The sequence below is a fragment of the Sphaerodactylus townsendi genome, linkage group LG17, assembly GCF_021028975.2.
Source record: "Sphaerodactylus townsendi isolate TG3544 linkage group LG17, MPM_Stown_v2.3, whole genome shotgun sequence".
NCBI classification, from domain to species: Eukaryota; Metazoa; Chordata; class Lepidosauria; order Squamata; family Sphaerodactylidae; genus Sphaerodactylus; species Sphaerodactylus townsendi.
This window is the reverse complement of record NC_059441.1, coordinates 27824981-27967762: the sequence shown is the minus strand read 5'-3', so window position 1 is coordinate 27967762 and position 142782 is coordinate 27824981. Positions and strand designations below refer to the sequence as shown.

Below are 142782 nucleotides of genomic sequence, written 5' to 3'. Positions count from 1 at the left end.
CCCCACCCCCCCCCCCCCCCACCCCCCCCCCCCCCCACCCCCCCCCCCCCCCACCCCCCCCCCCCCCCACCCCCCCCCCCCCCCACCCCCCCCCCCCCCCACCCCCCCCCCCCCCCACCCCCCCCCCCCCCCACCCCCCCCCCCCCCCACCCCCCCCCCCCCCCACCCCCCCCCCCCCCCACCCCCCCCCCCCCCCACCCCCCCCCCCCCCCACCCCCCCCCCCCCCCACCCCCCCCCCCCCCCACCCCCCCCCCCCCCCACCCCCCCCCCCCCCCACCCCCCCCCCCCCCCACCCCCCCCCCCCCCCACCCCCCCCCCCCCCCACCCCCCCCCCCCCCCACCCCCCCCCCCCCCCACCCCCCCCCCCCCCCACCCCCCCCCCCCCCCACCCCCCCCCCCCCCCACCCCCCCCCCCCCCCACCCCCCCCCCCCCCCACCCCCCCCCCCCCCCACCCCCCCCCCCCCCCACCCCCCCCCCCCCCCACCCCCCCCCCCCCCCACCCCCCCCCCCCCCCACCCCCCCCCCCCCCCACCCCCCCCCCCCCCCACCCCCCCCCCCCCCCACCCCCCCCCCCCCCCACCCCCCCCCCCCCCCACCCCCCCCCCCCCCCACCCCCCCCCCCCCCCACCCCCCCCCCCCCCCACCCCCCCCCCCCCCCACCCCCCCCCCCCCCCACCCCCCCCCCCCCCCACCCCCCCCCCCCCCCACCCCCCCCCCCCCCCACCCCCCCCCCCCCCCACCCCCCCCCCCCCCCACCCCCCCCCCCCCCCACCCCCCCCCCCCCCCACCCCCCCCCCCCCCCACCCCCCCCCCCCCCCACCCCCCCCCCCCCCCACCCCCCCCCCCCCCCACCCCCCCCCCCCCCCACCCCCCCCCCCCCCCACCCCCCCCCCCCCCCACCCCCCCCCCCCCCCACCCCCCCCCCCCCCCACCCCCCCCCCCCCCCACCCCCCCCCCCCCCCACCCCCCCCCCCCCCCACCCCCCCCCCCCCCCACCCCCCCCCCCCCCCACCCCCCCCCCCCCCCACCCCCCCCCCCCCCCACCCCCCCCCCCCCCCACCCCCCCCCCCCCCCACCCCCCCCCCCCCCCACCCCCCCCCCCCCCCACCCCCCCCCCCCCCCACCCCCCCCCCCCCCCACCCCCCCCCCCCCCCACCCCCCCCCCCCCCCACCCCCCCCCCCCCCCACCCCCCCCCCCCCCCACCCCCCCCCCCCCCCACCCCCCCCCCCCCCCACCCCCCCCCCCCCCCACCCCCCCCCCCCCCCACCCCCCCCCCCCCCCACCCCCCCCCCCCCCCACCCCCCCCCCCCCCCACCCCCCCCCCCCCCCACCCCCCCCCCCCCCCACCCCCCCCCCCCCCCACCCCCCCCCCCCCCCACCCCCCCCCCCCCCCACCCCCCCCCCCCCCCACCCCCCCCCCCCCCCACCCCCCCCCCCCCCCACCCCCCCCCCCCCCCACCCCCCCCCCCCCCCACCCCCCCCCCCCCCCACCCCCCCCCCCCCCCACCCCCCCCCCCCCCCACCCCCCCCCCCCCCCACCCCCCCCCCCCCCCACCCCCCCCCCCCCCCACCCCCCCCCCCCCCCACCCCCCCCCCCCCCCACCCCCCCCCCCCCCCACCCCCCCCCCCCCCCACCCCCCCCCCCCCCCACCCCCCCCCCCCCCCACCCCCCCCCCCCCCCACCCCCCCCCCCCCCCACCCCCCCCCCCCCCCACCCCCCCCCCCCCCCACCCCCCCCCCCCCCCACCCCCCCCCCCCCCCACCCCCCCCCCCCCCCACCCCCCCCCCCCCCCACCCCCCCCCCCCCCCACCCCCCCCCCCCCCCACCCCCCCCCCCCCCCACCCCCCCCCCCCCCCACCCCCCCCCCCCCCCACCCCCCCCCCCCCCCACCCCCCCCCCCCCCCACCCCCCCCCCCCCCCACCCCCCCCCCCCCCCACCCCCCCCCCCCCCCACCCCCCCCCCCCCCCACCCCCCCCCCCCCCCACCCCCCCCCCCCCCCACCCCCCCCCCCCCCCACCCCCCCCCCCCCCCACCCCCCCCCCCCCCCACCCCCCCCCCCCCCCACCCCCCCCCCCCCCCACCCCCCCCCCCCCCCACCCCCCCCCCCCCCCACCCCCCCCCCCCCCCACCCCCCCCCCCCCCCACCCCCCCCCCCCCCCACCCCCCCCCCCCCCCACCCCCCCCCCCCCCCACCCCCCCCCCCCCCCACCCCCCCCCCCCCCCACCCCCCCCCCCCCCCACCCCCCCCCCCCCCCACCCCCCCCCCCCCCCACCCCCCCCCCCCCCCACCCCCCCCCCCCCCCACCCCCCCCCCCCCCCACCCCCCCCCCCCCCCACCCCCCCCCCCCCCCACCCCCCCCCCCCCCCACCCCCCCCCCCCCCCACCCCCCCCCCCCCCCACCCCCCCCCCCCCCCACCCCCCCCCCCCCCCACCCCCCCCCCCCCCCACCCCCCCCCCCCCCCACCCCCCCCCCCCCCCACCCCCCCCCCCCCCCACCCCCCCCCCCCCCCACCCCCCCCCCCCCCCACCCCCCCCCCCCCCCACCCCCCCCCCCCCCCACCCCCCCCCCCCCCCACCCCCCCCCCCCCCCACCCCCCCCCCCCCCCACCCCCCCCCCCCCCCACCCCCCCCCCCCCCCACCCCCCCCCCCCCCCACCCCCCCCCCCCCCCACCCCCCCCCCCCCCCACCCCCCCCCCCCCCCACCCCCCCCCCCCCCCACCCCCCCCCCCCCCCACCCCCCCCCCCCCCCACCCCCCCCCCCCCCCACCCCCCCCCCCCCCCACCCCCCCCCCCCCCCACCCCCCCCCCCCCCCACCCCCCCCCCCCCCCACCCCCCCCCCCCCCCACCCCCCCCCCCCCCCACCCCCCCCCCCCCCCACCCCCCCCCCCCCCCACCCCCCCCCCCCCCCACCCCCCCCCCCCCCCACCCCCCCCCCCCCCCACCCCCCCCCCCCCCCACCCCCCCCCCCCCCCACCCCCCCCCCCCCCCACCCCCCCCCCCCCCCACCCCCCCCCCCCCCCACCCCCCCCCCCCCCCACCCCCCCCCCCCCCCACCCCCCCCCCCCCCCACCCCCCCCCCCCCCCACCCCCCCCCCCCCCCACCCCCCCCCCCCCCCACCCCCCCCCCCCCCCACCCCCCCCCCCCCCCACCCCCCCCCCCCCCCACCCCCCCCCCCCCCCACCCCCCCCCCCCCCCACCCCCCCCCCCCCCCACCCCCCCCCCCCCCCACCCCCCCCCCCCCCCACCCCCCCCCCCCCCCACCCCCCCCCCCCCCCACCCCCCCCCCCCCCCACCCCCCCCCCCCCCCACCCCCCCCCCCCCCCACCCCCCCCCCCCCCCACCCCCCCCCCCCCCCACCCCCCCCCCCCCCCACCCCCCCCCCCCCCCACCCCCCCCCCCCCCCACCCCCCCCCCCCCCCACCCCCCCCCCCCCCCACCCCCCCCCCCCCCCACCCCCCCCCCCCCCCACCCCCCCCCCCCCCCACCCCCCCCCCCCCCCACCCCCCCCCCCCCCCACCCCCCCCCCCCCCCACCCCCCCCCCCCCCCACCCCCCCCCCCCCCCACCCCCCCCCCCCCCCACCCCCCCCCCCCCCCACCCCCCCCCCCCCCCACCCCCCCCCCCCCCCACCCCCCCCCCCCCCCACCCCCCCCCCCCCCCACCCCCCCCCCCCCCCACCCCCCCCCCCCCCCACCCCCCCCCCCCCCCACCCCCCCCCCCCCCCACCCCCCCCCCCCCCCACCCCCCCCCCCCCCCACCCCCCCCCCCCCCCACCCCCCCCCCCCCCCACCCCCCCCCCCCCCCACCCCCCCCCCCCCCCACCCCCCCCCCCCCCCACCCCCCCCCCCCCCCACCCCCCCCCCCCCCCACCCCCCCCCCCCCCCACCCCCCCCCCCCCCCACCCCCCCCCCCCCCCACCCCCCCCCCCCCCCACCCCCCCCCCCCCCCACCCCCCCCCCCCCCCACCCCCCCCCCCCCCCACCCCCCCCCCCCCCCACCCCCCCCCCCCCCCACCCCCCCCCCCCCCCACCCCCCCCCCCCCCCACCCCCCCCCCCCCCCACCCCCCCCCCCCCCCACCCCCCCCCCCCCCCACCCCCCCCCCCCCCCACCCCCCCCCCCCCCCACCCCCCCCCCCCCCCACCCCCCCCCCCCCCCACCCCCCCCCCCCCCCACCCCCCCCCCCCCCCACCCCCCCCCCCCCCCACCCCCCCCCCCCCCCACCCCCCCCCCCCCCCACCCCCCCCCCCCCCCACCCCCCCCCCCCCCCACCCCCCCCCCCCCCCACCCCCCCCCCCCCCCACCCCCCCCCCCCCCCACCCCCCCCCCCCCCCACCCCCCCCCCCCCCCACCCCCCCCCCCCCCCACCCCCCCCCCCCCCCACCCCCCCCCCCCCCCACCCCCCCCCCCCCCCACCCCCCCCCCCCCCCACCCCCCCCCCCCCCCACCCCCCCCCCCCCCCACCCCCCCCCCCCCCCACCCCCCCCCCCCCCCACCCCCCCCCCCCCCCACCCCCCCCCCCCCCCACCCCCCCCCCCCCCCACCCCCCCCCCCCCCCACCCCCCCCCCCCCCCACCCCCCCCCCCCCCCACCCCCCCCCCCCCCCACCCCCCCCCCCCCCCACCCCCCCCCCCCCCCACCCCCCCCCCCCCCCACCCCCCCCCCCCCCCACCCCCCCCCCCCCCCACCCCCCCCCCCCCCCACCCCCCCCCCCCCCCACCCCCCCCCCCCCCCACCCCCCCCCCCCCCCACCCCCCCCCCCCCCCACCCCCCCCCCCCCCCACCCCCCCCCCCCCCCACCCCCCCCCCCCCCCACCCCCCCCCCCCCCCACCCCCCCCCCCCCCCACCCCCCCCCCCCCCCACCCCCCCCCCCCCCCACCCCCCCCCCCCCCCACCCCCCCCCCCCCCCACCCCCCCCCCCCCCCACCCCCCCCCCCCCCCACCCCCCCCCCCCCCCACCCCCCCCCCCCCCCACCCCCCCCCCCCCCCACCCCCCCCCCCCCCCACCCCCCCCCCCCCCCACCCCCCCCCCCCCCCACCCCCCCCCCCCCCCACCCCCCCCCCCCCCCACCCCCCCCCCCCCCCACCCCCCCCCCCCCCCACCCCCCCCCCCCCCCACCCCCCCCCCCCCCCACCCCCCCCCCCCCCCACCCCCCCCCCCCCCCACCCCCCCCCCCCCCCACCCCCCCCCCCCCCCACCCCCCCCCCCCCCCACCCCCCCCCCCCCCCACCCCCCCCCCCCCCCACCCCCCCCCCCCCCCACCCCCCCCCCCCCCCACCCCCCCCCCCCCCCACCCCCCCCCCCCCCCACCCCCCCCCCCCCCCACCCCCCCCCCCCCCCACCCCCCCCCCCCCCCACCCCCCCCCCCCCCCACCCCCCCCCCCCCCCACCCCCCCCCCCCCCCACCCCCCCCCCCCCCCACCCCCCCCCCCCCCCACCCCCCCCCCCCCCCACCCCCCCCCCCCCCCACCCCCCCCCCCCCCCACCCCCCCCCCCCCCCACCCCCCCCCCCCCCCACCCCCCCCCCCCCCCACCCCCCCCCCCCCCCACCCCCCCCCCCCCCCACCCCCCCCCCCCCCCACCCCCCCCCCCCCCCACCCCCCCCCCCCCCCACCCCCCCCCCCCCCCACCCCCCCCCCCCCCCACCCCCCCCCCCCCCCACCCCCCCCCCCCCCCACCCCCCCCCCCCCCCACCCCCCCCCCCCCCCACCCCCCCCCCCCCCCACCCCCCCCCCCCCCCACCCCCCCCCCCCCCCACCCCCCCCCCCCCCCACCCCCCCCCCCCCCCACCCCCCCCCCCCCCCACCCCCCCCCCCCCCCACCCCCCCCCCCCCCCACCCCCCCCCCCCCCCACCCCCCCCCCCCCCCACCCCCCCCCCCCCCCACCCCCCCCCCCCCCCACCCCCCCCCCCCCCCACCCCCCCCCCCCCCCACCCCCCCCCCCCCCCACCCCCCCCCCCCCCCACCCCCCCCCCCCCCCACCCCCCCCCCCCCCCACCCCCCCCCCCCCCCACCCCCCCCCCCCCCCACCCCCCCCCCCCCCCACCCCCCCCCCCCCCCACCCCCCCCCCCCCCCACCCCCCCCCCCCCCCACCCCCCCCCCCCCCCACCCCCCCCCCCCCCCACCCCCCCCCCCCCCCACCCCCCCCCCCCCCCACCCCCCCCCCCCCCCACCCCCCCCCCCCCCCACCCCCCCCCCCCCCCACCCCCCCCCCCCCCCACCCCCCCCCCCCCCCACCCCCCCCCCCCCCCACCCCCCCCCCCCCCCACCCCCCCCCCCCCCCACCCCCCCCCCCCCCCACCCCCCCCCCCCCCCACCCCCCCCCCCCCCCACCCCCCCCCCCCCCCACCCCCCCCCCCCCCCACCCCCCCCCCCCCCCACCCCCCCCCCCCCCCACCCCCCCCCCCCCCCACCCCCCCCCCCCCCCACCCCCCCCCCCCCCCACCCCCCCCCCCCCCCACCCCCCCCCCCCCCCACCCCCCCCCCCCCCCACCCCCCCCCCCCCCCACCCCCCCCCCCCCCCACCCCCCCCCCCCCCCACCCCCCCCCCCCCCCACCCCCCCCCCCCCCCACCCCCCCCCCCCCCCACCCCCCCCCCCCCCCACCCCCCCCCCCCCCCACCCCCCCCCCCCCCCACCCCCCCCCCCCCCCACCCCCCCCCCCCCCCACCCCCCCCCCCCCCCACCCCCCCCCCCCCCCACCCCCCCCCCCCCCCACCCCCCCCCCCCCCCACCCCCCCCCCCCCCCACCCCCCCCCCCCCCCACCCCCCCCCCCCCCCACCCCCCCCCCCCCCCACCCCCCCCCCCCCCCACCCCCCCCCCCCCCCACCCCCCCCCCCCCCCACCCCCCCCCCCCCCCACCCCCCCCCCCCCCCACCCCCCCCCCCCCCCACCCCCCCCCCCCCCCACCCCCCCCCCCCCCCACCCCCCCCCCCCCCCACCCCCCCCCCCCCCCACCCCCCCCCCCCCCCACCCCCCCCCCCCCCCACCCCCCCCCCCCCCCACCCCCCCCCCCCCCCACCCCCCCCCCCCCCCACCCCCCCCCCCCCCCACCCCCCCCCCCCCCCACCCCCCCCCCCCCCCACCCCCCCCCCCCCCCACCCCCCCCCCCCCCCACCCCCCCCCCCCCCCACCCCCCCCCCCCCCCACCCCCCCCCCCCCCCACCCCCCCCCCCCCCCACCCCCCCCCCCCCCCACCCCCCCCCCCCCCCACCCCCCCCCCCCCCCACCCCCCCCCCCCCCCACCCCCCCCCCCCCCCACCCCCCCCCCCCCCCACCCCCCCCCCCCCCCACCCCCCCCCCCCCCCACCCCCCCCCCCCCCCACCCCCCCCCCCCCCCACCCCCCCCCCCCCCCACCCCCCCCCCCCCCCACCCCCCCCCCCCCCCACCCCCCCCCCCCCCCACCCCCCCCCCCCCCCACCCCCCCCCCCCCCCACCCCCCCCCCCCCCCACCCCCCCCCCCCCCCACCCCCCCCCCCCCCCACCCCCCCCCCCCCCCACCCCCCCCCCCCCCCACCCCCCCCCCCCCCCACCCCCCCCCCCCCCCACCCCCCCCCCCCCCCACCCCCCCCCCCCCCCACCCCCCCCCCCCCCCACCCCCCCCCCCCCCCACCCCCCCCCCCCCCCACCCCCCCCCCCCCCCACCCCCCCCCCCCCCCACCCCCCCCCCCCCCCACCCCCCCCCCCCCCCACCCCCCCCCCCCCCCACCCCCCCCCCCCCCCACCCCCCCCCCCCCCCACCCCCCCCCCCCCCCACCCCCCCCCCCCCCCACCCCCCCCCCCCCCCACCCCCCCCCCCCCCCACCCCCCCCCCCCCCCACCCCCCCCCCCCCCCACCCCCCCCCCCCCCCACCCCCCCCCCCCCCCACCCCCCCCCCCCCCCACCCCCCCCCCCCCCCACCCCCCCCCCCCCCCACCCCCCCCCCCCCCCACCCCCCCCCCCCCCCACCCCCCCCCCCCCCCACCCCCCCCCCCCCCCACCCCCCCCCCCCCCCACCCCCCCCCCCCCCCACCCCCCCCCCCCCCCACCCCCCCCCCCCCCCACCCCCCCCCCCCCCCACCCCCCCCCCCCCCCACCCCCCCCCCCCCCCACCCCCCCCCCCCCCCACCCCCCCCCCCCCCCACCCCCCCCCCCCCCCACCCCCCCCCCCCCCCACCCCCCCCCCCCCCCACCCCCCCCCCCCCCCACCCCCCCCCCCCCCCACCCCCCCCCCCCCCCACCCCCCCCCCCCCCCACCCCCCCCCCCCCCCACCCCCCCCCCCCCCCACCCCCCCCCCCCCCCACCCCCCCCCCCCCCCACCCCCCCCCCCCCCCACCCCCCCCCCCCCCCACCCCCCCCCCCCCCCACCCCCCCCCCCCCCCACCCCCCCCCCCCCCCACCCCCCCCCCCCCCCACCCCCCCCCCCCCCCACCCCCCCCCCCCCCCACCCCCCCCCCCCCCCACCCCCCCCCCCCCCCACCCCCCCCCCCCCCCACCCCCCCCCCCCCCCACCCCCCCCCCCCCCCACCCCCCCCCCCCCCCACCCCCCCCCCCCCCCACCCCCCCCCCCCCCCACCCCCCCCCCCCCCCACCCCCCCCCCCCCCCACCCCCCCCCCCCCCCACCCCCCCCCCCCCCCACCCCCCCCCCCCCCCACCCCCCCCCCCCCCCACCCCCCCCCCCCCCCACCCCCCCCCCCCCCCACCCCCCCCCCCCCCCACCCCCCCCCCCCCCCACCCCCCCCCCCCCCCACCCCCCCCCCCCCCCACCCCCCCCCCCCCCCACCCCCCCCCCCCCCCACCCCCCCCCCCCCCCACCCCCCCCCCCCCCCACCCCCCCCCCCCCCCACCCCCCCCCCCCCCCACCCCCCCCCCCCCCCACCCCCCCCCCCCCCCACCCCCCCCCCCCCCCACCCCCCCCCCCCCCCACCCCCCCCCCCCCCCACCCCCCCCCCCCCCCACCCCCCCCCCCCCCCACCCCCCCCCCCCCCCACCCCCCCCCCCCCCCACCCCCCCCCCCCCCCACCCCCCCCCCCCCCCACCCCCCCCCCCCCCCACCCCCCCCCCCCCCCACCCCCCCCCCCCCCCACCCCCCCCCCCCCCCACCCCCCCCCCCCCCCACCCCCCCCCCCCCCCACCCCCCCCCCCCCCCACCCCCCCCCCCCCCCACCCCCCCCCCCCCCCACCCCCCCCCCCCCCCACCCCCCCCCCCCCCCACCCCCCCCCCCCCCCACCCCCCCCCCCCCCCACCCCCCCCCCCCCCCACCCCCCCCCCCCCCCACCCCCCCCCCCCCCCACCCCCCCCCCCCCCCACCCCCCCCCCCCCCCACCCCCCCCCCCCCCCACCCCCCCCCCCCCCCACCCCCCCCCCCCCCCACCCCCCCCCCCCCCCACCCCCCCCCCCCCCCACCCCCCCCCCCCCCCACCCCCCCCCCCCCCCACCCCCCCCCCCCCCCACCCCCCCCCCCCCCCACCCCCCCCCCCCCCCACCCCCCCCCCCCCCCACCCCCCCCCCCCCCCACCCCCCCCCCCCCCCACCCCCCCCCCCCCCCACCCCCCCCCCCCCCCACCCCCCCCCCCCCCCACCCCCCCCCCCCCCCACCCCCCCCCCCCCCCACCCCCCCCCCCCCCCACCCCCCCCCCCCCCCACCCCCCCCCCCCCCCACCCCCCCCCCCCCCCACCCCCCCCCCCCCCCACCCCCCCCCCCCCCCACCCCCCCCCCCCCCCACCCCCCCCCCCCCCCACCCCCCCCCCCCCCCACCCCCCCCCCCCCCCACCCCCCCCCCCCCCCACCCCCCCCCCCCCCCACCCCCCCCCCCCCCCACCCCCCCCCCCCCCCACCCCCCCCCCCCCCCACCCCCCCCCCCCCCCACCCCCCCCCCCCCCCACCCCCCCCCCCCCCCACCCCCCCCCCCCCCCACCCCCCCCCCCCCCCACCCCCCCCCCCCCCCACCCCCCCCCCCCCCCACCCCCCCCCCCCCCCACCCCCCCCCCCCCCCACCCCCCCCCCCCCCCACCCCCCCCCCCCCCCACCCCCCCCCCCCCCCACCCCCCCCCCCCCCCACCCCCCCCCCCCCCCACCCCCCCCCCCCCCCACCCCCCCCCCCCCCCACCCCCCCCCCCCCCCACCCCCCCCCCCCCCCACCCCCCCCCCCCCCCACCCCCCCCCCCCCCCACCCCCCCCCCCCCCCACCCCCCCCCCCCCCCACCCCCCCCCCCCCCCACCCCCCCCCCCCCCCACCCCCCCCCCCCCCCACCCCCCCCCCCCCCCACCCCCCCCCCCCCCCACCCCCCCCCCCCCCCACCCCCCCCCCCCCCCACCCCCCCCCCCCCCCACCCCCCCCCCCCCCCACCCCCCCCCCCCCCCACCCCCCCCCCCCCCCACCCCCCCCCCCCCCCACCCCCCCCCCCCCCCACCCCCCCCCCCCCCCACCCCCCCCCCCCCCCACCCCCCCCCCCCCCCACCCCCCCCCCCCCCCACCCCCCCCCCCCCCCACCCCCCCCCCCCCCCACCCCCCCCCCCCCCCACCCCCCCCCCCCCCCACCCCCCCCCCCCCCCACCCCCCCCCCCCCCCACCCCCCCCCCCCCCCACCCCCCCCCCCCCCCACCCCCCCCCCCCCCCACCCCCCCCCCCCCCCACCCCCCCCCCCCCCCACCCCCCCCCCCCCCCACCCCCCCCCCCCCCCACCCCCCCCCCCCCCCACCCCCCCCCCCCCCCACCCCCCCCCCCCCCCACCCCCCCCCCCCCCCACCCCCCCCCCCCCCCACCCCCCCCCCCCCCCACCCCCCCCCCCCCCCACCCCCCCCCCCCCCCACCCCCCCCCCCCCCCACCCCCCCCCCCCCCCACCCCCCCCCCCCCCCACCCCCCCCCCCCCCCACCCCCCCCCCCCCCCACCCCCCCCCCCCCCCACCCCCCCCCCCCCCCACCCCCCCCCCCCCCCACCCCCCCCCCCCCCCACCCCCCCCCCCCCCCACCCCCCCCCCCCCCCACCCCCCCCCCCCCCCACCCCCCCCCCCCCCCACCCCCCCCCCCCCCCACCCCCCCCCCCCCCCACCCCCCCCCCCCCCCACCCCCCCCCCCCCCCACCCCCCCCCCCCCCCACCCCCCCCCCCCCCCACCCCCCCCCCCCCCCACCCCCCCCCCCCCCCACCCCCCCCCCCCCCCACCCCCCCCCCCCCCCACCCCCCCCCCCCCCCACCCCCCCCCCCCCCCACCCCCCCCCCCCCCCACCCCCCCCCCCCCCCACCCCCCCCCCCCCCCACCCCCCCCCCCCCCCACCCCCCCCCCCCCCCACCCCCCCCCCCCCCCACCCCCCCCCCCCCCCACCCCCCCCCCCCCCCACCCCCCCCCCCCCCCACCCCCCCCCCCCCCCACCCCCCCCCCCCCCCACCCCCCCCCCCCCCCACCCCCCCCCCCCCCCACCCCCCCCCCCCCCCACCCCCCCCCCCCCCCACCCCCCCCCCCCCCCACCCCCCCCCCCCCCCACCCCCCCCCCCCCCCACCCCCCCCCCCCCCCACCCCCCCCCCCCCCCACCCCCCCCCCCCCCCACCCCCCCCCCCCCCCACCCCCCCCCCCCCCCACCCCCCCCCCCCCCCACCCCCCCCCCCCCCCACCCCCCCCCCCCCCCACCCCCCCCCCCCCCCACCCCCCCCCCCCCCCACCCCCCCCCCCCCCCACCCCCCCCCCCCCCCACCCCCCCCCCCCCCCACCCCCCCCCCCCCCCACCCCCCCCCCCCCCCACCCCCCCCCCCCCCCACCCCCCCCCCCCCCCACCCCCCCCCCCCCCCACCCCCCCCCCCCCCCACCCCCCCCCCCCCCCACCCCCCCCCCCCCCCACCCCCCCCCCCCCCCACCCCCCCCCCCCCCCACCCCCCCCCCCCCCCACCCCCCCCCCCCCCCACCCCCCCCCCCCCCCACCCCCCCCCCCCCCCACCCCCCCCCCCCCCCACCCCCCCCCCCCCCCACCCCCCCCCCCCCCCACCCCCCCCCCCCCCCACCCCCCCCCCCCCCCACCCCCCCCCCCCCCCACCCCCCCCCCCCCCCACCCCCCCCCCCCCCCACCCCCCCCCCCCCCCACCCCCCCCCCCCCCCACCCCCCCCCCCCCCCACCCCCCCCCCCCCCCACCCCCCCCCCCCCCCACCCCCCCCCCCCCCCACCCCCCCCCCCCCCCACCCCCCCCCCCCCCCACCCCCCCCCCCCCCCACCCCCCCCCCCCCCCACCCCCCCCCCCCCCCACCCCCCCCCCCCCCCACCCCCCCCCCCCCCCACCCCCCCCCCCCCCCACCCCCCCCCCCCCCCACCCCCCCCCCCCCCCACCCCCCCCCCCCCCCACCCCCCCCCCCCCCCACCCCCCCCCCCCCCCACCCCCCCCCCCCCCCACCCCCCCCCCCCCCCACCCCCCCCCCCCCCCACCCCCCCCCCCCCCCACCCCCCCCCCCCCCCACCCCCCCCCCCCCCCACCCCCCCCCCCCCCCACCCCCCCCCCCCCCCACCCCCCCCCCCCCCCACCCCCCCCCCCCCCCACCCCCCCCCCCCCCCACCCCCCCCCCCCCCCACCCCCCCCCCCCCCCACCCCCCCCCCCCCCCACCCCCCCCCCCCCCCACCCCCCCCCCCCCCCACCCCCCCCCCCCCCCACCCCCCCCCCCCCCCACCCCCCCCCCCCCCCACCCCCCCCCCCCCCCACCCCCCCCCCCCCCCACCCCCCCCCCCCCCCACCCCCCCCCCCCCCCACCCCCCCCCCCCCCCACCCCCCCCCCCCCCCACCCCCCCCCCCCCCCACCCCCCCCCCCCCCCACCCCCCCCCCCCCCCACCCCCCCCCCCCCCCACCCCCCCCCCCCCCCACCCCCCCCCCCCCCCACCCCCCCCCCCCCCCACCCCCCCCCCCCCCCACCCCCCCCCCCCCCCACCCCCCCCCCCCCCCACCCCCCCCCCCCCCCACCCCCCCCCCCCCCCACCCCCCCCCCCCCCCACCCCCCCCCCCCCCCACCCCCCCCCCCCCCCACCCCCCCCCCCCCCCACCCCCCCCCCCCCCCACCCCCCCCCCCCCCCACCCCCCCCCCCCCCCACCCCCCCCCCCCCCCACCCCCCCCCCCCCCCACCCCCCCCCCCCCCCACCCCCCCCCCCCCCCACCCCCCCCCCCCCCCACCCCCCCCCCCCCCCACCCCCCCCCCCCCCCACCCCCCCCCCCCCCCACCCCCCCCCCCCCCCACCCCCCCCCCCCCCCACCCCCCCCCCCCCCCACCCCCCCCCCCCCCCACCCCCCCCCCCCCCCACCCCCCCCCCCCCCCACCCCCCCCCCCCCCCACCCCCCCCCCCCCCCACCCCCCCCCCCCCCCACCCCCCCCCCCCCCCACCCCCCCCCCCCCCCACCCCCCCCCCCCCCCACCCCCCCCCCCCCCCACCCCCCCCCCCCCCCACCCCCCCCCCCCCCCACCCCCCCCCCCCCCCACCCCCCCCCCCCCCCACCCCCCCCCCCCCCCACCCCCCCCCCCCCCCACCCCCCCCCCCCCCCACCCCCCCCCCCCCCCACCCCCCCCCCCCCCCACCCCCCCCCCCCCCCACCCCCCCCCCCCCCCACCCCCCCCCCCCCCCACCCCCCCCCCCCCCCACCCCCCCCCCCCCCCACCCCCCCCCCCCCCCACCCCCCCCCCCCCCCACCCCCCCCCCCCCCCACCCCCCCCCCCCCCCACCCCCCCCCCCCCCCACCCCCCCCCCCCCCCACCCCCCCCCCCCCCCACCCCCCCCCCCCCCCACCCCCCCCCCCCCCCACCCCCCCCCCCCCCCACCCCCCCCCCCCCCCACCCCCCCCCCCCCCCACCCCCCCCCCCCCCCACCCCCCCCCCCCCCCACCCCCCCCCCCCCCCACCCCCCCCCCCCCCCACCCCCCCCCCCCCCCACCCCCCCCCCCCCCCACCCCCCCCCCCCCCCACCCCCCCCCCCCCCCACCCCCCCCCCCCCCCACCCCCCCCCCCCCCCACCCCCCCCCCCCCCCACCCCCCCCCCCCCCCACCCCCCCCCCCCCCCACCCCCCCCCCCCCCCACCCCCCCCCCCCCCCACCCCCCCCCCCCCCCACCCCCCCCCCCCCCCACCCCCCCCCCCCCCCACCCCCCCCCCCCCCCACCCCCCCCCCCCCCCACCCCCCCCCCCCCCCACCCCCCCCCCCCCCCACCCCCCCCCCCCCCCACCCCCCCCCCCCCCCACCCCCCCCCCCCCCCACCCCCCCCCCCCCCCACCCCCCCCCCCCCCCACCCCCCCCCCCCCCCACCCCCCCCCCCCCCCACCCCCCCCCCCCCCCACCCCCCCCCCCCCCCACCCCCCCCCCCCCCCACCCCCCCCCCCCCCCACCCCCCCCCCCCCCCACCCCCCCCCCCCCCCACCCCCCCCCCCCCCCACCCCCCCCCCCCCCCACCCCCCCCCCCCCCCACCCCCCCCCCCCCCCACCCCCCCCCCCCCCCACCCCCCCCCCCCCCCACCCCCCCCCCCCCCCACCCCCCCCCCCCCCCACCCCCCCCCCCCCCCACCCCCCCCCCCCCCCACCCCCCCCCCCCCCCACCCCCCCCCCCCCCCACCCCCCCCCCCCCCCACCCCCCCCCCCCCCCACCCCCCCCCCCCCCCACCCCCCCCCCCCCCCACCCCCCCCCCCCCCCACCCCCCCCCCCCCCCACCCCCCCCCCCCCCCACCCCCCCCCCCCCCCACCCCCCCCCCCCCCCACCCCCCCCCCCCCCCACCCCCCCCCCCCCCCACCCCCCCCCCCCCCCACCCCCCCCCCCCCCCACCCCCCCCCCCCCCCACCCCCCCCCCCCCCCACCCCCCCCCCCCCCCACCCCCCCCCCCCCCCACCCCCCCCCCCCCCCACCCCCCCCCCCCCCCACCCCCCCCCCCCCCCACCCCCCCCCCCCCCCACCCCCCCCCCCCCCCACCCCCCCCCCCCCCCACCCCCCCCCCCCCCCACCCCCCCCCCCCCCCACCCCCCCCCCCCCCCACCCCCCCCCCCCCCCACCCCCCCCCCCCCCCACCCCCCCCCCCCCCCACCCCCCCCCCCCCCCACCCCCCCCCCCCCCCACCCCCCCCCCCCCCCACCCCCCCCCCCCCCCACCCCCCCCCCCCCCCACCCCCCCCCCCCCCCACCCCCCCCCCCCCCCACCCCCCCCCCCCCCCACCCCCCCCCCCCCCCACCCCCCCCCCCCCCCACCCCCCCCCCCCCCCACCCCCCCCCCCCCCCACCCCCCCCCCCCCCCACCCCCCCCCCCCCCCACCCCCCCCCCCCCCCACCCCCCCCCCCCCCCACCCCCCCCCCCCCCCACCCCCCCCCCCCCCCACCCCCCCCCCCCCCCACCCCCCCCCCCCCCCACCCCCCCCCCCCCCCACCCCCCCCCCCCCCCACCCCCCCCCCCCCCCACCCCCCCCCCCCCCCACCCCCCCCCCCCCCCACCCCCCCCCCCCCCCACCCCCCCCCCCCCCCACCCCCCCCCCCCCCCACCCCCCCCCCCCCCCACCCCCCCCCCCCCCCACCCCCCCCCCCCCCCACCCCCCCCCCCCCCCACCCCCCCCCCCCCCCACCCCCCCCCCCCCCCACCCCCCCCCCCCCCCACCCCCCCCCCCCCCCACCCCCCCCCCCCCCCACCCCCCCCCCCCCCCACCCCCCCCCCCCCCCACCCCCCCCCCCCCCCACCCCCCCCCCCCCCCACCCCCCCCCCCCCCCACCCCCCCCCCCCCCCACCCCCCCCCCCCCCCACCCCCCCCCCCCCCCACCCCCCCCCCCCCCCACCCCCCCCCCCCCCCACCCCCCCCCCCCCCCACCCCCCCCCCCCCCCACCCCCCCCCCCCCCCACCCCCCCCCCCCCCCACCCCCCCCCCCCCCCACCCCCCCCCCCCCCCACCCCCCCCCCCCCCCACCCCCCCCCCCCCCCACCCCCCCCCCCCCCCACCCCCCCCCCCCCCCACCCCCCCCCCCCCCCACCCCCCCCCCCCCCCACCCCCCCCCCCCCCCACCCCCCCCCCCCCCCACCCCCCCCCCCCCCCACCCCCCCCCCCCCCCACCCCCCCCCCCCCCCACCCCCCCCCCCCCCCACCCCCCCCCCCCCCCACCCCCCCCCCCCCCCACCCCCCCCCCCCCCCACCCCCCCCCCCCCCCACCCCCCCCCCCCCCCACCCCCCCCCCCCCCCACCCCCCCCCCCCCCCACCCCCCCCCCCCCCCACCCCCCCCCCCCCCCACCCCCCCCCCCCCCCACCCCCCCCCCCCCCCACCCCCCCCCCCCCCCACCCCCCCCCCCCCCCACCCCCCCCCCCCCCCACCCCCCCCCCCCCCCACCCCCCCCCCCCCCCACCCCCCCCCCCCCCCACCCCCCCCCCCCCCCACCCCCCCCCCCCCCCACCCCCCCCCCCCCCCACCCCCCCCCCCCCCCACCCCCCCCCCCCCCCACCCCCCCCCCCCCCCACCCCCCCCCCCCCCCACCCCCCCCCCCCCCCACCCCCCCCCCCCCCCACCCCCCCCCCCCCCCACCCCCCCCCCCCCCCACCCCCCCCCCCCCCCACCCCCCCCCCCCCCCACCCCCCCCCCCCCCCACCCCCCCCCCCCCCCACCCCCCCCCCCCCCCACCCCCCCCCCCCCCCACCCCCCCCCCCCCCCACCCCCCCCCCCCCCCACCCCCCCCCCCCCCCACCCCCCCCCCCCCCCACCCCCCCCCCCCCCCACCCCCCCCCCCCCCCACCCCCCCCCCCCCCCACCCCCCCCCCCCCCCACCCCCCCCCCCCCCCACCCCCCCCCCCCCCCACCCCCCCCCCCCCCCACCCCCCCCCCCCCCCACCCCCCCCCCCCCCCACCCCCCCCCCCCCCCACCCCCCCCCCCCCCCACCCCCCCCCCCCCCCACCCCCCCCCCCCCCCACCCCCCCCCCCCCCCACCCCCCCCCCCCCCCACCCCCCCCCCCCCCCACCCCCCCCCCCCCCCACCCCCCCCCCCCCCCACCCCCCCCCCCCCCCACCCCCCCCCCCCCCCACCCCCCCCCCCCCCCACCCCCCCCCCCCCCCACCCCCCCCCCCCCCCACCCCCCCCCCCCCCCACCCCCCCCCCCCCCCACCCCCCCCCCCCCCCCCCCCCCCCCCCCCCCATAACCCCCCCCCCCCCCCACCCACCCCCCATCTCCCAACCCCCCCCCCTCGCCTCCCCCCCCCCCTCTCCCCCCCCCCCCCCCCCCCCCCCCCCCCCCCCCCACCCACCCCTTTGAGTCTCCTGCAGGAGAGAAAGGGGGGATATAAATCCAAAACTCTTCTTCTTCTCTAATATTGGGGAAGCAGTGTGGGTAATCCTGTTAAACGCTGTTAAACCTCACTGATTTTCATGCGAAGAACTAAAGCGCAATCCTTTACCTGGGAGTAAGCTCGGTTGCTGGCAATGGGGCTTGCTTCTGAGTAAACCCTCCTAGGGTCGTGATTCACCATTGGAAGAGTTGCATGTTTGCTTCAAAGCAAAGCCAACAACTACTACCAAGCTTACTCCCGAGTAACGCACACCTCGGTGCCAAGTGTTTTCTCTAAACTAAAACCTCAGTATTCAGGTTAAATTGCCGTGTTGGCACTTGGCGATGAATAAGTGGGTTTTGGGTTGCAATTTGGCCACTCGGTCTCGAAAAGGTTCGCCATCACTGGTCTAGGCAGGTTATGGGGCCGTGTTTATATGAGTCACATTTTTTTGTTTGTTTATTGCCTGTGACCAGAATGTCTTATTCTGAGCCTGCTGCGCTGTAATGGAATAGTCACAAACATCTGAGCTCCTCTGCAAGGGGAGTGGGGATCTGAACCCAGTTCTCGACTCGCTGACCTCGGCAATGAACAGGACCAGTCAGTACCTGCGCTGGAATCCGCCTGGGAATCCACGGCAGGCGAAATGCAAAACAGGGGCGTCCAAAATGAACGGAGCGGCATCTATCCAATGTGCGCTGGGTTTGCATTCAGAGGGTGCTGTGCCGGAGCCTGTCCCTAGCACATGCAAAGGGAATGCCCTAAGTTTTGACAGCTTGGGCAATTCTTCTTTCCCTTGCTCCTAGCAAGGCTGCACATGTATGGTGGGAGCAGCAGTGGCGTAGCGGTTAAGAGCAGGTGCACTCTAATGTGGAGAAACCGGGTTTGATTCCCTGCTCTGCCACTTGAGCTGTGGAGGCTTATCTGGGGAATTCAGATTAGCCTGTGCACCCCAGCACACGCCAGCTCGATGACTTTGGGCTAGTCACAGTTCTTCAGAGCTCTCTCAGTTCCACCTACCTCACAGTGTGTTTGTTGTGAGGGGGGGAAGGGAAAGGAGTTTGTAAGCCCCTTTGAATCTCCTTGCAGGAGAGAAAGTGGGGATATAAATCCATCTCTTCTTCTTCTTCTTCTTCTTCTTCTTCTTCTTCTTCTTCTTCTTCTTCTCCTTCTCCTCCTCCTCCTCCTCCTCCTCCTTCTCCTCCTTCTTCTTCTTCTCCTTCTTCTTCTTCTTCTTCTTCTTCTTCTTCTTCTTCTTCTTCTTCTTCTTCTTCTTCTTCTTCTTCTTCTTCTTCTTCTTCTTCTTCTTCTTCTTCTTCTTCTTCTTCTTCTTCTTCTTCTTCTTCTGTAGCTTTTGGAACACCACATCTCCCACATCACCTCCTGTCTGGTCCCTTTAGCTGTATATGATGGAGGCAAGGCCTTCTGCACACCAAGCACATGCTCTACCACTCAACCACAGCGCGCGCACACACGCCCCCGCCCCCTGTCCTTGTGGCTGCTCCTGGAGTCAATTTTATGCAGAGCTGAAAGGCTCTGTGTGCGTCTGTGTGCGCCCAGATTTTGCTTCCCCTTTTCCATTGCTTATGCAAATGGGTAAGCTACGCGCCATGCTCGGTTTCGCAGGCAGCTGCGTGTGCCCTGCTATTTTCATGATCTGTTTATGCGCCTGTTTGGCTCCCATCTAATTATCCCATAAGTGCTTTGAAAATAGAAATTAGCATCGCGTGGCGTGGCGTGACACCAGGGAATGTGCAGCTGAGGTTGCGTCCACGCAGTCGGCTTGGATCCAGGCCTCAATCCTTGAGTCCCTGTACTGTCCTTATTGTGGCAGAGGATATAAGAAATAGCTGTGTGTCTGGAGGGCTCCGTCAAGAAAGGGAGAACTTTTGGCAACGGGGCTGAGAAATCTGGCAAACGTCTCTTTGAAGGTTGCCCTGCAGTTGGTGGAGACAGGAGGGTAAGTCAACACTCAAAGACACGGGATCTGAGCCATGTAGATTTTGAAGGCTTTGCCGAAACCATATAGTGTTGGATTGCCAATCCATATGCAGGCAGTACATACATACATACTTACATACATACATATCTCTCACATAGAAGAAGAAGAAGAAGAAGAAGAAGAAGAAGAAGAAGAAGAAGAAGAAGAAGAAGAAGAAGAAGAAGAAGAAGAAGAAGAGATGGATTTATATCCCCCCTTTCTCTCCTGTAGGAGACTCAAAGGGGCTTACAATCTCCTTGCCCTTCCCCCCTCACAACAAACACCCTGTGAGGTCGGTGGGGCTGAGAGAGCTCCGAGAAGCTGTGACTAGCCCAAGGTTACCCAGCTGGCGTGTGTGGGAGTGTACAGGCTAATCTGAATTCCTCAGATAAGCCTCCACAACTCAAGCGGCAGAGCTGGGAATCAAACCCAGTTCCTCCAGATCAGAGTGCACCTGCTCTTAGCCACTGCTCTTAGCCACTGCTGCTCCATACATATATATATGTAATGTACACATACATATATATATGTAAGTCTATCAACTATTACATTCTGTCTGTCTGTTTGTCTGTCTGTCACCAACCAACTGCCCGCCCGCCTGCCTGCCTGCCTGCCTGCCTACCTACCTACACACATACACACATATACACACACACCTGTATACATATATATACACACAGAGATAGATATATACATGCACATATGTACACACACACACATATGCACGAATATATATACATATATGCATGTATGTGTGTCTGTCTATCTAATAATAAAATGCTAAGGCGATGGAATGTCCAACAACATTCCCCCATCGGTGGGGGACATTCCACCCCCGCCCTGAAGTGGCGCTGCTGCTGCGGGGCAACACAAGCCCACCCCTGCCTCCCCCCACCCCCAGCAGCCACCCCTGCCCATGGATCCAGAGCAGCTTGGCTTGAACATATATATATTGCTCTCGTATCCAGGCTTTTTCGCAAGCAAAAAGCCCGATTTAATTTTCTCTTCTCGGTCTTTAGCCACCGGGGGGGGGGGGGGGCACACTCCAGTTAATGCTGACCTAGTTGTGACGATCCAACATCTGCCAGAGTTGGGGGGGAGGGTCAGTTTGGATATAGGCCGTCTGTATACGGGGAGTTCCTCTCAGAAGACATCGATTTCTGATGTGTTTTGGGATGATGGAAGTGGTCTTTCTGACAAACTCTTTAGACGTGTCTCGACATTTGCCACCTGCGGCTTTGAATGAGCCGATTCATAGGAGGCAGGGGATGGAGGGGCAGGAAGAAATGAACTTAATTTGGAGATTGTGAGCCCCTTTGAGTCTCCTGCAGGAGAGAAAGGGGGGATATAAATCCAAACTCTTCTTCAAACTCTTCTAACTGGGCCAAGGTCTCCGTGGCAGAGTTGGGATTCAAGCCTGTGTCTCTCAGACCCTAGCCCACCACCCTAACCACTGCACCACACAGTCCCTCTTTTTCTCTACTTTTTCTCTAATTGGCAAAGATGTGCAAAGGCGTGGCAAATACATGTTGCCCGTGTCAAACAGAAGAGGAGGTCTTTCTTTCACGTATGGTGAACGTGGAAAGAGGCGAAGACTTTTGGGGATATAATATTTTAGGAAGTACAAAAGATTCTGAAGATAACAGTCTTGAAAAAAAATTGGAGCCTTTCTGTTGGGAATTATGGGAGAGGACTTCCTTAGGCAATATTGAACTCTATTTGCGTATATGATGACTACAGCAAGAAGAGAAGAATTTTGGATTTATATCCCCCCTTTCTCTCCTGTAGGAGACTCAAATGGGCTTACAATCTCCTTTCCCTTCCCCCTCCCCAACAACAAACACCCTGTAAGGTGGGGGGGGGGGGGCTGAGAGAGCTCCAAAGAGCTGTGACTAGCCCAAGGGCACCCAGCTGGCATGTGTTGGGGTTCACCAGATAAGCCTCCACAGCTCAAGCGGCAGAGCAGGGGATCAAACCCGGTTCTCCAGATTAAAGTGCACCTGCTTTTAACCACTACACCATGTTTGCAAAAATGGGACTCTACGTTTGCAAAAATAGGGAGATAATAAGCCAAAGACCCTGCAACAAATGGTCAAAGCTTGGAAATGTTTGGATTGCATTTTAAAATCTGGCAAACCTGGATCTGGTCACAGCATATCTTTCAAACCTTGCTCTGTGCCCTGCCTACAGAGGTGAGGCAGGGTGCAGCCGAAGACAGGGCCTTTTTTGGTGATGGCCCACGCCTTTCAAATGTTCTCTTCCTTGAGGCTGTAGCAAAATGTAAAGTGATGCACATAGGGGCAAAAAATCCAAACTTCACATACAAGCTACAGGGGTCAGTGCTATCAGTCACAGACCAGGAAAGGGATTTAGGCGTCTTAGTTGATAGTTCCATGGGAATGTCAACTCAATGCATGGCAGCTGTGAAAAAGGCAAACTCTATGCTGGGGATCATTAGGAAAGGAATTGAGAATAAAACTGCAAAGATTGTCATGCCCTTATATAAAGTTAAGTGAGTGCTTAACCCGCGCCGGAGTACCTGTGTCCAGTCTCACTGGTCAGTACATCTCAAAAAAAAGCGCGATATCCGAAGAGATAAGAGAAAAAAGTGCAGAGAAGGGCAACGAGGATGATTGAGGAGGACTAGAGCACCTTCTTATGAGGAGAGAGGCTGCAGCTGGGGGGAAAGAATTAGGACTAATAAAAGGAAAACACTTCTTCACGCAACGTGTGATCGGGTAGTTTGGAATATACTGCCACAGGAGGTAGTGATGGCCACTAACCTGGATAGCTTTAAAAGGGGCTTGGACAGATTTATGGAGAAGTTGATTTATGGCTACCGATCCTCTTTGATCTGAGATTGCAAATGCCTTAACAGTCCAGGTGCTCGGGAGAGCAACAGCCGCAGAAGGCCATTGCTTTCACCTCCTGCATGTGAGCTCCCAAAGGCACCTGGTGGGCCACTGTGAGTAGCAGAGAGCTGGACTAGATGGACTCTGGTCTGATCCAGCTGGCTTGTTCTTATGTTCTTATGCTGACACAAACTCTACCCTGTTTTAGCCACTTGGCCGTGACAGTTCTTTAGTCTTTGAGACTGTTTTTATCATGTGTAAATTGAGGACTGTCAGAGAGTCCTTTTGGTTGATGAATGTTTTATGCTCTAGTTAGTTTTTGAAACTGCTGAAACTCTGCTAAGATTTTCTGCGCCGCTTTGCTTTTTGAATTGGGATTCGAACTGCTTTTAGGTCTCTAGGATCTTATCTGGCGAGCCCCTGAAGAGGTGGCAGACGAATGCCTGAACTCAATCAATCTGTCAGTTCATCAATCAGAAAATATCTACACTTGCAGGCTTAACTGGTTTCAGGGAATCTGCACTTCAGGGAATCTGGGGCGCTGTCATTCAGAAAGGACTTTGGAGCCCCCACAGAGAGCCCTGGGGGCAAACGACAGATCTTAAACAGCACTGTACAATTCTCTGCTTCTTTATTTGTGGTTTGGAACCGACTTGTCTTTCTTATTCAGGCCTGCCAGGCAGAAAGCGATTCATCAACTCCTTAGACTGAGGCGGCTCTTGAATATTTCAGAAATGCAGAACTTTAATCCTCTCACTTACACTGTTGTGTTGCCTGTAGGAATGTGTAGGAGGCGAATTATTTGTGGCATTTTTAACAGCCTGCCAGGTAGAGGTGTGCTTACCCGTGTGAAGGGCGGGAGCGAAGGGAGAGTCACTTATATAACTCTTTAAGTAAAAAAAATATATATAACTCCTGGGAATCCAGATGCCGAGCCTCCTGAAGACCCGGTGCTCGTCTGCAAGAAAAACAAAAGCACAAAAGTGTGATCTCTTTTTCACAACTGGCAATTAAAGTGTGTCTGGAACACCCCGGGTACAAATTGCAGCTCTTTTTTATGAGCCTCTCCGATGGAACGTTAATGTGCTTTTGAGATTTATTTTGCCAATTATGCGGTATCCAGGATTTGAAATAAAGCATTCTGGCACCGCTTTCTTTTCTTTTCTTCCTTCAGTTGCTGTTTCGTGGCTTGTGTTAACTTGTCCACATTGTTCTGGATTTCTTGCTACGTTTTTCGTTTATTTTTTAAAAGGTTCCCTTCTTCTATCTGGCAGGAATCTTCTCCTGGGCTGATTCAGGAATTGGGGATCTGTGTCAGTGGCGTAGTGCCCATGGGGCAGTGGGGGCACAACACTCCCGGGCAGAGCAGCGGCAGAGGCGTGGCCGGGCCATCGAGGGGGTGTGGCAGGGGTGTTTCGGGGCAGGGGCAGGCAATGTTGTGGCAGGGGCGCTGGGCGCGCATATGCCCTGGGCGCAGTTTCCCCTGCTCTTCCTCTGATCCGTGTGCCACATCTGGCAAAAAGTAGATCAGTCATTTGCCAATCAAAGGATCCTGTAAAAACTGATAGGCCATAGCTGGTCAGGTGATCCATCCTGACCCCTATAAAAGGCTTCTGCGTCTGGCTGGTTGGCATATCTCAGATGTGCTGCTTCCTTTTGGCCCTAAAGGACTTTTAATTGGAAAGAGGTTTTTTTTTCTCCATTGAGGACTAGATCTCTGGATCTAGGTCTAGATACCAGAAGTTTAGATACCTCTGGATCTCTATTGAAAGGTGATATTTACAACAACATCTGTCAGTCTCTAAAGTGTTTCAGAATCTCCCTGGCCATTATAAACTCTTATTAAGTCAATGCAGAAAATGAATTTGTCGATGTTTGTTCATAAATATTTGATGTGGATTAATAAATATGATATGCAAAAACCTCAGAAATGAATGAAATAAGGAGTCGGATCGCTCTGTTTTGCCAAAGCAGTGGGATGTAGGCCTAAATTTTATACCTCTTGTTTCTGTGGACTTTAAGCTGAGATTTGATCAGCAAAAAAATATGTTTAGGGTGTACTGGATACCTTATAACTGAAGGATTAAGTAAAGTGGCTAATTGCTGGTACTATACATTGCAAGATGTGCCTCCTAAACTTGGGCCTGCCCAATTATTTGGTCTTTTGGGGAGAAAGCAAAGACTCACATAAATCTTGTATTAGAATATTTATTGATCTTTGAAGCTGAATATGTACTTTTAAACTGTACTGTCGAAGGCTTTCACGGCCAGAATCACTGGGGTGCTGTGTGGTTTCCAGGCTGTATGACCATGTTCTAGTAGCATTTTCTCCTGACGTCTCGCCTGTATCTGTGGCTGGCATCTTCAGAGGATCTGATGGTAGTAAAGCAAGTGGAGTATATATACCACCATGTAGAGGCAAGGGGAATCAAACCCGGTTCTCGAGATGAGAGGGCACTGCTCTTAACCGCTATGCCATGCCTGATCTCCATTCAGGAGACGAAAAAATGATAAAGTACCAACATCTGAGAATGGGAATCGAGAGACTGTGGCACAAATCGGCAGTTGGGATTCCAGTGATTATCGGCACACGGTGTAATACCAGAAAACCTTGGACAGCTCTTGAACCAGCTACATATTGATAAAATCTCCACCTGTATGTTACAAAAGGGACTATTGGTTGGGTCCACACATATACTGCGCTGATACATTATGACAGTTCTCATGAAGGCCAAGACCAGCTGAAGATCAGGCAGCTGTGATTTCATATCACGGCCACAGATAATTTCTTACATTGTTCTCTTCTCCCTTTTATCTTCACAATAACCCTGTGAGGTGGGCGAGGCTGAGACTGGCTTCAGACTGGCTTTCAGACCTTATGGAGCTCAATCCCTACTTGTATCAGATGACGGGAGCTTTGACTTTTAGAGGCTCATATCCCAAAAACCTTCTTGGTCTCCGGGAGGCTACTGAACTCGAATCTAGGTCATCATATTTGAATGTCCTGAAAGAGATCCCTTTCTCCTAGAAAACAAGCATGGCTGTGACAGATTTTCCAATCTAGCATTTTTCACTGACCTGCTAGTTTTCTATGATCAGGGATTTTTTTTAAAAAAAACCTGTGAGTCAGATACAGCTATAGTGATAGAAACAGCATGGGCCTTATGTATATAGTTACACGGGGAATCCTAGGTCTTGGGGCTTTTAAAACAAAGATTTTATCTTGTCAGTTTTGTGTTTCTGTCTCTTATTTATGTTGTAAAATTGTCTTCCTAATACAAAAAAAAGATATTATTTTTGAAAGTTCACATCTTCAGCATGTTAGCCCAAACAATACCATTATCTATCAGTTCTGTAATCTGTTGTGCAATTCCATTGCAAAGAAACAGCAACATTTGAGTCAGGTAAGAAGAATTGTCAGTTTTCTGTGTGCAGTCATAAAGACTGGCTCAAGACCACCCAGCCAGATTCTCTAGCCAAATGGGAATTTGAACCTGGGACTTCCGGATCCTAGTCCGACACTCCCAGGGGTGGCCAATCTATGGCACTCCAGATGTTCATGGACTACAATTCCCATCAGCCAATTGGCCATGCTGTCAGGGACATCTGGAGCACCATAGGTTGCCCACCCCTGCTTCTAACCTCTATATCACACTGCTTTTAAAAAGCACCTGCATTCACCAATAAAATGGTTAAGAAATGCGGGTGGGGGGGGGGCATTGCTCAAAGGAATATTTTAGTGTTGTCAGAGCAAGTTTCTTGGGAAGCTGAGGTGCAGAGAAACCTTCTACAGCAGTGGCGTAGGAGGTTAAGAGCTTGTGTATCTAATCTGAAGGAACCGGGTTTGATTCCCAGCTCTGCCGCCTGAGCTGTGGAGGCTTCTCTGGGGAATTCAGATTAGCCTGGGCACTCCCACACATGCCAGCTGGGTGACCTTGGGCTAGTCACAGCTTCTGGGAGCTCTCTCAGCCCCACCCACCTCACAGGGTGTTTGTTGTGAGGGGGGAAGGGCAAGGAGATTGTCAGCCCCTTTGAGTCTCCTGCAGGAGAGAAAGGGGGGATATAAATCCAAACTCCTCCTCCTTCTCCTCCTCCTCCTCCTCCTCCTCCTCCTCCTCCTCCTCTTCTTCTTCTTCTTCTTCTTCTTGTAAAGGGCACTGAAGGGGATTTATCGAGCGATAATAAACCAATTTTGAAGTTAGGAATTGACAGTGACTCTAATTCCGGCTGCCCTTCCTTTCAATTTCTAATCCTCGGGCTACACATTGGACTCCTCGAGTTATCCGCTGCCTGCACTTTGCTCAGCAAATGCTTTTGTGTGTGTGTGACAGGGAGGATTGGGTGCGGTGGGAATGCTGCTGTCAGCATCTTTTCACCCACCGGAGGGTTTCTATGGGGATGTGTTATTTTTTGACACTGGAGGTCAGCGCTTGTGCCAATGGAGAGGGTACATGTTGACTCTTTGCTGGGACCCTGCTGCCGCGGAGAACATGCCTGGAAGGTGTGTGAAATGGGGATAAAGCTCCGTGTACAGAATCCAGGTTCAGAGGTGGAAGTTGAAGCCAGTAATGAGTTTTGGAAAGTGAAAGGAAACTCTGAAACAAATGTATCTGCCAGTTCCCCTTGTAATCAGGGCTGTTTTTATTTAGACCCGTGGTGGTGAACCTTTGGCACTCCAGATGTAAAGGACTACAATTCCCAATTGGCCATGCTGGCAGGGGCTGATGGGAATTGTAGTCCTTTACATCTGGAGTGCCAAAGGTTCGCCACCACTGATTTATTTATTTTATTTATTTTATTTATTATCGTATTTATATACCGCCCCATCCCCTGAGGGCTCTGGGCGGTGAACAACAGAATAGTGTTACATAAATAATCGTAACAATAAATAAGTAATATAAAAATACAGCGTCATTAAAACATAAAATTATAACATTTCACTTGGCGTCCAATATTAAACTATAAATAAAACCCCTCCCATTTAGACCCTCCTTTTCTCTCTCGTGGAGACCCATATTCATTTTCTCATCCTCTATTTTACCCTCATAACAACAACCCTGGGAGGTAGGTTTGGCTGAGAAGGGGCGGCAGCCTCTACGTGGCCCACCACTGATAGCAGTGGTGATTCGAACCCAGGTCTGCCAGAATCCTAGTTTGCCATGCTGCATCAGTGGCTCCGTTCCACCAGTTTTTTTAAAAAGGAATTTTGTTGATGCTTCATTGCTTCAGAGCCTCGTTCTGTGATTGTCTGTGCCTTGTACAATCGATGCATCAAAGGTTACTTTCCCCTCCCCCCGGATAAAAGAACTCACAGAAATGATCTAATAAACAGGCAAGCCGCTCTTAACTTCACACCGTGCCGGACAGACTGATTCGCAGGCATTTCTCCAGCTAGGAGAGAAGGTTACATATACTCGTGTATAAGCCGACCTGTGTATAAGCCGAGGCACCTAATTTTACTACCAAAACCTGGGAAAACTTATTGACTCGCGTATAAGCCGAGGGTGGGAAGCCAGGAGGCAGAGGGAGCTCCTTATTTGGGCAGTGACTCCCCCGATGTCACTGCTCGAATAAGGAGCTCCCTCTGCCTACCGGTTTGAGGAAGCCCAGCCAGCCACCCTCCGAGGAGGGCAGCAACAAGTGACTTGTGCAGCCGCAGGGAGGTCGTCCCGGGCCACGCCCCTAGCCTCGGCAGAGGCCTGAAGAGCTGGCTGGTAAGCGGTGGCTCGTGTATAAGCCGAGGGGGCATTTTTCAGTCTTAAAACATGGCTGAAAAACTTGGCTTATACGCAAGTATATACGGTATTTAGTGGGATGTAGGCCTGGTTCAGTAACCCGTCTGTTTCTCCTTCCTTGCAGGTGAGTGTCCTGACCACCTTGGAACGAAGGTTCAACCTCCAGAGCGCCGACGTGGGGGTGATCGCCAGTAGCTTCGAGATTGGGAACTTGGCGCTCATCTTGTTCGTGAGCTACTTCGGTGCCCGGGGACATAGGCCACGTTTGATCGGATGCGGTGGGATCGTGATGGCGCTGGGCGCTCTTCTCTCGGCGCTTCCTGAATTCCTGACCCACCAGTATGAATACGAGTCGGGGGAAATTCGTTGGGGGGCTGAAGGGAGGGACGTGTGCGTGGTCAACGGATCTACCCGCCGCGAAGGACCAGACCCGGAGCTAATCTGCAGGAACCGGACTGCCACAAACATGATGTACTTGCTTCTCATTGGAGCGCAGGTCCTCCTAGGGATTGGTGCTACCCCTGTGCAGCCTCTAGGGGTTTCCTACATCGATGACCATGTGAGGCGGAAAGATTCTTCCCTGTATATAGGTAAGTGAGAGAACTTCCTGGTAGTCTGCCTTGGGAATTTGAAAACATTTTGTGGGCCATACCTGGGCATGGTGATATTTGGGGGAAGATGCAACACCATTTCTGGATGACATTCTAGGAATTTCTCTTCTTATCTCTATGGTAAAGGCCATAGAGACATAAAGGCCGTAGAGACATATAGAATCACTGCGGAGGCCATTTTCTGGCCATTTCCCTCCCCCACTCCCACCACCTTTTTCAGCCTATGATCACATTTGGAATTCTGACACAACATGATGGGCACAGCAACAAAATGGCTGCCATAGGAGTGATTGCCTCAGCTTAACTTCAGTAACCCAGTGCAGATCTTTGTACTGTGGTGGTGTTACCGCTGCTGCTCGGGTAACATTAAGTGATTTCAGCTCAGGCAATGTAGTGAGGCGCAGGAAGCCGGTGTTCTTCGAAAGCAGCAGTGGCGTAGCGGCTAAGAGCAGGTGCACTCTGATCTGGAGGAACCGGGTTTGATTCCCAGCTCTGCCGCTTGAGTTGTGGAGGCTTATCTGGGGAATTCAGACTAGCCTGTGCACTCCCACACACGCCAGCTGGGTGACCTTGGGCTAGTCACAGCTTCTCGGAGCTCTCTCAGCCCCACCCACCTCACAGGGTGTTTGTTGTGAGGGGGGAAGGGCAAGGAGATCGTCAGCCCCTTTGAGTCTCCTGCAGAAGAGAAAGGGGGGTTATAAATCCAAGCTCTTCTTCTTCTTCTTCTTTATTTGGAAGTTGTTGCTACAGCTAAGGCAGAGGAATCGCGCCCTCGTAACCAAGCCCAGGACTTTTTATACACAAAGATCAAAAGGGGCAAGGGGGCAGGTAAGGGGGCAGGTCCCTTACCTTGCAACAATAAAGAAACATCAACACATAAAAGAAAGGTACAGTTACAACTTTGTGTATGGGACCACGAGATCCCGCTGTCAGGCATCTTCCCGTGAGACTTCAAGATAGTCCAGGAGCAGGGAGTGGAAAGTGTCCATTCATAAAACTGGGTGAGGCTGTTAACGCACCCAGGAATCTGGTTATCAGATGGGCTGCTTCCTTTGTCCTGCAACAAAAGAGAGATTCAAATGGTCCAATGGTGATCTTGGTGCATCCTTCAACAGCTGGGATATCTGGGGTGCCGTCATCGGATTCAATTTGTAATTCCAAAGGGTCTTTGTTTTTGCTAAAGAGGTTTACCCGGTGTTGGCCCAAACTGAATTCCAAGACTAGCTTCCTGGGGTCTTAATATCAGCTGCTGCAAGCAGTTACTTTTACCAACATATACAAATATCAAAAATAACATTTTCTAATTAAAAGAACTTACAACAAAAGAGCACAAATGAAATATCCTAAACTAGCATTAACAAACCTTAAATCAACTTAAAAAACCTAGCTAAGATGTAAGCCTACACATTGGGCCAACAATAAATCCAACACTGAGGGGCTCAAAGGGATAAAAGCAAGAAGAAAACCATGTCGAACATTAACACACTCATATATACATGTTCTTCCCTGACCTTATGGAGACTTGTGGGCAACACTGGTCTCTTTGCTCTGGTCCTTAGCCAGTGTAGTCAGGAAAGGGGCTTAGGAAAATATTTTTCATATTTTCCCGGCGGTAACAGTGGCAGCTATTGCTAAACAAATGATTTTTTAAAAATCTTCACAGCCAATTAAATCTCCAATAATTGATCAGAGGCCTTGCTGGGCAAAAGCCCGCAGTGGCGTAGGAGGTTAAGAACTCATGTATCTTAACTGGGTTTGATTCCCAGCTCTGCCGCCTGAGCTGTGGAGGCTTATCTGGGGAATTCAGATTAGCCTGTACACTCCCACACACGCCAGCTGGGTGACCTTGGGCTAGTCACAGCTTCTCGGAGCTCTCTCAGCCCCACCTACCTCACAGGGTGTTTGTTGTGAGGTGGGAAGGGCAAGGAGATTGTAAGCCCCTTTGAGTCTCCTGCAGGAGAGAAAGGGGGGATATAAATCCAAACTCCTCCTCCTCCTCCTCCTCCTCCTCCTCCTCTTCTTCTTCTTCTTCTGATTCTTCTTCTTCTTCTTCCTCCTCCTCCTCCTCCTCCTCCTCCTGGCTCGAGAGTAGGAGCAGGGCTGCAAGATCTCCCAGGGGAGGTGGGCCATTTTGGATCAGAAGGCTCATGCTTCTGATCCAAAATGGCCCCCGTTGTTGTATTTGGTGGCAAAATGGTGGCTTTCTTTTCTCCCTGCACGTGAAACACACAGCGCTTCTTCCTTGCCCTTGTGCCCTCGGAGCCATGCCCGTGGGTTGACCGTGGCAACGGTTCCTGGGCAAAAATAGCTCCTTCATGACTTGTCTTTCTCTGAAGTGGCTGTTGACGGGGAGCTACCTGCTGCGGTCTTCCTTCGTCAGAAAAAGGGGTTGGTACGAAACCTCACAGCCAGCAAAAAGCAAAATTGTACCAAAAAGGGCTTTAGGTAATGCTGAAGAAAAGCCTCCCACTGGAGTGCAGTAACGAAATTTTACTTATATAAAGCCATAACCAAAAAGTAGATTGGCATACAATTAAACACAGCCCAAGGCCAAACAATAAAACATAGCAGAATAAGCTAGTCGGAATCTAGATATTTGCCAACCTCGTAGTCACAACTTTAAGGCTTATTAGATTAATTAGTACCCAAGAACCACATTTGTAATACTGATAAGGATAATCAAAGTCGGACTTGCGCTCTGCTTGTTTAACTCATGCTTCTTGCAAACTCATTCTGATCCACTCGGTTTTCCTTGGAATGGCCTTCAAGGGCTGGTAGCAGAATTGTTCTCTTCTGCACATCCTTGGCTGCTCACCTGGTATAACCATCACCTTAAACTCTCTGCTCCTGTGGAAGTTAGGCAGGTATCAACCACAGTTGGTGCCTTCTCCGTGGTGGCTCCCCATCTTCTGTTAGGTCTCGGAACCTTAAGCCAATAAACGGACTCTGAAGTATCAGTCAGCAGCGTTTATTGACCTTACTTGGCAAACTGGCATTCACAGACCCATATATTTATTTATTTATTTATTTATTTATTTATTTATTTATTTATTTATTTATTTATTTATTTATTTATTTATTTATTTCATTTTTAAACCACCCTCCCCCAAAGGGCTCAGGGCGGTGTACATCAACATAATAATACAAATATAAAACAATCTATAACAACTTTAAATTAATAGAATTTAAACAGTTTAAAATTTACAATTTACAGATGGCGACTTATCCCCTAACCGATCCCCTCCCAGCTTCTGGAATCGAGGCTGCCCCAAGGTCAGCAGCAGATAGCGAAGGAGCCACCTGGTCTCCTGCCCACAACAAGATAACAGTTGTAACTCTTTTTCTCACGAGACAGGAGATGCAGGGGATGCCTAGTTTACTACAAAGCATGCAAAGCCATAAAGCACAGATCAAGGAAAGAATGCACAGATGGCAGTGTTAACCTACAGCAGGCTGGTTACATATATCAGAGACACTGGTTACATATATCAAAAAGGCATTGCTTGATATATCTGGTGGTTACATGGTTTATTCAGATACGCATCCCGCTGACATCTTCAGAATTCCACATCTGCTTCTTCTGCCTCCCCTACTGATAATTTGCTACAACTGATGATTGAGCTGGCTTTGGATTGAGTTGTTCTCCTGTCAGTTGGCTTATTTACATCTTCTTAGGTACCTGTACGCTAGCAAAGAGTTTTAAAAAATTTGGCTTACTTATGCCTCTGATGTATGCTGCTGAGCCATGAGGGTTCTACTGTTTAGATTTAGAGAATTCTTAGTTTGTTTTTAATTTTCACTGTTTGTGCCATGAGAAACCTCAAGCAGTGTATGTTGCATATACATCTCCTAACTGGATAAAATCACCCACCTGCCAGATGTACCTTGAACGTTTAGCGGAAAATTCTGACTATGGTTGACGCTACCTTGTTTACCTCTTTCAATAGTATGTACGTTGAGATCTTTCTTCAGCCCTGTTATTCAGATTTTAAAAATTTATTTAGGAAGTAGATGTACTTACCACCTGTCCCAAGACTGCTTGAGGCAAGGTGCACAGTTCTCAATTGGCAGTGCAAAATTGCTGTGTGTTGTGGCCTGCCAGGTGCGAAACAGTCTCAGCCAGGTAGCAATGACAAGTCAATCTATCAGTGCATGGCTGCAGGGGCGTATCTGCCTGGGGACGTGGGGTAACCCATGTCCTCGGGTGCTGCTAATCTGGTCACATGGGGCGCAAAATCGCCCTCCCCCTATGTGACCAGATGTCTTCCCCTTGTCTGACTTGGGCCTCCCTCAGCGCTGGCCACATCACAATGATATGGGTGGGGGCGGGGCTCTGGGACCCACAGTGTTGGGCCTCCGTGACCACTGGGGGGTGGTGTCCGGAGAAGGTTTTGTCCCCGGGCGCCGTTTTCCCTTCATATGCTTCTGCATGGCTGGCCAGCTTAATTTGGCTCAGCGGGTCACCGATAGCACCCACTTCCCCTACCAGCATGGCCAATTGGCCATGCTGGTAGGGGCTGATGGGAATTGTAGTTCCTGAACATCTGGAGAGCCGCAGGTTCCCTACCCCTGCTCTAGACGTATCCCTTGCGGTATCTACAGGGAAGAGGCTGTCTGTCCAGTTTTGTCATTGCGGGAAGTCACTCATCTTTGACAGGACGTGGTGTTACCCAAGGTGGAGAGACAGTCTCTCAATATAATGGGAATATTAGCCTAGAGCAGACTGGTTATTAACACTGCAAAAGGCTGGCTAGAGGATATTTTAATACCAGTGTATACGAAGATCAGCTCCTGGAAGAAAATCCAGAGAGAAGAAGAAGAAGAAGAGTTGGATTTATATCCCCCCCCCCCCCGCTTTTCTTTCCTGTAGGAGACTCAAAGGGGCTTACAATCTCATTGCCCTTCCCCCCTCACAACAAACACCCTGTGAGGTGGGTGGGGCTGAGAGAGCTCCAAGAAGCTGTGACTAGCCCAAGGTCACCCAACTGGCGTGTGTGGGAGTGCACAGGCTAATCTGAATTCCCCAGATAAGCCTCCACAACTCAAGTGGCAGAGCTGGGAATCAAACCCGGTTCCTCCAGACCAGAGTGCACCTGCTCTTAGCCACTGCTCTTAGCCGCTACGCCACAGATGCAAAACTGACAATTTTTATTGTAGGGATAAGGGGTTTACAATCACTTGGTTCAATCAATCAAGTTTGTTTACTGTCTTGGACCAAAAGTTTAATCACTTTGTTTAATGCATCAAGCATGCACACACAGAGATCCTAAGATGCAGATAGGTTGGAAAATAGATATGGAATAGACAGGGGTATGGGATATATGGGTAATACGACCTGATCGCAACATGAAGAGGATCCAGGGTTTAGAGCCAAATGGCTAACGTTTAGTTCCAGGGGGCAACGCATTGGACACAGCGACAAAGATGGAAAGGTGTCCGTGGCACTGGCCGATTGACCCTTTGGAGGGTAGGACAGTGATGGCGAACCTTTTCGAGACCAAGCGCCCAAACTGCAACCCAAAACCCATTTATTTATCGCAAAGTGCCAACACGGCAATTTAACCTGAACACTGAGGCTTTAGTTTAGAAAAAATGGTTGGCTCCGAGGCGTGCGTTACTTGGGAGTAAGCTTGGTGGTAGTCAGTGGCTTTGCTTTGAAGCAACCATGCAACTCTTCCAACGGGTGAATCACAACCCTAGGAGGGTTTACTCAGAAGCAAGCCCCATTGCCAGCAACCGAGCTTACTCCCAGGTAAAGGATTGCGCTTTTGTTCCTTGCATGAAAATCAGTGGGGTTTAACAGTGCTTAACAGAGTTACCTATACTGCTTCCCCAAAACTAGATCTTAGGTTTAATGCTAATAATCGAGCCCAGCAGCCCAGGCCAGATGTTGGAGGGGGGCACTCTGCGTGTGCCCACAGAGAGGGCTCTGAGTACCACCTCTGGCACCCATGCCATAGGTTTGCCACCACTGGGGTAGGACATTTATAGGGTGAAGAACTACCTCTGGGGCTGTCAGGACAACCTTTGGGGGATGTTTGGGTAAATGTGAGAATCTGTAGGTAGATCTGGCTATTGCCAGAGAATGGGCTGCCCATCTCTGCAATGCCAGCATCGCCCTTTAAGCTGGCACCCGGGCAGAGATACTTGTGAATCTCCCCCACACTGTGCCAGGGTGGTATGGTAACAGGTGGGGCAAATAAACCATGACAGCACATGTCTTTTGTCTGCTGATTTATTAAGGGCCCCATCCCTTCTCCCTAACCCCCCCCCCCAAGCGATTCCCTGTTCATTGGTAGAAAAGTCTCTGTTTCACGGCTCATTGTCCCCCAAGTAGATTATTTTCGAACAATGGCTGGCATCTTGATTACTGAAGAAAAACAGTATCTCAGAAAGGGATGGCTTTCACCGATGTCTGCGGCAGAGGAGAGGAGTCAGCCAGAGATGGGGGTATTATGGATCGCCCCTTTGTCTCTTCGCTTTTTGTAATTGGAACGGCAACGGGGAGATAAGCGTCCTATTTATTCACGGTAGCTGGCATTAGAGAAAGCTGATGATCTGTTAATAATCCTTTCGGGCCTACGGCTGTAACGAGAAAATGGTTAATTAGGGAGATGCTCCCTTCCCGTGTCTTTGGAGGGCCGCGTCTGTGAAGTTCCCCCAAACTTTGGTGGCGCAGATGGTTTTGGGTTGGATTCAGTGTACAGAATGTGGCTTTCTTTAGTGTCACAGTTTAGTGTCATAGCTCAGTTTCTGGTGGTGGTGGGGCTACCAGGAGCAAAGAGTGACCTAGTCTGGCATTGTTGGCAATATAGTGACATCACTTCTGGGGCGAACTGGAAGTTATATCATCCTTTCATGCGGGACATGCTGGAATTTGGGACATGGAGAGATGCTGGGCTTTGGGCAGACTCTATGGTAGAAGACGTTTTTACTATTTCCCCCCCCTAACCAGAGCATTCCCATGTTGGTGGCAATGTGATGATGATGAAGAAGAGGAAAAAGAGTAGTAGTAGTAGTAGTAGTAGTAGTAGTAGTAGTAGTAGTAGTAGTAGTAGTAGTAGTAGTAGTAGTGGTGGTGGTGGTGGTGGTGGTGGTGGTGGTGGTGGTGGTATAGTAGTAGTAGTAGTAGTAGTAGTAGTAGTAGTAGTAGTAGTAGTAGTAGTAGTAGTAGTAGTAGTAGTAGTAGTAGTAGTAGTAGTAGTTTGGATTATTGCCCCCCTTTCTCTCCTGTAGGAGACTCAAAGGGGCTTACAATCTCCTTTCCCTTCCCCCCCACAACACCCTGTGAGGTAGATGGGACTGAGAGAGCTCCGAAGAGCTGTGACTAGCCCAAGGTCACCCAGCTGGCATGTGTGGGAGTGCACAGATAAGCCTCCCCAGCTCAAGCGGCAGAGCGGGGAATCAAACCCGGTTCCTCCAGATTAGAGTACACCTGCTCTTAACCACCACGCCACTGCGCATACGCACAGCTTACAGGGAATATTGGTTCTGTGGTTTCTAGTAATTCCTCCCCAAAGTTACCCTACACCACTTCTGGGAGGTGCCAGAGATTCTTAGAGCTCCTCTACTTCACCTCTGAGGTTTTCAGCAAAATAACCTGCTGTCTCTATATACAGAAATCCCTTTTTGATTTTACAAATCTTTGGTTCATACAAAATGCATATTCCTTGATATCAAATACAGTTTGTAGACATTCTGGTCCATTCCCACACCAGGTAGTGATATAGCGATGCTGCCAGCATCATACTCCTTCATTTTTCTGCCTGTACCCCTCCTGTTGGTTGCCCTCTGGGCAAGGGGAGTACCGTGTTTCCCCGAATATAAGACAGTGTCTTATATTAATGTTTGCTCCCAAAGATGCGCTATGTCTTATTTTCAGGGGATGTCTTATTTTTCTGTGTTCTGTTCGTCGGGCATGCTTCCAAACAAAAACTTTGCTACGTCTGACTTTTGGGGGATGCCTTATATTTCGCACTTCAGCAAAACCTCTACTATGTCTTATTTTAGGGGATGTCTTATATTCGGGGAAACAGGGTAGCAAGTACCGAGTGGTCACTAACTACCACGACGCTGAGCGATGAGTACGGAAGTGAACCTGCACTATGCCAGCGGTGGAGGCACGGACCCTGGGATGCTGGTGTGGGATCCAGAGCCGCGTTCCAGCACTGGGAAGGGGGAGGCCTGTGGCGGCTGCGTGTGTTATGGCGCAGCCTGGTCCCACTGGAGACCCCTGGGAGGAAGACTCCGATGGAGAGGAAGGGACAATTTTGGTTCCAGATTCCCAGGCACTGCCTGTAAACACAGGGCCTGAGCCGTCATTCGTTTCTGCAGGACCAGTTCCAGAGGCTCAGGCGGTGCATTCAGGTCTTACTTTCGGGGGATGCCTTATATTTCGCACTTCAGCAAAACCTCTACTATGTCTTATTTTCAGGGGATGTCTTATTTTTCTGTGTTCTGTTCGACGGGCATGCTTCCAAACAAAAACTTTGCTACGTCTTACTTTCGGGGGATGCCTTATATTTTGCACTTCAGCAAAACCTCTACTACGTCTTATTTTTTGGGGATGTCTTATATTTGGGGAAACAGGGTAGCAAGTACCGAGTGGTCACTAACTACCACGACACTGAGCGACGAGTACAGAAGTGAACCTCAACAGCAGGTGTAATGTGTGAATCATTTGGAGAAGGGCGTGGGAAAGTCTTCTTTCCCTTGTTGCGCTTTGATCTGGGCGGAGGCTCCTGCTGACAGATTTTAGCCCTCTGTGGATATTCTCTTTTTGTGCGTGCGATGCGCTGTCTGCCTGCCAGTGCCCTCGGGAGATTTTCTCTCTAAAATTCAAACTGCCGTCCTCTGCAGCCTCTTGACAGTTCTGTCAGGTTTTAAACAACAACGCAGCATGTGAGGATTGACGTTTCTTGATATTTCCCTGGTTTCCCCACCTTAGTGATAAAATAAATAAAACGGGCTTCTTCGGTTCGGCTCTTAGGCAGCGAGCCACACTGTCTGAATGGATAAAAACAAAACCCTTTTCCTCGGTCGGAATCAAAAAGACGGCACCGGAGGCTTTTGTAACTTTATCAAGATGAACTAGAATAAGTTTTTATTTATCCCAACAGAAATGGATTCTGGTGAAGCAGATAGTAACCTGAAAAGTAACCTAGGTTTGTTTAGAGGTTATATACCCAAGTAGCTAATGTTGCTGGCTCATTGTTTTGTTACAGTGTAGTTCAGTTCTTCAGAGGAAGGTTTTTGCTTAGGCGTTTTCTTCCTTTGGAGCAGCAGTGGCGTAGGAGGTTAAGAGATCGTGTATCTAACCTGGAGGAACTGGGTTTGATTCCCAGCTCTGCCGCCTGAGCTGTGGAGGCTTTTCTGGGGAATTCAGATTAGCCTGTGCGCTCCCACACTCGCCAGCTGGGTGACCTTGGGCTAGTCACAGCTTCTCGGAGCTCTCTCAGCCCCACCGACTCACAGGGTGTTTGTTGTGAAGGGGGAAGGGCAAGGAGATTGTCAGCCCCTTTGAGTCTCCTATAGGAGAGAAAGGGGGGATATAAATCCAAACTCTTCTTCTTTGTTATGCTCTGTATTCACAGCACATAGATGTGATTCAGTGCATTGTTCTCCTTAACTTCCGTGAGGGAAAACAACAGTTTACTCTCAGATTAAGATGTTTAGGCCGTGTGTCTCCGCACTATTCAAGGCAACCTCTTCCTAGAGATGTCTTGTCCCTCACTTCGCTTTCTTGAGCAGGATTTCCTTTGTTCCTGCGTCTCCAAACAGAAATTGGGCAGCCCCACGCAAGAGTTGGGGGCCTGGCTGCTCCCAGCCACCACCTCCAAAAAGGCATCGAAGGGAGGCTCGAAAAGTTAAAAATACCTTCCCCACTGCCAATAAACCTCTACAGGCTTCAATGGACTTTCACCACCCAAAAGGGTGGCTTCTGTCCGAAGCACAGGCTGCCGGCAGTGGCGTATCTGCCTGGGGACATGGGGTCACCCTTGTCCCTGGGCGCAGCCTTTTGGTCACGTGACCAAATGGCGTGCCCCGCGGACACCAAGCCCCGCCCCGCCCTCCAAAGCCAGGGGGCCGCCCCCAAACCCTGTCCCCTACCTCCGTGCAGGCAAGCTGGAGCTTTTGAAAGCTGGCTGACATGGGAGGAGGCGGGGCCATGTGCGCAGGGGGAGGGCGGCTGGAGAAGGAGTTGTCTCCGGGCGCCATTTCCTACCCATATGCCTCTGGCTGCCAGTGTAATGCTGGCAAAGGCTGGGAGGGAACCGACTAAAGTCTAAACTCCCCTGGCCACACCCCTGACTAAATTTGGCTCCTCCCCTGCCAGATGTTCATGGACTACAATTCTCATCAGCCCCTGCCAATTGGCCATTGCTGGCAGGGGCTGATGGGAATTGTAGTTCATGAACATCTGGAGTGCCATCGGTTCGCCACCACTGGGCTAGGCCATCTGCAGCTGGGGTGTGGAAGTGCGAACTGCCAGACCCAGCAGGGCACAGGCCTAACACCAGTCCACGAACATTGGCAGCCGTGCATATCGGGGACCCGCAACCGTGTGTACCGGGGGACCCGCATGCTCCTGCTGTATGCACACATTCTTCTTTGGGAGATCCGGTTGATGGGAATAAAATGGAACGTCTGAAGAGGGCTTTGGTCTTCTGATTTTATTAGCATAGATATAAACATGGAGCAGATCAGAGAATCGGACTTTTTTCTGCCCAAAGTTTGGCTCCTCCAATATTGTATTTGCTGCAAGCAGAGACATATGTCCTTTTCTCTGCCAGGAGGGGCAGGCCGCCCAAAATGGGTACCTCTATCAGCAACCCCACCCCCGGTTGCTATGATACCTCTTGTTTCAAAATACCGTTGGCTCAAAGGGTGACTTGGCAAATTCTGGTTCGTGTCCAGGGCTATTTCTGTCCCGCCGTTTCTGCTTCGTGATCTCATCGACCCGGGTGAAGCAACAGAAGGTCTGAAATAGACTGTCCAAATTGGATGCCTTTTGTAGCCGTCTGACAAGCGATTTCCGTGCGTGAAGGTTCTAGGTCAGGGGTCTGCACCCTGCGGCTCTCCAGATGTGCATGGACTACAAATCCCATCCGCCCCTGCCAGCAAGGCCAATTAGCCATGCTGGCAGGGGATGACGGGAATTGTAGTCCATGAACATCTGGAGAGCCGCAGGTTGCAGACCCTTGTTCTAGGTCAGGGGTAGGGAACCTTTAAAACCCAAAGAGCCATTTGGACCCATTTTCCACAGAAAAGAAAACACATGGAGCCGCAAATATTTTTTGACATTTAAAATGAAGAAGGGTGCCCCAGCCTGCAGCCCTCCTATGGGGGCTGCTGGCTAGGGCTCTTCTCTTGCACGGAGGCCGCCTGGCTGGCTGGGGAAGAGGGGAGATCTCCCCTCTTCCCCATCCAGCCAGGCAGCCTCCGTGGAAACGAGGGGTGCCCCAGCCTGCAGCCCTCACCTGGGGTTCCTCCGAGGTCTGTGCTGGCTGCGGCCCTCGGCCAATCTCTTCCCTGCTCTGAATTTCTTAAAGGGGCAATTCCCCAAAGATTGCTTAAAGGGGAAACTTTCCCCTTTAAGCAGTCTTTGGGGAATTGCCCTTTTAAGAAAATCATAGACAGAGGCTCAGGCTGACTGCCTGAATGGCAACCTGGAGCCAGCCTGAGCCGAGGGGGATGTGTGGGGCTGGTGGCGGCGGCGGCGGCGGGCAGACGGGCAAGAGCTGCACAGCAAGCAGGAAAGAGCCGTTTTAGGCTCGGGAGCCGCGGGTTCCCGACCTATGTTCTAGGTGAACGTTCTAGGCAGGCTCAGAACACTGCTCTTGGCTGCACGTGCAATGGATGTTGCAAGCTGGGAGTTGCACAATTGGCGCTGCATTCGGTCCATGGCTTTTGATGGCTTTTAGGGGCGTAGAGACCTGTGTGGCACTAGGATGGCCAGCTTCAGGTTGGGAAATGCCTGGAAATTTCGGGGGTGGAGCTTGGGGAGGGTGGGGCTCGGGAAGGGGAGGAACTTCAGTGGACTACCAGGTCATGGAGTCCATCTTCCAAAGCAACCATTTTCTAGTCCAGGGGTCTGCAACCTGCGGCTCTCCAGATGTTCATGGACTACAATTCCCATCAGCCCCTGCCAGCATGGCCAATTGGAGAGCCGTAGGTTGCAGACCCCTGTTCTAGTCTACGTCACCAAGAGATCAGTTGTAGTAACAGGAAATCGCCAGTGATTAATCCAATACCACACTGCACCAAATGTGTAAAGGTCAATCAGACTTGTTAACCCTTATTTCATCATTTAAGAAGAAGAGTTTGGATTTATACCCCCCTTTCTCTCCTGTAGGAGACTCAAAGGGACTTACAATCTCCTTTCCCTTCCACAGCCCCTACAACAAATACCCTGTGAGGTGGGTGGGGCTGAGAGAGCTCCATGGAGCTGTAACTAGCCCAAGGTCACCCAGCTGGCATGTGTTGGAGTGCACAGACTAATTTAGTTCCCCAGATAAACCTCCACAGCTCGAGTGGCAGAGTGGGGAATCAAACCCGTTTCTCCAGATCAGAGTGCACCTGCTCTTAACCACTGTTCCACTGCTACTCCTATTCCACTGCTGTTAATTTAAGGGCTAACAGGTCTGACTGATGTTTACGCATTTGGTGCAGTGTGGTATTGGATTCATCTTCTGGATGCACCTGCCCCTTTAGCATTATGTTCATACCACCCCCCCCCCCCCAAGAAGTCTACCTCCCATGTCCCTTCTCCTTCCTATAATTTCCTTTCCTTCTTCCTCCTTTCCCCCCAAGCATGAATGGAGCATGAATGGAGGTGTGGCTGTGGTTTTATCATCCCTTCCCTTGGGCTGATGGGAATTGTAGTCCACGAACATCTGGAGAGCCGCAGGTGGCAGACCCCTGCGCTAGCCAAACGACTGGATTAAATCTGGCCTGACCTCGCCGGCTGGGATGCTGGCATCATGTTCCAGCCCCGGGGTGGGGGATGGGGGTAGTGGTGTATGCACTCTGTGGTGGTGGGTGGGTGTCATCATCCCCACACCAGTGGGATTGTCCCTCAGCCAGAGTGCCTAGGGTGGGCAAATCTGCCTGTATGGCTGGGGTGCTTTTCCCAGAAGCGGATTTGCCCCCGCCCCTTCGGATGGGGCTCTAAAGCTCCCGGGTTTCCAAGAAATGAAGGGAAGACCTTTAAATTGGGGTAGAAATCCTCTGTGGCATAGAAATTTGCCGATCTTTCTCTTAAAGGAGCAGCAGTGGCGTAGGAGGTTAAGAGCTCGTGTATCTAATCTGGAGGAACCGGGTTTGATTCCCAGCTCTGCCGCCTGAGCTGTGGAGGCTTATCTGGGGAATTCAGATTAGCCTGTACACGCCCACACATGCCAGCTGGGTGACCTTGGGCTAGTCACAGCTTCTCGGAGCTCTCTCAGCCCCACCTACCTCACAGGGTGTTTGTTGTGAGGGGGGAAGGGCAAGGAGATTGTCAGCCCCTTGGAGTCTCCTGCAGGAGAGAAAGGGGGGATATAAATCCAAACTCTTCTTCTTCTTAAGTGACCCTCGTGGCCTAGATTTCCCTGGCCCACGTTTAGAACAGCAGCCGTTTCAGTGGCGTATTTTGGGTTTTGAATTTTGCCGAGCGTGGCTTGGGTAAAAGGGCAGGGATTCTGGGAGAGTTCACATGACTTGAGACTCCAGAATATGTGCATCCCGCCCCGTTGTTTTTGTCGCCGTGGCAACCGTTGCTAGGAACAGGAGGAAGGATTTGGGAGGAAAAATAAAATCTCAGGGCTCCGGAATGAGCCTAGAGGATATTCACAATTCAAGCTTGGGCTAGTGTCCCATCTGTTTCCCCTGCTAACAGCGAGCGGTGAATCCTCCACGGCCGGAGTTCGTGTAAAAACCTCAGAAGAGGGCACCCGGCAGTGGAGGGGTGCAAGTGGAAGAGCCAGGAAAGGCATAGTATTTTCAGGACACTTCTTGAGAAGGCAGCTGTCCGGTCAAGAGGTGCCCTCCTGACAACTCGCGCCCTCCAACAGGTACATATACTCCACTTGCTTTCCCAACATCAGATCCTCTGAAGATGCCAGCCACAGATGCAGGCGAAACATCAGGAGAGGATGCTGCCAGAACACGGCCATACAGCCCGGAAACCACACAGCACCCGAACTCGTGCCCTGTCTCCCGAATCCCATCTTTCATTTCTCAAGGGCTGCATTAGACCTTCCAATCTCTCTCCTCCACGTGGATGTCCCTCGGTAGCTTAATGGGGACAAAAACACTCCGTGTTGGTTTCATTTTACATGCCACCCTTCCCCATAGGGGCCCAGGGAGGCTTCCAACGTTGGTTGACAACAATAAAAGCAATAAAACTGCATCCAGCGCCACAATCACTACCAAGGAGTTCCAAGAAGTTCCTTCAAGCCCAAGGGAACTCTTGGTTGCCAGAACTCTGACTCTGCCCCAAAGCCACCAAAGCCACCAACCGACCCTGCAAGGTAGGCTCAGTTAGTTCTCCAGTAGTGTGGTCTTAAATGGTCTGCTGAATTTATTTAAGTGCAAGTATCTAGACAGTACGTACTTTAAGCAGCAAGAAAAGAAAGAACCTAATTTGTCTCAGAACAGGAGACTTTGTCTAACATAGGCTCATTCCGCACATGGTGAATAATGCACTTTCAAACTGCTTTCAGTGCTCTTTGAAGCTGTGCGGAATAGCAAAATCCACTTGCAAACAATTGTGAAAGTGGTTTGAAAACACATTATTTTGCGTGTGCGGAAGGGGCCATAATACAGTACAGACAACAATGGCTTTTTCTTGATAGCTACCCCTCAGATCCTCTCAAGTTTCTTTGACGGGCTTCATGCAGCCTGACCCTCTAGTTCTGGAGTGGCCCCGATCCTGTAACCAAAGAGGAATCCTGATAACTCTGGATGCTGTTATAAGGCCTCACAGAACACGCCATGAACCCCTACTTTTTTTCAGTAAATCCCTCGTGGGATGAGACCTCAGAACCAATCATGCCACTTGCCCAATCTAAGAACATAAGAACAAGCCAGCTGGATCAGACCAGAGTCCCATCTAGTCCAGCACTCTGCTACTCGCAGTGGCCCACCAGGTGCCTTTGGGAGCTCACCTGCAGGAGGTGAAAGCAATGGCCTTCTGCTGCTGCTGCTGCTGCTCCCGAGCACCTGGTCTGCTAAGGCATTTGCAACCTCAGATCAAGGAGGATCAAGATGGGTAGCCAGAGATCGACTTCTCCTCCATAAATCTGTCCAAGCCCCTTTTAAAGCTATTCAGGTTAGTGGCCATCACCCCCTCCTGTGGCAGCATATTCCAAACACCAATCACGCATTGCATGCAGAAATGTTTCCTTTTATTAGTCCTAATTCTTTGAAGTACAACATCAACAACATTATTGACTCTTGAAGGGACATAGTTAAAGATGCACCGTTTCAGACGGACTCGCAGTGACTATTTGAAATTTACACAACTTCTTTTCCCTCTTATAGACTGATCTAAATTGACTTCAGTATTGTTTGTTGGTTTGTTTGAACATCTTGTTTATTATGTTCCATTTTATATATCTCTATGTGCACTTTAGGGTTGTAGTTTAGTAATTAGGGGCACCGGCTATATTAAATATAGTACTTGCAGGCAGAATTGGGGTGCTTCGCAGCTCTTTGAGTTTCTGTCCAGCCAACAAAATATCCAGGGCGTAAACTTTCAACAGTCAGAGCTCACTTCATCAGATTCAAGAGCGTCGACTCTGGAAAACTTGTACTCTGAAAATCTTACTGGTCTTCAGGGTGCTCCTAGAAATCTAGTTCTTTAATGGCAGACTGACATAGCTAGCCACCTAAAACTCTTCCCTTGTTCTTAAGAAAATGTCTATGCTGCTTTTTCAGAGAACCTGCTTGTGAGGGTTTGTTGATGAAAACGTGAGAAAAATACAACCTGTAAACGTTCTTAACAATTAATAATGTTATTAACAATTAAAACCCTCGGCATTAAAAAAAAACAACCCGACTAAACGCAGCCCAAAGATTTGAGGCAGCACAGAAGAGCTTTAAAAGAATCTAATACAGGGGTTTGCAACTTGCGGCTCCCCAGATGTCCATGGACTACAAATCTCATCAGCCCCTGCCACCATGGCCAATTGGCCATGCTGGCATGGGCTGATGGGAATTGTAGTCCATGAACATCTGGAGAGCTGCAGGTTGCAGACCCCTGATCTAATAGAACAGTTCTCTCTTTTTAAAAAAGTAAACTTTATTGAAATATAGCACAGAGGAAGCTAATAAAACCTGTTCCCCGATCTCTCTGGGAATACCTGTGGATAGATTAATTGTAGCCCGGTACCTTTATCTCCTGGTTGAGGCCCGGTGGCGTAGAGCAATCACCTTAGCTGGGTGTAATGCCCTGCCTTCCTCCTTTAGTCTTGGACGCCACCTTGGAATTCCACATAAAGAAAGGCAATGCCCGTGTGGCATGGGTTCTGTGGAAACAGTATCTCCTATGCTGTTGGATTGCCCTTTTTATGAGATAGGTAGGAAGAAGCACATAATCCCCTTCCTGCATGGAAGCGAAGGCATCACAGATAAACAGAAGGTTATATATCTTTTAAACAGCCACAACTACGAGCTGTTGGAAGCGGTGGCTAAATTTTTAAATGGTGTTATTTTAACTCGTCAGCAGTTGTAAAGGCTGTTATTATCTTGCAATGTTAATGTTAAGCTATTTATATGCCATTGAAGGTATTCGAAATCGAATCGAAATATAGCACATATAGAACTTTAAAGTTCATTTCAAAGAGAAACAAACTGCAAAAAAGAAAAAAAACAAGAAAAGATCATACAAATATGTCACTTCCTGCTAACCATATTAACTTTCTATCACTTCCACCAGTTTGTATTACAAATTCACAATTCCATATCCTTTTTAATTTTAACTCATACCAATGTGATTCACTCCCATTTATTACCCGCTGGATGTTTTGCATAATATATATATATTCATTATCTTCATGCTGAAGGTGGCTTGACAGGTGTAGAAGTTCATTTCCATCTCAGGTATATTTCACCAGGGGATTCCAGCCTTTTAGAAAGCAGTGTAATAAAACAGTTCTCATGCTTGATGCAGACTGTAAAAAGGATTGTAAAAGATCCACTCCATAATTAAAAGCCAGAGTTGAAAGGTAGGGTTGGCCTGGATCCTGAAGAGGAAGAAGAAGAGGAGGAGAAAGAGAAAGAGAAAGAGGAGTAGTAGTTTGGATTTATGCCCCACCCTTCTCTCCTGTAAGGAGACTCAAGGTGGCTTACAAACTCCTTTCCTTCCCCCTTGTAAGGTAGATGGGGCTGAGAGAGTTCTGAGAGAACTGTGACTAGCCCAAGGTCACCCAGCAGGAATTTAGGAGTGCGGAAACACATCTGGTTCACCAGTTAAGCCTCTGCCACTCAGGTGGAGGAGTGGGGAATCAAACCTGGTTCTCCAGATTAGAATTCACCTGCTCTTAACCACTATACCAGGGGTAGGGAACCTGCGGCTCTCCAGATGTTCAGGAACTACAATTCCCATCAGCCTTTGTCAGCATGGCCAATTGGCCATGCTGGTAGGGGCTGATGGGAATTGTAGTTCCTGAACATCTGGAGAGCCGCAGGTTCCCTACCCCTGCACTATACCATGCTGACTCTGAAAGAGAGATAGGTGCCAGGCGAGTCTGGAGAGGCAGGGCCTTTCAAAGGGGAGGGGTCACCAATTGAAGAGTTCTGTTTCTGGTTGCAGCCTCTGAAGGGGGGGGGCTGGTGGGGGCAGGCTGTACTGAACCAAGAAGCATTCCTTCAAGCACACATTTCTTATCCCAGATGTCCCCAGAGGTATGCGGTTCGGCAGCTTCAACCCACGTCCTCTCGTGTTTCATCCGAAGGGAGCAGATGACAGTCTGGTCCGTCATGCTGACAACATCCTTCCTTTTGCTTCTTGTCAGTAACAGTTTCATCCTTCTTCGCCTAGGTTTGAGGCAGAACATGGTGAGACAGCATTAAGGTTGTCCGTCTCCAGATGGTCAGAAAAACAACCATTTTGCACCTATTGGCTAGCAGCGCCTTTACCTGCAACGCTCTACAGGTCTTCTAAAACCAGGGGCAATAGGTGCAATCCTAGCTGTGTTTGGTGTGGAAGAAAGGTCACATAGTATAGCCCAGTGGTGGCGAACCTTTGGCACTCCAGATGTTATGGACTACAATTCCCATCAGTCCTTTCCAGCATGGCCAATTGTAGTCCATAACATCTGGAGTGCCAAAGGTTCGCCACCACTGGGAATTGTAGTCCATAACATCTGGAGTGCCAAAAGTTCGCCACCATGGGTATAGCCCAATCTCATTATTATTATTATTATTATTATTATTATTATTATTATTATTATTATTATTATTATTATTATTATTATTATTATTATTATTATTATTATTATTATTATTATTATTGTTATTGTTGTTGTTGTTGTTGTTGTTGTTGTTGTTGTTGTTGTTGTTGTTGTTGTTGTTGCTGTTGTTGTTGTTGTTGTTGTTGTTGTTGTTGTTATACACATAACAACACAGCACAAGTGTCTGGAATTCATCTCTGAATATCGAGTCCTTCCCAAGGACCTAGGATATTAGAGGTATTTGCATAGAATATGTGCAGTTCCTAGAAGTGCTGCTTTCTGCAGCAGGTGGACTGATGTTCTGTCCAAGTTTAGGCTTTCCAGATGTTTTTCCAGATTTCTTGGGATGATGATGATGATGATGATTAATAATAATAATAATAATAATAATTATTATTATTATTATTATTATTATTATTTATTTATTTATTTATAATTAGTCTTGTATACCGCCCTTCCCCCGAAGGGCTCTGGGCGGTGAACAACATGATAAAAACAATAATTACAATACCCCCATTAAAACAGATTAATAACAATGCATTGCAGTGGCGTCCAACATAAACACAGACTTCATAAATCCACCCTGGAAAAACAAAACAGAGAAGTGAAGAGCCCAGGAAGTAAAGGGGAAAGGGAGAAGGAAGGGGCGGGGCGCACCTCAGCGGCCGGCCTCCCCAAACGCCCGTTGGAACAATTCGGTCTTACAGGCCCTGCGGAACTCTCCAAGGTCCCGCAGGGCCCGAATAGATGGTGGTAAGGTGTTCCACCAGGCAGGGGCCAGGGCTGTAAAAGCCCTGGCCCGGGTAGAGGCCAGCCGCATCATCAAGGGGCTAGGGACCACTAGCAAATTGGCCTCTGACAAACGTAGAGGCCGTGTAGGGACGTATGGGGTAAGACGGTCCCGAAGGTACGAAGGTCCCAGGCCGCGTAAGGCCTTAAAGGTAAGCACCCATACCTTATGAATGATTCGGAACTCAACTGGAAGCCAATGCAGGCGACGCAGCGCAGGTTGGATGTGTTCTCTGAAGGCACCACCGGTGAGAACACGTGCCGCCGCATGCTGGACCAGCTTCAGCTTACGAAGCAGACGTAAGGGGAGGCCCGCATAGAGCGAGTTACAATAGTCTAACCTAAAGGTGACCGTTGCATGGATAACAACAACAACAACAACAACAACAACAACAACAACAACAACAACAACAACAACAACAATAATAATAATAATAATAATAATAATAGACCGCCCTACCCCCGAAGGGCTCAGGGTGGTTCACAAACCAATCAACATTTAAATACAACAAATAGTTTCAGTTAAAACAATAAATAAATTAGATGTCAGCATCTAAGGACGGTTGGTACTTGGGTGGGAAATCACCGAGGAAGACTCTGCAGAGGAAGACGATGGCAAACCATCTCACTTGTCCTGACAGCCCCTTGCTGGGGTTACCCCTTGGGTTGCAGTTGGATAGCAGATACTTCCCTGTATATTTTCATTGCCGTCACTGTGATTTGTGTCTGAGTAAGCAAGCTTAAGGTCAGGATGGCCAATGATCAGTCATTGCTGATTGAAGTTGGCATGAATTAAAGTGCGGTTGGAGCAGCTGTTTTGAGAAGAGAGTCTCTGGTTTTAGAGTATGACCGGTCAGAAGCAGTATTCTGAGTGCAAAATGTTCGTGCAGGTGATGGAGAAGGGGAGGAGCCTTCTGTCTTCTGCTTGCAATTGTTTGCTTTTTTAAAAAAAGAAGTATTAGAAATAATTTTCAAAATGTAAACGTGCTATCCAGATGCCTGGGGCGCCATTTTAATCACCCAAAAAGGCCTTTGTCACTTAGTTGATTGAAGCAATCAACTAAAACGTTGGAGCACTGTGTGTGTGTGGGTGTGTAATATTTTTGATTCCAATTACTTGACAGCAGTGTTTTTTAAATGTGCTTTAGAGAAGCAGAATCGTGAAGTGGCAGAGTATTGGATGGAACGTTTACTTGCCAAATGTTGCGCTTACTGGGCCAACAACGTCCTAACTTTAAGCCCCCAAAAACTAAAATCATGGTGGCTTCTAATGTCTTTAGACCCTCTAGGTCAGTGGTGGCGAATCTATGGCACGGGTGGCAGAGGTGGCACTCAGAACCCTCTCTGTGGGCAGGCGTGCACAAAGTTCGTCATGTGATAATAGTGTAATTATTTCAGGGAGATTATTAGCATTAAACCGAAGACGTAGTTTTGGGGAAGCAGTGTAGATAACCCTGTTAAGCGCTGTTAAACCCCACTGATTTTCATGGGAAGAACGAAAGCGTGATCCTTTACCTGGGAGTAAGCTCGGTTGCTGGCAGTGGGGCTTGCTTCTGAGTAAACCCTCCTAGGGTCGCGATTCACCCGGAAGAGTTGCACGGTTGCTTCAAAGCAAAGTCACTGACTACCACCAGGCTTACTCCCGAGTAACGCGCACCTTGGAACCAACCGTTTTTTCTAAACTAAAACCTCAGTATTCGGGTTAAATTGCCGTGTTGGCCCTTTGCGATAAATAAGTGGGTTTTGGGTTGCAGTTTGGGCTCTCGGTCTCGAAAAGGTTCGCCGTCACTTCTCTAGGGGGACATTTCAGGGCGTTCCCATTGAACAAGTGAAAATGTTCAAATATCTAGGAGTCTATTTTCATTCTAATGCCCAGTGGGAATTGCACAGAAGTGCCCCAGTGAAAGGGTTCTCATTCCAGACTGGTGGTTGTCGCCCAGTACTTCTGTTCTAAAGGTCATGCATATATCCCTGCGGTTTTAAAGGTCTCCGAGGCAAAGGGTGGAAAAAGAGGAAGAAGAGTTGGTCTTTACACTCTGCTTTTCCCTTCTGCAAGAAGTCTCAAAGCAGCGTGCAATCCGTTCCTTGTGAAGTAGGTGAGGCTGAGAGAGTTCTGAGAGAACTATGACTAGGTTCAAGGTCACCCAGCAGGCTTCTTGGGGAGGAGTGGGGAAACAAACCCGATTGACCAGATTCGCCAAACCCCTCTGCTGGGTCAGGAAAATGGCGTGGGCGGTGGGGATTGCGGTCCTGGCTAGGATCAGGCTCCCGTGACACTCAAGTGGCTTTCCACTGCACTGAAAACCGTTGGTGCATCTCTGGGGGCAGACCTAGGGATGGCATCACATCGTATAGGATGGCCGTGCTCATTTCCATCTCTCTTGCTTGCTGTGCACCTAGCTCGACTTTCCCCATTGCGAACTGTGAGAGCAGCAGTGGCGTGGGAGGTTAAGAGCTCATGTATCTAATCTGGAGGGACCGGGTTTGATCCCCAGCTCTGCCGCCTGAGCTGTGGAGGCTTATCTGGGGAATTCAGATTAGCCTGTGCACTCCCACACACGCCAGCTGGGTGACCTTGGGCTAGTCACAGCTCTTTGGAGCGCTCTCAGCCCCACCTACCTCACAGGGTGTTCTTTGTGAGGGGGGAAGGGCAAGGAGATTGTAAGCCCCTTTGAGTCTCCTGCAGGAGGGAAAGGGGGGATATAAATCCAAACTCTTCTTCTTCTCTTCCTTGGCAAACATTAAAGATGCTGGGGGGAAGAATTAGAACTAATAAAAGGAAACATTTCTTCACGCAACACGTGATTGGTGTTTGGAATATGCTGCCACCGGAGGTGGTGATGGCCACTAACCTGGATAGCTTTAAAAGGGGCTTGGACAGATTCATGGAGGAGAAGTCAATCTATGGCTACCAATCTTGATGCTCCTTGATCTTACATTGCAAATGCCTTAGCAGACCAGGTGCTCAGGAACAGCAGCAGCAGCAGAAGGCCCTTGCTTTCACACCCTGCATGTGAGCTCCCAAAGGCACCTGGTGGGCCACTGCGAGTAGCAGAGTGCTGGACTAGATGGGACTCTGGTCTGATCCAGCAGGCTCTTTCTTACGTTCTTATGTAGACTTTATGTCGGGTCCCAAGTACCTTTTCTCAGCCGACTGAGAAACGTGTCTGTATTTATGATGACAATATCCAGGAGGTTGGGGCAGCAAATTCCATGGAAATATAAACAAGGTTGTGATGGGTTCAGAGTGTCCCTTTAATCAATTAGTGGGACAGCTTTCTAAGTGTGTTGCATTTATAAAAGCAAGAAAAGAAAAAGAAAACCACGGGAAAGTCGTAATGGCTCAGGGTCTGTAGATGTTAGAAGAAAAGAGAGAGAAGAGTTTGGGATTTACACCCTGCTTTTCTCAGCCGTAAGTGGCTTACTGGGAGTCAGCACGGTGTAGTGATTAAGAGCAGGTGCATTTCAATCTGTATCTAATCTGGAGGAACCGGGTTTGATTCCTCGCTCTGCCACTTGAGCTGCAGAAGCTTATCTGGTGAACTAGATTAGCTTGTGCACTCCCACACATGCCAGCTGGGTGACCTTGGGCTAGTCACAGTTCTTCTGAGCAGCAGTGGCGTAGGAGCAGGTGCATTTCAATCTGTATCTAATCTGGAGGAACCGGGTTTGATTCCCAGCTCTGCCGCCTGAGCTGTGGAGGTTTATCTGGGGAATTCAGATTAGCCTGTACACTCCCACTCATGCCAGCTGGGTGACCTTGGGCTAGTCACAGCTTCTGGGCGCTCTCTCAGCCCCACATACCTCACAGGGTGTTTGTTGTGAGGGGGGAAGGGCAAGGAGATTGAGTCTCCTGCAGGAGAGAAAGGGGGGATATAAATCCAAACTCTTCTTCTTCTTCTCAGCCCCACCTACCTCACAGGGTGTTTGTTGTGAGGGGGGGAAGGGAAAGGAGTTGTAGGCCCCTTTGAGTCTGCTTACAGGAAAGAAAGGGGGGATATAAATCCTACTCTTCGTCGTCTTCTTACAAATTCCTTCCCTTCCCCTCCCCCTTGAGAGGTAGGTGGGGTTGAGAGCGTTCTGAGAGAAGCGGGGAATCAAACCTGTTTCTCCAGATTGGGATCCACTGACTGCTAACCACTACACTACTCTGGTTCCACGCTGGTTGCAGCGGCGGCTTCACTTGACATTATATTGCTAATTGCATTCTTTTGCCTGGCGAGGTTTAGAGGCAGAAGAATATCAAATATCCAGATGGGGCTGAATCAGCAACCCACCCTGTTCACAGAAGATTTATTGCAGCCAGGAGCTGTAACACGCAGCAACGAGTTAAACATTCTTGACCCTTGGTTTGCTTCATCCGAAATTCCACGCGATGCCGTGCTTAATTTACAGGCTGCGCAGATATAATTTGCATGTCATTGGTGTGGCGCTCAGTTGTTTCAGTTCCCAGGGCTGAGCATATCATTTTTAAATGACTTCTCTTAGGAAAAAAAAATAGAAGCATGGGGGGTTATTTTTAAGTTGCGTGGAACTGAAGAAGAAGAAGAAGAGTTTGGATTTATATCCCCCCTTTCTCTCCTGTAGGAGACTCAATCTCCTTGCCCTTCCCCCCTCACAACAAACACCCTGTGAGGTGTGGGACTGAGAGAGCTCCGAGAAGCTGTGACTAGCCCAAGGTCACCCAGCTGGCGTGCGTGGGAGTGCACAGGCTAATCTGAATTCCCCAGATGAGCCTCCACAGCTCAGGCGGAAGCTGGGAATCAAACCCGGTTCCTCCAGATTAGATACACAAGCTCTTAACCTCCTGCGCCACTGCTTCTCCTACGCCACTGCAGCCGTTATACACACTATATAAAATTGAAACTCACACGATCTCCGGCAGTGGTGGATGTCATGATGGCCTCCTGTAGACCTTCTACCACGCAGATTTACAAGACAACTGGGAAGGCATTCCAGAGATGCTGTCAGAGGAAGAAGGTCAGCCCACTCAAACTAAGTATTCCATCCATCCTAGGCATCAGTTGGCTGCGCTCGCTATGGTCCTGCCTTCCGACAAAGGGGAAGCGATCACCAGACACCCGCATATCCAACGCTTCATCATTGAATCATAGAGTTGGAGGAGACCCCAAGGGCCATCAAGTCCAACCCCCTGCCATGCAGGAACACACAATCAAAGAACTCCCAACGTATGTTAATCCAGCCTCTCTTTAAAAACCTCCAAAGAAGGAGACTCCACCACTCTCCGAGGCAGTGAATTCCACTGTTGAACAGGCCAGACGGTCAGAAAGTTCTTCCTAGTGTTTAGGTGGAATCTCTTTTCCTGCATCTTGACTCCATTACTCCGTGTCCTAGTCTCTGGAGCTGCAGAAAACAAGCTTGCTCCCTCTTCAACATGACATCCCTTCAAGTATTTAAACATGGCTATCATGTCACCCCTTAACCTTCACTTCTCCAGACTAAACATATGGGGTGATTTGTTGGTGCCTCCCCTGGTCATCTACCCTTTACCTCCCAAATGCTGGGTTTTTATTTGACTGACCTCAGAAGGATGGGTGACTGAGTCAGTCTTCAACCGGCTACCTGAGCCTGAGTTCAGCAAAGCAGAGACTTGACTGCAGTACCATAGCCTACTGTTCTGTGCCATGATGATGCTCTAGAGCAGCCATTCTCAACCAGGGTTCCCTGGTACCCTGGGGTGCCGTGAGCATGTCCCAGGGGTACCGCGGCAACACTACCGCCGCCCCTCATTTTTGTGGTGTCTCCCACCGGCGCCAGGAAGGACGTGGAGCTGGCCCATGGGGCAGGGCCTGCCACAAGGTCAGCAGCCGCCACCACCCCCAGTGCTTCCCTTCACCCTGGGAGGGGAAGGTGGGGGGTGTGGCAAGCAGGGGCAATGGGAGGGGAAGGTGGAGGGTGGCGGCAGGGGTATCGTGAGATATGAAGAGTGAGGTCAAGGGTACCCGGACCTCGAAAAGGTTGGGAAACACTGCTCTAGATAATCCTTGGGCCATCAGAGAAATCTGGCCCGGAATAACCGCATCCCTGTGTGTATGTGTGTTAAGTGCTGTCAAGTCTTCGCCAACTTGTGGCAACCCAGTAGGGCTCTCAGGGCAACAGACTATGAAGATGGTTTACCATTGCTTGCCTCTGTATAGCAGACTTCCCTGGTGGTCTCCTATCCAGAGGCGTAACGCACCCCCGCCCTGGAACGCCATGTCCAGCTCCACAGGGGCGTGTGCCCAGTGCATCACCCCTCCCCCTTCCCACTGGAGCTACGCCTCTGCTCCTATCCAAACACCAACCTGTGCTTAGCTTCCACAGTCTGGCAAGGTTGGGCTGGTTTGCTGTTGCTTGCTTCTGTGTAGTAAACATGGACTTCCTTGGTGGTCTCCTATCCAAGTACTAACCAACCCTGATTAGCTGCTGAGATCTGATAAGATCGGGCTATCTTGGGCCATCCACGCCAGGGCAGTTGCAGAGATACCAGGATAAAAATCATCTTGAATAACTCAGCCCAGGGTGTAAGCTTTATTCAGTTTTCCTCTTGGCTCGCGAGAAAGCTGGGATGGCATTTTTATTGCGTACAATTAAGGAGTACTTTGCAGAAACATTGTTGGTCTTCAATAAAGAACCCGTTGTTGCCGCCTCTGCTCGCAGCCCTGGCAACCCGAGCTCTGTCCTTTGTTCCCGAACAATGGGCTTGTTATTCATACATACATATAACCTTTAATGGCATAACAGGTCCAAATGGACTAACAAGTAAAGGAATATAACACACTAGGAGCAGCAGTGGCGTAGGAGGTTAAGAGCCCATGTATCTAATCTGGAGGAACCGGGTTTGATTCCCAGCTCTGCCGCCTGAGCTGTGGAGGCTTATCTGGGGAATTCAGATTAGCCTGTACACTCCCACACATGCCAGCTGGGTGACCTTGGGCTAGTCACAGCTTCTCGGAGCTCTCTCAGCCCCACCTACCTCACAGGGTGTTTGTTGTGAGGGAGGAAGGGCAAGGAGATTGTAAGCCCCTTTGAGTCGTCTTCAGGAGAGAAAGGGGGGATAGAAATCCAAACTCCTCTTCTTCTTCTTCTTCTTATAAGTAAAAAATGAAGTAAAATGGAAATTACAAGATTTGGGAGAGACTTATTGTAATAACATAATTTCCACACCCATTTTATCAACTAGTCGGCAAAAACTTTGACTAATTCAGGGGGAAGGGCATCGGGCCAGGTGACTTATGCCACTTAAGTTGATCGATACGCTTCCTAACCTTGAGTGTAGAAACTGGTGGCCATTCTTTATCATTTTCCAGTTGTACATCATTATAGTACGCTGTACCGATCAGATCATTATTAAGCAACTCAGAAAAATATCGATACCAACTACAACTTGAGATGCAAGCTGTACGGTCGTTTGAAGGGTGAAAGTCACTGGAAATTGGCCTCCAGAACTTTCTAGAGCAGTGGTGGCGAACCAGTTGGCCATGCTGGCAGGGGCTGATGGGAATTGTAGTCCATAACATCTGGAGTGCCAAAGGTTCGCCACCACGGTTCTAGAGTCATTTTGGGCTGTTGTTTGGATGAGAGTGCCCCAGCCTCAGTTAATGGCTTTCATCCCATTATCCCTCATCAAGGAACGTAACTGCTCTTTTACAATAAAGTATCCTTGTGGTAGATTAGTTTGGTTGGATTCCCTATATCTGGAATATAATCCACGTAATAACCGTTTTAATGAACTGCATTCGTCACAGTAATCAGTACCTGTACGATTCCTACTCCTCTTTAAGGGAGTTCCCGCACAAGCAATAATTTTTGCCCCTAATCCTCTGGGATATGCCCTCAAATGCTTTGAAGGTTTCATCTGGACAGCTAGCTTGGAGAACCTTAGATCTTAATTCCAGCAGTTCTTCAGAATACAATAAGTGATGGATCTTAGGTGTAACATATCAGTCTAAAGCATTTTTGGCAGGAAAAGAGAGGATTCATTACTATTCAAGGGAGTTAATGGGTAATTAATATCAGGTATAACCATAACAGATAATGGGAGATGATCATTGGAAGTACGGTGCCCAATTCAAACATCCTTAGCCCATCCTAAACACCCAAATGACACTAAGATATAGTCTAAGACACTGCTACCTCTCCAGGAAAGAAGGGTATACTCTCCGGAGTGATTGAACATATGCAGACCATTTTATGTATGTATGTATGTATGTATGTATGTATGTATGTATGTATGTATGTATGTATGTATGTATGTATGTATGTATGTATGTATGTATGTATGTGTCTGTCTGTCTGTCTGTCTGTCTGTCTGTCTGTCTGTCTGTCTGTCTGTCTGTCTGTCTGTCTGTCTGTCTATCTATCTATCTATCTATCTATCAAATGTATAGGCCGCCTCAACCCCGAAGGGCTCAAGGCGGCTCACAACACGGCTGTTTCCAACAGCAAATTGATACAGCATAAAATTTAACTCATTAAAAACTCAGCAGCAATTAATAACAATAATAAATAAATTAAAACAACAAGATTGTGTAAAACACATATACACAGGTGCCCGATCTAAAAGGCCAAAGAAAGGAAAAGGAAGAGGGACCAAGTCAAAACAAATACAAAGGTTAATTCGTTTGTGACCGGCCTGATTAAGTGACCTCTCTTTGGATCACCTAGCTACGGAAAAATATCAAGGAAGGGAATCCCGCTCCAAGCCCGGCTTGTTATTCTTCCTCGGTTGCCCTCCCACCTGAAAGATCTGAGTCCCTGACTGTTAATAGGGTCACTGCTAAAGTCTAACCTAGTAACCATGTAGTGGAGCGGGCTCTGGGCCTCAAGGAATCTGCAACAGCTGCTTGGAAAGGATTTTTTATGCCTCGGATTTCCGCTGGGTCTTCTCCCTTGCCTTTGCTATGCCACTAATCCCTGAGCAAATTATCTCTGCGGTTATGAACTCAACCTGTCCCACTGATCTCATTTGCAAAGGGTCACAGCTCAGTGACACGGGTTCTCGTGCAGAAGGTCCCAGATTGGGTCCTCAGCAACTCTAGCTGAAAGGCTCAGGTAGGAGAGCAGGAAGAAAAACCCACAGTAGACACCTTGTGAGGTAGGTGGGGCTGAGAGAGTTCGAAGATAACTCTGACAATATCAGGGTTGTGCCTTTTTAGGTTTTGAGGTATGTAACCATTTCTGTTTAAGAACATAAGAACATAAGAACAAGCCAGCTGGATCAGACCAGAGTCCATCTAGTCCAGCTCTCTGCTACTCGCAGTGGCCAACCAGGTACCTTTGGAAGCGCATCTGCAGGATGTGAAAGCCAGGGCCTTCTGCGGCTGTTGCTCCCGAGCACCTGGACTGTTAAGGCATTTGCAATCTCAGATCAAAGAGGATCAAGATTGGTAGCCATAAATGACTTCTCCTCCATCAATCTGTCCAAGCCCCTTTTAAAGCTATCCAGGTTAGTGGCCATCACCACCTCCTGTGGCAGCATATTCCAAACACCAATCACACGTTGCGTGAAGAAGTGTTTCCTTTTATTAGTCCTAATTCTTTGAAGTACAACAACAACAACAACAACGCCTTTATTGTCATCGTACAGCAAAACAATTTACAGCCAAAATAACATTTATAGAGAACAAAATCACCATCATTTAAAATAAAAACTTCCCTTTACTGAAATACCAATTATATCGAGCAAAAACTTGGCAACTAAATCAGAAAGATGTTGATTATAACCATCTAGTACAGGGGTGGCCAATTAGCCATGCTGGCAGGGGCTGATGGGAATTGTAGTCCATGAACATGTGGAGTGCCACCCCGATCTAGTAGGTGAGGTAGGTGGGGCTGAGGTAGGTGGGGCGGAGAGAGTTCTCAGAGAACTGTGACCGACCCAAGGTCACCCAGTGGGCTGCATGTGGTGGGTGTCTGTTTCTGACATCCTCTGATACCACCACAAGCCTTTATTGGCATGTAAAACAGGGCAAAATTTTAAAACAAAACAAGGTAAAGAAATGCAGTTAAAACTACTAATTTCCAGTATAAAATTTGCAACAGTTTCACAAAAGAGCACATCAGAGCTGTTCAGGAGATTGGGTATCTTATAACACTCATGCCACTGAGATCATTGCAAGAAAATGGAATTCATGTATTTCATGCGTATCTTATTGTATTTAGGGCATCAAAACAGAGAATGGTCAAGTGTTTCAACCGTAATCATATCACATGAACAAACTCTTTTAGCATGTTCCACATTCTTAAATCTTCCCTCCAGCAGAGCTGATGGCAGCACATTACATCTTGCAGTAGCCAAGGCTCTGGGTGGGATTAATCAGCAGACGAAGATATGCTGCCAAAATTCCACACTCGCATGGGATTAATAATGTAGTCGGAGAACAGGTTGTCTTGGCAGCAAGAGTCAAATTATGAAAATCAAGATCCAAGAGCCTATTCTTAACTAGTCTGAAGGCTTCCACCTTTGTGAGCATAAGGAGTGATTCCAAGGGGAAACCAATAGCTTCAACCTTCCTAAAGATCAAAGTATACCATTGTGAAATAAAGTGATCTGATAACAGAGAGGGAATATAGCTATTGGATCCCACTCGAAAATGTATATGCAGCCAATATTTTATGGCCCTTATCCATGCCAAGGTTTCTAGAGTTGTTTGGCCCATCTCTATGCACAACGCCGCATAAGGCACACATCTGATACTTGATTTCAGTATTTGGAATCCACTCGACGGATAGCCCTTGACATTATTCAATACAGGAGGTGTATGTTTGCTCCCTGGCAAATTATTTCCATTTTGGTTTTTATTTGCGCAACTTTCCATGTTCTTCATTTCAAAACATTCTCAAGGCACCGAGGAGCCCAGCGTGGACGGGATTGTAATTATCCTGGATTTTAAAAAGGTTGTTTAATGTTGAAATTAAATGCAAACAAGCCCGGACTGCGCTAGCAAACGTTGCTGGTAATTAGCGTGTGCTGCAATTACCCCACCAACAAAGGCCACCTGTATCTTACTAGCAATCCGTGCAGGACACGTGGCCCCCTTAATTCACTCAGCTCATGCTCCAAAAGAATAATCAAACAGCTTCTAGAGCAGTGATGGCGAACCTTTCCGAGACCAAGTGCCCAAATTGCAACCCCAAACCCATTTATGTATCAAAGAGTGCCAACACGGCAATTTAACCTGAATACTGAGCTTTCAGTTTAGAAAAACGGTTGGCTCCGAGGCATGCATTACTCAGGAGTAAGCTTGGTGGTAGTCAGTGGCTTTGCTTTGAAGCAACCATGCAACTCTTCCAATGGGTGAATCATGACCCTAGGAGGGTTTACTCAGAAGCAAGCCCCATTGCCAGCAACCAAGCTTACTCCCAGGTGAAGGATTGTGCTTTAGTTCTTCGCATGAAAATCAGTGGGGTTTAACAGTGCTTAACAGGGTTACCTACACTGCTTCCCCAAAACTAGGTGTTAGGTTTAATGCTAATAATCGAGCTCAGTGGCCCAGGCCAGCCTAGATGTGTGTGGGGGGGGGAGGTGACTCTGTTTGTGCGTGCCCACAGAGAGGGCTCTGAGTGCCACCTCTGGCACCCATGCCATAGGTTCGCCATCACTGTTCTAGGGGTATAGCTGTGGAGCAAGAATAAGAGATTCTGATGGAAGATGGAGTGTGAGGAGTTTAAGTGGGAGAAACACTTGGCTCAGTTCTTCTGAGCACAGAGAGAGCAGCAGTGGCGCAGTGGTTAAGAGCCGGTCCTCTTTAATCTGGAGAACCGAGTTTGATTCCCCGCTCTGCCACTTGAGCTCTGGAGGCTTATCTCGGGAATTCAGATTAGCCTGTACAACACACGCCAGCTGGGTGACCTTGGGATAGTCACAGTTCTTTGGAGCTCTCTCAGCCTCATCTACCTCACAGGGTGTTTGTTGTGAGGGGGGAAGGGCAAGGAGATTGTAAGGCCCTTTGAGTCTCCTTACAGGAGAGAAAGGGGGAATATAAACCCAACTCTTCTTGTTCTTAGGATACCAGCAAAAATTATTGCATGGTGGGAAAACGGTTGCATTGCCTTACCCTTTCAGATAATTTCTTCTTCCACGCCTGGCTGGAGAGATATGAGGCCTCCCAACCTCAAAGTGGGATTTGGAATTTCTCCAGATCTACAGCTGATCTCCAGGGTGCAAAGATGGGTTCCGCGGAAGGAAATCGAACTTTGAAGCGTGGACTTTATGGTATACCATAGAGTCTAGGAGAAACAGAAGTTCTAGAGTGACAGTATCCTCTCTGAGTTCTTTCTCCCATCCCGAACCTTTGACCCAGGCACTATGGGACACTTACAGGGCGGAAAAGAATGGGGAAACTGGGAAAAAGTCCATTCCCAATTTCCCCTTCCTCTGAGGAACTGTGGTGGTGCAGGGCGAGAAAGGCTGGTACAGATGTCTTGGTGGGTATAAGCAGGTCCTTGCGTTAGTCACAATTCCCGAGGACTACAGAAGCTCCCTAAAAAAATTGCATCTGAGCACAGAATCTAGCATTCAGAGAGTTTCAGCTCTTTCAACTTTACTTCACATACACGCTACAGGGGTCAGTGCTATCAGTCACAGACCAGGAAAGGGATTTGGGCGTCTTAGTTGATAGTTCCATGGGAATGTCAACTCAATGCATGGCAGCTGTGAAAAAGGCAAACTCTATGCTGGGGATCATTAGGAAAGGAGTTGAGAATAAAACTGCAAGGATTGTCATGCCCTTATATAAAGCCGTGGTGCGACCGCACTTGGAGTCCTGTGTTCAGTTCTGGTCGCCACATCTCAAAAAGGATATCGAAGAGATAGAAAAAGGGCAGAGAAGGGCAACAAGGATGATTGAGGGACTGGAGCACCTTCCCTATGAGGAGAGGCTGCAGCGTTTGGGACTCTTTAGTTTGGAGAGGAGACGGCTGAGGGGGGATATGATTGAAGTCTACAAAATTATGCATGGGGTAGAAAATGTGGACAGAGATAAATCTTTCTCTCTTTCTCACAATACTAGAACCAGGGGGCATTCATTGAAAATGCTGGGGGGAAGAATTAGGACTAATAAAAGGAAACACTTCTTCACGCAACGTGTGATTGGTGTTTGGAATATGCTGCCCCAGGAGGTGGTGATGGCCACTCACCTGGATAGCTTTAAAAGGGGCTTGGACAGATTTATGGAGGAGAAGTCGATTTATGGCTACCAATCTTGATCCTCTTTGATCTGAGATTGCAAATGCCTTAACAGTCCAGGTGATCGGGAGCAACAGCCGCAGAAGGCCATTGCTTTCACATCCTGCAGGTGAGCTCCCAAAGGTACCTGGTGGGCCACTGCGAGTAGCAGAGAGCTGGACTAGATGGACTCTGGTCTGATCCAGCAGGCTAGCTCTTATGTTCTTATATTTTTCAAGGAAAGGAAGCTTCTAGCCCTTCTGATGGCAAATACATGTTTTCTGAAACCTCAGAAGCCAGAATTGGGGGCGGATAAAATTTGCAGCAATTAAAGACAAGTGTGGAGTTGTAGATCTTGGTCACAAAAAGGAGAAGCATGCGTTCTAGATGAGGGGTACGCTTTTGGCTAACACTTTGCGCGAACCAGATCGAGGGGTACGTGTGGACTGTAAGGTCAACATGAGCAGCCAGTGTGACGCAGCAGCAAAAAAGGCTAATACAAGTTTGGGATGTGTCAACAGGGGCATAACATCCACATTACAAAATGCCATAGTCCCACTGTAGATTGCATTGTTCCAGCAGCAGCTGGAGAACTGTGTACAGTTCTGGGTGCCGCACTTCAAAAAGCATGTGGACAGAATGGAGCATGTGCAGAGGAGAGTGACAGATATCGTTGTGACCTTCATGGTCCCTACCCTTGTTCTGACTCTCATTTGCTACAGTTCTATCCTTTGGGATTTTCACATTTCTTTTTTCCTATCTTTTTTTTTAAAAAATACCACCACTTTGTTGCTTTGGCCAATAGGCATGACTATAAGTGACTCAGTGGTGGCGAACCTCACAGCACTCAGATGTTATGGACTTATCTTCGGCACTCCAGGGTTTCAAAGCCCCTTGCCAGCATGGCCAATTGGCCATGCTGGCAGGGGCTGATGGGAATTGTAGTCCATGACATCTGGAGTGCCAAAGGTTCGCCACCATGGCTATAGATATTTCTAAGCGTCCCACTGTAAAGGTCCAAGCTGTGCCTGCAGTTTATGAGCACAGACGCCTGCGTTTGTGAGGCGGCTTCCCAGCCAAATAGAGGGGCTTCACTTGGCAACAAACCGGCGATAAAAACCCATACTGGATTAAATTTTAAGCAGGTTTTTTTTCCCCCCGCAAAGCAATTATGGAAAACTTGAGTCACAGTTATAAAACTGGGACACGTATTAATAGCATCCTTGTCCTCTCTGAGGACTGGAGAGAGAGACGAATCTTTGCTTTTTCTGTGTGCCCGGAAGAACGAGAGGGACGTTTTTAAAAGGGCTTTGGTGTATTGTGTTTAGATTGGCGGGAATCAAAATTAATTCCTGAAATTGTGCGTGGGGTGGCGGCGGCGAGGCCTTAATTCCTGGGTGGTTCAAGAGAGCTGTTTTCGTGTTTCCACTGCACTAGGAGCCTGCAGGATGCTGACAACAAACTCTGCCTAGTGCAGAGATGGACAGAGCAGGAAACCTATCGAAATCAAGCCGCTTCTACATGGGCCGAAATCATCTTTGGGGGTGGAGGGAGCCTTTGCACAGATCCTGCCGCCAAATCCATTCAGCATTGCTCTGTCCCTCCACCAAATGGTGTTTTTAAACCTCGCTCCCCAAGCGAGGTTTTTGGAAAACGCCGGCTTCCATCCGGTGCCAAGCGAACGGCACCGGGTGGAAGCCAGCGTATTTCCCGCACTGCTCCCAGACGCCTCCTACCTCCTGCCACCTTCTGTCACTCTGTGAAAGTCAGGGGACACACCTCCTGGCCTCTGACCTCAGAGGCATTGCTCTGGCCACGGGGGCATGTCCCCGGCCTCAGTCAGAGTAATCTCTGCAGGACCTTGGAGAGCTCCAAGCAGCAACAGAAGTTGCTCCGATGACAGAAAACTCAGCTGTGATCTTCCTACAGGAGTGGGAAACAGATCAGGGATTCAGTCAAAGGCCTATTATGCATGCACGGTTTACCCCGTGACTTTTTCCTTTGCAGTGGGTTTTTCTCAGGGTTTTCAGTTCAAGCGCGATTCTTCCACCGTGAAGCTTCCCCAGCCGAGCCAGTGGCAATTTTTTCTGCCCTCTGCTTCCTTGTTGCCTGCCGCTTTCCCCCCCTCTAAACTAGAAAGAGGCTGCTCTGCTGGCCAAGAGTAGGAGGAACTGCTCCTAGGGGGGATGGGGTGGGATAGGCAGAGGAAGCGGAAGAGCCAGCAAAGCGGAAGTGAGCAGAAAGCCCAAAATATATTTTCCTTCTCAGCAAAGAGCAATGAAAAGTTGCACACAAAGTTGTTTGCAGCAGCCACCCGAGTTCTCCGATCTGCAGTGCGGTGAATTTGGGAGAGTGGGGAAAATGTGTGTACAACCAAGAATCTTAATGGAATGGAATGTACACTGCCTGCGGAGTAGACCATGAGTGCATAAATGACCAAAGGAATCTGTGAAGGAATAACTCCGAGAAGCAACAAAAGTTGCTCCAATTAAGCAGAAGTCAGCCGCAGTCTTACTTGAACACCCTGATGACTGCTTCCCAAGGGGGGGGGCTGCAAGGGGTTTAAAGGGGGGATCTTTGGCCTACAGCAGTGGCGTAGGAGGTTAAGAGCTCGTGTATCTAATCTGGAGGAACCGGGTTTGATTCCCCGCTCTGCCGCCTGAGCTGTGGAGGCTTATCTGGGGAATTCAGATTAGCCTGTACACTCCCACACACGCCAGCTGGGTGACCTTGGGCTAGTCACAGCTTCTCGGAGCTCTCTCAGCACCACCTACCTCACAGGGTGTTTGTTGTGAGGGGGGAAGGGCAAGGAGATTGTAAGCCCCTTTGAGTCTCCTACAGGAGAGAAAGGGAGAATATAAATCCAACTCCTCCTCCGCTGCTGCTGCTGCTGCTTCTTCTTCTTCTTCCTCTTCTTCCTCTTCTTCCTCTTCTTCTTTTTCCTCTTCTTCCTCTTCTTCTTCTTCTTCTACAGCTCTGTACTGTGGTATCACAGAATGGCCCCACAAATTTGAGAACCGGTGTGGTTCAACCGGTTCAAACCCCCACTCTGCCATGGAGGCTTGCTGGGTGGCTTTGGCTCAGCAACTTTTGTCAGCCTAGCCCACCTCGCAGGGCTGTTGTGAGGATAAAAAGGAGGAAGTGAGAACGATGCGTGCAGCCCTGCGCTCGCTGGACAAAGAGCAGGAAATGTGATTTCTACTACGTTGCCCTGCTCAGTCCTGGGTATAAATCCCCGCAAATACATGATGCTGGATGACCTCAGTCCAGTCACGTTTTCTTTGCCCCATCTGGCGTAAAACCTGGCCCTCTCTTCTTGCGAGAGAACACATTCTGATGACTGCCAGGCGCCACTAGCACCGGTGCTCAAAAAAGGCTACAACGTTTGGGGCTCTTTAGTTTGGAGAGGAGACGTCTGAGGGGGGATATGATTGAAGTCTATAAAATTATGCATGGGGTAGAAAATGTTGACAGAGAGACATTTTTCTCTCTTTCTCGCAATACTACAACCAGGGGGCATCCACTGAAAATGCCGGGGGGAAGAATTAGGACTAATAATAGGAAACACTTCTTCACGCAACGTGTGATTGGTGTTTGGAATATGCTGCCACAGGAGGGGGTGATGGCCACTAACCTGGATGGCTTTAAAAGGGGCTTGGACAGATTTATGGAGGAGAAGTCGATGTATGGCTACCATTCTTGATTCTCTTTGATCTGAGATTGCAAATGCCTTAACAGACCAGGTGATCGGGAGCAACAGCCGCAGAAGGCCATTGCTTTCACCTCCTGCATGTGAGCTCCCAAAGGCACCTGGTGGGCCACTGCGAGTAGCAGAGAGCTGGACTAGATGGACTCTGGTCTGATCCAGCTGGCTTGTTCTTATGTTCTTAATGTTCAGAAGTCAGAATGCGGCAAAAAGAAGGAGTCTTTTGGGGGGAAAAAACCAACCCAATGCATTTGACAAAGCCAGTTTGGCATTACGGCCGAGTTTCTCTGGCAGCATCTTCTTAACAAAGAATAATTCTGTGAGCCAACTCTGGCAGGCCCTGACAATTTGACAGCTTAAGCGCCGTGCAATTATTGGAACGCAGACGTGCAGTAGTTGTGTATTGATTCCTTCTCGTTCTTTGGGCATCTCTTGTGCCCGTGCAAACGGATGGTGTCGATTGGGTGTGGTGGATTTTCTGGGCTGTGTGGCCACGGCCTGGTAGTTTTTGTCCCTAATGTTTGGCCTATGTGGCGGAGTGCACAGGATAAGTATGTTTTAATAAGTGCAGGTCTGTCTAAAGGTTGTGTTTGCAATTCAGAGTGAGGGATAAGTTCCTTAGGAACAAGATGGGGTAACCTGCGCTCTGATTGGTGTAGAAACTTGATGATTATGTGATTATAGTTTACTAGAGCCAGCATGGTGTAGTGGTTAAGAGCCGGTGCACTCTAATCTGGAGAACCGGATTTGATTCCCCACACTGCCACTTGAGCTGTAGAGGCTTATCTGGTGAACTAGATTAGCCTGTGCACTCCAACACATGCCAGCTGGGTGACCTTGGGCTAGTCACAGCTCTACAGCCCAACCTACCTCACAGGGTGTTTGTTGTGAGGGGGAAGGGAAAGGAGTTTGTAAGCCTCCTTGAACCTCTCCTTACAGGAGAGAAAGGGGGTATATAAATCCAACTCTTCTTCTACTATTATGATGTTTATTATTGTTTGTGGAATTTAATAAAGATGATTTATTAAAAGGAAAAAAGAAACAGAAGAGAATTTCACTCTGATAGGAAAAATCTGAGTATACCGGCTTGGTGTGAACAGCTAACCGCCTTAACTGCGCTAAACATATCTTCTCCAAGGAGTAGTTCAGTCAGTGTGTAGGAATCTAATTGGTTCTATGGATTTCCGCCTGAGCTGAGGGCAAAATTATACCCAGACTGAGAGTAGTGGTGGTTGTTTATTGAGGGGCCAAGCTGTAAATGGAAGTTCGTAGGGGTCATATACATAAACTCCTCTGGAATATATCTTCTAGAGAAAGAAGAAGAATTCCTGGGACAGTTACTCTGGTGTATGGGGTTGTTGCTTTGTTTTTCCTCCATAGAGAGAGTTATGTTTTGTTTTGGATTTCTAACTGAGTTGGATTCTGCGCAGCATATTTATAGCGAGCTGCAGTCATTATAAATGAAACTGTTTTCCTTTTTTCCGTTCACATGGGTGCCGTTTACTCGTTCAAGCAGGGACGTGAGTCCATGAAAGCAATTCGGGTTGCTTTCGCTCCTCTGTGTGGAAACACTTCTCTCTTTATTTGCTGTCAACACATGCGCAGCTGGGAAGGCCTTTTACAACAGCAAACGGAAGTTCTTCCTCAAGCAGAGCCAATGCCGATTGTCGCCTGTGCAATCCAATTTGGCTGCGACTTCATAGGCATAGCTTTCAGCATGTTCAACGCACAATTTTTTAAAAAGACAAAAAGAAATTGTCTGCAATTTTATTTATTTATTTATTTATTTATTTATTCGATTTGGTAAACCGCCCTCCCCCCCCCCCCAAAGGGCTCAGGGCAGTGCACAACAAACAACAATACAATAAAACAAACCGAATAACCCCAGTTAAAATGCAAAGCCTTAAAACTATAAAACTAGAGCAGCAGTAATAACCTTCAATAAATAATTGATTAATAATAGAAGACGTCTGGCACCCAACCCCAGTGATCAAACCCTGGGAAGGGAGGGGATTGGCAGATGGTCCAATAAATAGCCAGTTGATGCAGGATAAGACGAAGGGGCTGACTCAGCGGCCGGGCTCCCCTGCAAGACTCGTGGGCAGGTAGGACAGCGCACCGCTTTTGGTGGCCGAATGATCACCGGAACTCCCCAAAGGCCCCTCAAGGTCCCTAACTGCTGGAGGAAGGGCGTTCCACCAGGCAGGGGCCAGGGCAAACGCTTGCCATTCTGGCCAGCTGATAGGAGGCCAGCTGCATCATGGGAGCCGCCCGGGACCACTCAGTGTAAGTTCTCGCGCCTCTTCTGCAGAAGCGGAGGGCATGACTCCGGGATCGTAAAGCGGTGAAGACGGTCCCGGTAGAGTATGAGGGCCCCAGGCTGTAAAAAAGGGCCTTAGGAGGTCAAAACAGCAGCACTTGCCAACGACGCATCCCGGAATTCCCGCACTGGGAGCCAATGCAGAAGCGGCACAACACGGGGGTGATGTGATCCTCTGACTGAGACCCCTCAAAAGTGAGAAGAGCGAGCCGCCCGGCGTTTTGGACCAGCTTCCGAAGTTTCCGGATCAACCCGCAGAAGGGAAGGCCTCGCGTACAGAAGCGTTTAATTGCAATAATCCAGTCTGGAGGTGACCGTTGCATGGATCACCGTGGCCAGGTCGGTCTGGGAGAGGTAGGGGGCCAGCCGTTGGGCTCGGCGGAGATGGAAAAAAGCAATGGCCAGGCAATAAGGAATGTGTTACTATAGGTCTATGCATGAAATGGCGGGTCATACTCACTGCCACGGAGAGAAAACGTGCTTGGGGGACTTGTACAATGGTGGGCAGAATCTTTTCAACATGGCAGACAGCGGCAGATATGGAAGTAAAAGGATGGAGTTGTGGGAGGCAATTGGCGGGCGGGAAGAATGAAGCCTTCCTTCCTGTAGAAAGGGTCCAGTCAGTGCCCCTATATAGAATCTTGGGTGTACCCCATTGTGTCCCGTATGCGATATTATGCTTGGAGATGGGCTTGCACCTGTTCACAGCAAGGGCATGGCTACTGATATAAAAATTATAAAGATATGCTGGTTGCAAGACTACAGTTGAAAAATATTTATAGCTGAAAATACATTTTGCGGTTGCACTCAGAAAATGAGTGACTGAGTGCTATTAAAACCGCCGCGTTTGCTATTTTGCAAAAACCAACAGATGCTTGCTTATAAGTGAAAAGGCAACAGTGAGCACTGACCTAAAAGTCTAAAGTATACGGAGATAGTTCACCCAACTAGTTAAGCTTTTTGCTAATCATGCTTGCTGAACAAAAAGTACATGTAACCCCATACGTAACCAAGTCAAATAATGCTAAATATATTCTTTTTAAAATATATCTTAAAATGTGCTAATTTGCAACAAGTCAAAATTGTAAGCCTGCGTAAACAGCCGGCCCAAATTAGCCAAAAGTAGTCCAAAAAGTCAGTTCAAAAATGTCTTAAAATAAGCTGTATTGCAATGCAGACTTCAAAAAGTTAATACCACAGTATTGCTCTCTCCATGTCTGCAGACATGTTAATAAACCTAGCTTGCTATTAGCCAACTTAGTCTAAAGTTTTCAATAAGTAAAAACTTCCATAACACTACTCATCTTTAAATTTTGGATAAGAGTATGCTTTTCTACTGATCCAAACAGTTTATTGCTTAGGGCTCTCCCGGATGTATATGGCTCGGAATGGTGGAACGTAATCACAGGGAAACTGATCTCTTTGGGTTTAGCCTTAGAGGACCTGGCCAGGGGGGAACCACAAGAAATACTCTGGGTTATTAAAACTAGACTACTCGATCAAGAACAGCAATACTTAATTAGTCAAGCAAGATATTCATGCTCCCCTTTATCTCTTGGCGTTAATCTTGTGGCTGGTAGGACGGCCACATATCTACCGGGTTTCCCCGAATATAAGACAGTGTCTTATATTAATTTTTGCTCCCAAAGATGCGCTATGTCTTATTTTCAGGGGATGTCTTATTGTTCTGTGTTCTGTTTGTCGGGCATGCTTCCAAACAAAAACTATGCTACGTCTTACTTTCTGGGGATGCCTTATATTTCGCACTTCAGCAAAACCTCTACTATGTCTTATTTTTAGGGGATGTCTTATATTCGGGGAAACAGGGTATCACTGATTGTGAAATCAGTGACATTGGGTTCTCACAAGAGACAGATGTAACGTCTTTTCCCCTGCGTTAATACAAGGGTGGTTTGGGAAGTTGCCCCTTTCAGATAGGGTATGTCCATTCTGCCCATCCCAAATTGAAACGCTGGAACATATTGTATGTCTGTGTCTGAAATATAACCTTTCGAGAGAAGCCTTATTATCACAAATTAGATGTAACATCCTCCCCCTCCCCCCAAAGTTAGAATTATAAAATTACTTAATAGTACCGATTCTGAGATTTTAGGGAATATCGCCCAGTATCTGTTGCCGGTCCTTTCACTAAGAGAATCTTAATATGTTTTGTAAATGTAACTTTGTTATGTTACCACCTGATATTTATACCTAATAAAGGTTGAACTTGAACTCCTTCAACCTGGGATTTTGCAAAAAGATCCCGGGTTTAGCGATTTTTGTAAAACGCAGGTTGAGATGAATATTATGGGCTGAACTCATTTTGGGGAACAGGCCTGGGCAAAATTCTTCCCCAAAACACTGTTTATAACATCCTGATTTCGTTATATTTGTGCTGTGGGGAATCCACCGAAGTAAAGGCTGAGTAGAAACCAGCTTGTCGGGACCCGGTATACACCTGTAGGGGTCCGTTACGCCAGTCAATCATCGAGACTCAGGAATATTTCAAGAGCTTTATTGAACTGTGTCAGAACCTGGGATTCAGAAAGCCAGAACTGACACTCTGTCCTCTTAAAACATTGCTCCTTAGGCAATCCCCCTCCCATCCATTCCCGAAGCAATTCGCATAAGAAAAGGCAGTGGGAAAGCAACGAGGTTTGTGAGATACCAAGCTGCGACAGACATCCTCCCTACTCCAGGAAGTTGGAGATGGGGGGGGAAGGTTTGCGTAATTCTCTAGTTGCAAGCAAGCTGTAAAAAACCATCAAGGCCCCAGGCAACTGATAACCACCTCACCAGCAAGAGCTGGACGTGACAAATCCTTCAGCCAATCCCATTTTAAGAAGAAGAAGAAGAAGAAGAAGAAGAAGAAGAAGAAGAAGACGACGACAACGAGGAGGAGGAGGAGGAGGAGGAGGAGGAGGAGTTTGATTTATATCCCCCCTTTCTCTCCTGCAGGAGACTCAAAGGGGCTTCCAATCTCCTTGCCCTTCCCCCCCTCACAACTAACACCCTGTGAGGTAGGTGGGGCTGAGAGAGCTCCGAGAAGCTGTGACTAGCCCAAGGTCACCCAGCTGGCATGTGTGGGAGTGTACAGGCTAATCTGAATTCCCCAGATAAGCCTCCACAGCTCAGGCGGCAGAGCGGGGAATCAAACCCGGTTCCTCCAGATTAAATACGCGAGCTCTTAACCTCCTACCCCACTGCTGCTCCTGAAAAACTGAATAAGCTTAAATTTGCCTGTGCCTTCAACTGGGAGCTGATTTCTATGCCAAAGCTCTTGTGTATAGAGTTCTTATGCCTTCCATCTAAGTTCCTCCTATCCCCATCTCCTCCGTCAATAAGCTTTTATTCCGTTTTATTTGAACCTGCCCTCGATATTATTTTTGGGCCTTGAGAAGGGGCTTGCCAAAAAGTTTAAAATAACAGACTCTGTTAACCTTCTGGGGCAGGCACAGGTATGGTGGTCTAAAACACCACACGCTACCACCTGAAGCAGCTCAGTCCCTGGAACAGGTGAGAAATCTGGCAAGCCTCGTCCGAAAGTGGTTAGCCTGCTGCAACGATGAGTTAAGAAGGTGAGGGGATGAAGAAGAAGAAGAAGAAGAAGAAGAAGAAGAAGAAGAAGAAGAAGAAGAAGAAGAAGAAGAAGAAGAAGAAGAAGAAGAAGAAGAAGAAGAAGAAGAAGAAGAAGAAGAAGAAGAGGAGGAGGAGGAGGAGGAGGAGGAGGAGGAGGAGGAGGAGGAGTTTGGAGGAGGAGTTTGGAGGAGGAGTTTGGAGGAGGAGTTTGGATTTATATCCCCCCTTTCTCTCCTGCAGGAGACTCAAAGGGACTTACAATCCCCTTGCCCTTCCCCCCTCACAACAAACACCCTGTGAGGTAGGTGGGGCTGAGAGAGCTCCATCACAGAGGGAGGGAGGGATCCATCCCAGCCTGCATCTGTGGCTGGCATGTCACAGTAAGATGCCAGCCATAGATGCAGGCAAAATATTAGATGCAAAAACTACCAGGCTAGACAGCCCGGGAAACTCACAACACCCTGTTGACTCCGGCCATGAAAGCCTTCGATGTATGTTTAATCAGAAGTCAGTCTATTGAACTCTATGGGGCTTACACGCCAGCAAGTGTGTTTAAGATTTTAGCCCTAGTCGATTTGGAAAGCTCAGTTTTGACCAGTGTTTGACACCTGTAAGAAAAAAATCCAAGTTTACTCTCTGGAATAGGACAGTATTATGTGCTGGCCTTTTTACCTGAAGAAACTAGCGAATTTGAAATTACTGGTTAATTCACTCATGCAAATTACCAGTTGATGTTACAGCTATAGAGGTAATAAATGAACTTATTGCCCTCAGACTCCACAGGGTATTTATTTTTCTCTCTTTCTCACAATACTAGAACCAGGGGGCATCCATTGAAAATGCTGGGGGGAAGAATTAGGACTAATAAAAGGAAACACTTCTTCACGCAACGTGTGATTGGTGTTTGGAACATGCTGCCACAGGAGGTGGTGATGGCCACTCACCTGGATAGCTTTCAAAGGGGCTTGGACAGATTTATGGAGGAGAAGTCGATGTATGGCTACCAATCTTGATCCTCTTTGATCTGAGATTGCAAATGCCTTAACAGTCCAGGTGCTCGGGAGCAACAGCCGCAGAAGGCCCTTGCTTTCACATCCTGCATGTGAGCTCCCAAAGGCACCTGGTGGGCCACTGCGAGTAGCAGAGAGCTGGACTAGATGGACTCTGGTCTGATCCAGCTGGCTTGTTCTTATGTTCTTATGTTCTTATTGTGTTTTTCTTGTCCTTTAGCAGTCATTCATAACTAGAATTTCCTGTGCAGACAGGAGAAAAGGCTTTCAAGGGATTGCTCTAGTGTGGGGAAAAAAATCACACATTGACCAAAGGTTTATGGATGCAACTTAGGTGGTCTGCTTTGGGTTATAGCAGAAGGGCAGAACATTCTGTGTGTGTGAGTGTGCGTGAGAGAGGGAGAGAGGGAGAGAGGGAGAGAGAGAGAGAGAGATTGGCCATGCTGGCAGGGGCTGATGGGATTTGTAGTCCATGAACATCTGGAGAGCCGCAGGTTGCAGACCCCTGGAGTAGACACTACTGATTTTGAGGGACTGTGATTATCCTATTCAATATAAGGAAGACTCAGGGGGAAGAGGTGTGGCTTAGTGGTACAGGGTGGTTTTTGCATTCAGACAATCCCAGATTCCCACCCTGTTACATGAATCCAGTGGCTGGTGACGTGGAAGATCCTCAGGAACCACTGCCAATCAGAAGCTACATCCTGCCTACAGTATAAGGCAGGTTTTCCTGTATTCAATTCCTTTCCTTTATGTGTCACCAACAGAGTAATGCAGGGACTGTTATCCACCCATTTCCTTGTTCTTTCATTCCAGTTTTTGTGCACAGACAGAGCTCTCTCTCTCTCTCTCTCTCTCTCTCTCTCTCATTCTCAGCAAGCTGTTTCAGCTCACTGGCATAGACAGATTGTCGCAACCCACTCCATCTTGGGACGCGCTGCCTCACTGCCTTTGCCCCCAAGGTTCTGATTAAGGTCCATGGGAGACGGGTAACGAAGACTCTGTGTGAGTCACACTGAAGAAAGACTATTAATAATGGTGCCTCCTTGGAAAACCTTTCAGTGAGAGGAATGTTCCCTTTTACGTTGGGGTCATTAAACAGGAATTTGTGCGTGTGCCTGTATGGTTCTGGTATAGATCCATATTTGTGGGTGCACCCATTAAGTGTGTATATTTAGCAGGACTCCCTGTGCAGGCCACTGAAATTCACAAACACCAGGACAACTTCAATAAGAACGAAGAGACTTTGAAAATTAGCAAAGCGTGGCTCCCAATACTTAAGAAATGGACTGATAACCCCACCCGCAATACAGTGCACTCAACCACACCTTTATATAGCAAGTCCCACCCAAACAGTTAATGATTGGTTCCCCACCCTGGGACATGGACAATATACCACGCTAAACTTTTCCTTCTCACATAGACACAGTGAGAAACAGACTTCCCTCTGTGATACGCCTCCGAAGATGCCAGCCACAGATGCAGGCGAAACGTTAGGAACAAAATCCACCAGACCACGGCCACGCAGCCCGGAAAACTCTCCAGAACCAGTTGAATCCAGCCGTGAAAGCCTTTGACAATACGTTGCTGGGTGATCTTGGACCAGTCATAGGACAAAACAGAGAAGGAGAGATCAACGCAGGCTGTTTTGATGCCCTGTTGAGGAGTCAGGCGAGGTATAAACCAAGTAAATGAAATAAAACAAAATCTACGGTCAGCAGCTATCGAACCCCTGACCGGTGCAGAACTCGGAGGTGCCTGTTTTGCTAAGCTGCTGAGCAGGCAGAAGCCGGACTTTCCCAAGATTGGGATGATCAATTAAAGCAGCAGTGGCGTAGGAGGCTAAGACCTTGTGTATCTAATCTGGGGGAACCGGGTTTGATTCCCCGCTCTGCCGCCTGAGCTGTGGAGGCTTATCTGGGGAATTCAGACTAGCCTGTGCACTTCCACACTTGCCAGCTAGGTGACCTTGGGCTAGTCACAGCTTCTCGGAGCTCTCTCAGCCCCACCCACCTCACAGGGTGTTTGTTGTGAGGGGGGAAGGGCAAGGAGATTGTCAGCCCCTTTGAGTCTCCTGCAGGAGAGAAAGGGGGGGATATAAATCCAAACTCTTCTTCTTCTTCTAAACCTTCAATGCTGGCATGCGGACAGGGTAGCTGAGCCGAAGAGCATCTCTTTCAGGGGCTCAGCCTCTGGGCAGCTGTCCTTTGCTTGACAAGGTCAGATTTGCAGCCATTATAAATAGAAAGCTGGCACATTCTTCTCCGATCTCGAAGGGCGGAAACCTCCGGGATGGTGAGGCCCAGTGGGCGTGCCATTTCAGATCCTTCGCGGAGGAGCACTTGCCATGACGTCCAGACATGACGCCGTCAGTGGGAATGGAAATCACTATCAGATGGCAGCCGCAGGGACAAGCGTGGAACAGACTTCTCTCTGATACGCCTCTGAAGACGCCAGCCACAGATGCCGGCGAAACGATAGGAACAAGATCCACCAGACCACAGCCACTCAGCCCGGAAAACCCACCGCAACCAGTTGAATCCGCAGGGGCGTAACGAGGCAAACTGTAGCCCTGGGCAAAACCTGTGTTGGATCCCCCCAGAAGCTGTGACTAGCCCAAGGTCACCCAGCTGGCGTGTGTGGGAGTGCACAGGCTAATCTGAATTCCCCAGATAAGCCTCCACAGCTCAGGCGGCAGAGCGGGGAATCAAACCTGGTTCCTCCAGATCAGATACGCGAGCTTTTAACCTCCTACGCCACTGCTGCTCTCCAGATTAGGGACTTCCTTCCTTCCGGCTTCTTCTCGAGACCTCTCCATCTCACTTTCACCATGCCTAGAGGGTGGATGGATGCTCCTACCATCCAGCTAGATTAGGATAGATTAGTGAACTATCTACCTACCTCAGGGGCGTAACATGCTCCCGAGAGACCGAGCAGACAGTAAGCCCCTGGAAGCAAAACCTGAGTTGGATGCCCCATGGGTGGCCCACTCCACCCACGCACTCAATTTTTTTTTTGCACCAGGACATTGGTGCCTGCAGGGGGTGCATTTCTAGACATATCAGCACCAAAATTTCAGAATATCATTAGGAGACTGTCCTTATGCTACCCCCCAGGTTTGGTGAGTTTTGGTTCAAGGAGTCCAAAGTTATGGACTCCAAAAGGGGGTGCCCCATCCCCCATTGTTTCCAATGGGAGCTAATAGGAGATGGGGGCTACAGTTTTGAGGGTCCATAACTTTGGCCCCCCCACAAGGTGGTGCCCTGGGCAGCTGCCCACCTTGCCCAATGGGCATTACGCCCCTGTGAATCCGGCCGTGGAAACCTTCCACAATACTTGGATGGGTTATTCGCATGGGGAGACGGCCTGGTCAGTCAGAACGCCTCGCCACTCCTTTATCCCTCCTGCCCTCAAATTTTTCAATGCCAAAGTCGCCTCCGTAGATTGCCTTTACCCGAGGAGTCCCACAATTTGGATTTCAAAGCTATTGAACTTTCACTCCTTGAATTCTCTTCAATCCAAATTTTTTCACGAGATAACTGGACTCCCAAATTGCGTGCCCTATGCAGCCCTTTGCCTGGAGTTAGGTCAAAACTCCTTAGGAACTCAAGTCAGCTTGGCTGAGGACTTTTAGATTCACTGGCTGCTTGAGATTCATTTTTTCTCTCAGGACTGTAATTCCTCTGGTCTCACCGCCTGCCTGCTCTCTGACACCCATCTCCAAACCCCCCTGTAATTTTCCATATAATTGAAGAAAAATTGCCTCCTATCCAGGACTGTCATAGAATTTGGATTCACTTCCTGCCACTTTGTCCCTATTCAGAAACTTATAGGAAATTGCAAAGGTCAACTATTGGACAGAGAGTTCTCTACTCCTAATCACCTTGCCAGCCAAGAAAAAACGCTGCTCCCCCCCTGTATTTTTTTCTCTCCCCATTTTGAGACGGGCCACTTGGCACACTACCTGTATTAGCTTAATAGAACTCCTGTTCAAAGGAGAGCCATAATGCTCACCAGGTTTAATGTTGCTTCGCCTTCACCATAAGCCTTGTTGCATGGCAGATTTAATAAACAAGAAAAGGCTAAAAGATTGTGCCCATGTAAGCGATGGCTCAGTTGAATCTCTGGCTCCACTCAATTTAGCTTCACTGTCTCAGATTCAGGAAATCAGATCCAAGTATGTGAATCCTCACTCCTTCTATAGCTATTTACCCCATCTCCCCGATTTATTTAGATTACATTACTTGTTGGACAACCCTGATCCTTCTCTCTGTATGATAGTGGCAGACTTTCTCCTGGAAATTACTAAATGCCAGTAGATTTCCTTCGTCCTAACGTGTATATCCTGTATTGTATATGCTTTTTAATCTGTTTTTATTATTGTTGTACTGCTGTCTATGCCAATAAAGGCTTGCTTCTTCAGTCAGAACGCCTCCAGTTCCTGACTGGAAACTCAATACAGGAAATGGGAGAATTATAAAAATCTGAGTGGCTTGCAATGCCCATCTCTGTAGGCGCGGTTCTTCCTGCTCCCAGTTTCCTGCCTTGCCTTGCTGTTCGCTGGACAAAAGCTCCCAGAGGAATGTCAGCAGGCATTTTATGAGCAGGAAGACAGTAGGCTTGATATCCTTGGGCTACAATAGGGAGAGGGGTCCAAGTTTCTTGGAACAGAAGTATGTTAAAATCTTTAAGAAATGTTAAAAAATCGGGATTATTGGCCTTATTTTTCCAACCTGCTATATTCCAAGATAGGAGGCTGAGAGATGTATTGGGGTCAGATGTTTGCAATATCAGTCAATCCGCCTCATTTAGTTGGTCCAACACCCCATTACTATCAAGTTGGATAATACACACTCCATTATGAAGGAATCCATCCCTCAATAGGGTTGTTAAGATTTACTGCATACCAGTCTGAGGCGAGTCATTGGGAACCAGATCAATATCTGGTTATAATAAACAGTCTTCTAGTGCCACATACTCCATAAGTTCTTGTGCTCAAGATATGCCTTCGAAGAAGATTTAACCGTTGCTTTGGCCCACTACCCTTGTGGAATATCTGTCAACTTCATAATCTTCTGTTTGAATGGTTGTACTTGACGCTGCTAGAGATTTGGAAGCTGTATAATTATTGATTGCATGTTTTTTTCCCGAGGGACCGTTTACAACTTTGCGTCACTTGCTTTGAATCTCCTCAAGGTCTAGGAATTCAATTAAGTTACATGGTTTCCAACTGGCTAAGGGGATTTGTTTTTTTTGAGGGCTTAGGGTCAAAGGGAACTGCTCTGGTCTCATCTGCAGAAGCTCCTCTCCTGGGAAAGCTACTTGCACTTTGGATCCACCGTTGCATTGGCAACTTCCCATGCTTCTCCAGATCTAGCTCTGATGTATTGTCTGTTTTGCATGCACTTTGGGCAGGAATCCTTTTTCAGCTTTTATTGATAACGTCTCAGTCTTAAGCTTCCCCATTGGGTCCTTTCCCCTTGAGATGTAGCTTTTACATTTAGCCAGACGCTTTTTAAGTAGGACCAGTCGATCAGGAATTAGTATACTGTTGGGCTCCAGCAGGCATTTTAAAACATTGAATTAAGGACGTTTGGAACAGGGGAAAAAAAACCCCAGTATTTGTTCGTTTATGTATTTATATTGGTCTCCTCACCTCTGTTCAATGGGAGCAGCAGTGGCATAGTGGTTAAGAGCAGGTGCACTCTAATCTGGAGAACTGGGTTTGATTCCCTGCTCTGCCACTTGATCTGTGAAGGCTTATCTAGGGAATTAGATTAGCCTATGCCAGTGACGGTGAACCTTTTCGAGACCGAGTGCCCAAATTGCAACCCACAACCCACTTATTTATCGCAAAGTGCCAACACGGCAATTGAACCTGAATACTGAGGTTTTAGTTTAGAAAAGACGGTTGGCTCCGAGGCGTGCGTTACTCAGGAGTAAGCTTAGTGAAGCAACCGTGCAACGCTTCACATGGGTGAATCACGATCCTAGGAGGGTTTACTCAGAAGCAAGCCCCATTGCCAGCAACCGAGCTTACTCCCAGGTAAAGGATCATGTCCAGGCCAGCCTAGATGTGTGTGTGTTTGTGGGGGTAATTTTCCACCCCCTTCCCACATGATGAACTCTGTGCATGAGTGCCCACAGAGAGGGCTCTGAGTGCCACCCGTGCCATAGGTTCGCCAACACTGGCCTGTGCCCTCCAACACGCGCCAGCTGGGTGACCTTGGGCTAGTCACAGTTCTTCTGAGCTGTCTCAGCCCCACCCACCTCACAGGGTGTTTGTTGTGTTTAGCGGGGAGGAAAGGAGATTGTAAGCCCCTTTGAGACTCCTTACAAGAGAGAAAGGGGGGGGGTCTAAATCCAAACTCCTCTTTTCACAACAACCCGGTGAGGTTGGTTAGGCTGACAGTGTGTATCAGGCCCAAGGCCACCCAACAGACATCCAGAGCAAAGGGAGGATTTGATCCAGCATCTCCTGGACTGTAGTCCAACCATTAGAACATAAGAACAAGCCAGCTGGATCAGACCAGAGTCCATCTAGTCCAGCTCTCTGCTACTCGCAGTGGCCCACCAGGTGCCTTTGGGAGCTCACAGGCAGGATGTGAAAGCAAGGGCCTTCTGCGGCTGTTGCTCCCGAGCACCTAGTCTGTTAAGGCATTTGCAATCTCAGATCAAGGAGGATCAAGATTGGGAGCCATAGATCAACTTCTCCTCCATCAATCTGTCCAAGCCCCTTTTAAAGCTATCCAGGTTAGTGGCCATCACCACCTCCTGTGGCAGCATATTCCAAACACCAATCACACGTTGCGTGAAGAAGTGTTTCCTTTTATTAGTCCTAATTCTTCCCCCCAGCATTTTCAATGGATGCCCCTGGTTCTAGTTTTGTGAGAAAGAGAGAAAAATGTCTCTCTGTCAACATTTTCTACCCCATGCATAATTTTATAGACTTCAATCCTATCCCCCCTCAGACGTCTCCTCTCCAAACTAAAGAGTCCCAAACGCTGCAGCCTCTCCTCATAAGGAAGGTGCTCCATTGTTACCATGAAGAGAATTATGAAAAAGTCACAGGATGGTAGAGCCAGAAAAATGTCATTTCCTTCTAAGAGATACGCGTATATTACCCAGACAGGCTTATCCAAGGCCAGATAAGAGTCTCTCATTTGCTTGCCCAGTCTTGTAAATATTTAGATTCCTGTTAACAGGAGCCCAGCAGCTCGTGTGCCTTGATTTATTTATTTGATCCATTAAACCGTTTTCCTCCTGGGGAGACAGCCTTTGCCAGCTGCAATTGTCAACTGCATTCTAATTTTCCAAATGGCTTTCCGAGTCCCCGCTTTGCCTGTCCTCTCCAACGCAGGTAAGAGGATTTTTTATGTTATCTCCTCACCTGTGGCTTCCAGAAGCTTTTCGGAAACGAGAGAACAGTTCTGACACTGCTGTCTGATTCATATCCGCTCGGCACTGTGTAAAACAAAACAGTCGCTATGTTGGGAGGGTAACCACAGGATGCAGTGGAAAGAGAGGCTAAATATGGTAACTTTCTAGAAGAAGAAAAATTAAAAGCAGGGGCACGATTTGGAGGGATAGATTGGGTGGAATCCAATTTTTGAACAAATCCTCTCTTGTGAAACCCAGTGAACTTGGACTGAGCCACTGATATTGTTCAGGACATACCAAAAGGAAACTGTCCCTCAAGAAAAATGTAACTTATCTATGCAATTCCCTTTTACGTTGTATTCTACTGGTAACTGATGCAGAAAAGCAGTGGGGGAAACCTAGAAACACTGGAGTTTTGGTACTGGACATGGAACAGCAGTGGCGTAAGAGGTTAAGAGCTCGTGTATCTAATCTGGAGGAACCGGGTTTGATTCCCAGCTCTGCCGCCTGAGCTGTGGAGGCTTATCTGGGGAATTCAGATTAGCCTGTACACTCCCACACACGCCAGCTGGGTGACCTTGGGCTAGTCACAGCTTCTCGGAGCTCTCTCAGTCCCACCTACCTAGAACATAAGAACAAGCCAGCTGGATCAGACCAGAGCCCATCTAGTCCAGCTCTCTGCTACTCGCAGTGGCCCACCAGGTGCCTTTGGGAGTTCACATGTAGGATGTGAAAGCAATGGCCTTCTGCGGCTGTTGCTCCCGAGCACCTGGACTGTTAAGGCATTTGCAATCTCAGATCAAAGAGGATCAAGATTGATAGCCATAAATTGACTTCTCCTCCATAAATCTGTCCAAGCCCCTTTTAAAGCTATCCAGGTTAGTGGCCATCACCACCTCCTGTGGCAGCATATTCCAAACACCAATCACACGTTGCGTGAAGAAGTGTTTCCTTTTATTAGTTCTAATTCTTCCCCCCAGCATTTTCAATGAATGCCCCCTGGTTCTAGTATTGTGAGAAAGAGAGAAAAATTTCTCTCTGTCAACATTTTCTACCCCATGCCTCACAGGGTGTTTGTTGTGAGGGGGGAAGGGAAAGGAGATTGTCAGCCCCTTTGAGTCTCCTGCAGGAGAGAAAGGGGGGATAAAAATCCAAACTCTTCTTCTTCTTCTTCTTCTTCTTCTTCTTCTTCTTCTTCTTCTTCTTCTTCTTCTTCTTCTTCTTCTTCTTCTTCTTCTTCTTCTTCTTCTTCTTCTTCTTCTTCTTCTTCTTCTTCTTCTTCTTCTTCTTCTTCTTCTTCTTCTTCTTCTTCTTCTTCTTCTTCTTCTTCTTCTTCTTCTTCTGAAATCTCCTTAGAGATACCTCTGACTATCAGATGTGGGGCTGCCTGTAGCCATTCCAGAGGGAGGTTTGTTGAGGTGGGCAACGCTGTGGAACGGAGAGAGCTTGAAATCTGAGATGATTTACTTACTAATTACATTTGTACATTGTTCCCCCCCACTCATACACAAATGCCCTTTGAAATATAGCATTAAAATATAGCATAAAAAATACAATAAGGGAGAAGCTTTTTCAGTAATACCCCGAAAGCTGCCAGAAGAATTTCCTGTGAGTCTTTATTTATTTATTTATTTAGGCTTTTATACCACCCCATCCCCGAAGGGCTCTTCAGACAGATCGCTGTGTTAGTCGGTAGCAGCCAAATAGGACAGGAATCCACTTGGACTTGAAGACTGCTAGGTTTGATTCCCAGCCCCCTTCAATAGGGGTGTGGGATGCATATGTCCGCTGAGGAGGAATGTGTCGTCAACTCTCAACCAATTCATGGCGACTCCTTCCAGGCAAGAGACAAGCAGAGGTGGTTTACCATTGCTTCCATCTGTGTAGCAACCCCAGTCTTCTTTGCTGGCCTGCCTTGGGAGTGCTAATCTTCAACAACCCTGTTTGGCTCCTAAGCTGGACAATTCAGGCTGCTGAACATCCCTTAGGAATGGGAGGGGATCTCATCCCACCGGTGTGGGAGGGGGTCTCATTGGCGCCGACCTCCTCCGTCCGCAGCCTGGGGGTCCACCTGGATTCGTCCCTCTCAATGGAGACCCAGGTGGCCCATACAACCCAGGCTGCATTCTTCCATCTTCGTCAAGCCCGGCGGTTGGCTCCCTTCCTCTCCCGCACAGACCTGGCCACGGTGATCCATGCAGTGGTCACCTCCAGGTTGGACTATTGTAACTCGCTCTACACGGGCCTTCCCTTTCGTTTGATCTGGAAGTTACAGCTGGTCCAACATGCGGCGGCCCGCTTGCTCATAGGGGGCATCTACCGTGATCATATTCAACCTGTGCTGCGCCGCCTGCATTGGCTCCCAGTTGAATTCCGGATCATCTTCAAGGTATGGGTGTTGACCTTTAAGGCCTTACGCGGCCTGGGACCCTCTTACCTTCGGGACCGCATTACCCCATACGTTCCTACTAGGCCTCTGCATTCAGCAGAGGCCAATCTGCTGGTGGTCCCTGGCCCCTCAATGATGCGGCTGGCCTCCACTCGGGCCAGGGCTTTTACGGCCCTGGCCCTGGCCCCGGCCTGGTGGAACACTCTTCCTCCAGCTGTCCGGGCCCTGCAGGACCTCGGTGAGTTCCGCAGGGCCTGTAAGACGGAGTTGTTCCACTGGGCTTTTGGAGTGTCCGGCCGCTGATGTGCCCCCTCCCCCTCCCCCTCCACCCCCTCTCACCTCACCTCTCCCCTATTTTAGCCTCTTGTGTTGGGGGTCCCTTTACCATCCATGGGACCCCTCCCCCCCTCTGGGAGGGTTTTATTAAGGATTACTGCTGACGCTGTTTCTAGATGCTGATCGCTGTTGTTTATTTTAACTGGGTTTTAATTGTATGTTATATTATTATGTTGTTCACCGCCCAGAGCCCTTTGGGGGTAGGGTGGTATAAAAATCTAATAAATAGATAGATAGACAGACAGACAGACAGACAGGCAAATAAATAAATAAATAAATAATATTATGCACCTCGTGTCTGCTCTGCGCTGAACTCATATTCCCATCAAATCAGACTTTTCTTTTTAAAAAATAAATGTTATTGATTTAAAAAACATACAAATATGAAAATACCATTATATTCAATATAGAAAGTAATTCTCTGATCTTGTTTCATTTTCGTTTCAATAGCTTAGACAACACACAGTATGCTCCGCTTTCTGAATTAACAATTTTTATAATATCTATTAGCTTGGTGTAATAGTTAAGAGCAGTCTGTGTGGTGTAGTGGTCAAGAGCAGGTGGATTCTAATCTGGAGAACTGGGTCATTCCTGCTGGGTGACCTTGGGCTAGTCACAGTTCTTCGGAACTCTCTCAGCCCCACCTGCCTCGCAAGGTGTCTGTTGTGGGGAGAGGAAGGGAAAGGAGCTTGTAAGCCACCTTGAGTCTCCTTACAAGAGAGAAAGGTGGGGTATAAATCCAAACTTCTTCTTCTCTTCTGTCTAATGTACTTATAGAAAGTGTACTGTTATTCATCAGCCTAATAGCAAAAATATCCGAACTAAGCTTAAAAGAAACCAATAGTATCTAATCAGAGAGATAAGGATTACTACAGGGTTAAAAACAGAAGCCCAAGCAGAGAAAGTTTAATCCATTTCTTTTCTGTGCATCTGCCTGCATTCCCTCACCCACGCGCTTTGCTCACGCGTCCGGACGATTGAGAGAACGCCTCCCCGATTTTGATCACATCATTCTGTCGATGCACAGAAGCAACGATGGAATGAAAACACAATTTTAAAAATGGAAAAAAATTGAATGAAAAGAAGAACAAGAGTTGGATTTATATCCCCCCTTTCTCTCGTGCAAGGAGACTCAAAGGGGCTTACAATCTCCTTGCCCTTCCCCCCTCACAACAAACACCCTGTGAGGTGGGTGTGGCCTGAGAGAGCTCCGAAGAACTGTGACTAGCCCAAGGTCACCCAGCTGGCGTGTGTGGGAGTGCACAGGCTAATCTGAATTCCCCAGATAAGCCTCCACAGCTCAGGCAGCAGAGCGGAGAATCAAACCCGGTTCCTCCAGATTAGATCCACAAGCTCTTAACCTCCTACGCCACTGCTGACCAGATAAGCTGCATTTTGTGTGGGTGCGCTGCAGCTCACAGACAACTTACAGTGACCTCATATGGTTTTCAGGGCAAGGAATGTCCAGAGGACATTTTTGAATGATTCAGAGATATCAGCAGAAGCCAAGCAGTATTTCCATCACCAGACTTGATATATATGGTGTACCAATTGTGTTAAACTCTGTTAAACAATGTTAAAATTGTGTTAAACGCCAACAAACACCCTGTGAGATAGGGGGGCTGAGAGAGCTCTGAAGAACTGTGACTAGCCCAAGGGCACCCAGCTGGTGTGTGTGGGAGTGCACAAGCTAATCTGAATTCCCCAGATAAGCCTCCACAGCTCAGGCGGCAGAGCTGGGAATCAAACCCGGTTCCTCCAGATTAAAGTGCACCTGCTCTTAACCACTTCGCCACTGCGGAAGAACACAGCAGAAGAACACAAGAAGAACACGGTGACCTTGATGATCTGGAATAAGAGGCAGGTGAACATGGCTGCTACAGGCAGGGTTGTTGTCAGAATCCCAAAAAGTGGTCGTCTTTGCGTGTAGCATGGAAGACGTGAGGATGAAAACTTCATGTAGCTGCTAAAGTGAGCCTCTGTTGGAATTGGGAGGTTTTCAAAGGGGTGGAGCTTGAGGAGGAAGCAGTGAATCAGCAGTGTCGCTTCTGGAGGATCACCTGGAAGTGACCTCACTGCAGCAATGACACTCCCTCAATGTCTATGGTAAAGACCATAGAAGACAAGGATATTCATAGAGCACCCCAGATACAGCGAATGGGAGTGATAATATCATTGTGGCCACAAACTCATCCCCCCGCTCACTTGCTCGAGAGCGAGTTAGGGTGAGACGTTGGGCTCTACCGGCAGGCAATTGGCCACTATAGTTGGAATAAATTCTATTGGTGTCAAAGTTACCTCTGTACTCCTTTTCATAGGCTGACCAGCCGTCCCGCTTTTGGCGGAACAATCCCGCCTTCGCACAATTTGTCGATACACGAGCTCTTAACCTCCTTGCAATGTTCCTTGCATTGTCCCGATTTTTGGGAGGCTGCCGCACTGCCTTCTGGGGCGCAAGGCAGTGCGGCAGCCTCCCGTGCGTGTGGCCACAGGAGCACGGCCTTCTGGGGCGCTGCTGTTTCCCTCCCTGTGACAGGGCGGGAAACGGCAGCGCCCCAGAAGGCCATGCGCTCCTGCGGCCGTGCGCGCATGCGCACGTGGCCTCAGGAGCACTGCCTTCTGGGGCGCTGCCATTTTGGCGGGAAACGGCAGCGCCCCAGAAGGCAGTGTGCTCCTGCGGCTGCGTGCGCATTCGTGTGCGCGTGCAGCCGCCTACCCCTGTCCCGGGTTTACAAGGTGACCATCTGGTCACCTTCCCTTTTCATTATGGTGAGAGTTGGTTCTTGAGATACAGAATTGCAAGCAACGTGGCTCAACGCTTTTGTGGCTGCTCACTCTCTCTGAAAGGATTTCCTAGCACCTCTCTGAAGCATAAAATTGCAGAATGAGAACTCAGCAGAGAGAGAGAGAGAGAGAGAGAGAGAGAGATCAAGGGAAATTATTTCTGACACTATTAGCTCTTTCCTGGCATTCCACCATTTTTGATGGCTCTTCTCGTTTTCTCATCCAGTAACCCAGAGCACCGTAACTGGTGTAGATTAAGGACTGTAACGAATCAGTGGATTATCAGTTTGATTTAGGTCAATGGCCATCCAAAATGCCTATCTCTGTTATGCTTCCCCCTACCCATGACACCTGGTCACCCAGAAGTTTGGATCCTTGCCCTGAAAACCATATGAGTTGGGGACCCAACAGCTGGAACACATTTGAAATTCTTGGGGCTAACCAGGAGTACTCCAAAAGTACACAGACAGAAGGAGAAATGTATTGTCGAAGGCTTTCACGGCCGGAATCACTTGGGTGCTGTGTGGTTTCCGGGCTGTATGGCCGTGTTCTAGCAGCATTCTAGCAGAATGCTGCTAGAACACGGCCATACAGCCCGGAAACCACACAGCACCCAGAAGGAGAAATAACGTGCATAAAAAGATCCAAACCTTATTGGTTGGCAGAAGAAGAGCTTGGATTTATACCACATCTTTCTCTCCTGTAAGGTGACAAGGAGGCTTACATATTCCTTTCCCTTCCTCTCCCCACAACAGACACCTTGTGGCGTAGGTGGGGTTGAGAGAGTTCCGAGGAACTGTGACTAGCCCAAGGTCACCCAGCAGGAATGTAGGAGTGCAGAAACACACCTGGTTCACCAGATAAGCCTCTGCCACTCAGGTGGAGGGGTGTGGAATCAAACCCAGTTCTCTAGATTAGAATCCACCGGCTCTTAACCACTGTGGTGGTGTGTGTGTTGGGGAGGGGAGCGGGGTTGTTGGTTACTCCTTTGATGAGGTTTATGGCTCCTGGAATAACAGCCTTATTTATATGGTGCTCGTTTATTGGGGTTTAATTCCAGAGGAAATGCAATGAGGGAAATGAGCGTATTAAACTCAGAGATTTATGCGTTGATGTATCTGGTTTAACTGATAAGGCAGGTCTGTTTGCATAATTCTGAATGTAATTAACGGAGACTGTTATTACCTTAGGATGGGGGCGGTTGGTTGCATTTGCACCTGTCTTTTCCCACGCATGGAGCTGTCTTTGAAATGCTGTGAGTTTGCCCTGCATTTTTTCCCCCTACAGCCCACAGATGAGAGAAATTGCCCTTCCGGGGGAATCAGTGAAAGGGATCCCAGCTATATACTTACAAGGGAGAGCTGATAAATTCTAGGCCCAACCAAGAGCCACGAAACCTACATATTATTCGATATACTCACCCTGAAGTTTAACACAATTGGTACACCGTATATATATCATGTCTGGTGATGGAAATACTGCTCGGCTGCTGCTGATATCTCTGAATCATTCAAAAATGTCCTCTGGACATTCCTTGCCCTGAAAACCATATGAGGTCACTGTAAGTTGACTGTGAGCTACAGCGCACTCACACAAAATGCAGCTTATCTGGTCAGCGGTGGCGTAGGAGGTTAAGAGCTCGTGTATCTAATCTGGAGGAACCAGGTTTGATTCCCCGCTCTGCCGCCTGAGCTGTGGAGGCTGATCTGGGGAATTCAGATTAGCCTGTACACTCCCACACACGCCAGCTGGGTGACTTTGGGCTAGTCACAGCTTTTCCGAGCTCTCTCAGCCCCACCCTGTTTGCTGTGAGGGGGGGAGGGCAAGGAGATTGTAAGCCCGTTTGAGTCTCCTGCAGGAGAAAAAATGGGGATATAAATCCAAACTCTTCTTCTTCTTCAGTCACAGTTTTTCTGGTCAGTCTGTTATTTGTTCGTTGCTCAATCGTAGCCATACATCAGGAAGGGGTAGTTAGTTTTTTGATGAGGGAGACATGGATTATTGGTGACATGTTATCATTTATTTGAAGTATTTCTTGCCCAGCCTTTCCGTTTAAGAATTTCCAAGGCAACTTGTCTGATTTCTTGCTCACATATTAATTCGCTGTCACGGTCTGTTGGTGCACAGCGTAAAGACTACAAAGTCCATGTTGTGATGCAAAAGTGTTCAGCAGCTGTGACCGAATATTATAGGAAAGGTAAAGTGTGGCTAAGGTGCAAGGCCTTTCTGTCATCAAAGAAACCAGTCTCCTTGTGAAATTCAAGTCCGTGGCACATTTCTTCAGCCCCTTTGAGCCTCCTTACAGTTGAGAAAGGGGGGATATAAATCCAAACTCTTCTCTTCTTCATCATCTTATTGGAAACACGGAAGCCTAAAGCTGTGGAATTCTTTGAATCTGGGTCACTGTCTGAAGGACTGAGTCATGGCCTCGAATCTCCCAAGATAATCCATTTATTTGCAGAGAATTCGCACTTGGGATTTTATTGCGGCTTTCGATTTAGAACCAGCCCGAGGGCAGGAAGTGACCTCTCGGTCCGCTGTGCCAAAATAAAACAAAGTTGAGAGACGGGAGCAGAGGGAAGGGAGCATTTCTGATGCTGGGGGTAGAGAGGACGGTTTAAGCAAATAAATTGTTGGAGAGCGCACGGTTGCTGCGGTAACTGCCACAAAGGGACACAACATGCGCTCGTCTCATAGCAGTCGCTGTCTTTTTTTGAGCACCTTTTGCTACGATTGCTCTGCGACGTCTGGAGCCGAAGCCCCAGCGAACAGAGCACGTTTTGAAAGGGAGAAATCTGGTCTGATGGGCAGTTTTATGCTCTCTCCTGTTATGTGGCACTGTGGCCCCGAGAGCCATGTTGCTCTCTGACTTTGGGTGGCTACCTGAAGAGAGCGTGCTTGTTCATTTTTCCCAGCCCCTTTCAGAGTATTCTGGTGACCAGTTCTGAGGGGGTGGAACTTAACAGTTGAAGAAGAAGAAGAAGAAGGAGGAGGAGGAGGAGGAGGAGGAGGAGGAGGAGGAGTTTGGATTTATATCCCCCTTTCTCTCTTGCAGAAGACTCAAAGGGGCTCACAATCTCCTTGCCTTTCTCCCCTCACAACAAACACCCTGTGAGGTGGGGCTGAGAGAGCTCCGAGAAGCTGTGACTAGCCCAAGGTCACCCAGCCGGCGTGTGTGGGAGTGCACAGGCTAATCTGAATTCCCCAGATAAGCCTCCACAGCTCAGGCGGCAGAGCAGGAAATCAAACCCGGTTCCTCCAGATTAGATACATGAGCTCTTAACCTCCTACGCCACTGCACCATTCTCCTGGGATGCTACTGATCCCTGGATCTGAGCCATTGCGCCCCCCCCACCTTATAGCGGTGCCCGGCACAATCATCTGGGTGGCTGTGCCAGAGAACCGGCGCTGCTCTTCCTTCGATCCCATTCCTCCAGTGAGAGAGGATCTTCACGCAGAGTAAGGGAGGGCTGGAAAAGCAGGGAGGCTGGCGGCCAGCCTCTCTGCCATAGCTAAATTTAGAAGCTGCTAATCCCATTTCCTCTCTTTGTGGTGCTGCGATTGATTGAACTGCAGCGTCGGGAGAATTCCTCGGGTGCCTGCGTGACACGGGCAGTCAGCCGGGTGCAACCCACCCTCCACCCCCAAACAAACAGAATGTTAGGAGAACCTAATTCTGAAAATCCCCTTTACATATTTCAGCCATGCGATGCGCACATCACGGTGTGCGATCTGCTATGCTTTTCACATTCACTTTGCACCGAGCTGATTGGCCAGCCAGGCGCTGCGTCTGGAATTTTGCCGGCCTGTGTTGTTTTGGGCCCATAAGTCTGGTTTGCTTTGGTCGATCCTGGATGACCGGGTGGTGAACGGTAAGAAGAAGAAGAAGAGTTTGGATTTATATCCCCCCTTTCTCTCCTGCAGAAGACTCAAAGGGGCTTACAATCTCCTTGCCCTTCCCCCCTCACAACAAACACCCTGTGAGGTGGGTGGGGCTGAGAGAGCTCCGAGGAGCTGTGACTAGCCCAAGGTCACCCAGCTGGCGTGTGTGGGAGTGTACAGGCTAATCTGAATTCCCCAGATAAGCCTCCACAGCTCAGGCGGCAGAGCGGGGAATCAAACCCGGTTCCTCCAGATTAGATACACGAGCTCTTAACCTCCTACGCCACTGCTGCTTGATGTAGGTGCCCTTGGTTTCCTTGAGCATGCAGATCTCTTTGAGTGAGTCCCGGTTTCTTTCTTTCTTAATCACTGCATCGGTCAATTGGTCCAAGTGGTTTCAACCTGATTTTTCTCCTTTATGGGGACCAAAAGTGATTCACAACATTGTCCTTTCATTTCATCCTCACAGCAACAACCTGTGAGGAAAGGTAGGGTGGGAAAAATAGCGATTGGCCCATCATCAACCAATGAACTTCCATGGCACAACAGAGATTCAAACTTGGGTCTCCCAACTCTCCCCCACAGCAGTGGCGTAGGAGGTTAAGAGCTCGTGTATTGACAAGGGACAAACAGAGAGTGCTTGCCTTTGGGAACCATTTTCTGTAGATACGCCCCTGTTCTGGGGAAATCATTCCATAATCATGGGGCTGCCACTGAAAAGACCCTCACGTGTACCCCCTGATTGGGCTTTCTAAGGAGATTCGGGTGATCTTTGATGACATTCAGGAGATCTTAATTCCAGGGCAGGAACGTATGGGAGAAGATAGACCTTCTGCCCGTAGCCGCGTTGGTCTGTAGCAGAACAGCTACCGTGTTTCCCCGAAAACAAGACAGGGTCCTATATTAATTTTTACTGCAAAAGTTGCATTAGGGCAGTGATAGCGAACCTTTTCGAGACCGAGTGCCCAAATTGCAACCCAAAACCCACTTATTTATCGTAAAGTGCCAACACGGCAATTTAACCTGAATACTGAGGTTTTAGTTTAGAAAAAACGGTTGGCTCCGAGTGCGTTACTCGGGTGTAAGTTTGGTGGTAGTTGGTGGTTTTGCTTTGAAGCAACTGTGCAACTCTTCCAACAGGTATAGCACAGCCCTAGGAGGGTTTGCTCAGAAGCAAGCCCCATTGCCAGGTAAAGGATCGCGCTTTAGTTCTTCCCATGAAAATCAGTGGGGTTTAACAGCGCTTAACAGGGTTACCTACACTGCTTCCCCAAAACTAGGTCTTTAGGTTTAATGCTAATAATTGAGCCCAGCGGCCCAGGCCAGCCTAGATGTGGGGGGCGGGGGACTCTGTTTGCGCATGCCCACAGAGAGGGCTCTGAGTGCCACCTCTGGCACCCATGCCATAGGTTCGCCACCACTGCATTAGGGCTTATTTTCGGGGTAGGGCTTATTTTTTGCGCCCCAGGGGGCAGGGGTGTTCCAGGGCATTCCAGGAGCGGGTGGGGGCATTCCGGGCAGGCAGGGGCGTGGCAGGGGCACAAGGTGGGGGCTGTGCTGGGGAATCTGTAACTAGGGCTTATTTGGGGGGGTAGGGCTTATTTTCGGGGAAACACGGTAGATCCAATGTTATTTGAGGGAATTTTCCAAAGCCTCTTGGAGACAGAAGGCGCGGCAGACATTCCTCCGATCTAGCGGGGCAGTTCTCCTCGCGAGCTTGGATCTTTGCCCTGCCTTGCCGTTTTTCTGAGCATCTGGCCCCGGAGCGGGGGAGCTTTCTGTTCCTCACGGTTCCGATGAGCCACAAACCAGCATGCGCATCACTGAGATTCGGGGGGGGGGGGGGCTCTCTTTTCCTCCAGAATTGCCCTGGCGCTCTGCCCACGTAATTAAGTGGAAGGGAAGGAGCCACGCAATGGCGCTTTTTGTCTGGGCGATAATGGAGCATCTCGGGACGCGGGGGTTAATTATCATCTTTTCGGGAACCTAAATAATGGATAATGGTGCACGGGGCTTTGGTGCGCTAGTCTGTAATCAGTTTATTAGGAGGCAGATGAAGACAACACAGCAGGGTGATATTATCCCTAACGAAGGCCCCAGAAATTAAATTATATAGTGCACCATTTACGCGTAATTTGCCAGTACGACAGTCTCTCTTACAATCCTGCTTTCTTTTGCCTGCACCTTCTTCGATTCCGCCCCTCCTAAAAGCAGCGTATGAAAAGGAAAGATAATTGAAAAGCGTTGGCAACTATATATTAAGCTAACGGAATTGCTATTAAATAATTGTCACTTCCCAGCTCTGTCTTCATTTCTCTCTTTCTTGAGCTGCCCTTTGCGCCTTGGCCTCTGATCTCGATTAGGAGTGCCGGAGACAGATGCCAATAAAAAGAAAGCGATACGAATTGAATAAAATATACGTTATTAAAGCCTACCAGTGATATTTGATTTTTAGTAACAAACACTGCCACAATGGGAAGCTAATATGAATTCATGGCTTCTACTTTTGATTGCTTAGCTTTTTATTTAGCTAAGAGGACTAGCTCCACTGTGGCCAGAGATATGTGTTATACACGTCTTCTGCGTTGTTCCTTTTATCAGATAATTTGATCCTTGCACAGTGTAGGATACAAGGTCTTTTTTCCCTGCACAGTGAAGATTCAGGGCTTTGTCCTGGAGGCTGGCAGAAATTTTTTTCAGGTGACTTATGGTGACCCGGTAGACAAGGGACAAACAGGTGACTTGCCATAGCCTGCCTCTTTGTTGTAATCTAGGGCTTCTTTGGTGGTCTCCCATCCAAGTGCTAACCAGAACTGATCCTGCGTAGCTTCCAAGATCTGATGAGTTTGGGCTACCCACTTGTCCGGGGGTCGCCGCAACAGCTTGCCCTGGACTCGTTCTGCCGGGGGCCGGGGCCGGCCCGCAGCTGGACCCGGCACTGGCCCGCCCTGGCGTGGGAGCGCCGGCGGAGGGCCGGAAGGGCAGGGAGGCGGCGGCGAGGCAGCTCAGCTGGGGCTCGTCGGGCCGACAGCTGGGTGCGGAGGCGAGGCAGGGAACGCCCCAAAAGCCCCTGCGAGGGCTTATAAAGCGGGAAACGACGGGCGAGCGAGGCTTGGCGCGATGGGACGTGGGAGGGTGTTGTGGAAGCCGGGAGGTGGAAGGGAAGGAATAGAAGGAGCGGAAGGGGGAAGCGTGGGGAGAGGAGGCCGGAAGGTAGCGAAGGGGCGACCCGGCGGAGAAGGGAGAGAGAGAGGGGAGAGAGAGAGCGGAGAAACGAAGGAGTGGAATGAAGGGGAGGGTGGAAGGCAAGAGGATAGGAGGAAGGAAGGAAGAGAGGCCGAATGGGGACGGCTCCCGGGGGCAGACCGTTTACTTGTGGGAGGAAGAGTGACTGCGGCACCCCTAGAAGGGGGGCCGGGAACCCAGGCCTAGGGTAGGGCATGCCTACAGCGGAAAGGGAGGGTGCTTCTTCCCCCCCCTCCCCCATTGGCACCCTGTGGTTCAGGCAGCTGACTTCATTGAGAACCCCAAAGACCGGGGCTACTGACGAGGTGACCAACACCTTGGAAAGGGACGGTGGGACGGCTTGTCAGCCCCGCCCACAGGAGAGGGAGAGGGATCGCCACACCACTGAAAATTATGCTGGAGCAGAAATTTGGAGACTCCTGTACTGACCTGGAAATCTTGAAGCCCGGAATCCAGAGGACTGAGCAGGGAGGGAAAAGCCTTCCTGTGCAGTCTACTCAGGTAATTCTGATATCTCTGTTATTGTTTCCCCTGAGATACAGATATCCGAAGCCGGATCTATGGGCGATATTTATACTCCCTCCCCAAGCTCATTTCCTCTGCGCCTCTTAGGGCGTTTCTGAACGGGCCAAAAACAGCACGCTAGGGACGGTAAAAACACCATCTCTGCGGTGCTGTTCGTGCTCCCCCCCCCCAAAACGGTGGGAAAACGCTCCTTTCCTAACAACGAGTGAGTTATTTGGAAAGCGGTGTCTTCCTGCTGGCGCCATGTGAAGGGTACCGGCGTGAGGGCACCGCTTTTAGGTGCTGCCTGTTAGTAGATATTTATTATTACGGCCTTTTGGCCAGCCAATGCCTGTTTGTGTTGTTTGCTTACCTTTTCTTCCCTCCAAGGCTCCGGAGGGGGAAGGGACACGCCCACACTGCCGTCCGATCCCTGGGGGTCAGAGGGCAGCCCGGGCATGTCCCAGTGGTGGGATTCAAATAATTTAACAACCGGTTCCAGTGGTGGGATTCAAATAATTAAACAGCTGGTTGTTTACAAGCACCATTTTAACAACCGGTTCTGCCGAAGTGGTGCGAACCGGCTGAATCCTACCCTGTTTCCCCTAATATAAGACATCCCCGAAAAATAAGACATAGTAGAGGTTTTGCTGAACTGCGAAATATAAGGCATCCCCCGAAAGTAAGACATAGCAAAGTTTTTGTTTGGAAGCATGCCCGACAAACAGAACACAAGAAAAATAAGACATCCCCTGAAAATAAGACATAGCACATCTTTGGGAGCAAAAATTAATATAAGACACTGTCTTATATTCGGGGAAACACGGTACCACTGGCGTGTCCTTTCCTCCCTCCAGAGCCTTGGAGGGAAGAAGAGGTAAGCAAACGACACAGACCGGAGGCCTGCAGTGCAGAAGCGGCCCTAGATTGAGAATGTGTTTGGCAATGAGAAGAAGAAGAAGAAGAGTTTGGATTTATATCCCCCCTTTCTCTCCTGCAGGAGACTCAAAGGGGCTGACAATCTCCTCGCCCTTCCCCCCTCACAACAAACACCCTGTGAGGTAGGTGGGGCTGAGAGAGCTCCGAGAAGCTGTGACTCACCCAAGGTCACCCAGCTGGCGTGTGTGGGAGTGCACAGGCTAACCTGAATTCCCCAGATAAGCCTCCACAGCCCAGGCGGCAGAGCTGGGAATCAAACCCGGTTCCTCCAGATTAGATACACGAGCTCTTAACCTCCTACGCCACTGCTGAGGTGTGCTGGGATGTGAATGCACACATTCGAAACTTGAAGAAAGGTTGCAGTACACGGAGGGAGTTGCCAGGTGTGGGTCTGTGCCAGGGGCATCCCCTCCGTTCCCAGCATCCAAGGAAGCTGGAGAATGAACTGGTAATGCGATCAGTCTGCCTCGGGTTATCTAACCGTAGTCATGCCAAAGGTGGCTGTCCGTGTATTTAGAGCTCCGCTCACCTGCGAGCTTGTTCGGATAAGGCACCAGGTGTTCAGATAAGGTGCCAGGTGTTCAGTGGGCGTTGCTGCATGCCAGCCAGGTGCTCTGCCAGTGAGCCAGCGCTCCTTCTCTGGCACTGGTTAGGATTAGCAGCTGCAAAAAAACACACATGAAAAAAAACTCTTTTGAAATGGTTGTCCTCCCCGAGTTCAGGAGGAGTTAGAAGAGTTTGGATTTATCCTCCGCTTTTCTCTACCCTTTTCTCAAAGCAGCTTACATAACATCAGTGGATCCTGCCATCCCCCCCCCTCTTTTTAGGAGATCTGATTGTAGATGCCAACTGCAACCCAAAACCCACTTATTTATTGCAAAGTGCCAACCTGGCAATTTAACCTGAATACTGAGGTTTTAGTATAGAAAAAACGGTTGGCTCCAAGGCACGCATTACTCAGGAGTAAGCTTGGTGGTAGTTGGTGGCTTTGCTTTGAAGGAACTGTGCAACGCTTCGAACGGGTGAATCACGACCCTAGGAGGGTTTACTCAGAAACAAGCCCCATTGCCAACAACTGAGCTTACTCCCAGGTAAAGGATCACGCTTTAGTTCTTTCCATGAATATCAGTAGGGTTTAACAGCGCTTAACAGGGTTACCTACACTGCTTCCCCAAAACTAGGGCCCCTTCCGCACACACAAAATAATGCGTTTTCAAACCACTTTCACAACTGTTTGCAAGTGGATTTTGCTATTCCGCACAGCTTCAAAGAGCACTGAAAGCAGTTTGAAAGTGCATTATTCTGCATGTGCGGAATGAGCCTCGGTCTTAGGTTTAGTGCTAATAATCTCCCTGAAATAATTGCACTATTATCGCATGATGAACTCTGTGCACGCGTGCCCACAGAGAGGGCTCTGAGTGCCACCTCTGGCACCCGTGCCATAGGTTCGCCACCACTGATATAGCTGAATAGAAATTCTCTCAAAAGTCTCTAGGAATCGACACCATTTGAAATGCCAGGTGAATCCATGAAGCCAGGTGTATCCAATTAGGAGTCGGCAGTGATCTGAATCAACCAATGGAAGAAAGGCAGGTAGGGAACTCTAGAGGACAGGCATCCCACCCAAAAAAGCCTCGTTTGATTGCCCTATTGGTGGCATGCGGATGTATTTAAATGTCGTTGATCCGTTTTCCAATTGAAAGCCGGGCTTTAAAACCTTGGCTCCGTTTGAGATCGGTACGGATAAGCATTTCTGTCTTGCGGCTGGTTTATTGTATTCGGTTGGCAGGTGCTGAGTTGTGCAGGTGCCAAACGGGGGCTAGTTGTCGTGCAGCACAAAATGAGCATTGTTCCCTCAGATCGCGTCTATTATGCACCAACGCATCTGGGCGATGATTCGGAATTATTACCCTCGCGTGGCTGCCTCTGGCTAATGGTCATTCGCAGGGAAGGGAGTCGAAAAACAAAACACATCATCTCTCTTGCACGGAACTTCCATTGCATCTGGCGCAGTCCGTCAGCCGCAGTACCCGATGCAGGGACGCACTGGGTAATTGAAATTCCCTCTTGAACGTTCGTGACTGCCAGTCGGCATATTTAGCTCTGTTCTGTTATTGCTGCCAACTGTGCCTTGGATGAGACTGCTAAGATCTGTCTTCTTAGGCTGATGTTTTTCACACCCAAGGTGGTGGCACCTCAGTACTGGGTGCTAAAGACAGAGGAGCAGCAGTGGCGTAGGAGGTTAAGAGCTCGTGTATCTAATCTGAAGGAACCGGGTTTGATTCCCAGCTCTGCCGCCTGAGCTGTGGAGGCTTATCTGGGGAATTCAGATTAGCCTGTACACTCCCACACACGCCAGCTGGGTGACCTTGGGCGAGTCACAGCTTCTCGGAGCTCTCCCAGCCCCACCCACCTCACAGGGTGTTTGTTGTGAGGGGGGAAGGGCAAGGAGATTGTCAGCCCCTTTGAGTCTCCTGCAGGAGAGAAAGGGGGGGATATAAATCCAAAACTCTCCACTCTTCTTCTTCTAATTGTCCCAGCATTTTCAGTTATTCATAGGCCTCGTTCCTCGAATTGGCCAAAAATACAGTTACTTTGCGCCTCTGCGTATTTCTGCCGGCTTGCCTCCCCACCCCTCACCCCTTTCCCCGCACAGGTGCGGCCTCGTTTCGTACAAGTGCGCGGCTGAAAGTGCTTTGATCCCCGTCAGAACACGAGCGAAATGTAAAGCAAACGGGCCTGGCTTTGCCTCTCATTAATTAACAGTTGCCGGCACTTCAACATCTGTCAGGGTTGCTTTACCGTTCCTTTCGCGCCGACGTCTGCGCCCAGGAAAGCAGAATAAATCAAGATGAGCCATTGCTATGGCAATACCTGAGATGGGGAAGAGGGGGTTTTGTGTGTTTTAATAGCAGCCCACAGAAAAACTCTTCAATCGGGCAGGCGGTGCCACCTCATAAAGAAATGCCCGGCCAGATGACGGATGTTTCTCCGGCTTTGTTATGTTATGCAGAGGCGTACCGGGCCGAGTGGCACCCGAGGCAATAACCCCTCTGGGTTTCCCCGCGTGCAGAGTCCTGCTTGCTCATGAGTAAGCGTGTCTTGCTCGCGAGTAAGCGTGGCTCTTCGCTGCTTGGTAGCTGGGGAGAGAGTTTCCCTCGTCCCCCAGCTTCTAGGCAGGGAGGGGGCGGCAATGGCAGGGGCTCCGGTCCTTCCCTTGGCAGCCAGGGAAGATGGGACTGGGAGCTCCATCAGTGGCTTCGTTTGATCAGTGGGGAGGCCATCCGGCACCCCCCACATGACCAAAAGGCGTGTGCCCGGGGACTCGGGGTACCCCATGTCCCTCCGGGGGAGGGCGGTATAAAAGTGGAATAAATAAATAAATTTAATTTAATTTATATACTGCCCTCTCCTGAAGAGTTCAGGGCCGTGAACAACAGCAAACAATAGTACAACCAATAGTACGTAGCGAATACAGTGCATCAAAAACAAAATACATAGCAATAAGCTCAGTAACTCTTAACAGTATCCAATATCAGGTTAGCAATTTCAGACATCATTGCTTAATAACACAACATAATAACGTTCATCGAACAGAATATCAAAACAACCACCAGAAGACCATGACATCTACGCAGGTATATAATAATAACACGCCTAACAATCCATTACAATAGAACGATGGAACAATGTTTAGGCTGACAATAATAAGAAAAAACTCAGATGGCGACTTTCTCACAAGTATTACAGTCAAACAACCTGAGAATAAAACGATCCTAACAGTCCTAACTACGCTACTAACAATAGAATAGGCTACATATGAACCAGCTAACCTTGTTTAGCTGGAAGAAGAAGAAGAAGAAGAAGAGGAGGAGGAGGAGGAGGAGGAGGAGGAGGAGGAGGAGTTTGGATTTATATCCCCCCTTTCTCTCCTGCAGGAGACTCAAAGGGGCTTACAATCTCCTTGCCCTTCCCCCCTCACAACAAGCACCCTGTGAGGTAGGTGGGGCTGAGAGAGCTCCGAGAAGCTGTGACTAGCCCAAGGTCACCCAGCTGGCGTGTGTGGGAGTGCACAGGCTAATCTGAATCCCCCAGATAAGCCTCCACAGCTCAGGTAGCAGAGCAGGGAATCAAACCCGGTTCCTCCAGATTAGATACACGAGCTCTTAACCTCCTACGCCACTGCTGCTCACCAGCAGTGAGCAAGCTAACCAGAGCCAGTGGGTTTGGAGAGAAAGATCTGCTTTATAGTGCTCCACAGGTGTCAGATTCCCCGTTCAGACAATACATCACTTGAGTGGTTGAAGGCTTTTATTGAAGACATGTCAGGAACGTAGAAAGAGAGTTCTGGCGAAAACCGTGCCAAACTGTTGATAATATGAGTGTGAGATCCCCACCCCCACATGAGAAGCAGACAGTCCGCATTGTCCAGCCTGGAGTCTCTTCCCAGCCGCAGAAATCCAAGGCCCCAGCTAGAAGTGACAACGCCGCACCTGCACAAGCGAAACTTCCCAGTGGGCTGTTATTGGAATAAGAATCAGGGATGTTTTATAGGCTCACAATTCAGTTTGTGCCCAGGTTGCCAAGTCACGATCACTGCTCACAAACCGTTTGAACGCCTCCCAGTAAATTCAGAAGTGTCCAATACATTGTCTACGACTTTCAGGGCTGGAATCCCGGCTGTTTGTGGGTTTTCCAGGCTGTGTGGCCGTGGCAGCTAAAGCTACCAAACCGTGACCATACAGCCCAGGAAACCCACAACAATCAGAATTAAACCAGATGCTGTCCCTGGGCCTTTCCCCGCTTACCTTAAGCCCCGCGCTACTTGAGGAGAGTAGCGCGGGGTCCCCCGGCACTCCCCACGAGAGGGGCGGTGACAGCGCAGCCGCCCCGACGCTGCCACTGTCGCGCCCCCTCGGTGCGCGGCATCCCTGGTGCTCTTGCAAAGGGCGCCTTTTGATGACCCCGCGCAGAGCGCGGGGTTGTAGGGACTCCAGGGCGCGCGGCATAGGGGGGATAGGGGAGAGTGGGGAAAGGCCCCCTGACACCCATATTCCCCCATTGCTGCCTGCTATTAAAATACACTAGTTTGCCACAGCGACGCCTGGCACGCCACACCCCCGCAACGCCCCCTCTGCGGCCTGACCATGCCTCCACTGCTGCTCCGCCCGGGATGTCGTGCCCACCCTGCCCCATTGGCACTATGCCTCTGTGGCCACACAGCCCGGAAAAACTGCCACAACCAGTTGAATCCGGCCGTGAAAGCCTTCGATGTTTCATTTCTCCTTCACAGATAATAGGTGCTGATAGATGCATCTTCCGCACAGCTCTTCTTGGGGGTGGGGAGAGGGGGAGGAGAATTTCAGCCTCTTCTTTCCCATTTCATCTGCACAACTGCTCAGCGAAAGATAGAAACGGCAGTCGCGAATGTATTTTAAAACCCGCGTGGAGCCTTTTGTACCTCCCTTCCTTCCTGTACAAGGAGGCAGCAGTGTTGGAGCAGCAGTGGCGTAGGAGGTTAAGAGCTCGTGTATCTAATCTGGAGGAACCGGGTTTGATTCCCAGCTCTGCCGCCTGAGCTGTGGAGGCTTATCTGGGGGATTCAGATAAGCCTGTGCACTCCCACACACGCCAGCTGGGCGACCTTGGGCTAGTCACAGCTTCTCGGAGCTCTCTCAGCCCCACCCACCTCACAGGGTGTTTGTTGTGAGGGGGGGAGGGCAAGGAGATTGGAAGCCCCTTTGAGTCTCCTGCAGGAGAGAAAGGGGGGATATAAATCCAAACTCCTCTTCTTCTTCTTCTTCTACTTCTTCTTCTTCTTCTTCTTCTTCTTCTTCTTCTTCTTCTTCTTCTTCTTCTTCTTCTTCTTCTTCTTCTTCTTCTTCTTCTTCTTCTTCTTCTTCTTCTTCTTCTTCTTCTTAGTGGTGAGGGAAAGTGTACTCCGAGGAGATCTAGTGATCTCTAGGGCAGTGGAGCAGATGCGCCTGGCAGGAACAGGGGCAGGCTCCCTCGCCTTGCCTAGCAGTCGGCCGCCTGGCATTCATGCGCAAAAACTGCTTCTCTGACCGGGGTGCTTCAGATTTCTTTTCACTTTGCAATGCTTCTCTCTGTCACGCGCTGGTTTTCTGGGATGCGGCAGCAGGGAAACAGCCCGGACCGTCAGGCCTGCTGTCAGCAAGAACGGACGAGGTCCGACGGTGCATTGGTTCCCTTCAGCTCTTCCGCAGCACAGCGCGTTTGGGCATCCCGGTTAAATATATCCCACTAATCCCTCTGGGCAGGAGACGAGCCCCTTTGCTGTATCCACAGCAGCAGCGTGAAAATGTGGGCCAGGCAGGTTTTCGAGATTAAGTAGTGCTTGAGAAAGTCAGCGTGGTGTCGTGGTTAGGAGTGGCGGACTCTAATCTGGAGAACGGGTTTTGATTTCCCATTCTTTAATTTATGTATGTATGTATGTATGTATGTATGTATGTATGTATGTATGTATGTATGTATGTATGTATGTATGTATGTATGTATGTATGTATGTATGTATGTATGTATATAGGAGCAGCAGTGGCGTAGGAGGTTAAGAGCTCATGCATCTAATCTGGAGGAACTGGGTTTGATTCCCAGCTCTGCCGCCTGAGCTGTGGAGGCTTATCTGGGGAATTCAGATTAGCCTGTGCACTCCCACACACGCCAGCTGGGTGACCTTGGGCTAGTCACAGCTTCTCGGAGCTCTCTCAGCCCCACCTACCTCACAGGGTGTTTGTTGTGAGGGGGGGAGGGCAAGGAGATTGTCAGCCCCTTTGAGTCTCCTGCAGGAGAGAAAAGGGGATATAAATCCAAACTCTTCTTCTTCTTCTCCTCTATGTATGTATGTATGTGTGTGTGTGTGTGTGTGTATTTATTTATTGTTTTATTGTTTTATATACCGCCCTATCCCTGCAGGGCTCTGGGCGGTGTACAACAAAACAAAATCATGGTTCAACTAAACACCGTCAAAACTAAACAATTAAATTCCAGCACAAATAAGTTAATTAATCCCCCTTTAAAACAGCGGTTAATACAAATTTAAAATCGAAAAACGGAGGCACCCAGCACAACCCATATTTAAGACCCTCCCTAAACTGGAAGACTGCTGGCTCCCTCAATAGAAGATGTAAATAGAGGTGAGAACAGATGTGAGAACAGATGGGGGCACCATTCAACGGCTGGTTACTCCAAAGGCCCGGTGGAACAACTCAGTCTTACAGGCCCTGCGGAACTCACCAAGGTCCCGCAGGGCCTGGACAGCTGGAGGAAGGGTGTTCCACCAGGCCGGGGCCAGGGCCGTGAAGGCCCTGGTCCATGTGGAGGCCAGCCGTATCATTGAGGGGCCGGGAACCACCAGCAAATTGGCCTCTGCTGAGCGCAGAGGCCGAGTAGGGACATATGGGGTAATAATGTGAGTGGCAAACGCTAATCTGGGGAACCAGGCTCAGTTCCTCCACATGAAGCCTGCTGGTAACTTTGGACCAGTCACAGCTCTCTCCAAACCCTCTCAGCCCCACGTGCCTCACAAGGTACCTGTTGCGGAGAGGGGAAGGAAGGAATCAAACCCGGTTCTCCAGATTAGAGTGCACCTGCTCTCAACCACTACACCGCTGCTGCTCTCACTGAAGTTGGGCCAGGTTTTAACAACTTTTGTTGATGAAGTGGACTTACTCATTCCATGGAACAGGCCAAAAAGGAACTAGGTGGCTCACAAGGACTATATTTAAGGGACACTAGATCTCCAATGATCAGTGGTCCACTCACATGTTTATATTGCTCAATCTATGTCAATTGTTTCTTCTTGTGGTGGGTTTCCCGGGCTGTGTGGCCGTGGTCTGGTGGATCTTGTTCCTAACGTTTCGCCTGCATCTGTGGCTGGCATCTTCAGAAGACGGGAATTAACAGATTTCCCTCTGTGATACACTTCTGAAGATGCCAGCCACAGATGCAGGCGAAATGTTAGGAACAAGGTCCACCAGACCATGGCCACACAGCCTGGAAAACCCACCACAACCAGTTGAATCCGGCCGTGAAAGCCTTCGACAATACAGTAAATTGTTTCTGTTTATATTGCACTTGATTGCACTGAGAAATGAAATGGTTATAGTACTTGTTGCGTTCTATTCAGGCTTATGATGAGCATTACTGTAGGTCAGGTATGGAGTCATTTTGAGTTTTTTGGTTGCTTATGCTAGATTATACCTATTTTTCTTTGTTTTGCTGTTCTACCCTACAAAACATCCATCACGTTCACCCTCCAGAGCAACCATGTTCTCCAGGAGGGCAGATCTCTGTTTGTCTGGAGCTCAGGTATAATTCTGGCCCCACCTGGAAGCTGGCAGCATTATCTCCAACAGGCCCAAGAATCGCCCCGTCCCTGGATTGTTTCTGGCTGGGGAAATGGAACAGTGCAGAAGATCTTCGTGTGCGCTGTTGCTCTGATCCTAGCTGAGCTTCCTACCCAAGGGTAGAGCGAGGGAGAACTGTGCCCGGGGCACGTGTGTGCCCTGCGCCCCCGCCCTGGGACGCCCCCGCCACACCCCCACGCCGGTGCGCGCCCAGGGCAAGACACCCCACTCCCTGGACGCTACGCCACTGTTCCTACCCGCAGGATTGATGAGACCTTATGTTCGTAATGTGCAAAGTGGCGTTCCCATTCCGCAACAGGAGGAAATTCATGTCGATCAACCTCTTTAAAAGGCTCAGCATTGCTGTGAAGTAATTAAATTGCTAAGCGCTTCTTCCTAACCGCCAATGAACTTGAATGGATTTTCTGATCCATTCTGTTGAATTAGCTTTTCTTGTTCCTTGCATGAGCTGGCATTGCCCTCTAGTGGTAGAATCAGAGACTGAAATACATTTCCCAAATAACCTAGCTGCAGCGTGGCCTGCGATTTTATCAATTCCTGCCTATCGGTCCATGCATCAAACATGGTGGAATCTCAAACCTATAGTAATGCCAATGGCTTCTGATTCCATTTCATCTCCAAGAGCCGGTGGCTTCCATTTTATGAAAGTGATAAACGACAGACGGACCCCAAGCATTACCAATATGACCTAAACATCTTTCTACTCCCCCTCCCTCAAGATTTTTTTTTGGTGCGTGTTCAACATCTAGCCCGGGGGTCTGCAACCTGCGGCTCTCCAGATGTTCATGGACTACAAATCCCATCAGCCCCTGCCACCACGGCCAATTGGCCATGCTGGCAGGGGCTGATGGGAATTGTAGTCCATGACCACTGGAGAGCCACAGGTTGCCGGCCCCTGATCTAGCCCATGGAAGATCTCTGGGAACCTGAAAGAGCGTTCTTGTTGTGTGTGTAAAGTACCGTCAAGTTCCAGCTGACCTATGGCGACCCTGAGTTTTTAAGGCAAGCGACAGGTGGAGGTGGCTTGCCATTGCCTGTCTCAGCGTAGCCACCCTGGACTTCCTTGGTGGTCTCCAATCCAAGTACTCACCAGGCCCAACTGTGCTTCTAAGATCTGTTGAGTCCACCCTAACCTGAGCCATCAGGGCCATTTCTTGCCATTTGTGTGATATTGGGTTTGTCCTGATTGTTACCCCGATTAGAGGGAACAGGATAAGTTACCCAATTCAGATTTAGAGAATCAAAGAGACAAACAAAGAAAATGATTTCAAGAAGTTAGTAAGTTTATTAGAAAGGAACAGGTTGCAATAGCACCCTGGGAGGAAAGACTCAATTTCAGCTTTGGGACTGTCCTTTTTATAGACAAAATTTCACATGATAAGTCATTAAATTCCTATACATTACAAAGTTCTTGACACCCTGGAATAACATACAAAAACTTAATGACAGACATAATTTTGCCAGGCTAATGATTTTCTTGACACAGAGATGTTATCTTTTGCCATCTCTGAGAGGTATGCCCCATAGATTGATCGTTTCTTTATTACATGTTCATTTTATTACCTCGTTAAACTCAGGGTTAATTACAGGACAACCCTTAAACAATTTTCCACTTTATTAAAACAACTTTCTCCCGCTTCTCGATCCTCGGCACCATCTCAGTGCCCCTACCTTCACCCTTTAGATGGATGGCAAAACACAGAATCTGACAGGAGGAATGCACTTGACAGAGGCAAGTGCAACTCTAACTTAACTTTTCTGTCTCCGACCTTGGTTCAGGCAGGAGGATTTACTGCCATACGTTTGGCTGGTGTGCCCTTAAAGGCCTTCTTTTGTTATGCGATAGGGGCTTGTTTTAGGCTATAGTTTACTTATGCCTTCAGAGTCTGCTGAATCAGCAGAGCGTGTAGATATCCATGTTGTTTAGTTCTTTGTTATTCAGCTCAAGTGGAGAGTTAGAGGTTTTTCTTACAGTGACTAACTTCAAATAACTAGTATAACATAGGAATAAGTATATCGTAAATGTTGAGTATCAGTGACAAATAAATGCTATTAAATGTGACTAGATATGATTACATAAGACTTAAATGTGATTAAATGCGATTAAATGCAGTTAGACTTTCAGTGCTAACATGATCAGTTATGATGTTGTCTTGGGGTCTCGTGGTCCATTGAAAATGAGAATCATTTGGCTCTGATCGCGTGCCAACGAATTTTGCTTTGGGTCCGGTCTTTGCAGGGTGATTTGGGGACTGCTGTTAGTGGCTCTGGGTGGCGCGAAGGGCTCCTTTGGAAAGAAGCAGTATTTGGAAGGGAGACTTCCAAGGGAAACCACCAAGGAAGTCAATTCATTTCAATAAGCCTTTATTGGCATACAGAACATACAATATAAATACAGTTAAAATTACTAGATAAACCTTCACACTGGATCATAAGTTCAGTTCGCAAACCTCAGCCAGAAACTTTGCCACTGCGAGACAACAGTCAAGGTCATTGCAGTTTAAGATCATATTTACTTTATCAACCTCTGTCAGGGTTTTCATAGAGTCAATGACTTGTAATAATAAGCTGGATCTTGGATTCTGGTAAAGCGGGCAGTGGAGGAGGATGTGCGCAATGGAATCCAACTGCCCAGGACTGCAGGGGCAAAGCCTCTTATCGTTTGGTAGACCCTTGAGTCTTCCTCTATGGAGCGGGGATGGCATAATGTTAAATCTAGCCAGCATGTAGGCTCTCCTATATATAGGGTTGGTAAGCGCTGCAATATAGTAGGCTGGGTTTCCCTACGCAAATGCAATTGCCACGTTCATTGGCGAGCAGGATTTGTTGGCCAAGCTCTGCAGTTGTTGATACTCCATTGCTAGTAGCCGCTCTTTGATGAGGGCAAAGGAAGGAAGGAAGTTGTGCAAGGAAGTTTAGGGTCTCCTTTGGAAGTCTCCCTTACAAGTACGAACTGTTTCTTTCCCTTGGTGTCACAGCAAAGCTGCTAGAAGCAATGGCTGTGATTTCAAGACCAAAAAAGAAGGTTTTTTTCCCCTTCTAAAAGCCCTATGTTGAAAATGTAAGGTTGTAGGCCAGCATCCGAGAGGTGAAGATAGCAGTAGCCGGCCCATCCTCCACAGAGATTTGCCGTTCTTTAAAAAAAGAACTTGGTACATGGAATTAAAATCAATCTTAACAACCATCGTGAGGCTTACATGCAACTGCATTGTTTAATTTTACAACATCTTCAATTCCACTCATAATTCTTAAGGCTCCAGAAATTATAATACAGGCTCAGTCATTGGTCCTTGTGGTGTAGTGGTTAAGAGCAGGTGCACTCTAATCTGGAGAACCGGGTTTGATCCCCCGCTCTGCCACTTGAGCTGTGGAGACTTATCTGGTGAGCTAGGTTAGCTTGTGAACTCCAACACACGCCAGCTGGGTGACCTTGGGCTAGTCACAGTTCTTCGGAGCTTTCTCAGCCCCACCTGCCTCACAGGGTGTTTGTTGTGAAGGGGGAAGGGAAAGGAGTTTGTAAGCCCCTTTGAGTCTCCTTACAGGAGAGAAAGGGGGATATAAATCCTACTTGTTGTCTGTACAGTCCTTATAAACTCTAGTTATACAGGTAATTAGACTGTATAACTATCCAAGTCCTCAATTAGCATAATCCCAAAAAGCTTTCCATTTTCTCTCAAGGAGCAGCAGCGGCGTAGGAGGTTAAGAGCTCGTGTATCTAATCTGGAGGAACCGGGTTTGATTCCCAGCTCTGCTGCCGGAGCTGTGGAGGCTTATCTGGGGAATTCAGATTAGCCTGTACACTCCCACACACGCCAGCTGGGTGACCTTGGGCTAGTCACAGTTCTTCTGAGCTCTCTCAGTCCCACCTACCTCACAGGGTGTTTGTTGTGAGGGGATTAGCCTGTACACTCCCACGCACGCCAGCTGGGTGACTTTGGGCTAGTCACAGCTTTTCAGAGCTTTCAGCCCCACCTACCTCACAGGGTGTTTGTTGTGAGGGGGGAAGGGCAAGGAGATTGTAAGCCCCTTTGAGTCTCCTGCAGAAGAGAAAGGGGGGATATAAATCCAAACTCCTCCTCCTCCTCCTCCTCCTCTTCTTCATCTTCTTCTTCTTCCTTCTTCTTCTTCTTCTTCTTCTTCTTCTTCATCATCATCATACTCTGCAGAGGGTCTACTGAGATCCCAAGATATTTGCTTTGCCATTGCTGAATATTTTGTTAACTTGTTCATTCAAAAAGGTCTGGGTGGTAGAAGAGAGTTATGACATTCCTAGCATATTGACTATGGCGGATTTAGAAACTGAGGGTGACACTGTAACATGTTTTTTTTTTTAATTATTTGGGTTTTAAGGTATTTTACATATTCAATTGTCCTCCTGTTATATTTGTATTTTTATTGGAAACTGCCCTTTGTTAGGAAAGGGCACGGTAATAATCAAAGAAATAATCAAATTACTCCATTTACGCGGAAGCCACGAATTGTGCACAGACAATCCCAAGTTCCAGGCATGCCAAAGACGTTGTGCCTCTCACTGAACTCTACCTTGTTTCTTTTGTGTTTCCTTGCAGGGATCTTGTTTACAATGCTAGTGTTTGGGCCAATACTCATGCAGCTTTTTATCTTAGGGCTCCTTTCTGTACCAAAATCATAGCTGTGGATGAAGTTCTTCATTGACACACAAGTAAAGACTGCATTTTAACTTCTTCTTTTTTTTAATAATGGCAAATGCGTTTGGAATCCGGGTCACTTGAAGCAGCTTGGCATACGATGGGGCTGGGTGCAGAGGAGAGAAGGATAATTGTGGGGCGGAGGGTAACTGTGAGAAGGACGTGCAAGCTTTTGAGTTGCACCCAGTTCTTGGTCCGGAGTGAAACCCCATCTCTCTAAAATGGGTATTAATTGCTAAACGAGGTTCCAAGTGGCCCAAATCCCCATGATTTCCTAAAGTCCTACTGCAGAAACAAGGAAGGGCAACCAAAGAGGTTTAGAAAGAAAGCTTCTAGTCAGGGGTCTGCAACCTGCGGCTCTCCAGATGTTCATGGACTACAATTCCCATCAGCCCCTGCCAGCATGGCCAATTGGAGAGCCGCAGGTTGCAGACCCCTGTTTGAAATATTTTATAAAATGTTTACAAGTTATCGATTGGGCGATGTTGGTGGATACAGAAGGGAAAATTGAGGAAATTGTTATGTACTATAGTCTGTCTCAGTAAAAGATGTTAGTAGGATTGTATATTCCTCTGCCACAGAACTCAACATGCCGGACTTTCTTTGTTGTAGAATGGATCCTCGCGCCCACCTAGCCCTGCTTCCCCATCTGTTTGAAAGCCTGCCTTCCCCTGACCCAGGAGCAGGCCGAACCCAATGGGGGGGGGGCAGCAGGAAGTCGCCCTCCCCGCCAAGCCTCCATTTTTCCTCCTGCCATCTCTCCCCGCCCCCCGCCCCCCCGAAAAGGACCAATGACGGGACCTTGACAGTAAGCCACTGATACCATGCACAGGCTGACCAGACGTCCCGCTTTTGGCGGGACAGTCCAGCCTTCAAACAACTTGTCCTAATTTTTAAAATTGTCCCGATTTAAATTGTCCTGATTTTTGGGAGGCTGCCGCACTGCCTTCTGGGGTGCAAGGCAGTGCAGCAGCCTCTTGCGCGCGGGGCCGCAGGAGCACGGCCTTTTGGGGCTTGCAGTTTCCCGCCTTGTCACAGGTCTGGTCACCTTAACCGTGCAGGGCCTGGGGGAAGCCCTCCCTTCCCCCACCCACCGTCTCCCCTCCTCAATAACCAAGCCAGGCCCTGCCAGGCATCGGAGGTTCGTTGCTGATGCCATACAGAACTTAGCTGAACATTGGGGGCGAGGGAGGGTGAACCAGGTACAGAAGAGGGTAGAGCATCTCCCCCTCCCTCCCAGACTCCCCCCACCCCAAACAAAGAGCCAGCCAGCCCGCTCTCCCCCCACCTCAAAAGCCAAGACCGGCAGCGGTTGAGGCAGTGGCTCTGTTTGGAGGGTGCCAAGTGAGAGCAATTGGGAGAGGGAAGGCAGCATTGAATAGCCAGATCTCACCAGGTCTTGGAAGCTCAGCAGGGCCGGTACTTGGATGAGAGACCACCGAAGACTCTGCAGAAGAAGGCAACGGCAAACCACCTCTGCTTAATCCCCAGCCTCAAAAGTCCCTTGCTGGGGTCGCCTTGAGTTGGCCGCAACTTGATGGCACTTGACACACATGCAAGGGTGATTGGGCCGATGCGCTCCACATGCTTAGCTTATTCAGAGCACAGAATTCTGCATTTCTGGATGCGGAATCCAGTGTTCTGCAGGCCGACTTTGATTTCATGCGTCAGATCTGGAGAATTCGGTGTAAGAGGCCAGGTTGGTTGTTAGCCCAAATACTCTTTGTGTCCTACAGATTAGGCTGTGGAAGGCCGAAAAAGGGTATCAGTAGCCACTGGGAGGAACTGTATAGATAAAAGATTTACCCTGCTTTTCTCTACCTTTAAGGAGTTGCAAAGCAATTACTTTCCCTTCCTCTCCCCACGACATGCACCTTGTGAATGAGAGAGTTCTGAAAAGAGAGAGTTTCGAGAGAACTGTGACTAGCCCAAGGTCACCCAGCAGGCTTCATGTGGAGGAGCAGGGAAGCAAACTGCTTCACCAGATAAGAGTCTGCTGCTCATTTTTGGAATAATGCCTGCCTTACCCAGAGGTTTGATGTTGCCTCTTGGCCCTGGTATACAGGGGGTAGTAGAATTTCCTATGGATTACTGCCGTTATAGATTTTCTCCTTCGAGGAGAGAGTAATATGATCAATCTCAGGCTGTATACAGAAAGATCCCAAGACGTGTGGCATATTCTGCTCAAAAGGTTTTACTTTCATTTTGACTGCTTGCCCCTCCCTCCTCTCACTTAGCTCCTTGTGCAGATCTGTTCCACTCCAAACAATCTTCTATTCATTAAACTTCTTAAAACTTCAGAGGTAAGGGATAAATTCTGTGTACATATATTTGCAAAGGAACAATGGCATTAAGCAACAGCAGAAGTGAAAGGGTTTTTACAACTGCTTTTTACAACTCTACATGTGGCGTAGGAGGTTAAGAGCTCATGTATCTAATCTGGAGGAACTGGGTTTGATTCCCAGCTCTGCCACCTGAGCTGTGGAGGCTTATCTGGGGAATTCAGATTAGCCTGTGCACTCCCACACACGCCAGCTGGGTGACCTTGGGCTAGTCACAGCTTCTCGGAGCTCTCTCAGCCCCACCTACCTCACAGGGGTGTTTGTTGTGAGGGGAAAGGAAGGGCAAGGAGGATTGTGGCAGCCCCTTTGAGTCTCCTGCAGGAGAGAAAGGGGGGATATAAATCCAAACTCTTCTTCTTCTTCTTCTTCTTCTTCTTCTTCTTCTTCTTCTTCTTCTTCTTCTTCTTCTCTCTTCTTCTTCTTCCTTCTTCTCTTCTCTTCTCTCTCTTCTTCTCTCTTCTCTTCTCTTCTTCTTCTCTTCTCTTCTCTCTTCTCTCTTCTCTAACTTCTTCCTATTTTTGTAATATTCTTACTGCTAACGTGAAGAAATGAGCTGTTATCTCTGCATAGGAACCCACACATCCATAGTTCCTCCAGAACACCACTTGGTGTAAACCAAGCATCTGTGATAATACCTTACAGATGGAAACATTGCCCCAAATTGTCTTATAGGAACTTCTGGAAGAGCACGGCATTGCGAGTTGATTGAAGGGATTCATTTACCGAAAATTTGAACATTGCACGAATATACAGTCTAACCCTACATATTAAAAATTAATCTTTATTTCGTGATCAGTGACCTTTGAACTATAATGTATCTTAAATAGGAAACTATTTAAACTATTTAAATTTTTTAAAATCCTTCTTTTAACTTTTTTTAAATGACTGATTTTTTGAAATCTACCCTATCACTTGATGAAATGCTGCGGCTATTCTGTGAAATGAGCAGAGAGCATTCCCCCAGAACATATTTGCCCCCATCAAAACTGCGACTATTTCCGGGGGTGCCCATGATGTTGCCAGTGATGCTATGTCAATTCTGGGTAAACCCAGGAAGTGACAAATGGTAGCTCTAGGAAGCCCTGGAAACACTATCGTAAGAGCATAGAATTCCCACAATTCTTAGAACTACTTTATGACAGTCCGGGTTTTGCGCTGAAGTAATGTAGCAGTGTCAGCAATCCTACACGTAATCCATGTGTAGCCTACACTTGATTTTCCTTTGTACACAAGTTGAATCATTCTCATGTTACAGTCAATGAATGTACATATGACCATGTGGTTGAAACCCCGCATTTACCAATCCACTGGTCCCAGAATTTGTGAGTACGGTGAACACACACTGGTGTGTTCTTTCTTACAAACACATATGCACATAGACAGGCAGGATGTAAGTGTGTTCACTGTAATGGAGCAGCAGTGGCGAAGGAGGTTAAGAGCTCGTGTATCTAATCTGGAGGAACCGGGTTTGATTCCCAGCTCTGCCGCCTGAGCTGTGGAGGCTTATCTGGGGAATTCAGATTAGCCTGTACACTCCCACACACGCCAGCTGGGTGACCTTGGGCTAGTCACAGCTTCTCGGAGCTCTCTCAGCCCCACCCACCTCACAGGGTGTTTGTTGTGAGGGGGGAAGGGCAAGGAGATTGTCAGCCCCTTTGAGTCTCCTGCAGGAGAGAAAGGGGGGATATAAATCCAAACTCTTCTTCTTCTTCTTCTCTAATGTTTGAACAGGATCAGCCTAAAATGGGGTTTCATATGGGTGTTGCTGGCCTTTTAAAAAGGTGCTTACCAACTATGGATCTCCAGGTTGATTATGGGGGAAGAAACATAACCTCTTGGGGAACTGCACCCAGGGCACGCATGCACTCTGCAGTCCTACCACACCCTTGCCCACCCTCTGGAATGCCCCTGCCATGCCCTGGAACGCCCCTGCCATGCCCCCGCACCGGCGCGCACCCCCCTGTCCCCTTGGAGCTACACCACTGCTCTTACGACTAGGCCATCTTTGTGGACTTCTTTGGTTAGATCATCCCTGGTTATTCCTGTGGCCAGCAGAGGGCGGTGCAAACTATTCTTCCTCTTCTTTTCTTAACCCTACCTGGCAAAACAAATGGGACTGTTGTAGAACTATTTTACCAGGGGGTGCCAAGAATTATGCCTGCTACTTGATGATACTTTTTTTTTTTTGGTATTGTCGAAGGCTTTCATGGCCGGAATCACTGGGGTGTTGTGGGTTTTCCAGGTTGTAGGGCCGTGTTCCAATAGCATTTTCTCCTCTCTTTTTTTGCCCAAGTAATCAGCAAAAGTTGATTTTAAAAAGAGTAATTCTCCTGGCAGCTTTCACGGCTGGAATCACTGGGGGGTTTTGTGGTTTCCAGGCTGTATGGCAGTATTCTAGTAGCATTTTCTCCTGACGTTTCACCTGCATCTGTGGCTGGTGTCTTCAGAGGCTCTGATGGTAGTGAAGCAAGTGAAGCAGTAGATATACCTGTGCAATGTCCAGGATGGGAGAAAGAACCATTTGCCTGTTAACAAGTGTAAAGGGTGCAATTAGCAAGCTTGATTTACATGTGTTGGGTGGGATCTACTGGCAGCCTTTGTGAGACGGGGGGGAGGGGCAAACACTGAAAATAGGCTATAAATATTACAATTTGCACTGACCTTAGCAAAATCACATATGAAATTACATGGAACTAACAAAGTTCACTCTCTGTGTTAGAAACTACAGACTTCATATGTAATCCAGGCAGTGTAAATACCAGTCTGATACTGGAATAGTTTATATTTTACAATGATCTTACCTGGACAAGGCAGATAAGATTTCAGAGAAAGCTGTAATGAAATGAGTTTTTATTCAGATACTCATCAGGTTTTTTCATTTTCTATTACATTACAATAAAATCCGAAAGAGTTCAGTCATGCTTTCTCTATAGTATACTCGGCTTACCTCACTCAGTCCCATATGCTGCGGTCTGTTTGGAGGTGGGCCAACATCTACTTCATACAAGAGCATGGTGCATGACCTTCCAATTCTGGATACGATTGTGCTTTAACAACTGTCACAAAAGCTTTACCTACCAGGCTCTTTCTTTCATAGCCAAAACCGAGTGGTGGTCCTTTGTTGAGGCGAAAATCCATGAAATGGGTCTATCCTTGGATGCATTGGTTTTAATGAATGCCAATGAGCTAAAGCTGACTATCAAAAAGAGATTGTATGATCTCGAGTATAGTCACCTGATGCAGCAGGCTAATAAACGCTGCTCCTCCTTGCACTTGGGTATACCATTAAAACCCTATACCATGGCCAAGTATTTCCATCATTTGGTCTTAGAACCCAAATTCGCGATTTGTTCTGACTCCTCGTTGTGGTGCAATATTCTCCCTTCAGCTACCACTCAGGGCAGAATACAGAAAGTGCCTTTTAATGAAAGATTTTGTCCCTGCAGTTCAGCTTACGAAGAATCAATCCAACACGTGATATTACACTGCCCGTTACACAGTTTAGCCAGGAATAAATATCTAAACCCGTGGTTAAAACCCCCCATTGATAATATTAATCTATCAATTGTGGTAACGATGTTGGATTGCGGTTCTGCAAGTGTATTGGAAGCGCTGGCTAACTTTTTGTGCTCTGTCATCAGCAAACGGTTATAACTGTACTGGAGATTGTATCATTACACTGAGGTCGCCATTTTTCTGGTATATTGCTGCTGTTTTAATTATGCCATTAAAGGTTTATATATATATACAATAAAATCAAACTTAGTAATCTTGTGAAACCTGCAGGTATCTGCTATTCGTACAATTTTCCAGCATCATTACACTCTTACAATTTTTTAAAATATCAGATAATGAATATAAAGTTCAACAATTTCTTATCACTATTGCCTTTAATTTCTTCAGTTTCCCCAAGTATAGTTTATAAGATTATTCACTTTACTGTTCGGCTGATTTAAATAGTTCAAGAAAATTTTCCATCTTCTCTTGTACTATAGATGTTTGTTTCACCATTGTTGAATATTCGGTGACTCTCTTCTCATCCATTCCATAAGATCTGGGTAAAGTTTAGCTTTCTACCTTATTGTAAATACAATCCTTGCTGCAGTTACCATATATTTAAGCTATTGATCACAGACCTTGTTAACATTTAACAGAATAAAAAGGATTCCGTTGATACTGTCCATTTTTGTGGATGTGTATTGCTTTACTTGTGAAGTAGCTTAGTTTCACCCCCCCAAAAGGCAATCAAAGGCCCTTTCCGCATGGGCCAGATACAGTGTTCCAGGGACGCTAAAAACAGCGTCCCTGGGAGACCGTTCGCATCGCAGCAGCGCCGGCCTCAACTCCCGAGCGGCGCGAAGACCACTGTTTCCAAACCTCGCTCCCTGAGCAAGGTTTTTCGGAAACAGCAGCTTCCAAACGCTGCCGTGCGAATGGCAGCGGCTGGAAGGTGCCATTCCCCGCCCCTTTCCCGAACGCCTTACAGACCCTCTGGCCTTCTGGCGCGTCACACAGGCCAGGGGACATGCCCCCCCTGCCCTGCGACTCCAGAGCTGTTGCGCAGGGCAGGGAGGGGTGTCCCCTGGCCTGTGCGGCACGCCGAAAGGCCGGAGGGACAGTAAGGTGTTCAGGGAACGGTGTAGCCTCTGCGCAGGCTGCGCCGTCTTCCCCACCCATACCGGGACCATCCGTGCAAACGGTCCCGGGGGGGTGCGTCGGCATCGTTTACGCCGACGCACCACCGCAGCGTGGCCGTGCGGAAACGGCCAAAGTATAGTATGCAGTGCAGAAACTATGAAAATAGGAACAATGCTAAACCAAGGCTCCAAAAATTGCTCAATGAGCAGATGTAATACAAAGAGTGAATCATGGAATCATAGAATCACAGAGTTGGAAGAGACCATAAGAGCCATCAAGTCCTACCCCCTGAAATGCAGGAAGACACAATCAAAACACTCCCGATATATGTTCATCCAGCCTCTGTTTAAAACCCTCCAAAGAAGGAGACTCCACCACACTCCGAGGCAGTGAATTCCACTGTCAAACAGCCCTGATGTCAGGAAGTTCTTCCTAATGTTTAGGTGGAAACTCTTTTGCTGCACCTTGAATTCATTACTCCGTGTCCTAGTCTCTGGAGCAGCAGAAAACAAGCTTGGCCCAGCTTGCTCCCTCTTCGACATGGCATGGCATCCCTTCAAACATTTAAACATGGCTATCATGTCACCCCTTAACCTTCTCTTCACCAAACTAAACATAACCAGCTCCATAAGCCCCTCTTCGTAGGGCATGGACTCCAGACCTTTTACCATTTTGGTTGCCCTCCTCTGGACCCGTTCCAGCTTGTCAATATCCTTCTTGAATTGCGGTGCCCAGAACTGTTCCAGGTAAGGTCTAACCAAGGCAGAATAGAGAGGTACAATTACACCCCTCGATCTTGACACTGTACTCCTGTTGATACAGCTCAAAATCACATTGGCTTTCTTGGCTGCTGCATCACACTGCTGACTCATGTTCAGTTTGTGGTCCACTAAGACTCCCAAATCCCTTACGCATGTCGTGTTGTCAAGTCAGGGGTCACCCATCCTAGATCTGTGCATTTCATTTTTTCTGCCTAAGTGTAGAATCTTACATTGATCTCTGTTGAAATTCATTTTGCATTGGCCCAGCTGTCTAATCTGTCTGGGTCATTTTGAATCCTGACTCTGTCCTCTGGGGTATTAGGTACCCCTCCTAATTTGGTGTCATCTGCATATTTGATTAACATGCCCTCTATTCCATCATCCAAGTTGTTGGTACAAATATTGAATAGCGTTGGGCCCAGGACAGAACTCTGTGGCACCCCACGAGTCACTTCTCTCCAAGATGAAGGAGCCATTAATGAATTCAATCAACCAACCAATTAGAAATCCATCTAATAGTAGCATTTAGTCTACATTTCAGTAGATTACTTGCGAGAATATTATGGGACACCTTGTCAAAAGCTTTACTAAAATCAAGGTATGCTACGTCCACTGCATCCCCTTCATCTACCAAGCTTGTCGCTCTGTCAAAAAAAGAAAAGAAATAAGATTGGAGTGCACAAACTGTATCATATCAATGCAAACTCGACTACAAATAATGCCCAAATATCTGCATGAATTCAACACGTCAAAAGCGTGCAATCAGGAATAGTCCAAAAGTCCAAAAATGGGATGAGCTCCCCAGTTTTGCCCCGTTTCGTGGTTGACTTTTCCTACTTCATCCGCAGTTTGGTTGATCTTGCCCGTAAATCTTTGGGGTTGCTATCTGTCCTAAAAAGCAGTTTTATGCCATATATAATATTCAGTATTCAGACTCCAGGATGTGACACGTTGGGCTAAGCCATTCTGTGCTTTGAAGCTGAAAAACTATATCATTAATATGCTGTCGTTTGTGCACTCTTCGTATTAAATCTATTGAACTAGTTCAAGGGTCTGCAACCTGTGGTTCTCCAGATGTCCATGGACTACAATTTCCAATCAGCCCCTGCCAGCATGGCCAATTGACCATGGTTGCAGAGGCTGATGGGAATTGTAGTCCATGAACATCTGGAGAGCCGCAGGTTGCAGACCCCTGTGTTAGGCCTTTGCTATGCAGGAATGTATGGACTTCATTTGAAATGCCTTTCTCAGGCCGACACTGGGAATATTCCCTCGGGGTGATCTTGAGAGGGGCGGCAAGCTTGGGAATGGGCTTAGGAGATGGAGAACCGGTGCGAACCAGCTGAATCCCACCTCTGCATGAACCTGTCAAGTCCTGCTAAATATACACACTTAATGGGTGCACCCACAAATATGGATCTATACCAGAACCATACAGACACCACACACAAACACACAAATTCCTGTTTAATGACCCCAACGTAAAAGGGGGCATTCAGACTCGAGGATGTGACACATTGGGCTAAGCCATTCTGTGCTTTGAAGCTAAAAAACTATTTCATTAATATGCTGTCGTTTGTGCACTCTTCGTATTAAATCTATTGAACTAGTTCAGGGGTCTGCAACCTGTGGTTCTCCAGATGTCCATGGACTACAATTCCCATCAGCCCCTGCCAGCATGGCAAATTGGCTGAACTAGTTACACGCAAGCAGGTGGGGGGGAGGCCTTCATAGCCTTGAGCGACAATAATGAGATGTGGGCTGAGATGTGGACATGCAAACTGCCAGGCCCAGAATGGCACAGGCCTGACACCAACCTAGACACGCCCCAAAGGTGAAGCAGGTATCTGTTTGCCCTCTCCCACCCTGGTCACCAACCTTGCTTTTGTCCTCCGCAGGTAAGCTGGACATCACCCCCGATGACCCCCGGTGGATCGGCGCGTGGTGGGCGGGCTTCCTCCTCTGCGGTGCCTTACTCTTCTTCTCCTCCCTCCTGATGTTCGGGTTCCCACAATCCTTGACACAACAGCCGGAGCACTTGACCGCGGCTGAGGAGGCCATGCTCCCAGACCGGGACTACGAGAGGCCCAAGCCGAGCAACGGGGTCCTCCGACACTCCCTGGAAGCCGAGGAGGGCAGCTCTTGTCTCCAGCAGCTGAGAGGTGACGCTCTTCTCCCGTAACTCACGTGGCTTCCGTGGGAGCTGACAGGTTAATGCTGGGTTAGATCCATCGCCTGGCCCAGACGCTTTCTCCTTTTGCCTTTGCCTTAAAACAGTCCTTCTTCAAACACCAAGTCACTCAAGTCTTTTCAGAAGTTACAGGTGCACATAGCAGACATACCACTAGCAGTGGTGGCATAGTGGTTAAGAGCAGGTGTACTCTAATCTGGAGGAACCGGGTTTGATTCGCCGCTCTGCCACTTGAAGAAGAAGAAGAGTTTGGATTTATATCCCCCTTTCTCTCCTGCAGGAGACTCAAAGGGGCTGACAATCTCCTTGCCCTTCCCCCCTCACAACAAACACCCTGTGAGGTAGGTGGGGCTGAGAGAGCTCCCAGAAGCTGTGACTAGCCCAAGGTCACCCAGCTGACGTGTGTGGGAGTGTACAGGCTAATCTGAATTCCCCTTAGATAAGCCTCCACAGCTCAGGCGGCAGAGCTTGGGAATCAAAACCCGGGTTCCTCCAGATTAGATACACGAGTTTCTTAACCTCCTACGCCACTGCTACGCCTGGATAGGCTGTTTCATTCTGCTAGTGAGCCATCCACATTGGTACCATCGACATTGGGAAATGTAGCCGGGAGGTTCTGGAAGCAAATTTAGGCTGCTAGGGAAAAGGTTAAAACTAGGACTCCCATGGTGGCATTCCTCTGAAATGCTACCTGTTCCATCTGAGGGCTTAGCTTAGGCAAGCTGGAGACATATAGGGTCTCAAATGCGTAATGAAGGTGGTGCAAGGCAGAGGGTTTCAGACGGTTGTGAACTGGGGAATCCCTTGGACAAGGTAGGCCTGTAAGCAAAAGGGACAACAGAGACCTGAAAGAGGGAACTAGAGCTGCCATACCAACATTAAAAAAAGGTGGTAGAAACAGTTTAAACTGGGATCCCTGGGGAAAAGCCGCATAGGGAGCTGAGGTGATTGGTCTGGAATACAGAGTCCATGGATGCAGACAGAGAAGGAGGTTTTTTAACCAACCAATATACAAGGAAGAGCTACAGCAATGTGATAAGGGATAGTGTCTAAAAGGAGGGCAAACACATAAATCCTGTAAGTTAGGACAGAGATGAGTATGCTGCTGTCTCTATGCTAATAGTAGAAGCATCTCACCTAAAATGTAGAGCTGAGTACCAGAGGCTCAAGGAGGACATTGATATAGTGGGCACTACAGAGACATTGTGGAATGAGGAGAACCAGTGGATGCTGTTATCCCAGGTTACAGGTTCTTAAGCAGGGAAGGATAGGACAGGCTTATTGGGGTGGAGGGCCCCTACATCGTGCTATATATAGTGTCACATAAAACAGGACAATGCAGGGAGCTGATTCCCCTACAGAAGCACTGTGGGATACTACCACCAGGGGTGAAGCATAGTTTCAACATTAGGGAATATACTATCATCCTCTGACCAAAGCACAAGAGGATCTCTTGAGATGGAAAAAAAAAGAAATTAGAGAGGCCAACAAAAGCAAATGTCGTGGTAATGGGCTATCAAACCATCCCATATAAACTGGAAAATGCATGTTCAGGGCCATAGTAAGGAGGAGAAATATCCTGGATATGCTAAATGACTGTGGTTTAGAGCAGATGGTTGTAGAACCAACCAGGGGAGATGGATCCTAGGATCTAATTCCCATGTGGGACCCAGGACCTGGCAAAGCAAGTCAGTTGTTGAGCCGATAGGGAACAGCTGCACTACAATGTTGTCAGATTCAGTATCTCTGCATGCTAACAAGTGACAACTAATAATGTAGCTAAGCATTTGCCTTCAGAAAGGGAAATTTCAAAGATGAGGGGGAGAAAAGCGAGGGAAGCTGAAAGGGGAAAAATCAAAGAGGAGCCAAAATGTCCAAGATGCTTGAGGCTATTTAAAAAACACAGTCACAAAAGCTCAGCTTGGAATGTGTTCCACAGAGGGTTAGGAAAAGGCAGCGCCTAGTCCAAAAGCAAGAAAGCCACCATGGTTAACAATAAGGACGTTGAGGAAATCTATTAGGAAAAAAAAGATGTCTTCTTTAGAAAATGGTCCAACTTAACTGATAAAGAATACCAGAGAGAACACAAATGTAGGCAAAAGAGAAGCAAGTTAGCTTGCAGGAGGCAAAAAGGATTGCGGAGGAACATGACAGGAACATCAAACCAGCAAATAAACAGTTCTTCAAGTACATCAAAAGCAGGAAGCCAGCAAGGGAAGGGTAGGCCTGTTGATGACAAAGGGAACAGGCAAGTAAAGATGATAGGAGATTGCAGAAAAGCTGAATGAATTCCTCTTTGCATCTGTCTTCACCTAAGAGGAGGTGAGAAAATTCTGCACCTAAACCAGTTTTAGGAGGCTAACTGAGGAACTAACAAAGATATGGTAGACAAGGAAGAAGTTCCAGCCATTGATAACTAAATGTTACCAAATCCTCTGGCCCAGATTGCATTCACCCAAGAGTTCTTAAAGAGCCTGGCTAATGAAACTGCTGATCTCTCACTTTAATAATATGCAACTTTATCCTTGAAATCAGGCTCCATCCTGAAGACTGGAAGATGGCCAATGTCACACCAATCTTTAAGAAAGGATCTAGGGGACCTGGAAATTACAGGCCAGCCAGCTCTGATTATCTGTTCCTGGTAAATTAGGTAGAATCTGTCATTAAAGATAAAATTATAAAACATGTAGAAAAGCAAGACCTGCTGAGAAAGAGTCAGCATGGCTTTGCAGAGGCAAACTCTGGTCTTACAAACTTTACTAGGAGTTCTTTGAGGATGTAAACAGGGCATGTGGATAAGGGGAACCAGTGGACATTGTCTACTTGGATTTCCAAAAGGTTTTGACAAAGTTCCTCACTAGAGACTATTGAGAAAAAAACTCAGTAAATGAAGGAATAAGAGGGGAAGTCCCTCCCTATGGGATTAAAAAACTGGTTGAGAAACAGGAAGCAAAAGAGTGGGTGTAAATGGGAAAATTCTCAAGCAATGGAGAGGATGTAGGGAGGAGTCCCCCAAGGATCCAGATTGGGGACCAGTGCCTTTAACCTATCTTACAAATGACCTGGAAGTAGGGCAGGCAGGTAAAGGGTGGGCTAAGCTCTGGTAGATGATACCAAATTAAGTGTAGGGTGGTGGAGAACCACAAGGATTAAGCAGGAGCTCCAAGCTGACCTTGATAAAATTAGGGTGAGTGGGCTAAGAAATGGCAATGTAGTTCAATGTAGCAAATGCAAAAGTGGATGCACATAGGGCAAAAAAATCCAAACTTCATACATGCCAGGGTCAGTGCCATCAGTCACAGACCAGGAAAGGGATTTAAGGCCTTAGCTGATAGTTCCATGGGAATAAGCCAACTCAATGTATGGCAGCTGTGAAAAAAGGCAAACTCTATGCTGGGATAATTAGGAAAGGAAATCTGAGAATAAACTGCAAGATTGTCATGCCCTTATATAAAGCTGTGGGTGCGACCTGCAATTTGGAGTAATTGTGTCTAGTCTCTGGTCACAGCATCTCAAAAAAGGATATTAAGAGATAGAAAGTGCAGAGAAGGGCTTAATGAGGATGATTGAGGGATCTGCAGCACCTCCTATGAGGAAAGGCTGCAGCGCTTAGGACTCTTAGTTTGGAGAGGAGACGCCTGAGGGGGGGAAGACATGATTGAAGTCTATAAAATTCATGCATGGGGTAGAAATGCTGACAGAGAGAAATTTTTCTTCTCACAATACTAGAACCAGGGGGGGCATCTTACTGAAAAATGCTAGGGGAAGAATTAGAACCAATAAAAGGAAACATCTTCACTTAACGCAGGGATTGGTGTTTGGAATATGCTGCCACAGGAGGTGGTGATGGCCACCAACCTGGATAGCTTTAAAAGGGCTTGGACAGATTTAGTGGAGGAGAAGTCGATTTATGGCTACTCAATCTTGGATCCTCTTGATCTGAGATTGCAATGCCTTTTAATAGTCCAGGGTGCTCGGGAGCAAATGTTACAGAAGGCCATTGCTTTCTACATCCCACATGTGAACTCCCAAAAGGCACCTGGTGGGCCACCAAGTGAGTAGCAGAGAGCTAACATGGACTCTGGTCCGATCCAGCTTGGCTTGTTCTTACAAGTTCTTGCTGCTCCCTATCTGGGAATCTCAGGATTAGCTTCTTGTGCACTCTAACACACGCCAGCTGGGTGACTTGGGCTAGTCACAGTTCTTCAGAGCTCTCTTACCCCCACCTACCTCACAGGGTGTTTGTTGTGAGGGGGGAAGGGAAAGGAGATTGTAAGCCCCTTTGAGTCTCCTTGAAGGAGAGAAAGGGGGATATAAATCCAACTCTTCTTCTTCTGATCTACATCCTCCTGTGTATACATACTCCTGATATGTGCAGTTACTATTCAATTACATTTCAACTTATTAGACTTATAAGGTCACTCATCCCCTTTTGGGCTCGGGGTGGTTAGCATCATGCTAATAAAATACATATAAATAACTAAGCTGTAGAAAAAATTAAAAGTATTCACACTATGTTGTGCGAACAGGGGACAATGCATGTCTTTACCATCTTGGGTACATATGGGCTGACTACTGGATTTTTTCAATGTTGATACATACTAAAGGAAGAAGTGGCATAGTGGTTAAGAGCAGGTGCATTCTAATCTGGAGGAACCGGGTTTGACTCCCCGCTCTGCCACTTGAGCTGTGGAGACTTATCTGGAGAATTCAGATTAGCCTGTGCACTCCAACACACGAAAGGGGGGGGTATAAATGCAACTCTCTTCTTCTTCCACTACTATTACTACTACTACTAGTAGTAGTAGTAGTAGTAGTAGTAGTAGTAGTAGTAGTAGTAGTAGTAGTAGGAGGAGGAGGAGGAGGAGGAGGAGGAGGAGGAGGAGGAGGAGGAGCAGTGGCGTAGGAGGTTAAGAGCTCGTGTATCTAATCTGGAGGAACCGGGTTTGATTCCCTGCTCTGCCGCTTGAGCTGTGGAGGCTTATCTGGGGAATTCAGATTAGCCTGTATACTCCCACAGATGCCAGCTGGGTGACCTTGGGCTAGTCACAGCTTCTCGGAGCTCTCTCAGCCCCACCCACCTCACAGGGTGCTTGTTGTGAGGGGGGAAGGGCAAGGAGATTGTAAGCCCCTTTGAGTCTCCTGCAGGAGAGAAAGGGGGGATATAAATCCAAAACTCTTCTACTACACTGGCGTCAGGGGTGCCATGCAGCTCCAAACCACCCAAACTCAAAAGCTCCGCTGCAGGACCCAGTGTGAGTGGGAGCATTCTAAGAAGTGGAGCTAACTTACACCTACCAGCGACTTACGTCATGAAAATCGCAGTAGTAACCTTTGAAAAAGAGCAGTGTGTTGGGAGATCTATGAATTTCTTCATTTTTGCTTCTTCTCCATGCCTCTCTAATCTTCCTTGGGGGCAACATGTCTACACCTTTTTGATGCTGTCTCTGGCTGCGATGAAACTGCCCCCCCCCCTTTCCCTCAAGGATTGCACTACCTCACTGTTTATTCTAGCAGGCAGTCTTGGGAGTCAGAGCTCACTTCTTCAGATGCAATGGAATGAAGGACTATCATTTCCCTCAAATGTATCCGAAAACTTATAAGGCTAATGATTATCCTTCTTTTCACCGCATCTCTTTTAGGTACTAGGCCCGAACTGTTCATTTTGTCCAGGCTTTTCGTGAAGAGGTCGATCTTTAAAAGAACATTTTTTTAAAGATTCTATTCCTAGCCTGATTATTTTTTTTTACAGGGGTCGTTTTAGGATGCCAAATGTCTCCTGCAGTTTCTGTGCTCTGGGCAGAGTTTTTATAAGTTTATTCATTTTTAATTACTTCGATGGAGTTTTAGATTTTGATTACGTTTTGTCTTGTAAGCAGCCTCGTCCATGCCCTCTGCAGAGGCAGCATAGGAAACCAGGGTTCCGTGGTACCCTGCGGTGCCGTGAGCCTGTCCCAAGGGTACTGCAGCAACGCTACCAGCCCCCCTCACTTTTGCGGTGTCTTCCACTGGCACCAGCAAGGACATGGAGCTGGCCCAGGGGGCAGGGCCTGCCGCAAGGTCAGCAGCCACCCCCCCCCCCGCGCTTCCCTTCACCCTGGGAGGGGAAAGTGGTGTGGGGGGGTGGTGGTGGTGGCAAGCACAGGCACTGGGAGGGGAAGGTGGAGGGATGGCAGGGGTACCGTGAGATATGAAGAGTAAGGTCAAGGGTACCGTGATGTCGAAAAGGTTGGGAAACACTGTTCTAAGTAAATAAATAAAATGAATATGCCACAAGGAAATGAGGTACCCAAATCCTTTTCCCTGACTGTACAATTCCAACACACAGGGTCTAAGACCCACCCACCACCCCCCGTTGTGGTCAGCGAGTCCTGGGCATAGAAAATATAAATGAGGAGCGTTCCCCCAATGCCGAGCTTTTATTTCTGGGGGGCTTGTTCCAGCAAACAGCAACTCTGCAAAGCTGTATCGGTTTGGGGGAATGGAGTGGAGAAACATACAACCGTCTTCCCCTTTCCACGGTCCCAGTCTGGGTCTTTGAAAGAAAAGGCTGACTCGTGAGGCTGATTTGCCCAACTCCCACCACGTCAGAAGGTTTGGCCCTATATGTATTAGCCCATTTGAACCAGCACCTGAAAGAAGAAGAAGGAGGAGGAGGAGGAGGAGGAGGAGAAGGAGAAGAAGAAGAAGAAGAAGAAGAAGAAGAAGAAGAAGAAGAAGAAGAAGAAGAAGAAGAAGAAGAAGAAGAAGAGGAGGAGGAGGAGGAGGAGGAGGAGGAGGAGGAGTTTGGATTTATATCCCCCTTTCTCTCCTGCAGGAGACTCAAAGGGGCTGACAATCTCCTTGCCCTTCCCCCCTCACAACAAACACCCTGTGAGGTAGGTGGGGCTGAGAGAGCTCCGAGAAGCTGTGACTAGCCCAAGGTCACCCAGCTGGCGTGTGTGGGAGTATACAGGCTAACCTGAATTCCCCAGAAGAGGAAGAGTTTATATATCCCCCCTTTCTCTCCTATAGGAGACTCAAAGGGGCTGAAAATTTCCTTACCTTTCCCCCCTCTCAACAAACACCCTGTGAGGTAGGTGGGGCTGAGAGAGCTCCGAGAAGCTGTGACTAGCCCAAGGTCACCCAGCTGGCGTGTGTGGGAGTGTACAGGCTAATCTGAATTCCCCAAATAAGCCTCCACAGCTCAAGCAGCAGAGCGGAGAATCAAACCCGCTTCTGCCAGATTAGATACACGAGCTCTTAACCTCCTACGCCATTACTGTAATATGTGGTTTAGCCACTAGATGGAAGGTGTCCATTGCGGTGTTCTGGACTCGCTATGTGCGTGCTAATTATGAGATCTTCCCGCTGAATTTGATCCAGACAGTCGCTAAAACCAACACTGGCTAAAGCAATACAGAGTGATAAGAATGTCAAGTAGCTCATCGGAAACTGATTTAAACTGGGAGGGGGACCGTTTAGACTATCTATTGTGGTGAAGTGGTTGCAGAAACCATAGAATGTTCATAAAATGCCAGAGCGACCTCCATGTCCCTTTTCATTTTTACCAGGAGAGATATTAGCGTGCTGATGCAATGCCAATGAACTAGGCTTCACTCTCATTTCTTCCCCGGGAAATGTATAAAATCACTGTATAAAATCAAAACAAATAATCGTAATAAAAGAGAAGAGGAAGAGTTTGGATTTATATCCCCCCCCCCTTCTCTCCTGTAAGGAGACTCAAAGGGGCTGACAATCTCCTTCCCCTTCTCCCCCCACCCCCACTCTGTCAGGTGGGTGGGACTGAGAGAGCTTCGAAGAACTGTGACGAGCCCAAGGTCACCCAACTGACGTGTTTGGGAATGCACAAGCTAATCTAGTTCACCAGATGAGCCTCCACAGCTCGAGTGGCAGAGTGGGGAATCAAACCCGGTTCTCCAGATTAGAGTGCACTTGCTCTTAACCCCTACGCCACTGCTGCTCCCAGGAGATCGCTGTATAAAATAAACAAAAAATAATCGTAATAATGAGATAAAGGATCCCGAAGGGGGTCAGGTACTCACCTGGGTTGAAGGGTGCTGGAGAAAGCTGAGGAAAAGGGGCCCATTGGAGAAAAAAACCTTCTCTTTTTTTTGGTTTGTTCCCCTTTGCAGTGATTCCTAAAGTAACCAAGCACTTGCTCTCCAATCCTGTGTTCACCTGCATTGTCCTGGCTGCCTGCATGGAGATCGCGGTGGTTGCTGGGTTTGCGGCCTTCCTCGGGAAATACCTGGAGCAGCAGTTCAATCTCACCACGTCGTCAGCTAACCAACTGCTGGGTGAGTAGCCGGAGCAGGCCTTCCCAAGGCGCCATTCGCCAACCGGGCACAGGTTGTGGCCTGCCAGGCACTAGGCCAGTGGTGGCAAACCTTATATCTTCAGGAGGATGCCAGGACTGAGGATTCCTATCAATTTTTTCCAGCATGGCCAATTGGCCATGCTGGAAGGGGCTGATGGGAATTGTAGTCCATAACATCTGAGGGAGAAGAAGAAGAGCTTGGATTTATATCCCCCCTTACTCTCCTACAGGAGACTCAAAGGGGCTTACAATCTCCTTGCCCTTCCCCCCTCACAACAAACACCCTGTGAGGTAGGTGGGGCTGAGAGAGCTCCGAGAAGCAGTGACTAGCCCAAGGTCACCCAGCTGGCGTGTGTGGGAGTGCACAGGCTAATCTGAAATTCCCCAGATAAGCCTCCACAGCTCAGGCGGCAGAGCTGGGAATCAAACCCGGTTCCTCCAGATTAGATACACGAGCTCTTAACCTCCTACGCCACTGCAATGAAAGGCTGAGGGACTCGGGAATGTTTGCTCTAGAGGAGAGGAGGTTGAGAGGGCACGTGATAGCTCTCTTGAGGTATCTGAAGGGTTGAGGTATCTGAAGGGTTGTCACCTAGGGGAGGGCAAGGAGCTGTTTCTGTTGGCAGCAGAGGACAGGATTGGCAGTAGTGGGTTTAAGTTATGGGTAGAAAGGATCTGGTTGGATATTAGGAAAAATTGTTTACAGTTGAAGTTTGTTCAACAGCGAAACCTGCTGCCTGGGAAGGTGGTGACTCACAGGCAGTCTTTAAACAGTGGCTGGATAAAAACTTGTCTGGGATGCTCTACCAGGGGTGGCCAACGTATGGCGCTCCAGGTGTTCATGGACTACAATTCCCATCAGCCCCTGCTGGCATGGCCAATTGGTTGGCCACCCCTGCTCTTGGGTAATCTTGCATTGAGCAGGGGATTGGATTAAATGGCCTGTACGACCCTTTCCAACTCTATGGACCTTCCGCACACACAAAATAATGCGTTTTCAAACCACTTTAACAACTGTTTGCAAGTGGATTTTGCCATTCCGCACAGCTTCAAAGAGCATTGAAAGCAGTTTGAAAATGCATTATTCTGCATGTGCGGAATGAGCCTATGATTCTACGATCTCTACTCAGCCACGAAACTCAGCCCCCAAACCCCATAGATCAGTGATGGCGAACCTTTTTGAGACCGAGTGCCCAAACTGCAACCCAAAACCCACTTCTTTATCGCAAAGGGCCAACACGGCAATTTAATCTCAATACTGAGGTTTCAGTTAAGAAAAAATGGTTGGCTCTGAGGTGTGCGTTACTCGGGAGTAAGCTTGATGGTAGTTGTTGGCTTTGCTTTGAAGCAACCGTGCAACTCTTCGAACGGGTGAATCATGGCTCTAGGAGGGTTTACTCAGAAGCAAGCCCCATTGCCAGCAACCAAGCTTATTCCCAGGTAAAAGATCGCGCTTTAGTTCTTCGCATGAAAATCAGTGGGGTTTAACAGTGCTTAACAGGGTTACCTACACTGCTTTCCCAAAACTGGGTCTTAAGTTTAATGCTAATAATCGAATCCACAGCCTAGATGTGTGTGGGGGGGGGGGGGGCGACTCTGTTTGTGCGTGCCCACAGTGAGGGCTCTGAATGTCACTTCTGGCACCCGTGCCATAGGTTCGCCACCACTGCACTAGCTGCTGCCCACCTGCAATACGCACACTGGGGTACTAGACATTGCTGTATGAAAGCAGGCAGCTGCCAACATCTGGATGGTTTATCTGATTGCTGCGTACTTCTCGCCTCTCTCCTGTTCCAGCTGGCAAACGGCCTCACGCCTCCTCTGCAATCTGGCAATTCTCCATTTGGAAGGGCAGCCAGGGAAGAGTGCGGGGGGGGGGGAGACCGTGGCCTCCAGCTGTTCAGGAACAATCCCCCCCCCCACACACACACACACAATGTCTTTCCAAAGCCTTTCTGCCATCTGTGGCACTGTGTACGCTTACCTGTTCCCAAGGACCTTGGCTTTGGGGCTGGGATCCGTATCCAGGTAGGAACTCAAGGTGATGCGATCAGCTTCACAATCCGATAGAATCCCTTCTTGGCTTCACAACATCGCTTTGAGCCCCTTTGGGAAGAAAAATGGATGTCCATCTCACAATAAATATACCCTCAGTGTATATACCAGTGATGGCGAACCTATGGCACGGGTGCCAGAGGTGGCACTCAGAGCCCTCTCTGTGGGCACGCGCCAACAGAGTGCCCCCCCCCCATCTAGGCTGGCCTGGGCCGCTGGGCTCAATTATTAGCATTAAACCTAAGACCTAATTTTGGGGAAGCAGTGTAGGTAACCCTGTTAAGTGCTGTTAAACCCTACTGATTTTATGTGAAGAACTAAAGCACTATCTTTTACCTGAGAGTAAGCTCAGTTGCTGGCAATGGGGCTTGCTTCTGAGTAAACCCTCCTAGGGTCATGATTCACCCATTGGAAGAGTTGCACGGTTGCTTCAAAGCAAAGCCACCGACTACCACCAAGCTTACTCCCGAGTAACGCACGCCTCGGAGCCAACCGTTTTTTCTAAACTAAAACCTCAGTATTCAGGTTAAATTGCCGTGTTGGCACTTTGCGATAAATAAGTGGGTTTTGGGTTGCAATTTGGGCACTCGGTCTCGAAAACGTTCGCCATCACTGGTATATACCCTCCATGGAATTTGGGGACTGAATTTAATGGCTGGGTAGAGATTATAGAGTTGTAAGAAGCCAAAGATGCCATCTAGTCCAATCTCTTGCTCAATGCAGGATCTGTTTAGAGCAGGGGTGTCCAACTCTGGTGCCCCTGGCCTAGAGCATCCCAGACAAGTGTTTGTCCGGCCTTTCCTCTAATATCCAGTTGGAACTCCCATAATTTAAACCCTTAATCAGGAGTCCTATCCTCTGCTGCCAACATGAATAGCTGTCTGCATTTATTTGGCACTCTAGAAGGACATGGGTAAGAGAGTCAATAGAGCCACAGCTGCATAGTGTTCAGTGGAAGCAGGTGCTGTAGGGGAGCCACAAGGACAGTATGGCCCTGTTCAAGAGAGTTTTCCCTCCCCTGACGTTTCGCCTGCATCTGTGGCTGGCATCTTCAGAGGATCTGATGGTCTTCAGAGGATCTGATGGTCTTCAGATCCTCTGAAGATGCCAGCCACAGATGCAGGCGAAACGTCAGGAGAGAATACTGCTAGAACACAGCCATACAGCCCGGAAACCACACAGCACCCATGTGATTTCGGCCGTGAAAGCCTTCGACAATACAGTGTCTTCGTTGTTTTGGAATTTGGTGATACCTTCCATCTAATATTTAGGCATGGTAGGATACCTATTGCTGTATTATTTTGCTTTTAACTTGCTAAACAGATCTATTTATATTGCAATTTTATATTAGATTGTATTTTTACATTGCTGCGTAGGGGTATTTACTGTCATTTGCTCTGGCTATTTGTTTTTTTAAAAAATCTGAAGTGATCTGAATCCCTTGAAGTCAACCATCAAGTTATGTGGACTATTTTCTTGCTATTGAACTACATTTGAGACTGCAGATTGTGTCTGTGTAAATCTTGATCTATCTATGCCTATCAAAGGTTAATAAAGATAAAGATAAAGAAGATGAATAGCTGTCTGCCTCCCTGCCTTTCAAATACGTCAAGAGAGCAACCATGTCTCCGCTCAACCTCCTTTTAAACATAGATCTTCCTAGGTCTAGTCTGGAACTCACCACTACACCACCTTAACGTGTCTCAGGAAGCAGATTTCAGTGGTGGTTTTTTTGAGGGGGGGGTCGCCCTTCTGTGCAAGTCAACATAACATTCAGCATGTTTTTATACACAGAGTGAGGCCAGATTTCGGCACCAACGTTTTGTTTTTTACTCTGAAAAAGCAAAGGTTTTCTTTTTGTCCCCCATTACTTTCTTTCTGTAATGAGGAATTGGCAACCATAATGCAGCTGAGCAAAGAAAAGATGCAGGCCTGAAAGTCTATTCTCTTTCTGTTACTAGGCAAGCTTGATAGTTTAAGCAGAGTGCCCTTTGTCCAGAGTTATACAAAATGTGCAGATTCAACTGTTTTAAGGTCTTAGATGCCTTGAATTTGCCCTTCTTCTGGAGACAGAAGAGAGAGAAACATGAAAATGTTTCTAGGCTCTTTTCCTAGGGAAGAAGGACAAACAAAAGGTACAGAGATAGGAAAGAAACAGGTCCCAGTTCATCTTGCGTCAAAGGATCAGATGCTCCCATCTTCCAATAAGGGTCTTCGAATACTCAAATGTTTTAGGGAAAGGGAAAATCTCCACCTTTCTTTATGACTGATTGATGATGATGAACTTTGGGGTGTATTCTTTTTACTGCTATTCTGATGTAACCTATAAAAGTAAGAACACACTGTCATCTTGTGTGGTTCTCCTGATGCTGTTTGCCCGGTTGTTGGCGTGAATAAAATGTTAAATTTTATTCCTTTGTTGGCTTAAGCTTTTTGGCTTAAATATTTTGAACCCTTTACCCTGTTGTAACACCAGTAAATCCCCGAAACACTGGAAATCGTATTTACCCGCTCTGCTTCTGCACACACCTTGCGCTCCTGCAAGCTTTAGTCGCGCCCTTGAGGACTAGAAACTTGTTTTATGTGCACTGGGAAAGCAACGGGGGAAAGCCACTGCTTCAAAAACCCTCTGCTCCTTTCGCAGGCATGACGGCGATCCCGTGCGCGTGTCTGGGCATCTTCTTGGGGGGCCTCTTGGTCAAGAAACTGAGCCTGTCGGCTCTTGGGGCCATCAGGATGGCTATGATGGTCAACCTGGTATCCACAGCGTGTTACGTCTCTTTCCTCTTCCTGGGCTGCGATACGGGACCTGTGGCTGGGGTGACCGTTCCCTATGGAAACCAGTGAGTATCAACAGAGACCGGAGCAAAAGGGTACCCATCTGACCTCAAAAATGTGTTTCTGTAGGCACATTTATCTCCACTTTTGCTTCCAAACTGTCAGGCCTAGCTCCCGCCGGGCCTGGCATCCCAGAGACCAGCCTGGCTCCGCCGGGCCGGGCATTTCCTGCTTACCTGCCCAAGGCCACACTTGGCTCGTTGTCACCACTTGGGGTTTGGATGGCTCTCCTGTTGCTTCGCTTTGTAACTAGTGAGACAGGCATACATCCCCCTTCTCGCCCATTTCCTGGGACCAAGGGGCAGTCTTTCGCAGGCTGCGATTCCATAACAATGCTCTCTCTCACTTGGGTGCTGTGTTCTAGCAGCATTCTCTCCTGACGTTTCGCCTGCATCTGCGGCTGGCATCTTCAGAGATGCCAGCCACCCCACCCCCCCCCCCCCCCCCCCCCCCCCCCCCAAAACCCCCCCCCCCCCCCCCACCCCCCCCCCCCCCCAACCCACCCCCCCCCCCCCCCCCCCCCCCCCCCCACCCCCCCCCCCCCCCCCCCCCCCCCCCCCCCACCCCCCCCCCCCCCCAACCCCCCCCCCCCCCACCCCCCCCCCCCCCCACCCCCCCCCCCCCCAACCCCCCCCCCCCCCCACCCCCCCCCCCCCCCACCCCCCCCCCCCCCCACCCCCCCCCCCCCCCACCCCCCCCCCCCCCCACCCCCCCCCCCCCCCACCCCCCCCCCCCCCCACCCCCCCCCCCCCCCACCCCCCCCCCCCCCCACCCCCCCCCCCCCCCACCCCCCCCCCCCCCCACCCCCCCCCCCCCCCACCCCCCCCCCCCCCCACCCCCCCCCCCCCCCACCCCCCCCCCCCCCCACCCCCCCCCCCCCCCACCCCCCCCCCCCCCCACCCCCCCCCCCCCCCACCCCCCCCCCCCCCCACCCCCCCCCCCCCCCACCCCCCCCCCCCCCCACCCCCCCCCCCCCCCACCCCCCCCCCCCCCCACCCCCCCCCCCCCCCACCCCCCCCCCCCCCCACCCCCCCCCCCCCCCACCCCCCCCCCCCCCCACCCCCCCCCCCCCCCACCCCCCCCCCCCCCCACCCCCCCCCCCCCCCACCCCCCCCCCCCCCCACCCCCCCCCCCCCCCACCCCCCCCCCCCCCCACCCCCCCCCCCCCCCACCCCCCCCCCCCCCCACCCCCCCCCCCCCCCACCCCCCCCCCCCCCCACCCCCCCCCCCCCCCACCCCCCCCCCCCCCCACCCCCCCCCCCCCCCACCCCCCCCCCCCCCCACCCCCCCCCCCCCCCACCCCCCCCCCCCCCCACCCCCCCCCCCCCCCACCCCCCCCCCCCCCCACCCCCCCCCCCCCCCACCCCCCCCCCCCCCCACCCCCCCCCCCCCCCACCCCCCCCCCCCCCCACCCCCCCCCCCCCCCACCCCCCCCCCCCCCCACCCCCCCCCCCCCCCACCCCCCCCCCCCCCCACCCCCCCCCCCCCCCACCCCCCCCCCCCCCCACCCCCCCCCCCCCCCACCCCCCCCCCCCCCCACCCCCCCCCCCCCCCACCCCCCCCCCCCCCCACCCCCCCCCCCCCCCACCCCCCCCCCCCCCCACCCCCCCCCCCCCCCACCCCCCCCCCCCCCCACCCCCCCCCCCCCCCACCCCCCCCCCCCCCCACCCCCCCCCCCCCCCACCCCCCCCCCCCCCCACCCCCCCCCCCCCCCACCCCCCCCCCCCCCCACCCCCCCCCCCCCCCACCCCCCCCCCCCCCCACCCCCCCCCCCCCCCACCCCCCCCCCCCCCCACCCCCCCCCCCCCCCACCCCCCCCCCCCCCCACCCCCCCCCCCCCCCACCCCCCCCCCCCCCCACCCCCCCCCCCCCCCACCCCCCCCCCCCCCCACCCCCCCCCCCCCCCACCCCCCCCCCCCCCCACCCCCCCCCCCCCCCACCCCCCCCCCCCCCCACCCCCCCCCCCCCCCACCCCCCCCCCCCCCCACCCCCCCCCCCCCCCACCCCCCCCCCCCCCCACCCCCCCCCCCCCCCACCCCCCCCCCCCCCCACCCCCCCCCCCCCCCACCCCCCCCCCCCCCCACCCCCCCCCCCCCCCACCCCCCCCCCCCCCCACCCCCCCCCCCCCCCACCCCCCCCCCCCCCCACCCCCCCCCCCCCCCACCCCCCCCCCCCCCCACCCCCCCCCCCCCCCACCCCCCCCCCCCCCCACCCCCCCCCCCCCCCACCCCCCCCCCCCCCCACCCCCCCCCCCCCCCACCCCCCCCCCCCCCCACCCCCCCCCCCCCCCACCCCCCCCCCCCCCCACCCCCCCCCCCCCCCACCCCCCCCCCCCCCCACCCCCCCCCCCCCCCACCCCCCCCCCCCCCCACCCCCCCCCCCCCCCACCCCCCCCCCCCCCCACCCCCCCCCCCCCCCACCCCCCCCCCCCCCCACCCCCCCCCCCCCCCACCCCCCCCCCCCCCCACCCCCCCCCCCCCCCACCCCCCCCCCCCCCCACCCCCCCCCCCCCCCACCCCCCCCCCCCCCCACCCCCCCCCCCCCCCACCCCCCCCCCCCCCCACCCCCCCCCCCCCCCACCCCCCCCCCCCCCCACCCCCCCCCCCCCCCACCCCCCCCCCCCCCCACCCCCCCCCCCCCCCACCCCCCCCCCCCCCCACCCCCCCCCCCCCCCACCCCCCCCCCCCCCCACCCCCCCCCCCCCCCACCCCCCCCCCCCCCCACCCCCCCCCCCCCCCACCCCCCCCCCCCCCCACCCCCCCCCCCCCCCACCCCCCCCCCCCCCCACCCCCCCCCCCCCCCACCCCCCCCCCCCCCCACCCCCCCCCCCCCCCACCCCCCCCCCCCCCCACCCCCCCCCCCCCCCACCCCCCCCCCCCCCCACCCCCCCCCCCCCCCACCCCCCCCCCCCCCCACCCCCCCCCCCCCCCACCCCCCCCCCCCCCCACCCCCCCCCCCCCCCACCCCCCCCCCCCCCCACCCCCCCCCCCCCCCACCCCCCCCCCCCCCCACCCCCCCCCCCCCCCACCCCCCCCCCCCCCCACCCCCCCCCCCCCCCACCCCCCCCCCCCCCCACCCCCCCCCCCCCCCACCCCCCCCCCCCCCCACCCCCCCCCCCCCCCACCCCCCCCCCCCCCCACCCCCCCCCCCCCCCACCCCCCCCCCCCCCCACCCCCCCCCCCCCCCACCCCCCCCCCCCCCCACCCCCCCCCCCCCCCACCCCCCCCCCCCCCCACCCCCCCCCCCCCCCACCCCCCCCCCCCCCCACCCCCCCCCCCCCCCACCCCCCCCCCCCCCCACCCCCCCCCCCCCCCACCCCCCCCCCCCCCCACCCCCCCCCCCCCCCACCCCCCCCCCCCCCCACCCCCCCCCCCCCCCACCCCCCCCCCCCCCCACCCCCCCCCCCCCCCACCCCCCCCCCCCCCCACCCCCCCCCCCCCCCACCCCCCCCCCCCCCCACCCCCCCCCCCCCCCACCCCCCCCCCCCCCCACCCCCCCCCCCCCCCACCCCCCCCCCCCCCCACCCCCCCCCCCCCCCACCCCCCCCCCCCCCCACCCCCCCCCCCCCCCACCCCCCCCCCCCCCCACCCCCCCCCCCCCCCACCCCCCCCCCCCCCCACCCCCCCCCCCCCCCACCCCCCCCCCCCCCCACCCCCCCCCCCCCCCACCCCCCCCCCCCCCCACCCCCCCCCCCCCCCACCCCCCCCCCCCCCCACCCCCCCCCCCCCCCACCCCCCCCCCCCCCCACCCCCCCCCCCCCCCACCCCCCCCCCCCCCCACCCCCCCCCCCCCCCACCCCCCCCCCCCCCCACCCCCCCCCCCCCCCACCCCCCCCCCCCCCCACCCCCCCCCCCCCCCACCCCCCCCCCCCCCCACCCCCCCCCCCCCCCACCCCCCCCCCCCCCCACCCCCCCCCCCCCCCACCCCCCCCCCCCCCCACCCCCCCCCCCCCCCACCCCCCCCCCCCCCCACCCCCCCCCCCCCCCACCCCCCCCCCCCCCCACCCCCCCCCCCCCCCACCCCCCCCCCCCCCCACCCCCCCCCCCCCCCACCCCCCCCCCCCCCCACCCCCCCCCCCCCCCACCCCCCCCCCCCCCCACCCCCCCCCCCCCCCACCCCCCCCCCCCCCCACCCCCCCCCCCCCCCACCCCCCCCCCCCCCCACCCCCCCCCCCCCCCACCCCCCCCCCCCCCCACCCCCCCCCCCCCCCACCCCCCCCCCCCCCCACCCCCCCCCCCCCCCACCCCCCCCCCCCCCCACCCCCCCCCCCCCCCACCCCCCCCCCCCCCCACCCCCCCCCCCCCCCACCCCCCCCCCCCCCCACCCCCCCCCCCCCCCACCCCCCCCCCCCCCCACCCCCCCCCCCCCCCACCCCCCCCCCCCCCCACCCCCCCCCCCCCCCACCCCCCCCCCCCCCCACCCCCCCCCCCCCCCACCCCCCCCCCCCCCCACCCCCCCCCCCCCCCACCCCCCCCCCCCCCCACCCCCCCCCCCCCCCACCCCCCCCCCCCCCCACCCCCCCCCCCCCCCACCCCCCCCCCCCCCCACCCCCCCCCCCCCCCACCCCCCCCCCCCCCCACCCCCCCCCCCCCCCACCCCCCCCCCCCCCCACCCCCCCCCCCCCCCACCCCCCCCCCCCCCCACCCCCCCCCCCCCCCACCCCCCCCCCCCCCCACCCCCCCCCCCCCCCACCCCCCCCCCCCCCCACCCCCCCCCCCCCCCACCCCCCCCCCCCCCCACCCCCCCCCCCCCCCACCCCCCCCCCCCCCCACCCCCCCCCCCCCCCACCCCCCCCCCCCCCCACCCCCCCCCCCCCCCACCCCCCCCCCCCCCCACCCCCCCCCCCCCCCACCCCCCCCCCCCCCCACCCCCCCCCCCCCCCACCCCCCCCCCCCCCCACCCCCCCCCCCCCCCACCCCCCCCCCCCCCCACCCCCCCCCCCCCCCACCCCCCCCCCCCCCCACCCCCCCCCCCCCCCACCCCCCCCCCCCCCCACCCCCCCCCCCCCCCACCCCCCCCCCCCCCCACCCCCCCCCCCCCCCACCCCCCCCCCCCCCCACCCCCCCCCCCCCCCACCCCCCCCCCCCCCCACCCCCCCCCCCCCCCACCCCCCCCCCCCCCCACCCCCCCCCCCCCCCACCCCCCCCCCCCCCCACCCCCCCCCCCCCCCACCCCCCCCCCCCCCCACCCCCCCCCCCCCCCACCCCCCCCCCCCCCCACCCCCCCCCCCCCCCACCCCCCCCCCCCCCCACCCCCCCCCCCCCCCACCCCCCCCCCCCCCCACCCCCCCCCCCCCCCACCCCCCCCCCCCCCCACCCCCCCCCCCCCCCACCCCCCCCCCCCCCCACCCCCCCCCCCCCCCACCCCCCCCCCCCCCCACCCCCCCCCCCCCCCACCCCCCCCCCCCCCCACCCCCCCCCCCCCCCACCCCCCCCCCCCCCCACCCCCCCCCCCCCCCACCCCCCCCCCCCCCCACCCCCCCCCCCCCCCACCCCCCCCCCCCCCCACCCCCCCCCCCCCCCACCCCCCCCCCCCCCCACCCCCCCCCCCCCCCACCCCCCCCCCCCCCCACCCCCCCCCCCCCCCACCCCCCCCCCCCCCCACCCCCCCCCCCCCCCACCCCCCCCCCCCCCCACCCCCCCCCCCCCCCACCCCCCCCCCCCCCCACCCCCCCCCCCCCCCACCCCCCCCCCCCCCCACCCCCCCCCCCCCCCACCCCCCCCCCCCCCCACCCCCCCCCCCCCCCACCCCCCCCCCCCCCCACCCCCCCCCCCCCCCACCCCCCCCCCCCCCCACCCCCCCCCCCCCCCACCCCCCCCCCCCCCCACCCCCCCCCCCCCCCACCCCCCCCCCCCCCCACCCCCCCCCCCCCCCACCCCCCCCCCCCCCCACCCCCCCCCCCCCCCACCCCCCCCCCCCCCCACCCCCCCCCCCCCCCACCCCCCCCCCCCCCCACCCCCCCCCCCCCCCACCCCCCCCCCCCCCCACCCCCCCCCCCCCCCACCCCCCCCCCCCCCCACCCCCCCCCCCCCCCACCCCCCCCCCCCCCCACCCCCCCCCCCCCCCACCCCCCCCCCCCCCCACCCCCCCCCCCCCCCACCCCCCCCCCCCCCCACCCCCCCCCCCCCCCACCCCCCCCCCCCCCCACCCCCCCCCCCCCCCACCCCCCCCCCCCCCCACCCCCCCCCCCCCCCACCCCCCCCCCCCCCCACCCCCCCCCCCCCCCACCCCCCCCCCCCCCCACCCCCCCCCCCCCCCACCCCCCCCCCCCCCCACCCCCCCCCCCCCCCACCCCCCCCCCCCCCCACCCCCCCCCCCCCCCACCCCCCCCCCCCCCCACCCCCCCCCCCCCCCACCCCCCCCCCCCCCCACCCCCCCCCCCCCCCACCCCCCCCCCCCCCCACCCCCCCCCCCCCCCACCCCCCCCCCCCCCCACCCCCCCCCCCCCCCACCCCCCCCCCCCCCCACCCCCCCCCCCCCCCACCCCCCCCCCCCCCCACCCCCCCCCCCCCCCACCCCCCCCCCCCCCCACCCCCCCCCCCCCCCACCCCCCCCCCCCCCCACCCCCCCCCCCCCCCACCCCCCCCCCCCCCCACCCCCCCCCCCCCCCACCCCCCCCCCCCCCCACCCCCCCCCCCCCCCACCCCCCCCCCCCCCCACCCCCCCCCCCCCCCACCCCCCCCCCCCCCCACCCCCCCCCCCCCCCACCCCCCCCCCCCCCCACCCCCCCCCCCCCCCACCCCCCCCCCCCCCCACCCCCCCCCCCCCCCACCCCCCCCCCCCCCCACCCCCCCCCCCCCCCACCCCCCCCCCCCCCCACCCCCCCCCCCCCCCACCCCCCCCCCCCCCCACCCCCCCCCCCCCCCACCCCCCCCCCCCCCCACCCCCCCCCCCCCCCACCCCCCCCCCCCCCCACCCCCCCCCCCCCCCACCCCCCCCCCCCCCCACCCCCCCCCCCCCCCACCCCCCCCCCCCCCCACCCCCCCCCCCCCCCACCCCCCCCCCCCCCCACCCCCCCCCCCCCCCACCCCCCCCCCCCCCCACCCCCCCCCCCCCCCACCCCCCCCCCCCCCCACCCCCCCCCCCCCCCACCCCCCCCCCCCCCCACCCCCCCCCCCCCCCACCCCCCCCCCCCCCCACCCCCCCCCCCCCCCACCCCCCCCCCCCCCCACCCCCCCCCCCCCCCACCCCCCCCCCCCCCCACCCCCCCCCCCCCCCACCCCCCCCCCCCCCCACCCCCCCCCCCCCCCACCCCCCCCCCCCCCCACCCCCCCCCCCCCCCACCCCCCCCCCCCCCCACCCCCCCCCCCCCCCACCCCCCCCCCCCCCCACCCCCCCCCCCCCCCACCCCCCCCCCCCCCCACCCCCCCCCCCCCCCACCCCCCCCCCCCCCCACCCCCCCCCCCCCCCACCCCCCCCCCCCCCCACCCCCCCCCCCCCCCACCCCCCCCCCCCCCCACCCCCCCCCCCCCCCACCCCCCCCCCCCCCCACCCCCCCCCCCCCCCACCCCCCCCCCCCCCCACCCCCCCCCCCCCCCACCCCCCCCCCCCCCCACCCCCCCCCCCCCCCACCCCCCCCCCCCCCCACCCCCCCCCCCCCCCACCCCCCCCCCCCCCCACCCCCCCCCCCCCCCACCCCCCCCCCCCCCCACCCCCCCCCCCCCCCACCCCCCCCCCCCCCCACCCCCCCCCCCCCCCACCCCCCCCCCCCCCCACCCCCCCCCCCCCCCACCCCCCCCCCCCCCCACCCCCCCCCCCCCCCACCCCCCCCCCCCCCCACCCCCCCCCCCCCCCACCCCCCCCCCCCCCCACCCCCCCCCCCCCCCACCCCCCCCCCCCCCCACCCCCCCCCCCCCCCACCCCCCCCCCCCCCCACCCCCCCCCCCCCCCACCCCCCCCCCCCCCCACCCCCCCCCCCCCCCACCCCCCCCCCCCCCCACCCCCCCCCCCCCCCACCCCCCCCCCCCCCCACCCCCCCCCCCCCCCACCCCCCCCCCCCCCCACCCCCCCCCCCCCCCACCCCCCCCCCCCCCCACCCCCCCCCCCCCCCACCCCCCCCCCCCCCCACCCCCCCCCCCCCCCACCCCCCCCCCCCCCCACCCCCCCCCCCCCCCACCCCCCCCCCCCCCCACCCCCCCCCCCCCCCACCCCCCCCCCCCCCCACCCCCCCCCCCCCCCACCCCCCCCCCCCCCCACCCCCCCCCCCCCCCACCCCCCCCCCCCCCCACCCCCCCCCCCCCCCACCCCCCCCCCCCCCCACCCCCCCCCCCCCCCACCCCCCCCCCCCCCCACCCCCCCCCCCCCCCACCCCCCCCCCCCCCCACCCCCCCCCCCCCCCACCCCCCCCCCCCCCCACCCCCCCCCCCCCCCACCCCCCCCCCCCCCCACCCCCCCCCCCCCCCACCCCCCCCCCCCCCCACCCCCCCCCCCCCCCACCCCCCCCCCCCCCCACCCCCCCCCCCCCCCACCCCCCCCCCCCCCCACCCCCCCCCCCCCCCACCCCCCCCCCCCCCCACCCCCCCCCCCCCCCACCCCCCCCCCCCCCCACCCCCCCCCCCCCCCACCCCCCCCCCCCCCCACCCCCCCCCCCCCCCACCCCCCCCCCCCCCCACCCCCCCCCCCCCCCACCCCCCCCCCCCCCCACCCCCCCCCCCCCCCACCCCCCCCCCCCCCCACCCCCCCCCCCCCCCACCCCCCCCCCCCCCCACCCCCCCCCCCCCCCACCCCCCCCCCCCCCCACCCCCCCCCCCCCCCACCCCCCCCCCCCCCCACCCCCCCCCCCCCCCACCCCCCCCCCCCCCCACCCCCCCCCCCCCCCACCCCCCCCCCCCCCCACCCCCCCCCCCCCCCACCCCCCCCCCCCCCCACCCCCCCCCCCCCCCACCCCCCCCCCCCCCCACCCCCCCCCCCCCCCACCCCCCCCCCCCCCCACCCCCCCCCCCCCCCACCCCCCCCCCCCCCCACCCCCCCCCCCCCCCACCCCCCCCCCCCCCCACCCCCCCCCCCCCCCACCCCCCCCCCCCCCCACCCCCCCCCCCCCCCACCCCCCCCCCCCCCCACCCCCCCCCCCCCCCACCCCCCCCCCCCCCCACCCCCCCCCCCCCCCACCCCCCCCCCCCCCCACCCCCCCCCCCCCCCACCCCCCCCCCCCCCCACCCCCCCCCCCCCCCACCCCCCCCCCCCCCCACCCCCCCCCCCCCCCACCCCCCCCCCCCCCCACCCCCCCCCCCCCCCACCCCCCCCCCCCCCCACCCCCCCCCCCCCCCACCCCCCCCCCCCCCCACCCCCCCCCCCCCCCACCCCCCCCCCCCCCCACCCCCCCCCCCCCCCACCCCCCCCCCCCCCCACCCCCCCCCCCCCCCACCCCCCCCCCCCCCCACCCCCCCCCCCCCCCACCCCCCCCCCCCCCCACCCCCCCCCCCCCCCACCCCCCCCCCCCCCCACCCCCCCCCCCCCCCACCCCCCCCCCCCCCCACCCCCCCCCCCCCCCACCCCCCCCCCCCCCCACCCCCCCCCCCCCCCACCCCCCCCCCCCCCCACCCCCCCCCCCCCCCACCCCCCCCCCCCCCCACCCCCCCCCCCCCCCACCCCCCCCCCCCCCCACCCCCCCCCCCCCCCACCCCCCCCCCCCCCCACCCCCCCCCCCCCCCACCCCCCCCCCCCCCCACCCCCCCCCCCCCCCACCCCCCCCCCCCCCCACCCCCCCCCCCCCCCACCCCCCCCCCCCCCCACCCCCCCCCCCCCCCACCCCCCCCCCCCCCCACCCCCCCCCCCCCCCACCCCCCCCCCCCCCCACCCCCCCCCCCCCCCACCCCCCCCCCCCCCCACCCCCCCCCCCCCCCACCCCCCCCCCCCCCCACCCCCCCCCCCCCCCACCCCCCCCCCCCCCCACCCCCCCCCCCCCCCACCCCCCCCCCCCCCCACCCCCCCCCCCCCCCACCCCCCCCCCCCCCCACCCCCCCCCCCCCCCACCCCCCCCCCCCCCCACCCCCCCCCCCCCCCACCCCCCCCCCCCCCCACCCCCCCCCCCCCCCACCCCCCCCCCCCCCCACCCCCCCCCCCCCCCACCCCCCCCCCCCCCCACCCCCCCCCCCCCCCACCCCCCCCCCCCCCCACCCCCCCCCCCCCCCACCCCCCCCCCCCCCCACCCCCCCCCCCCCCCACCCCCCCCCCCCCCCACCCCCCCCCCCCCCCACCCCCCCCCCCCCCCACCCCCCCCCCCCCCCACCCCCCCCCCCCCCCACCCCCCCCCCCCCCCACCCCCCCCCCCCCCCACCCCCCCCCCCCCCCACCCCCCCCCCCCCCCACCCCCCCCCCCCCCCACCCCCCCCCCCCCCCACCCCCCCCCCCCCCCACCCCCCCCCCCCCCCACCCCCCCCCCCCCCCACCCCCCCCCCCCCCCACCCCCCCCCCCCCCCACCCCCCCCCCCCCCCACCCCCCCCCCCCCCCACCCCCCCCCCCCCCCACCCCCCCCCCCCCCCACCCCCCCCCCCCCCCACCCCCCCCCCCCCCCACCCCCCCCCCCCCCCACCCCCCCCCCCCCCCACCCCCCCCCCCCCCCACCCCCCCCCCCCCCCACCCCCCCCCCCCCCCACCCCCCCCCCCCCCCACCCCCCCCCCCCCCCACCCCCCCCCCCCCCCACCCCCCCCCCCCCCCACCCCCCCCCCCCCCCACCCCCCCCCCCCCCCACCCCCCCCCCCCCCCACCCCCCCCCCCCCCCACCCCCCCCCCCCCCCACCCCCCCCCCCCCCCACCCCCCCCCCCCCCCACCCCCCCCCCCCCCCACCCCCCCCCCCCCCCACCCCCCCCCCCCCCCACCCCCCCCCCCCCCCACCCCCCCCCCCCCCCACCCCCCCCCCCCCCCACCCCCCCCCCCCCCCACCCCCCCCCCCCCCCACCCCCCCCCCCCCCCACCCCCCCCCCCCCCCACCCCCCCCCCCCCCCACCCCCCCCCCCCCCCACCCCCCCCCCCCCCCACCCCCCCCCCCCCCCACCCCCCCCCCCCCCCACCCCCCCCCCCCCCCACCCCCCCCCCCCCCCACCCCCCCCCCCCCCCACCCCCCCCCCCCCCCACCCCCCCCCCCCCCCACCCCCCCCCCCCCCCACCCCCCCCCCCCCCCACCCCCCCCCCCCCCCACCCCCCCCCCCCCCCACCCCCCCCCCCCCCCACCCCCCCCCCCCCCCACCCCCCCCCCCCCCCACCCCCCCCCCCCCCCACCCCCCCCCCCCCCCACCCCCCCCCCCCCCCACCCCCCCCCCCCCCCACCCCCCCCCCCCCCCACCCCCCCCCCCCCCCACCCCCCCCCCCCCCCACCCCCCCCCCCCCCCACCCCCCCCCCCCCCCACCCCCCCCCCCCCCCACCCCCCCCCCCCCCCACCCCCCCCCCCCCCCACCCCCCCCCCCCCCCACCCCCCCCCCCCCCCACCCCCCCCCCCCCCCACCCCCCCCCCCCCCCACCCCCCCCCCCCCCCACCCCCCCCCCCCCCCACCCCCCCCCCCCCCCACCCCCCCCCCCCCCCACCCCCCCCCCCCCCCACCCCCCCCCCCCCCCACCCCCCCCCCCCCCCACCCCCCCCCCCCCCCACCCCCCCCCCCCCCCACCCCCCCCCCCCCCCACCCCCCCCCCCCCCCACCCCCCCCCCCCCCCACCCCCCCCCCCCCCCACCCCCCCCCCCCCCCACCCCCCCCCCCCCCCACCCCCCCCCCCCCCCACCCCCCCCCCCCCCCACCCCCCCCCCCCCCCACCCCCCCCCCCCCCCACCCCCCCCCCCCCCCACCCCCCCCCCCCCCCACCCCCCCCCCCCCCCACCCCCCCCCCCCCCCACCCCCCCCCCCCCCCACCCCCCCCCCCCCCCACCCCCCCCCCCCCCCACCCCCCCCCCCCCCCACCCCCCCCCCCCCCCACCCCCCCCCCCCCCCACCCCCCCCCCCCCCCACCCCCCCCCCCCCCCACCCCCCCCCCCCCCCACCCCCCCCCCCCCCCACCCCCCCCCCCCCCCACCCCCCCCCCCCCCCACCCCCCCCCCCCCCCACCCCCCCCCCCCCCCACCCCCCCCCCCCCCCACCCCCCCCCCCCCCCACCCCCCCCCCCCCCCACCCCCCCCCCCCCCCACCCCCCCCCCCCCCCACCCCCCCCCCCCCCCACCCCCCCCCCCCCCCACCCCCCCCCCCCCCCACCCCCCCCCCCCCCCACCCCCCCCCCCCCCCACCCCCCCCCCCCCCCACCCCCCCCCCCCCCCACCCCCCCCCCCCCCCACCCCCCCCCCCCCCCACCCCCCCCCCCCCCCACCCCCCCCCCCCCCCACCCCCCCCCCCCCCCACCCCCCCCCCCCCCCACCCCCCCCCCCCCCCACCCCCCCCCCCCCCCACCCCCCCCCCCCCCCACCCCCCCCCCCCCCCACCCCCCCCCCCCCCCACCCCCCCCCCCCCCCACCCCCCCCCCCCCCCACCCCCCCCCCCCCCCACCCCCCCCCCCCCCCACCCCCCCCCCCCCCCACCCCCCCCCCCCCCCACCCCCCCCCCCCCCCACCCCCCCCCCCCCCCACCCCCCCCCCCCCCCACCCCCCCCCCCCCCCACCCCCCCCCCCCCCCACCCCCCCCCCCCCCCACCCCCCCCCCCCCCCACCCCCCCCCCCCCCCACCCCCCCCCCCCCCCACCCCCCCCCCCCCCCACCCCCCCCCCCCCCCACCCCCCCCCCCCCCCACCCCCCCCCCCCCCCACCCCCCCCCCCCCCCACCCCCCCCCCCCCCCACCCCCCCCCCCCCCCACCCCCCCCCCCCCCCACCCCCCCCCCCCCCCACCCCCCCCCCCCCCCACCCCCCCCCCCCCCCACCCCCCCCCCCCCCCACCCCCCCCCCCCCCCACCCCCCCCCCCCCCCACCCCCCCCCCCCCCCACCCCCCCCCCCCCCCACCCCCCCCCCCCCCCACCCCCCCCCCCCCCCACCCCCCCCCCCCCCCACCCCCCCCCCCCCCCACCCCCCCCCCCCCCCACCCCCCCCCCCCCCCACCCCCCCCCCCCCCCACCCCCCCCCCCCCCCACCCCCCCCCCCCCCCACCCCCCCCCCCCCCCACCCCCCCCCCCCCCCACCCCCCCCCCCCCCCACCCCCCCCCCCCCCCACCCCCCCCCCCCCCCACCCCCCCCCCCCCCCACCCCCCCCCCCCCCCACCCCCCCCCCCCCCCACCCCCCCCCCCCCCCACCCCCCCCCCCCCCCACCCCCCCCCCCCCCCACCCCCCCCCCCCCCCACCCCCCCCCCCCCCCACCCCCCCCCCCCCCCACCCCCCCCCCCCCCCACCCCCCCCCCCCCCCACCCCCCCCCCCCCCCACCCCCCCCCCCCCCCACCCCCCCCCCCCCCCACCCCCCCCCCCCCCCACCCCCCCCCCCCCCCACCCCCCCCCCCCCCCACCCCCCCCCCCCCCCACCCCCCCCCCCCCCCACCCCCCCCCCCCCCCACCCCCCCCCCCCCCCACCCCCCCCCCCCCCCACCCCCCCCCCCCCCCACCCCCCCCCCCCCCCACCCCCCCCCCCCCCCACCCCCCCCCCCCCCCACCCCCCCCCCCCCCCACCCCCCCCCCCCCCCACCCCCCCCCCCCCCCACCCCCCCCCCCCCCCACCCCCCCCCCCCCCCACCCCCCCCCCCCCCCACCCCCCCCCCCCCCCACCCCCCCCCCCCCCCACCCCCCCCCCCCCC

At 57.6% G+C, this 142782-nt stretch overlaps 1 protein-coding gene across 1 annotated transcript; it reads left to right on the top strand.

Annotated features, from left to right (window-relative positions):
- The first annotated feature begins 26522 nt into the window (after positions 1–26522).
- SLCO3A1 (solute carrier organic anion transporter family member 3A1) lies at positions 26523–129094 on the top strand. The gene is given in 7 exon segments (XM_048481653.1): positions 26523–26572; positions 27903–28396; positions 105842–105900; positions 105903–105954; positions 115580–115843; positions 124008–124172; positions 128892–129094. Coding segments are annotated over 7 exon segments (1287 nt in total).
- Positions 129095–142782: the final 13688 nt, after the last annotated feature.